Below are 122,803 nucleotides of genomic sequence, written 5' to 3'. Positions count from 1 at the left end.
CACACTCGCTCATACACTGGCACTCTTAATCTGTGGGGGCGCGCATTGGTTGGCTGGCGGCCTCGCTCTCTCTCTCACTCTGTCTCTTGCTCTTCAGCTGTTTCTCTCTCAGCTGCTCTCTCTTAGGCCGCAATCAAAGCAGAGGCAGGTGAACGACCGACCTAGCCATTTGTTTTCCTTTTGTATGGCTGGCTCGCTTCTCTGTGTGCGTGTGTGTCAGATAGGGGGAGAGACAGAGAGAGAGAGAGAGAGTGGGCCTGTGTGTGTGTGTGCATTGGGGATCAAGTGAGTCATTTTTTTACGGCTGCTTTTTCTGCCTGGCTATTCCTCTTCCCTTTTCCGATACATTTACATACATTTTCAATACATACATATGTCAAAACGAAATTACTTTTGACTTTATTTCATTTATTTGCGTGCTCTTCTGCTTTCCCTACCCTTTTCTTAGCCTTTTACGGATTCGATTTGCTTCCCCTTCCTCTTCCTCGTTCCTCGCTCCTCGACATTCTTCGGAGGGTTCTGCTTCGGCTTCTGCTTTTGCTCTTCTTCCACCTTCTGCTGATTTCATCGGGTTCGTTTTCTTCTTGGTCACAATCCTGTTACAGGTACGTTCTGTTCTGCTTAAATTTCGATGTTCGATGACGACATCCCCCCATCAGCGTACACTTCCTTGTTGGCCTGGCCTGGCTGCTGGCTGCTGCCTGCTGGCCCCCGAACCGATCGTTGTCATCTCTGCCTCTGGTCGCACCGCACCCACAATCTCCGCTACCTGCCGCCGACACATGCATGCGCCGCCATACGTATGCGTACATAAGTATGTGTGTGTGTATGTATGTATGTCCATGCTGTACTTCCATCTCCCTCTTGCTCTTGAAAACACATTCTTGGATGGCTTTCGCGCTTATCATAGACGCAGACGGCGCGTGAAAGCAGGCGGAAGGCGGAATAAGCGAAACAACAAAGAGATCTCTCGCTCACACTCAGTCTTTCTTTTGTGTCGCTCTCTCTCCCACTCTCGCTCTCTCTCTATCTCTCTCGCCTGGTGCTGGCGCTGTTCCGCACGCATGTTGACCTTGACTGTGACTTTCATAAAATTTGTCGTTGTTTTTGTTGCTGTTGCTCTTGAGCTTTAGCTCTCGTTGTTGTTGTTGTACTCTTTGTCCTCGCTCATGAATTTCATTTTGTTCACAAATAATTACATACATATGTATGTATGTATGTATGTATGTAGAACACACATGCATAAGCACACACACACACACTTGTACTGTCATGTCTGCCATGTCCGTCTGTAGAGTACTTAACCGATTCCGTTAGTCTCCGCTGCTTTCCGCTTATCTTTTGGCCATTTTAATGGACGGAATTTCTCTTTTAAATGTGTGCGGATCGAATAATTAAATTTAGAATCATTTGTGAGCGAAGCTCATCCACAGTGATTGATGGACACACCTTACGGTACAGGAAGGCATTCCATGTTTCCATGAGGCAAGTAAAATGTACATGCAATACATGTATGTACGTTTATACAATAGTCGGTTCCTTCGGTTCCAAAAAGCTCACCCATAACGGCACTGAACGAACACCGAGCCTACATGTCCATCCTCTTTACTGTGCTGTATCCGAATATCTCGTGAGGATATCTCCTGAGAGAGCGAGCAGGAGTGATCCCTAATGATCGAAAACATCAAACAGGAATGAGTTTAGTTCTGATATTGCCTATGCTGTGGACTTGTGCTGGGCCTCTTCGGATTGACGATGATTTGGAATTTTTAAGCTGATTCTTATGAAACCCACCAAAAACTACTGTAATGGCATCTACTGTTTGTCATCGGCATAGACCCCAAAGCCAAGGTTCAGATAGTTATCTTGCCCAATTCAATCAAGTTCGATTAGCAATTAGTTGATCTCAGTTTATTGATTAATTATCTCAAGGTTTACATTATATATGGAAGATGGAGAATCTTATCTTTGGAGAGGACTGTATCCCAACTACACCAAATTTTCGCTCAAGTCCGTTGAGCGATTTTTGGCTTTCTAGAAAATTGTTGCAAAACTAATTCTTATATTAACATTGACTTTTTTTTATGTACAATATATAATATGTACCTATATACATATACATATATGGTAATGTTTGAGCAGTGTGATATAACCTCTTCCACACCAACAGTCTGTGGCTGTTTTTTCCTGTCGTGCCCCACTTTGAAATCACAATCGGTGTCTTTCATTTGCGATTGCTTCTGTTCAAATTAAGCGACTGCAAGTGCTCAAGGAGTGGAGGTGGTACGCAACGAGGATGCCCCAATCGTGCCACTGATTCGCCTGCCACCTCCATCAAAGACGTTGCATGTTTCTCAGCGGTTCAGGCTGAGGCATGCGATCTTAAATACCTCATAAAGGTATCCGATCATCAGCTCAAAGGAGCCCGATGTTGGCTTTTCAATTCCCCAAAAGCCAATAAATATTTCATTAAATAAATTAAATTTCTAATTAGCTGGCAAATGTCTCTACTGGAAAATGAATACTGTTCGCAGAAAATAAAACCTGTGGTCAAATTTCCATTTTATTTGCATAAAGTGTGCTGGAAGATGTTGAAAAATAATCTAAACCATAACCTAATTCAGTTCTAAAAAATATTAAGATGTGGTACTTGTGGTGGTGTTCCCAGGTGGACTTCGATCCTTGGACAATCCTTTAGCTGAGTTTGGTAACGAATAACTTCAACAGACAAACGACTCCGAGCATATCCATTTGTCCTTTCTTGTGTCCAAAGTGGAAGTTTGCACCATTTTGTATGTTCCTTCGACTTCGGCGACTTTAGTTCTTTAGTGGTTTCAATTCCCAACAAAACAAAGTCATGTATGGGGATGGGATCTACTTGGCTCCGGCCCAGATGTCCCCCGAAGACAATGTGGCGACAGTCCAGCGAATCGGGGGAAGCCCCCAAGATGTAGAGGGTGAGGAAAAGGTAGAGGACTGGAGGTACTTTTGTTAGATTAAAATTGGGAAACGGTCTGCTCTTGATTTGAATCTTCAACTTTGGACACATGAAAGGTCCTATGTCCTCTCGTCCCAGATCCTATTTTTTGAATACCATTTTTCGCAATTCTCTTCCGCAGCATTCGCTTGAGCATCTCGAGCATAGCATCAATGTTCCGCATCATGTGGCAGGAGCAATGGTGGCAGTGGGGAGCAAGGACGTGGCTTACGGCTGGGATCTGCTCCAGCTTGTTACGGAATGCAGTCTGCTTCTTCCGCCACTCTACGGAGCCATCAAGCAATTGCTGGGAGGTTCTTGGCCTGCCTTGCGACGGCGGTACTTCCCCAAGAAGTGGTCGAAGGCAATGCCCGGCATTCGCAGCAAAGCGTTTTGAGAACCAATCTTAAAGTAGTAGATATGTGGGATATGTTTGGCCCCAAACTTGCTATGATTAAGCCCACAAGACTGTTGTCAGTGGCGGCTGTGTGCGTCATTCTCTCATGTACTCGTGTGTGCCCGTCTCCGGGGTGCCTTGGGCTGTCCGTTATTCTTGTCGTTTTCGTGATTTTTTGAGAGAGTGTGTACAGCATAGAGAGATTCGCTCAGAGAGGATCATAGGAGGAGGAGAATGAGCGACTCGTCATGAACTGCATTGTAGGGAATATTTGGCATTAAACGAAGGCTTCGCGGGGCTGGAATTCGGCAATCGAATATCGGATATCGTATCTGAAGAATCAACATCGGATGACTGTATCGTATATAATTAGTTTGGAGCCTTATAAGTTAAGTTTCTTAACATGTAACAATACATTTCCATACTCCACAAAGTACGTTCCTCCTCATCTATGTGTGTCTCGAACAAAAGCACATTCCAACTGCTTCATTTTGTCGCTCTGAGCTATGTATTTATTACCAAAGTATTTCCCCGTTATCCCATCTTTTGTTGTGGTAAAAGGTACCCAAACTCTGATGTCTTATAAATGCACTTTTGACCCTTGGACGTGCAGGCGATGAAGGGGGATAAGGGGGCGCTCCCGGGGAGGAACGAGGAAGCGATCGGATCGCTTCACTGGCACCGCTTGCTGAGACGATGATTTGCTAATTTGCCACACACACACACACACACACACACAGACAGATACACTCTCTCACAGATACTCTCCCTCTCCCGCTCTCACTCACTCTCGAACGCTCGCATAGATTTCCGAAAGCTCGAAAATCAGCCGACAAAAAAATAACTGAGATTTTGTTACTGTATTGTGTGTGGCGCTTTCTATCCGAAAGTTCACTGAACTTGCGCCCTCCATACCAAAAGTAAAATAAAACCAAAACCAAAAACAAAAGCAAAAGCAAAAAAAAAACGATGGTAAAGCGAAATTGCTAATAAGAAAGAGCGTGTGCGACAGAGAGCGGGCAGTCGGGGTGTGCTAGAGAAAGAGAGGGGACGCGGCGGGAGGGGCAACGCCAACGCATTTGCTCAGCGGCGCGCATCAATTTCGAGTTCAATGTCAAACCACAAAAACGACGCCGACGCCAGCGGCAGCGGCAGCGCCGAAGTCGACGTAGACGGAGACGGAGACGCTGACACACGCATCACAATAGACCAAGGGGTGGGTGGAGTGTGGATTGTGGATTGCGAATTGTGGGCGGCAAAGACAGCAGGGCAGCCAGGGGCAGAGGCAGTGGCAGTGGCAGCGGCAGCAGCAGCAGCAGCAGCAGAAAAGCCAGCTGCGACGTTACACATTGCCCGGAGGGCGTTAAACTTCACGGTCATGGCTTTTTCCTTATTCTTTCTCCCGCTCTCCCGCTCTCTTGCTCTCTATCTGCCTCGCTCACCCCACGTACACACACTCTCTCTTTCGCTCTTCTGTGTGACGCATTGCTGACCGCTACGCACTCTCCCATGCCCCTATGATCGACCCCCCCTCCTTGCTCCCTCACTCTCCCATTCCTTTGCTTCTGAAGGCGAATGACCGATAAAAGCTGAGCACGCGCCAATCGTGGGGCTGTGCGGCCGATAAGGCTAGGAAAACGGGAGAGCAAGAAGAAGAAGAGCACGGAGCAAGGAATGAGCAGCAGAAATAGAAGTAGAAGTGGCCCAAGTTATGAAACGAAGAGTGAGGATAAGCGATTCAGTTCAAAGTGTTTACAAAGCAAACAAACAAGCCAAGAGAATACATTCATATATCGTAAGTTTCAGCTTTACAAAACACAGATTAGATTTCACATTATCTTAGCATTTGTATCACAAAAATCTAGGCTAATGATATTAGCCAAATGTTTGGACTCAAATGAAAGACCTTGCCAAAGAAATATCCAACACTAGTCCTTATCTAAATCAGAAGAAATGCCAATACCTTACGGCAAAGGAGGAAGGGAGAAAGGTAAATAAAATCATAAATGTACAGTAACGGACTGTGAAATGTGGACCAAGTAACCAATACAATAAGCTAAAGAACACACAACAGTTTTGTACCCAAATCTTCTTTGTTTTCGAAAGGATCGTCACTCAAAAAGTATTCTCTTTCCACCTTTACTTTCATGAATGTTGGCCTTAAATCGAATAGATTTCAAATTGTTTCGATTTTTACATAGATATGGCATACCTTTTCAATTACAGTTGTTCAATTCTGGCACAGTTTTGGGTCTTCCAAAGAACCGTCATGATGTGCTAAAGATTCTCGATTGGATTAAACTCAGGACCATTGCCCGGCCTGTCCAAGATCCTTTGTGTAAATCATGCAACATGAAACAGCAAGGTTACAAAAATGGCAAGGAGCAGAAAAGTCCTAGAAGATGAGGAAGTGTGTGTAAGAGGGTTTCCTCTGAATGAATCTATTAAATAGTGCCAGATACTGCTGACTCCTTGTCCCAGCGTTCTTCGACTTTGCTACTATCCGAACCAATCAGGTTTATCTTTGACTACCAGTCCAAGTTTCGCTGAGTTTGGGCCATTGGAACCTCCTCTGGGGCTTTTCTAGTGTCAAAAGTGGTCGTTTTGCAGGCCTTAAGACGACACCGTTAAGGTTTGGTGCTAATATCGGTACCAACCGATTGAATAAGCTCCCTTCTAATATCTTATGGAATTTTGAACCGTCTTTCGATGCTCAAGCGTTTAAGAAGCGTCCGGTGGGGTGGCTCTTATCTTACGTCCCGAGGCCTGTTTATGGAGGACTTACTCAAGGCAAGTTTGGTTGTTAATTCCCGAAAAATTATATGAAAACAAGTCGTTGATTTACAGCTAATGAATGTATCCACACAATAAAAGTGTTTCCCGACTCACTGATAGGACTCTCCCACTTCTTCCGTCATTGCCCGGCCCTTGGAAGTCGTCGTCTTCGGTTTCTCGGGGCCCCTTTCCTCACGGACATTTCGCACCTTTCCGAAATCAGGCCTGGGACCTTGTCTAAATTCATCCAAGCCTCTGCGATGGGACTGCCCCTAATTTGTAACAGTTCGATCTCCAAGGTTTTTAGGCATTGAGAAGGGGCACACGCCCATGCGGCAGCACAATGGACCTTGTGACAGGTCCAAGTGAGCTGTTACCTAACGTAACCCAACTTGTAGGATTCTTAATTCCCCCCTTCCGTGGAAAGTTAGCTGCTAGCCACTTTACACTCATAAGAACAAGTAGAAGGGGTACATGTATGTAGGGATCCTCGGTGAGCTCCCTACAAGTGAGTAGGAATCCGCTCCAGAAACTCCATGAACAAATACGGCCCACGTTGTTGTATTCAGTAATCAGGTATGATGTTTACTCTTGGTCCAAATAGGTTACACATGAGTTTCTTGTTATATCTTATTACGTACGTCTTCTCCCTTCTCGCTTCCGAAGTCGAACTCTTAGTCTGCTATTGATATGTCTTCCTCTCATACCCTTGACTATCCCAAGAGATAGATCGATACTCATCATCTGGTCAATGGGCTAGGCATAGTGTATAGTGATTATCAGTTGCAGAGCTACTTGTTTTTAGATATATTTTAGTTTCAAAGCTTTAAATGCGCCTTCTACATCGTCCTTGGAGGGACCTTGGTCACTTTCCGCTCCGCTTAAAATCGGATCCAGTAATTCGGATCGTCATCTGCAGGAAACCGTGATGTAACAACCTTATTTTGGTCCTCAAACTCCGGAGGAGTGGCCATTAGAGCTGTTTTATTTACTCCAACCACCTCTCGTAATCTGCTTCCAGCAAGTTTTTCAAGAAGCACATCATTTGGGATTTCCCCCAAAAAACTCGTCTCTCGACACTCGTCGAGAATTCGGAAGTCCGAATGGCACGTAATTTGCTCCCTAAACACTGTTTCCTGTGCGTTTTAGTCTCCTCCAGCTTGTTACGGAATTCAGTCTGCTTCTTCCGCCACTCTACGGCGCCATCAAGCAATTGCTGGGAGGTTCTTGGCCTGCCTTGCGACGGCGGTACTCCCCCAAGAAGTGGTCGAAGGCAGTACCCGGCCTTGGAAGCAAAGCGTCTGAGAACCAATCTTGAAAGTAGTAGATATGTGGGATATGTTTGGCCCCAAACTTGCTATGATTAAGCCCACAAGACTGTTGTCAGTGCATGATCCTTTGCCGGCTGTGTGCGTCATTCTCTCATGTACGCTCAGAGAGGATCATGGGAGAATGTGAGGCAATGGAACAAAAACTGGTACTTAATTGAATTTCCAAAACACCAATAGAGATAATTTATTGTGTAAATACTCGATAGGCTTGTAGATTTCTACATACATAAATCCTCTTTTGAAATAAATTAATCGCTTTCGAATATTTCGTCCCGATTTGACTTCTATTTCTTCTAATAAACCATTTGTTTATTGCGATAATTATGGAAACTAAAACTCGATAAGCCCCATCTCTTGTACTAAACACAGAGCTAACAAAATGCAATCGAATCGTACCATTTTTGGACAACAAACTCGTACGATCGCACGTAATGCCCATATATATAAAAATAATCAAATCAAGCTTGCTTTACATAGGATATTCGATTTTTTTTGCGCTTTACAGCACATTTTGAGGTCCTTCTTCCCAAAAAAAAAGTGGCAGATCAAAAAATTATAATAAATTATGGAAAAGGGCAGAAATGAGCTTGTTATCCTTAAAACAAATACTTAAAAAATAATTCTTTCATGGGATATGACACTTTTGTGAACCCTTGAGACCATAAAGACACAGCTGTTTAAATGGGAGGAGAAGATCGACTCGATTCATGGTGTGGGAAAGAACTGCCACAAACTCTACAAAGAAAAGGCTAAAAATAGCCTATAATTTTGGTGATTTCCAAAATTTGGTGGCTTTCCTATGGATGTAAAACGGGAAAATCAGCTACTCTCATGACGCAATAGCCGGCGTCCGCCAGCGTCGATATCGATATCGATAGCAAGCGCTTTCTATTTGGAATTCCAGTGATTTTATCTATTTGTATGTATTTTCACGGGGAGTGTCCGTTGTCGTATCTTTGGAAATGCTAATGTAACAATATAGAAAAGGTTTTGATGGGTTTTGTGGGATCGAGAATTACTCTCTGGCAGATTGGCAGTCACATGACGATTCGCAGTGGAACGACTTTCTCCAACGAGTGAGCGATGGCACTAGCACTTCATTCCAGGCTATAAGTTCGTTAAGTATATGGAAAAAGGTTAGGAAGGATGTGGTGGATGAGGAGATGGCTGATTAAAGATGGCCGGGGATGCATATTCGAACGGGATATTGTTGTTCCTGCAGCCAGTGGTGGGGAGGGGCCGGCCAGACCCAGTCGGTCGAGCATTCAACCCTAACCTCAGACAATGTTGAACTATGCACACACAACACACACACACACACGCACACAGGAACAGACAGAAGCACGGACAAAGAGTGCAGCAGAAGCAGCCCTACATTTGCAACACGAGCAAAAAAAAAAGGAGAAAAAGCAGCAGCAACAATGCAAACAGCAGGAGCGGCAGCAGCAGCAGGAGCAGGAGCAAGAGAGGAGGGTGCAGGGCGGGTCGGGGAAGAGCGGATGCGAGACTGTTGGGAATGCCCTGTTGCCACATTACGTCACAAGAGTGCCAAAGATTGTGGAAGGGAGGAACGGAGGGAGGGAGGGAGGGAGGTAGGGAGAGCTAGCTGAAAGGCCAACGACCAGCACACATTTGAAGCATCGGCGGCAGGGGGAAGATAGGGGCAGAGCAGCAGGCAGAGCAGCAGGCAGAGCAGCAGGCAGGCAGCGACCCTTGCCGCAGACACTCATCGGCACCAACACAAACACGCACCGCACTCACACACAGCTCCACACAGACAAAAGAGCGAGAGAGGGCGACAGGGAGAGCGGGCGAGCGGGCGAGGGAGAGCCGAAGCCAGAGCCGGCATATATTGGATTCCCTTTGCGGGCGAGCGCGAGATAGGGAGATAGAGAGAGAGAGGGAGAGGGCGAGCGAGAGCGACAATCAGTTCAACAACCTTTGGCGACCCTGAGAAGAGGTCAGCAACCCCTACACTCCACAAACAGATGAAGTTCTAGGACCTCAAGAGGGACAGAGACAGCTAAGCACGGAGCACGGAGCACGGAGCAGGGGAGCATTGAGAGCTCTCCACTCTCTTCAAATGCCGTGGCTCTCTGCCTCTCTCTCTCTCTCTCTCTCTCTCTCTCTTTGGCAAACAAGCACACGGAAGGGAAGGTGAACACCAGTCCGAGATGGAGCGATGAAGAGAATGACAAGGAGAGAGGTGGGGAGAAGAGCTCCGCAGTAGGTGCCTGGGGATATGTTTGTGTTTTCTTTTTGTCGGTCGTTGCCCGAATGTTGGCGTCACTGTCGCTGTCGCCGTCGCCGTCGCCGTCAGCGCCAACTTTGGGGTCGTTCCTGGTCGTTATCCTATATACCGAGAAAAATCTATTTTTATTTGCATGTGCGCCAGGGTGCCACCCTGCCACCCTGGCCGCCCCTTACTCCCCGTCGCCGTCTGGCGGCGACGTCGTCGTCTCGTGCTCGTGCAGCAGCGAGCCCTAAAGGGCGGTCGCGGGGGCCAGGAATGGTTGGGGTTGGTGTTGGTGTTGGGGTTGGGTGCAAGGTATGTAAATAGGAAATAGATTGCATGAGGTGGCAGTGCCAGTGCGGCAGGAAACGGGACGCGGAACAGCAACACCAACAACAAGTGAACCAGCCCTCGGACAACTGTTGTTGGATCTTAAGCACTCGAGAGGGTCGTGGGGTTAAAGGCCTTGAGAGGACACTGCATTCACTCCCAGGCACACTGACAGTCGAAGATATTGCGGATTGGGGGGCTCAGACCTCAGACAACAAGAAGGACTGTCTCCAGGGACCATTGTTGTGATATTTAAATGTTTCTTATAAATATTGAAACATAAAACACATGCGATTTTATTCGAAATAAGCTGGCATGAGCATTCCAAGACTATTGCAGTTCTCCAATGTACAATCTTCTAGATCTTCTACTATTTTGTTGGCTTTTCAGTTCTGCTTAAAAAAACTGCATGAAACTCTTTGTTTTTTTTCTCCCGCTGTCCCCCAATCAATGGCGGGCGCGTAAGAATTCTCAAAAGCAATAACCCAGTCCTACTTGGAAGTATTCGAATGTCCCCCGTGACTGGAAGAGAGAGGGGGAGGGAGGGAGAGCATTCTTGACTGATTCACTGCCTCGGACTTTGATGCTTCGTTAACTTTTCGAGAGTGCTCGTATTTGTGGGGATCTTGAGATGGTTCTGATGGATTCTGATGGACTGGACGGACGTTTAGGTTTTCTTTCCACCTGACAGGAGTCCCAGTCTCAGTCGCGGTCTTTGGCGCTTTCCTTGAAATTTCCCCATCTTTTTTTAGCTTTTCCTGTAGATTTCTGTTTTTGTTTTTGTTTGGGTTTCGCTTTGCTGCTTTTCTGCGAGCTCTATCTCTTTCCAAGAGGAAGACAGAGAACTCCTCCAGAGACTGCTTGAAGGGCGGCGTGGGGCGGGGTCCTGTTGCAGGTGCTATTCGGCTAGGATGTGGAGGCACTTGGCTTATCCCTTTCAGATTTATCATTCTGTTAGCTATGGTAATATTTTCAAATGTGGATATATATTGTTGATTTACTAGTTCTTTGCTTTCGAGGGTATTACGAAGGCATGAATCGTCTAATTTGGTTCTGAAGGGCCATATCGACTCCACTCCAGTATTGTTGCTGATCAATAATTGATCTGATCTATTGTTCGGTGTACTTTCCAAATACATATATCGTCCAGATCATGTGGATATATATGTAAATGTGTTTAAGAGTTTTATGGAAAAGATTTAAGCTTGATTAAATATATTTTAGATTTTATCGTAACTATACTCGAATAAAATATACCCTTAGTAGTAGCTCCAGGGTATGCCATGCTCTTGTGTCCATGAAACGTACTTTGTTGACCTTTCTTGTCTCTGTGTGGCCGCAGCCGGCGTCGCTGCACGCCGTGGTTGCGGCTGCTGCTACTGCGCTGCTGCGCTGCTGCTGCTGCTGCACATTCGTCGGGGTTAATGAAACCGATTGACACACAAACTGCAGGCACAACAACACGAGCAAGAGCCAGCAGTCGAAGAGAGCGGCGACAGAGAGTGGGAACAACGCACACAGAGGCACCGTCCGAAGAGAGCCGTTTTAAGAGAGGCGAGGTCTAAGAGGCTTTTGGCCTCTCTTTTCACGCTTGTTGTGCTGCGCCCTGTCGCCGCCTATGTAGATTGCGCGAAACTACGGTTGGCTGCCTGTCGCCATCTATTGTAAATGCACACCAGAGCTAACGCCATCTGCCACCAAGGCGCCATCTGGGCAACACGTTTGGGTTGCTGCACTCGCTAAAGCGTTACTTCTTCAAAATTTGATTTGTTTTCTTTTTTGTTCTACCGCAAACCAAACTTATTTTTCCCTCTTGTCTCGCTTTCGTTACAGCAACAAAAAAATTGTGCATTGTCGAATCAGCTTTGGTTTAAGCTATATATATAACAACCGATCGGAACCAGCCGTGGTCAGATCATCCACCAGCTCATCCTCAACCTCAACCTCAACTTCGAGTAAGAAAGCTCGAACCAAGGACCGTTTGAAGAGGGGAAACGAGGGGTAAGTCTTTGGTTTCCCAAAAAGCTAACAATATAATTTGCATTTGGATTGGGTTGTTTGATATTTTTGGGCATTTTGAAATTATGGAAACCATGTTCTAGAATTGTGTTTTAAGAAAGAGTCCAAACAGATCATTCCATGAGATTTGCTGAAGATTGAAGCCCAAAAAAGGTCCCCCCCCGAGTCCTGTTCAATCACCGAATCGTTGTGGATCACTTTCGATTCGTAGAATCCTTCAAATGGTATACAAAGGTTATAAAGCGTAACCGAGAGACTAGTTTATGGACTGGGAACACGTTGGAAAAACTGTGATAACCTCCAAATGGTATACAAAATGGAGAGGCCAGGAGTCGGCACTCGATTGAGATGGGAGTTGGGAGTTGGGCGTGGATTGTGGGTCGTACTGCAGGCGGGTTGGGGGCTGGGTTTGCTTTTGGTCTGGGCCGCCTATTGGACCACACATACTCGCACTTGTATGTGTGTGTGTACGTGACTATAGTGGGCGACGACGTCATCAGCCAGTAGAAATGGATGGATGGTTGGAGTGACTTTATGTAAGGCCACCCCACACTCCAGCCCGTGAGTCCTTCAGTCTGGGAGTCCAACGAACGCTGCCCTTTAACCTACATATGTATGCACCTGACGGGTGGCCTGGCCGCTCCCCAGCTTCGATCTGTTTTGTGTCTGTAATTTGCTTCTCTTCATCCTTACATAGAGCACTTCGGGGATATACTCGTACTTTATTCGTGCAGGTGAATGTAAAAGCCAGAAGGAAGAGTATCCGACTCCTTGATACTTCTCCTATGATACATTCTTTATAAGCTAATCATCAATCAAAGGAGCTCCCATTAGGTACATGTTTTGTAAGCAATGATATTCCATCTAAAGCTACCTAAAAATATCTGAATATCTGAATCATTCATCTAAGCGGAATCAGTTATAGTTCCAGTATTCCCATTGGCACGGCATTGGGCTCCTTTCGGTGTCCCTAGCGGCGGTGCTGCGATGCATGGGAGGTGTCCTTCCCATTTCGAAGGAGCACAAAAGCCACCTGAAACTTGAGTGGAGATAATAATCGAAATACAAAAAAAAACTCCATAAAAAAGCATACGCTTCTGACTAAAGATTCAGCTCGTTGAAGATTGATTTTTCTCTAGAGTCTAGGCAAATGAGCATGATAAATGCAATATTAATATGTTTCACATGAATGTCTTATTTCTGCCTTAAAGGAATGTCCTTAAATTGAATGTTCGTGGGCAGGCGAGCTATCGGATTCCAAAGAGGATGTCGAGGAGTCCCTCCACCCGGTTTATGCTGGCTTCTTCAGGTCAGAAATATACACAGCAGTCTAGGTCTCCGATAGACTTCCCCTTTCTTACTCATAAATGTGTTCAATACGCTCAGGTGTCATCGTCATTTGGAATCTTTAACGGATCAATATGTTTCAATATCTTTAAAATTATCAAAGTGCTGGGGGCTAAGATGATTTTACACTCGGAAGTCGGAGATTCCAAATTTTATAAAAAAAACAGTAAATGAAGGGGAATATTGCTGGAATACTGCTTGTTTTTAGCCTAACTGCAATTTGCCAGTCACGGATCTAACGTGAGTGCGAATTGTGGGCTGTGATTGATTGAATATACCATATATATGAGTATGTCAGTATGTAAGTATCTTTGAAATGCATTCTTGACCCGTCTATAGTGTATATCAAGATGATTTTGACCTTTTTATTGATGTGTACCGTTTTAGAAGAGATAACCGTTTGGCCAGACATTCGCAATCAATATTTTGCCGCGCTCCATGCGACCATGCCCATGCCCATGCCCATGCCCATACTTTTGCGCACATTACGCCATCGCCGAATGCATCAGCAACTGCAGCGACGGCGACTGAAGTATCTTCATGTTCATCGTGCCATCGCCGCTGACGTCGACGTCGACATCGACATCGGCATCGGCATCGGCGTCGTCGCCATATGGAAGCCACTGCAAACAAACATGAAAGCGATATTGTGGAAGGGGGATCGGGGGTTGGGGGGGATGGCTGGTCGAGGCATAGGCAGTCACAGCGGCAGCAGTGAAACATGTGTTCCCCGTCAGTCAGGCAGCTTTGCTTATATTTACATTTCAAAGCTCATTGCTGCCTGCGTCGCTGTTGGCGCCGAAGTCGACTTCAGCGTCGACTTCTAGATGCAGCGACGACGCTGGCGCTGAGGACAGAACAGTGGGGCCTAGGACCGAGTCTCGAGAGTTCATAAGTATTTTGTAAATAGGAAAACTAGTTTGACAATAATTTCAGTCAAGAAAATTAACGAAATCCTTTAATATGCATAATCTGGTTTTAATAGTATCACCTTGTAAGCGCAGCACCCTGTTTGAGAACTCGTTTTTAGGTTTGAGAGCTGTGCAAGCATATGCCATTTGAATTTTGAAAATATGTTCATCACTTCAGGAGATACGGTTTTCACAAGCTAAAAAGTCAGTGGGCCCCACTGTGCGCCGCATCGCAGACGCGCGCAGACGAAAGCGAAAGGCCATTGTCCGGAATTTTGTTGACCTACTAAGGCAGAATGTAAAGTACGAGGTGCTGCTCGCTACACTGTCATTGCCGTTGCCGAAGCGACGCCCGAACCACGCACAGTGGTTCGTTCTTCAAAAACACGCTGCAAAAATCAACTTGTGACATGCCGATACTTTACAGCTAAGAATTGATTAGGGTAATTAATGCAAAAGATTTAATTATTGTAGGACCTTGTAGCAAATGATTTTTGGAGCTACTTCAGCTATCCTCAGCACAGTTCAAAAAGTTTCTTGCTGTTTTTACTTCCATTTATTTGGAAGTAAACATTAAAAAAGTAAGGGAGTTTTGCGGTACAAAAGGCTATGATTTTCGGAAGGTGTTTTGAGTAAACGACCCACTGTGCGAAGTATGTACGAGCGCTGAGCGAGAAGCTTTCGCAGTGTTGAAAGCTCGCTGCTGCCAGTAGAGTGTTTTGGGCATTGCGCGGGTTGGTGGGGGGCGGTGCGGGGCGGGGAGATCAGCCTTAGCTAGGAAAGTTCGTCGCTCAATTTTAGACAGACAAAAACATCAACTACTATACGAGTATGAGTATGTAATGGCCTGCATTAACAATATCGCCCAAAATTGAAATAGTAGCAGCAGCAGCGACTGCCGCAGTCGAGAGAGCAAAAGCATGAGCATGAGCGAGCGAGCTGGCTGCGCAACTTCAAGTCATTCACCTTTTGGCCGCTGCTCTCTCTCTCTCTCTCCCGGTGCGCTGCTCTCTCACTCGGCAAATGTTCTCTGCTTGGTTGCTGTTGCTGGAAGTTAAGCTTAAAAACAGTTGCGCTCTCTCTCGGTCGCTGTCTCTTCCGACTGCGCAGCTGACTTAACGCCCACACCGAATATGGAGCGACACCAGGGACAGGGACAGCGACAGCGACAGAGGAGTGGGCGGGCGGGCACAACCACAATAGAAAACGTTGCGAAGACCCGTCAAACTTTTTGATCCATGATGTTTACGAGAGAGAGCGCAAATGAGTGAGTGATGAATAGTTTTTGTTTTTACTTTCTCCTGGCAAATAGAAACGAAATTACGGCGAGGGCAATTAGAAGAACCAACTGTTTCGGGATAAGTGTATTTGTCCTTGTCGCACGCATACATTAATAAAAGCTCAGTGAATTTTCGGCTTTCATCTTTCTGGCAGAAGGAAAACTTTGGTATGATATATAAATATGTTGACTTAAAACAAAATATTAAAAGCGGTTGCAGGTAGACAGACCACTATTATTTCGCATCTCATTCGAAGAGTGAATGAACTCGTTATTCGTGGTGCATTCGAAGCGGTTCTGTTCGTCATTGCATATTCATAGTTTCATGTGAATGATTCATGAGCTGCATTTAGGCAAACAAACTGCTTCGCTCTCTTCCGCTTCTCTCTCACGCTCACGCTCTTGCTCTCGCTCTCTTTCCCTCTCTTTGCGCTTTCGGCTATGCTCGGTTGCACGGAAAGTTCAATTTATGTGCAGCCCCCTCGCTATGCTCCGCGTCTGAGGTAACTTTGGCGAGCTTTAACCCAGTTTAAGGTCATTTCGAGTCAAAGACAAACAGCAGCTTGTGCGCGAGAGGTTGAAGGGGATAGAAAGTGCTTGGGGTAACAGTTCATTGCAGTTTGATAAGTGGATAGAATGAGCGCGAAGCAGAGGAGTCACGGGTATGACGGGGTATGGTGGGGTTTGGTGTGGTGGGGTATGGCCAATGCTGCCATTTGGTCATCGTTTTGTATTTGTCAAGGACTTTTCAAATAACGGAATTACCATTTCCAGAATCGAATCAGGAAGCACAAAGCTGGCAGCTCTTCCTCTCGCTCTCTCTCTTTATTGCATTATTTCCAGGGCTGTATTGGGTATAACGGTACCCCCCCATGGTTGCACTGAAAGAAAGCACACGAAATGTCAACAGATCAGATAGTGTCTCTGTATTATAAAAGTATGGTTTATTTATATATTTCCTCCTGAAAAAACGTACGTTTTAATGGTCCCAAATTTCGAATAAAATTGTTAGCATTCTAAGATACATGGGAAGATAAGTGGGTTAATAAGTGGAAAGTATATATTTAGGATACTTCAGCCCCAAATAGGCTTTGAATTTTCTACCAAACTGTGTTAAGGCAGTTTGATTTTTTCGGTACAGCTCGAACATCATCGCTGCGTGCTTCTATCCGCTTGAAATTGATAGTTCTCGATCTTAAAAATCATAAGACAGGGCCATTTGATTGCAATTTGAAGCAGTTTCCGGAATTGAGAGCCCTTGGGCCCATCAAACTAGCTTTTGGCTGGTACTGGTATGTACGATTCCTGCTATCGAACATTTCTGGTCTTTTGCTGTCATTCGAATAATGAGACTCCCTTTGGAGAGGTGATTCAGCGGTTGAGCACACTTTGAGCAATCACCGAATGAATGACCTATCAAGAAATTACAGCTAAAGCTTTTTTTGGATCAGTTCCATTAGCACTTCATATCTCATCAGCACATATCTCTTTTGTTTATATATTTGTTCGTATTTTTTCTGATCAAATGGGAATATTTCCGATCAAATAATGCATTTTATGGAATTTTGGTACATATGTACCTACATATGTATGTACAATGCATAATTCACAGAATGTACGAATACTTTGGGGCTCCAGCACGGCGGATAACTTTCACTGTTCATTCGCGTACGTGCGAGTGTGCGAGTGTGCGTGTACGCATTTACATATTTACTGTAAATATTAAAATAAGGTCGCTTTAATCTTGACATTGCCCGTCTGCAGAACCAATGCCGCCGATGACAAAGAAATTAAAACCGAAAGACAGCCCTATCCCACACACCCGCGTAGCCCCTTACCGCCCCGCAAACCCATATACACACATCCCTCCACCTGCCCCGACCCACCCCTGCCATTGCCCCCCTCTGTACGCTTATCAGCTTGCGTTAACGGCGAATTTTTGTTGCTTTTGCGGTGGTGGCGGCGGCGACGGCGACGGCGACGCTGTCCGACATCGACAGCGACTTCAGCGGCGCCGTCGACGTCGGCGTCTGTGATAATGAAACTGAAAATTTCATTGCTAATTGCGTTTAATATTTATAATTGACCCAAATAAATTCTGCGATTGGCTTTGCCAAAACAAAACCAAACAAACAAAGAAAGCAGAATCAGAATCAGAGGCAGAAGCAGGAGGAGAGCATGCAAAGCGAGAACAAAATGTGAGAGTGAGTGAGTGGTGGGGGGGGCGGGGTGGGGAATGCAGACAGACAGAAGACGAAGCGTGTCTTGGGCCTGGAAGCGTGTCTAGACCGAAAGGGACACACAATTGCAGCGAGAGGACTTGTTGCCGAGGACTCGCTGGACTGTGGCACACCCTGGGAAAAAGAAGATTTGTATAGAAATTGGTAATGTTTGGCCATTAAATAATACGATTAACAGAAAAGTGGCTATTACATATGTTTTGGTAAATCCTATACCATCGTTTCAAATTGTGGACATCAAAGATGAACAATAAACTGGTATACATCGGGCTCATGTGGGTTGTGGGTATTCCTGATATTTGCATACTAAATTCGTAGGGCTGGATCTTACATAATTCCTAGAGACAGAAATGGATATGGATAAGAATACTCCTTTTAGCGAGAGCTAAATGCGGCTGCAAAAGGACATTTGAGAAATTCCAGCAACAAAAATGCCATTGGAAATGCATTCCATCATCAGTTGTTGACAGTTTCGCTGATCAACGACTCGATCTCACTTAATCGACTCCGTTACTCCGTACTGCTGTACTGTTACTGCTGCTGCTGTCCGTCCGCAAGTGCAAGCAGCACCACTACATGTGCGCGAGAGGGATAGCGACTCACACACACACACAAACACACACACACACGCATAAATATGTACATTTTTTACATTTTGAACATTTGTACATGCTATGTACGTAACTTGAGAGCTGCACGCTCTCACTCTTCCGCTAGACACATTTACAGTTCTGTTCTGCCTGACAGTGCCTCACCCTCGCCCTCGCCCTCGCCCTCGGCCTCTCGTTCGGGCTCTGGCTCTGGCTCGCAGCGAAAGCACCAACGTAAACCAAATCAAAAAAAAAGCGAAAAAAAACTGCCAGCGATGAAGCGGGGGGAGGAGAGGGAAGAAAGAACAAAAAGTAGGTGAAAGGTCTTCAACCTTTTTGCATGAAAACAAAAATGTTCAAAGGCATGGGAGGGGGTAAAGCATTTGCAGTTCTAGCTGAAAACGGAAAAGAGGGAAGAGAGGGAGAGAGAGAGTGAGAAAAGGAACAACAACACAAGCTGCAAGTAAGGCAATAAAATGTGAAGCAAAAGTGATAGAGTGCAGAAGGAAGAGAGGAAGAAAAGGAGGAGCAGGTGGTGGGGGAGGTGGTGGGCAAGTGACCGACAGACCGACCGAGCGAGCCACTGCATTTAGCTATTTTTAGCTTTACCAGCCACACAAGTACACACACACACACACACACAGACGCAAGTGTATGTGTATGTGCGCACAGGCACAGCCTGGACTTGGACCTATCCCAATGGCCCAGCACTGTGGGGCAGGTTCGGCCGAGCGGCGACAAAACAGATGCGCCAAAGTTTTTATTGCAATGCTTTTGCACTTTTTTTTTTGCCCTGTTCCATTAAGAGAGAGCTTTTGCACAGACACAAACACACAGAGAGAGAGAGAGAGCTTGGGTATGGATGCAGCTCTGTTTCCAACCCGCCCGTTGCTTGTGTTTTTTTTTGCTAATGCTTTTCTTTGCTCAACTTTGTCCCTCACCGCGACCCTCAAAAGCTTTCCTCGCAGCCAGACACAGAGACATTGATTTCGACTGCTGCGCTGACTTGTGGGCCGTGGGTGGGGGCGAGGGCAGGGGGTGTATGTTGAGGTAGGACCGTGCTAGAGCGTTCTGTTGGACGGGATGGGGGTTGGGGGATGGGGGAGGCTCTACAGATGAAAAAAGCCGGATGAGGAATGCAGAACAAAGTTACAGTGAAAGCACTTTTGGCGGACAGCTGCTTTTCGCGGCATTTTCTCTAGGTCAGCAAAATGCTTTACAACTAAAAGGAACCTCTTTGTGCGGACTTAGACGACAAGTGTCCACCCAGGCAAGCTTTTACTGTATCATACTGTACCAGACAGAGCTGTTAGGTCTCTGGAATTAAAGCTCTTTTGGGGGTCCTTCTACAATCAGATCAGATTTGTATGTGTTAAGATCGAACTGTTCTTTGGCGTTGAATTGAGTTCGTTTTTTCAGTGTACACTCTAAGCAGTGGTTCCCACTACCGCTACTTTCCCATTTTCGTTACATAATTACTCATCGCCATCGTCTTCTTCTTCCTTCTCGTTGCAGCCATATTCATTCGAGCGAAAAGCCAGACGTCGCCTCCTCCTTGCGGTTGTCGTCGTCAGCATTTTTTGCATCCTCCGCCGCCTTGGTTCACCCGGTAAGTGTCAAGACTTTTCCACCCGCCCAGACCCGTCGCAGATCGGCACAAGTAGTTGCCCCACGGGCCACCATCCTCCGCCCCCCCCCAAGCAGCATCTGCGGTATCCTAACTCGTGGCAAACTTGTTGTTCGAATGCTGGGGAAGCGATGAATACCCTTAGCCAGAAACGGGGTAGTGCATGATGTGCACAAAGATGTTCCGACTTGTGCACCCGAAGAGCGGACGATCTTCTGCATAGGATTGTGATTAAGATTCTTTGATTTTGGGTGCCTTGGACCTGTGGGTCCTGTGGAGGTTTTCGATCTTTGATTACCAGATTTCTAGCTATAGATCTTTTCCGACTAACATTCTTGGAGGAGGTCGATGTGATGTACAAACTAGAGGAGACTCACAGCTTGAACAATTGATATTTTCATTGTACAAAATTACAACTGCGACATAGAAAATAGACGAAACTCCGATGTGCGCAAATATATTATCGATTTGAGGCAGAAATCGATTAGATAAATGGGCATACAGTGGGCATAATTTGTGTGCCAAAATAATGATATACATATTATAAGTACAATATACCTATTTTAAGGTTGTTTGGGATAGTGTGTGTAAATAAAATAATTCCTTTAAGCTAGTTGTGTGTCGAGAGTGCAGCAGCGAAGCGAACCTGGTCACACTTTCAACTGTCCCCGCACAGCTGGTCACACTATCGCTTCCCCATCCATCCATCCATCCATCCAACCATCCATCCATCCATCCATCGACTGCAATGGCAAAACAACTTAAACGTCGACTGCGACTTGACTGCGAAAGGGGTGGGAGTGGTGGGTGTCTAGGAGAGAGGGAAAAAGCAACAACCAGAAAAATCCAAAGCCGAAATAGATGCAATGCAAAAGAAAAAGGAAAAAAATCCCCCCGTGTGTGTGTGTGTGTGTGTGTGTGTGAGTGAGTGAAAAAACTGTGCCAATGCCCTGACAACGGCACAAGGTGATGATGCAAACTGCAGCCGGCTGCAGTCGCCGTCGCCGTTGCCGTTGCCGTCGCTTCGCCGTCGCTTCAGTCGTTGCAGTCGCAGTCAGTCAGGCAGGCAGGCAGTGACGCCAATTGCCGTGATGAAAGAGCCAGTGGCACAGTAGTCGAAATGTGCAAGGGGGGGTGGGAGGTAGCGGAGGGAGGCGGTGGGTTGCTGCCGCTGGCTGGGGTAACGATGCGTTGGCGAACATGCAATGACGTGCATGACATACATACAAGTATGTGCATATGTATGTATGTATGTATGTATGAAGAAAACGACTAGTGCAAGCAGTTGCATGCCAGAGAGGGACGTGTGTGTGCACCAGGAAGGCCGGGCCATGTCGAGGTCGGGCAGCGGAGGGAGTCGGTATGTGTGGGGGGGGGTGGTGGCAAGGGTGAGTGGGGCGGGTGGTAAGGTGGCAGTTGGCCGCTGTTGTTGGTGTACGTGTATGTTGCATGCAAACAAGGAAGTACAACAATTTCATGCTTTGCAATTGAAATTGCAGCCAAAGCCAAAGCGAGCGAGTGGGGGAGCGAAGGGAAGGGAAGGGATGTGAAGGGAAGGTGCCTTGCTGTTGGGGCTAATAGCGATGGATGGACAGACTGGGAAGTGTCCACTGGGAAGTGCATTTGACTGGCACCACTCCACTCCACTCCTCTGCACTGCACTCCACTCCGTGAACCCCAACAGGCCCCACAAAACCCTCACTCCTGCTCCTCCTTCCCTCTCTTTTCTTCGCTGCACACCCACCTCCATTCTCCTCTCCTTCAACATGGACTTATGCAATGGAAAGTGTGGCAAAAAATACAAAAATCGTACGGGCTATTCCTGTACTATTCCTGTGTTTGACTTTGATGCCAAGATGCCAGCTCAAGGGAATAACCCGACGGGACGCTTGAGTCGAGGCACACGTGCATCGACACTAAGATACCCGGTACTCAGTCTCTGTATACCAATATATGTATATACATATCTCTATTAACCCGCTAATCCAAATAGAAATTTGAAATAGAGCTGAAACAGCGTGATACCACAGGAGTCTGGACACGAAATCCGGTTGCTTGTAGTCCCTGAGATCTAGGACTGTCGATGCTGATCATTTAATGTAGCCCTGAATACAGGGTATAAAAACGAAACAAATTTAGCCTTGGCTGTGTATATATAGTATTTAGTTAGCTTGCTTTTGTCGTCAAGCGATTGTGGCTTTATTCAAATTAACCGAAAATCCAATCCAAGACATATTTTGGAACACCACCAGCGCAAAGCTTGAACTTTAACAGGAAGACACTAACACTATCAAGCTCGTTGACACACGTACCCACATATGAGAGTATTCACGGGGTGTCAGGGTAATCGTTTTTGGCAGTAACCTCGAACGTTTAAAAGGATTACTTTGGGTTGGGGTAAGGTGAAAGCCGTAAACCTCATCAGCGCTGCATGCGAGTTTGTTTCGCTATCGACTTGAATAAAGCGTTTCTTCAGAGTTTTCCAACCGGTTTGGATATCCTAACCGATTAACCGATTCAACGATTAGCTTTGACAATAATCAAAGAGTATTCCACTAGAACCCTGCACTGATTGAATCCTCCCTACATATTCATCTGCCTGGGTATAGGGTTATAGGTAACGATTTCAATACTTAAAGTATGCATAGGTTTAATAATAATCGATTCCTTATGAGCAAAGTAAGAGAGAACCCTAGAAGAATTGATTACTCGAATGACTCGAATCAATCTTATCTTATTCGATATATAAGTTTCCCCGCTCCGACTAATAGTGAATCCTGCCGGTCACTAGAGCCGGGCCAAAGGGTATTCTCTGGTCGTGGCAGTGCCTGCCCTGGCCTGCTGCCCCCCCCTCTCCCGCCACCGTTGGCTTGTCTAGTTCATTTTTTTTTTTGCACATTTTCCCGTTTTTGTTGTTGCTGTGTGTTTCTGTTTCATGTTGGATTTTCTCATGGTCTGCATTTGTGATTCGATTGGATTCGGTTCGTGGCGGTTCGACTCGTCGCCGCGCCTAACCTCGCTCCGACGGCTGCCTCGGGGGGCGGCAATTGCCAACAGCCGCCATTGACTCGTTGACCGAGCGACTCACTAAGACCCTCACACGCCCTGGGCCTGCTGCATTGGTGTAAGCTTTTTGCTGCTGCTGCTGCTGCCGCTGCCGTTGCTTTGTATTGCATTTTTCAGCGAAATCGAAAGTTCAATAAACTTTCACGTAATCGCAAGTAAAAAAAAACTATGTACATATTAGCCTGCGGGGTTGGAGGACAGCGCACGAGGTGTTTCATACTGTCCTTCGCTCTGCTCTCACTATCCTGCTGGAAGCTGGGACATTTAGAGTCAGTAATAATATTAAATTTCAGCATTCAATGGATAAGTGATCCATTGCGAGCTAAAGCTCTCCCTTGCCACCGTTCCCAAGCTCTCGCTCTCTGAAATGTAACCATGGAAGCTCTTCCTGGCTTTAAGCTCGCCCTCTCTTCCCGCCTTCCCTCCTTCGGTCATTAGATCTTCAATGGCTGTGCTGTGGGATAACTGTTCAAGCCGATCCCACTTTCCCACCATCCGTCTCTCTCTCCCTCTCCTTGTGAGCTATCTTTCGCTCTTGTGCTGGCTGGCAAAGAAAGTGAATGGAAAAAGGGCAAGTACAAAACCAGACAGGCGGACAAAAAAAAAAGAAATGAAAAGAAATTACATAAAAGTAACAACGAACTCGTTGCGCATGAACAAATCCCGTAACAACAACAGTAACAACCGCATGGAATGTCAATCAAGAGTAATAACAGCAACAGCAACAACAACAACAACAAATGCAACTCTGCGACAGCAACAGCAACAGCAACAACTCTAGTTAGAAGCAATCAAAGAGGAAGAGACACAGAGACAGAGCGAGAGAGCGAGAGCGAGAGAGAGACGGAGAGCAGGCGATCACTCACTGAACTTGCATGGGGCTGCTCTGCTTTATGCTCGACACGTTCTGCTCAGCTGCCTAAGCTCGTCGCGCCGTCTCCCTCTGGCTATGGCTTTCACAACACACGATGATTCCCGTTCGCTCGGATGGAGAGACGACTCCACCACTCTCGACACACTACTCCACTCTCCCCACGGCGCGCTCTCTTTCGGCGCTGTGTGACTGAAATTGGGTCAGCCATTGAACCCGTTGCGACGACGCTGCTGCGGCGCTGGCTTCGGTTGGCGTCGATGTCGCTGTCGCTGTCGCTGCCACTGCCGCTGCTGGCGTTCGTTCTGTGTGTGTTCTCTCTGCTCCCCCCCCGAGGGGTGGTGGATGGGGGCGGGGGGGTCATATGCTGCTGCTGCTTACCGCTTCTCCTGGGGCACCTCTGCCTTTTCTTTTATTTCAGTGCAACTGGGTAAGGACTGGGAGAGGGCTTACCTGAGCAGCGGCAGCAGCATCGGATCCATCATCTCAGCATCTAGCAAACAGCTGCGATCAACCTCTCTCCCCCCTCCGCTTGCAGCAATCTTAAGGTTATGGTCATCCGTAATGAGCGTCGCTCGGCTTTGACCCCTGCCCGTTCCCTGTCCCTGCCCCACCAAAAATAGTGTAAGCTAAGCTCCGAAAAAAGAAAGAAAACAACAACAAAATGGAAAAATTTCACTTTCACATCAATTACGACGACTCGCCTCTGTCGGCGTTTTTTTTAGTACTGTACTTGAAAAAACCCCCCAAGTACAGTTATGCACGTACATACGTACGGGAGGCGAAGGGGACGGCAGAAGAGTGGGGCTAGTGTGTCCAAAATTTGATGCGAAATTAGTCACAAAACGAAAAACATGCACACGTACATACATATGGTATATAATGCCCAGAGATGGTACAAAGTTCCGGTACTTATCAGATGATATAGTAGCAATCGAGTACGCATAGGTATTTATACGAATATATACTATATATATCTAGTGTATACAACTCTCGTGTCACGGCGTTTGTCTCGCATTCGAGTACGAGCCAAATATTGCATATATCGCTCATCCGAAAGCGCTGATTGGTGCAAACAGAGACACCCCCAGAACCATGGAACCAAGAATGCAGATACAAACCTGTTCCCGAAGTCCATTCGCACATGCTCCCACACCACACAATGTTCTCAATACTGCGGAAAATGGTTTGCCGGGGCAGCTGGTCTTGATCCGTAGGTATTGTCTGCAAGTCCATCCCAATCGTAGATACTAGGAGCTCCCTGAACTGAAATCCAAGATCCAACTTTCTCGGATGATCCCCGCTATCGAGTGTGGGCATTTTTGCCGTTTAAGAAACCAGCCTGCAATTGCATGCCACAATTCGTTGGGATACTTTGAAACGCTTTATTTTGTATTTTCGTGGGTTTTTTGTGTCTTTTGTTTTTTTGACCATCGTTCGAAGTCAATGAACGTTTAATGGGCAACAACCATACGCCCTTTTGGCAACGGCAACAGCAACGGCAACAAAAGCAGCGGCGGTCCGCTAACCAAACTAACCAAAACTGGTAGACAAAAGAAATGTCAAGGGAAATGGTGATTGGCAGTGGTTTGGGTGGAGTCTGGCGTCTATGACTTTGGCTTGGCGGAGGGGTCAACGCAGTCGCACCTGAAGCTCTCAGCATACTCTTTCCAGCTGGGGATCAACGTCAATTTATGATGGCTTTATTTGGGGGAAAGTTCACCAGGGATTACACGCCATAAACACTGTATTAGAACCAGTTTAGTCTGTTTAAAATGTACTCCACTCAAGCTGGTGACAATGGTTGGAAATGACTTGGAATTATGTACCTACACTGAACCGATATACTGCTGAAATTCATAAGATATCGAGGGAATTATTTGGCCAGTGTGCTGGCGTTGTGGGCTTTGCTTCTGGGATGCTGGCTTTAACCCACGGTAAGGGCATTCGAGAGTTTTGCTTTGAGGGGAAACCTACAGTAGGTATGTCTTTTATGACAGCTGTTTTATGACAGCTTTCCTTTGGTCTGCCTTCACACACACCCGCCACCCGATCACCTTTCCAGATGTGGCGGCGGCTTGTAAATGATGGTTGGAGCCAGGCCCGGCCAGACCCCCCCAATAGCAGAAACAGACACCAGAAACCGGTTACAGTTACAGTTCAAACATCTTTTGCATCGTCTCTTATTCGGGGGTCAAGCCCAGACATGTGCCTACGCTCGCCTCTACGTGTGTGTGTGTGTGTGTGCGAGTTCAAACATGACTTGCCACACCTTCAAGCTCCACCATCTCTGTCGCTGTCTGCATCTCTTTCCCTCCTGCTTGTCTGCGGCGAGTGCTGCTGCTGCTGCTGCTGCTGCTCTCGCGTCATTCTGTCGCCCTTTATTTTATTTTATTTTTTTTTTGGGTAGCTTAATTTTTGTGCGTTTCTTTTGCTCTTGTTGCTTGTTGTGGCTTGTTGCTGCTTCTCTTTCTCCAGAAAGTAAACTTGAACTTGTCCGTTCACTTTTACTCCACCTCAGTGTGTGTGTGTGTGAGAGAGTTAATTGGCAGCCTAGCCCTCTCCCCCTCCCCTTATACTACTCTGCTCTTCTCATCTCTTCTGGCCTCATCTTGCAGATGCCTCGGCTTGATTACCCCATGGATGAGACTCTTCTCTGCATTGTATCTGTCTGTGTTATTTTTTTTTTCTTCGTGTTTTTGGGCCCCTCATCATGGCTGTTGATCATGAAAATTTTCTATTCAAGTTTAGGTGAAATTTAATGCGTCACACCCGAAACGGAAGACAGTATTATTGCCGGCAAAGCGACAGAATGAGAGAGAGGGAGAGCGAAGGCCAGTGAGGAAAGTTTTCCATTGCTCCACTCTTTCCTCTAGAAGGGAACCTACGAAAATAGCCTTACCTTCACCAATAATGGTTGAAAAACATTGAAAAGCCCCATAGGCTTACTCCACAGAAGGGCATTTGTAATCACAGAGGGCTATAACCCGGCAAAGGTCCTGCTACTAGACAGGACTGTTTAGATGCATTTAAGCGCCAACCTCATAAAGTGATAGACGAGCATGCACACGACATGTATATTGTTGCAGCCCTTTTTGGGCTTCACCTCTCGTGCATACAGTAGATTCCAAGATGAACAGGTTCTATTCTCAACCTTAGAATAATTCATATTGATGTATAACGGCTTGTTATTTTTGTTAAAGCAGTAGTTGTGCTATAGGTATAGGCCTAACTGTGCGAGGACCACCCACGCTGCGAGTCTCTTGCAAAATTCATCAACCTCCGCCCACACAGATGGCCACTCTGGCACATGCCCGTGCCTGTGTGCCTGTGTATATGATTATCACCCACGTGGGGCCACCATTTACATGCGGATGATGTAGGGCTACGGCTAGCAGCACGGCCTCTCCTTTGGGGGCTGCTGCCACCACATGAAGTCTGTATTTGTGGCAATTTCAGTTCTGTTCACTCCCCTCCCCTACCCTAGTTAGTTGGCTAACTATCGGCATCAGCCCCACCCCCAGCCAACCCCACGCCCAGAACTGTCCCTCCGCCCTCTCATCTGGGTCCTGTCTTCCTGTGTCCTCCACCTACGCCCCGCCCACTCTGCTAGCCCAAAACAAAAACAACAAAAACAACAAAAGAATAAGAAGAAGAATTAAAACTCAGTCCAACCCGATCTACTGCACTCCACTCTCAGCCACCCCACCGCATGGCATGCCACTAGCCTTGCCAGTGTGCCACCACCTACCACCCACAGGCTACCACTCCGCGCCGTCCCCCCAGCACTCTCATGCATGTGGCCAGCGAAAGTTTACTGGGACTATGACCGCTTAGAATGTCTACACAAACACAGGCGCGCATATGTCTATGTATACGTATATGCATCTGTTTGTGTGTGTGTGTGTGTGCAGGAACCAGTGTCTGGAACTTGAAGCACAATTTGTGTGGCTACATATGGCTGTGTGTGTGTGTGTGTGTGTGTGTGTGTGTGGCCCCAACGTTTGGATGCCCCATAGAAGTGTCTGCCAGTTGAATGGCAGTGGCAGTTTGCCTCCCTCCCCCAGTCCCCAGTCCCCACCCCCTCCTTTGCCCGCCCACTCTCTCTTGAACCTCTCCCTGTGGCATGTGTGGGGCTCTGTATGCGTGTGCTTATCTCCGAGTCGTTGCCTTGAATGTAGGGCAGTAGTCGGCACTCGACAAATGTTGCTGTTGTTGCAGTCGCTGTTGCAGGCGTCGGCAATGCAGACAGAGGGCAATGCATGCATGCCACTGTAGGCCCCCAGCCAGACCCAGGCAGAGGCATACACCCCACCCCGCCCCACCACACCCCACCACACCCCACCACAAAAAAAAAACAAATAAACAAGCAGCCAGCACACATGGGCATAAGCATACCCGCGCCAGTGCCAGTGCCAGTGCCAGTGCCATCCCTGGCTCCCACCAGCCACCCCACTTCAAACATCATGCATGCATAATGTGCGGCACCTTTTGATACCCTCCCGAAAAACAATGGACGGAATTAAGGATTCCGCCGGCAGTCGAAAAGCTAAACGTCGCCAGACAGTATCTGATCAAAGGATGAAAGGCTCCCTGCATCTGGTAAATACATATATTTAGATGCTCGGATGCTACCCATTCGTATCGGAGACGAGTGGTGCCATCTCTTCAGCCATGATTTGTATCTGTGGTTCATTTCTGAGCTGCATATCTCTGAAAGCGGTAACCGATATCCCTACTTCAGGCTCGCACTCGTTGTATTTGAGGAGAAACAAGCAGGCTGGACTGGACTGGACGCTGCACGTCTCCAGCCTTTGGTGTCCATCAATGGTGGCCGCTCCGTCTAAGTGCGAACTAATAGCATGCATTGTTAAAAATAATAGCATAGATTGCGATTTAATAGAGATTGTGCAAATAATCATGTACGAGTATGTATGTGGCGGTTTGAACTAGGCCGGGTCATGGGAGCCCTAACTGGAATCGGGAATCCTTGTGTCTATACCTATGATATACCTATACCTATGTCTATACCACTCACACGCCTGGCTGTATCTATGCTGGAAAGCAGAGCATTTATTCTTTAGTTACGAGGAACCATACGATACGAGATTTTGTTAGGACAGACCGCGATCTCTCTCAATTTTGCACGCACTTGCTATGAGAGGTGGGAAAAATGTAGAGAGAAAGAGGGGAGTCTGTTCCAATGTTGACCTTGTTTTCGAAATATCTATTGGCTATAATAGATTGACTTTTGGGAATAACACAAACTTAACTTCATAATCTTTTGGGGAAAAGATATAGAAGAAAAACATATTTACTTGCACAGTTAATGGCTCTTCTTGCGGCCAACTGAAACTGGTGCACTCGACATGGTTCAAGGGAACCACGCGATAAGTTCAGTTGCACTATTTTTATTTTCCTCTAACATTGAACGAGTGATAGCGAAACGAAAGAACAATGCATAGAGATTACTCGAGGGACGGGACGGGTCGGGACAGAAAAACAAACGGGGCAAAAGAGTGCCGGAGCCAGAGATAAAATTGAAGTGCAATGGCGAGCATATTCCTATAAATTCTTCAATAAGCCCCACTGTATCTATGCCTGAATGTGCAACAAGAACTGATGTGATTGATGTGACTGGATGGAATGGTTTCCTTTACTTCGTTTGATAGGGGTACAAGTTGTTCTCACTAGTTTCTACTTGTTCTCTGATATGATCCCTAAGGCACCTGAAAGATGAAAGATCAATCAATTCTGGCTCTTCTGTGCAATCCATTCTGTATTTTGTGCTTATCTAGTTGCTCTTTCCCTGCTGGGGCCATCGCCTGGCCCTGTTTGGGCTGAGGTTAAAAATAAAAAATTAATGAAAAAATACTTCGAACTCAATCGAGCCCCATAAATAACGAGGCACCCGAAAGGGCAGGAACTTCTACGCCCCACGATAGAGGAAGCAGAGGCGCGGACTAAGGCATTGAAGTAGTTCAGTGAACAGTACAGTGGAGCTCTCTCGACACGAACACAATCTGCTCCGCGAATGACGTTGATTCGCTGTAATAATTTCCCATAAGAAATGGGAAAGACAGAAGGCAGACACCGAACACACCGGCACTATCTACGGGGAATTCGTCTGCAGCCGTGGACGTCCCTACGAGGGGGCTTCCACTGTAGTTGCGTATAAATAAAGAAAAACGAAGGAAACGAAGAGAAAAGAAGAAAAAGAGTCATCGTCGTCTGTGTGTAAATAAGCCATTCAGAATTGGGTTAAAAGTTTATAGAGCAATGCAGTGATTTGTCTCTATATTTGTCTCTTTCTCTGCCGCTATCGCTTTGTCCTTTTCTCTCCCTCTGCACACATATGGACAGGCCGGCGTGCGAGTGTGTGTGCGGTGCCTGTCTTCGTGTCATATCAGAAGTTTGGAGTGGTTACAGTGGGTCCGAAGGCTGCGCCAGTTTCTAATGGCAAAGACAAGTCAACGTGCTACACATGCCACATGCCACATGCCACCTGTCACCTGACACCTAGCAGCTCCACCCTTAAGAATGCACTAAACTCACTTCCCGGTGGGTCCAACAAACAACTATTGTGGGGTGTTGGGGCCCCGAAATGCAAACAGATGCTCAAAGACAAAGAGAGATGAATGAAAGATGGATCTGGATGTGGAGAGAACGTCGAGCAAGGCGGAAGACAAGGAGCTGCAATATTGTGGGCAAACTAACCCAGTTCCTGTTCGGGAAAGGAAGAGCAAGGAACAGGTGGAGTGCAGAAGGATAACGGAGTGAATGAAGCGCAACGGTGGGAGGAAGAGCAAACGAAGTAATGGAGAGCTTTCTATTGAAGATGAGTGGCGGGGAAGAAGCAGAAGTAGGGGGGAAGAAGCAGAAGTGGGGAGGAAGTCGAGAAGAGTACCACGAATATGGGGATGTTTGAGTGCAAAAAGATGAGCAGTCCAAATGAAGGGGGAAGAGGGAAGCATCAGAAAGCAGATAATATTTCTGGGCGAGAAGATTAAAGACTATTGGGAGGTGCACCACGCTGGCATCCTCGTTCGAAACTTCTAAAAAAACAAATTACATACACACATACACACACACACACATGCATACATACATACATACATATGTACATCTATTGAAAATGCAAGTAATTTTTGGGCCGCAATGAAAGGGATTGAAGCAGCAACAAAAGAATGGTAGAACGAAGAAAGAAAGCAGCCCCAAAGGGAGAACAGAAAGGGAACAACAATAGGCTGATGGAAAAGCAGCGGGACGGAGCAGCAAAAAGAATGCGAAGTAGAACCCAAAACCCACCAAACTGAGGAAAATAATAACAACGTGCAAATGAAAATCTCAACAACAACACAACGCGAGCGAGAGAGCGAGAGAGGGGAGAGGGAGAGGGAGAGAATGGCACCGAGAGTAAGAGCAAGAGAGGCAGCTGGCTGGCTGGCGAGAGAGCTTCGTCAACAGTGGGTCAAAGACCTGTAGGAGGTCGTTTCAGTCGTTGCAGTGGCAATAGGCAACGTACAATACCATGGCGAGGCAATGTGTTTGTTATTGCTGTTGTTGTTGTCGCGACGTCGTCGATGGCGGCAGATAGCGTAAGCACAAAACACATAGGCATAGACACAGACACACACAGACACAGATAGACAGAGATAGGGAGGTAGAGACAGAAAGGCGCAGCACTATTGAATAACCAGAGACGACGTCAGCAGCGCTGCATTTGCAGACTGCAGCCAGTGTGCGAGAGACATCAAGCATAGAGAGAAGAGAGCTTGCTCTCTAAAAGCTCGCTCGCTGCTGCTCTCTCTTCTAATGCATGCCAGCCGCTGCTGCAGCCTCTGCCACTGCCACTGCCTCTGCTTCTGCTGCTGCTGCTGCTTCTTCTTCCTGCACGAACGACCCAGCGACCGACCGAACGAACGAACAAACGAACAAACGAACGAACGAGCAAAAGCGAAAAACGAAATCAAGAGTGAAATGCAATCGGCTGCACATGCAGGCATTCTAGACTCGAACAAGGGGGTGGGGACGGGGATGGGGATGGGGGTGGCAGTGGTAGCGTTGTGGGGCATTGTATTATACGTAAACATGAATTTGAAGATATTCCTCTTCTCACTCCTCCACTCTGTGCTTTTGTCTCTTTCACTCTCGTTGCAGACATGCCAGGCGGAGGAAAGGCAGACCTTAGCAGGATCACACAATTCAGGTGAGTGATTGAGATCCCGATCCCCCGCCCCCCCATCGAAGAATTATGTAATACCTCCGCGCCAATCCACCCCCTTACCGCGCCTATCTCCAACGGCATAAAGTGTACTCCAACCACTGTGACCCCATGAGACCCACAGGTTGTCATTGGGATACACTTGCAGAGGGTACTATTACGATCTTTGATCGGATCACTACACATACCTAGTATTTGTCCTATATCCTATATTTACTATCGATATTCAAGCTTCTTCCGCCCCAAAGATCATTTTTCTTGTCTATAAAGGGATGCTGGAAGAGAGATATGATCATGATCGTAATCATTTATTAAGACTGTAGATCAATGATACTTCCTTAGAGGTATTACGATATACCTACCTGGGAACTGGACCCAGTACGTATTGCATAAAAATGATTGCTTGTGTCCCTCAATGTGCCCAGATTCTATTGTATTCCTTTCATAGAAAAGGCTTAGTCGGAAAACACGTAATCATTCGCCTGTGGATGCTCACCTGATAGACATTTACATGAATCTGGGCATCAGAAGATTCTGTTGGTTAACAAATGAACTTGTAGGCCTAGATGAGTAAATCACGTTCTCATTCTTGGAATTTGAAATATGTACATTCCCAAAGTATTTTTGAAAATACTTTGCGCTCTTTGTAAATATTCAATCGGCACTTGCAGCGGTCTGTTGTATCCCTAACAATTTAGCAGAATTGTTAACCTTTCATAGGATGTTTTATTCCGATCGATATGGCTGGCTGTACCTGAAGATATACGGAGCCAAAATTGAAGTTTTCTAAAATTGTATATATTTTATTTATTTATATTTTTACACTTAAGTATTTTGGTGGCATTCTCAACAAAGTAAGCTTGTAAACATTAAAATAAAATATATGTACACATATATCTTATATCCTTGGAATGGTTATTTAGTTAATGTCTAGTAATAAGTATAATTTTAGGCATATTTTACCTAACACAGATACCCATCTATCACTGATAACTGATGTGTTCTTGTACTATATTCTACGGATATAAGGTACTCTCCAGCCTACCTTTAGCCCATTTTGTATGCTATGTTTTTCTTTTGTCTCAGTAGAGACAACCCTTCTCCTCTACCTGTCCCCTTTTCCTTGCAGTTAGGGCATCCCTTCAGTCGGTTCCGATTGCTTCCCACTTCTCCTTCTCCCGCTACTCGTACATTTTTTTGCTTCTTTTTTGGCATATCATTTTCCTTTCGCGTTGAATGTTTTATGTGCCACAAGAGCTGCAAAACTTTTCCGCTTTTCACGTTCAACGACGACGATCGCCGCCATCCCCCAACCCCCAGCCCCCAACCCTGCCTCCACCCCATCCTGTCCCAACCCCCTCCCGTCCATACAGCTGGTTGTCGCCGTCACTGATGTTGTTTTCCTTGTTTTCCTCCGTCTGGTCTGTCTCTCAGTCGGTTGTTGTTTGAATGTTGTTGGTGTTGTTTTCTTGCCCGACTCCATTTGCGCAACATTTTGCGGTGCACACACACACACACTCGCACACACACACACACACTGGGGGACAGAGGGGTGCATCATATGATTTGCAATTTCCATTTGCCGCTGCATGCATTGCTGCATTGCCTGGTTGCGTAACCCAAAAGTTAATGCCACATAATCATGGCTGAAGTTGCAACAAACTGCGCTGCACGCTGCACGCTGCAGCCCGCAGTCCGCTGCTCTGCGGCGGCCGCAATGGGAAATGGGGAAATTGTTGTTGCTGTTGTCCGGGGTAGTAGGCACAACCATGACACGCCATCTTGCCGATCGTCGTAGCAGGTTTTCCAGTTTTTCTTTTTCGTCGTCTTTGTTTGTTTCTTTCTTTCTCTCTTTCGTTTTTTGCAACGTTTTTCCTGCCACTTTCTCTCTCTGGCGCACGCGACGACGCGACGGGACGATGAAGTAATCGACTGCCCCAGCACTGGTGCCCCCCTCGGCCCCTTGCCCCCTTGCCCCTTACCTGCCACATGCAACGGGGTAGGTGATCGTCACAAAAGTTGCGGTTGCATTTTGCAGTTGCACTTTTTTTTTTTTACCGGTGACTTAATTTTTTTTTCGTGTGTGTACATTTGCCTCTTTGCTTTCCATGGAAAACGGGTTTCGCATTTTCCTCCATGCCATGCCATGCCTTGCCTTGCCTTGCCATGCCATGGCATGCCAAATGGTAATGATGCTCGTTGTCGTCGCTGGTGCAGCTTTTTCCAGCCTAACGTGGATCGAGATCGAAGCCAGGCGGGGCTCTTGGCCACTTTTGGTGTGGCCCGAACGGGGCTTACAAGTTGATTACGTCTTCGTGCTACGGCTACGGCCAGGCGGTAGGCAGGCGGCATCGGTGGGTGTGCTGTGGGCGAGCGGTGTTGTGTGCGAGGCCCTAGACCTCTGCCGGGGGTATGCGATCAGCCAAAAGATACGCCTCTTATTTCATCAGCGAAACAGGAACCCGACTGGTGGATGGACCTGACAGAAGAGAGGAGGAGTATTATCATTCCATCCTGTATCCTAGCCGTTTAAGAAGCTAGATGGTGTTTTTAGGATAGGGATAACGATGGTATATGCAGATTCCCCCATTTGATTTGATTTTGTAATTGTTGGACAGGTCTGGGTGAATCCTAAGATAAAACCCTTCAGAACGAACGGCAGAGAGCTAGTGGTGGAAGAAGAGGGATAGTGCAAGCCGGACCCTGCTAAGTCACACTGGAAGAGAGAGCGAAAGAGAAGAAGAGACAGGGAGAAAAATATTGCGTACATTTTCATGGAATCCTAGAATCTCTTAGAGCTCTCTCCAAAGACTAGGTGACAAGCAAGAGGGACAGACAGACATGGCTATCTATGGGATCGAATGCTCTTCTTTCTTTGATATCTCTTTCCAGTTTTTGTATCCATTCCATCTATCCGTTAAAACCATAAAGTCCAGAAAAAGAAGAGCTACAGAGAAGACTCCTCGGATGTAATTCCTAATAGATTAATAGATACAGATACAAGTCCATACCTACAGGAACGGATTAATCTTTTGAACGGATTACTATCATTTAGAGGTTAGAAGTTCCGCATAATCCATCATAGGAGCTATTCAGAAGGCAGTTGTTAGATGTATGTACATACATACTCGTGTATGTATGGTACATGAGGATAATGCGATTCAAATAGCACTCGAATTGGGTTATTTCTTTTCGCTCCTCAATAATTTCCAACTGGTTTCCCATAATCGGAGCGGCACGATCGAGGAAATGAAACCCCAGCGGGGCCTATCTTCAATTCTTGCATCAATTTACGGATCGGAACCCGCGTCGCAGATCTCTCTCTCTCTCTCTCTATCCGTGCCTCCTCATGGCTTCCCCTGCTTCCGCTGCTGGATCTGTAATCGATGCCGGCGATGGGTGGGCAGGTGGGCAGAGAAGGAGGCGGAGGAGAGGGCGATGGTGAAAGGGGTGCAGAGCGGAGAGGGAAGTCGTTCGTGGCACTTCCTGCTTGGGCATGCAACCATTTGAAATTGATCATGCCACATGCAATAGCTTCAACTCCTGATCTCCTCCTCTCCTCCTCTACTCTCTCCTGTCTCGTCTCCCCCTCCCCTGCGCTGTGCTCTTCTGGTTTGTAACGGTAACATTGCCTGCTAACACCATTTTCCTTTTGCTGCTGTTACGTGAGGAAAAACGAAAGTAAAACTCGCAATTTACCACTGACGATGACTTTGGTGCAACGTTGCAACGTTCGGTGTTGCTGTTGTTGCAATTACAACAGTTGGCATTGTTAGTTTTCATTTTCACATTATACCCTAGCCCCTAGCCGGGAAAACTGAGCACCATCCATTGACTGCCGACTTGGTCTTGTGTGTACCAAGTAAAGCATTAAAGAAGGTTCTCGATTATGGTAGAGAATGTCATGGAATACTATTGTATATTCAGATATCACAGCTGGTATCGAATGGAGCTGGACGATCACAGAACAGCAATACAATTTCAGTTTTCCGATATTCCATCCAATAAATTAATCAATTTTCTATACGATTGGTTTTCAAAATAGAGAAATGATTGAAGAAGAACGTACGGAAAGATCTGATAGATTCATTAAGAGAACAACTCAAGAGAAATTGCAACCGTATTAATTATATTTCTCAGATATGAAGATCTTGATCCTGGCTTGATCATAGAACTGAATATCACGATTCATTTGATATCAGATATGGCTAGATTTTCCTTTTATTAACTCGATCAAAGATCTACGATCTACATATGAGCAGGATCAGTGACTAGTCTGTAACATCAGACCAGTAATTAGAGTCCCCCAAGATTCTACATGGATAACTTATGAGTTATTGTTTGTCTTGGGTGGAAGACCAGTTGATCCTGGCACCGATTAGTGATCCTCAAGAATATGGCAATCCGTGGGCAATCTCTTTAAGCGGATCCACACACTGGGGCAAGAACTATTTTCCTATAGAATGCCATTAAGAAGATCCGTCTACAGATCCTTTATAATCCCTCATCGCTTATTTGATCATTCAGGGCATCCTTTTCTAGAGTATGCCTGGTTTCGGCTCTAAAAAAAAAAACGTTTTTTCCCTCTTTCGTTTTTCATTTTCATTACGACGCCGCCTGATCGAATCAGTGAATGGGGAAAAACGGGATTTTCCAGCCGCAAGGCAAGAAAACTGGAATGTGGCACACACACACACACACACACAAGTACAGAGGAGCACAGTGGAGCACAGTGGAACCCAGAGGGGGTTGGCTGATGGTGTCTGAACCGGGGAGGACGGGTGGGGTGGTCGGTCGGTTGGTTGGTTACACCGCACTCTGTTTCTGTTTCAGTTTCTGTTTCTGTTTCGTGGAGGTAAAGATCGCCGTCGTCTCCGACTTGTTTCTGTTTTCTGCTCTGCCCACCAGTTGGCTTCGTTCGGGTTCGGGTTCGGGTTAGGCAGTTGTTATGTCATACAAGGAAGCGAATGATGGCCAACAGCAGGAGGGTGACTGAGGAGTGAGGAGGAGGTGGTGCTGGAGCTGGTGCTGTTTGGACATTGGGAAATCGTTGGAACAGCAGCTGGAGATGGAGCTTGGAGCTTGGAGCTGAGACTGGGACTGGAGACTGGAGAAGGCTGAAGTGAATCCAAGACGTGGGTTTCGCTGTCTTTATCCTCCGCTCGCCTACTCCCCTTCCTACTATTTCGAACAAGTTTTCCTTTCGTCGACAGCATAAACTTCGTCGTGATGCTTTTCCCATTTTCATTTTCATTTTGATTTTGATTTTCTAGGTTTCCTGCTGCTTTTGGCGTTAGTGGGTAAATGTTACATAATCGCTGGGGCTCTGGCTGTGGCTCCGTCTCTATGCCGTGCCCGTGCCGTGTGTCTAACCAAAATCCTCTCTCTTCCCACCGCTTGATCTTCGTCATCGTCGTCGTCGTCTTCCCTCCTTCGAATGTGAATGAACTTAGCTTCGAGTCGAACTTTGAAACGAGTCGGAGAATTCGAATTGGAAGTTTCCAGAGAGGTTAAGCTGTTTGGTGGGGTGGGTGTGGAATGGCCAAGGTGGGCGAGAATAGGGTGGCCGGGGGAGGGCTAGGATACCATTTTTTTTTTTTTTTTTTTTGGTTTTGATCACGTTGGCTTTCAGTTCCCCTTTATTTCTAATCGGTCTTTTGTCTTTGACCAACAATTCACTCGGGAGACCTATGGCCCCCGAGTCCCATCCCCTTCCCCATCCCCTTGCCTACCTATGTGTATCACACCCCCACGCCTCCCCCCACCCTCCCTACCTTTTGGCCTGGCCGTGGCTGTGGATAATGGGCAAAAAGCAATTAAAATGTCAAAAGCGTGCACAAAAGGAGAAAGTGAGAAAAAAAGTGCAAAAAAAATAACAACAACGATTGTTAAGCCATTGCTGTTGTTGTTGTTGTTTTCAAGTTTTATTTCATTTTTGTACATTTTGTTGGTGTTGCTTTTTGCATTTTAACAATTACATTTTTTTTATTTTTTAAATGCGAGGCAGGCGAGACCCAACAACAACAACAAAAAAGGCGGAAAAAACCGAAGAAGTACAAATTTATGCGACTATCAAAAGTGGCCATGGCCATGGGGTGACTAAAGGGATCCATCAGGAGGATATACAGATTAGAAGGAGTCGAGGAGGCCAAGCCTAAGGCCAAGAAAATGTGAGATGATGTAGAGGGAGAGGCAGAGAGAGGGAGACAGAGAGAGAGAGAGAGTGTGACTAAGAATGATTCCCTCAAATTGAATTGAATATCATTCAGGGAAATATTTAATAATTAAATATACGATTTTTAAATATACAAAAATAGTGAAATTAAATAAAATGCACTATTAAAAAGTCCTTTAAATACGGCCCATATTTTATTTAAAAATCGTCCACCATAAAACAAATATTAAATATTCAATTCGTAGTAACTAAATAATGTTCGGTGTATATTTATCTAGAATATTAAATATATTTAAATACCAGGGGGCGATACAATTTTACATATATTGAAGAGATATTCTCCACTCTCGGAGAACATCGATTGGTATTATGATTCCTAGATTCAGGGATTTCCTTTTCTGTACCTACAAATAAAATTGCGTACATATCTAACCCATGACAATCATGATGGGATGACGATCATTGGCATATGTACATATGTATATAAGCCTGTACATGACACCCAGTTAATGTGTAATAGAAACAACAATAGTTAGAGCAACACCAACACCAACACCAACGACAACGACAACGACAATAATCATAATAAACATTTGGACAACTTTCACTTAGCGCTTGAATTCAAAGCACGACAAATTCAACGACAACGATCAAAAGCTCATTGTGTGAGTAGTCCGCGGAGTGCGAGTGCGAGTGCGAATCAATGAGTGTGTGGGTGTCTACTACGATCCAGCAGCGAGTATGTACCATGCACAGAGTACAGAGCACAGACAATACAAACAGCCTACACCTTCGCACCACAAACGAAACGAAAGACACAGCGCAACAAATACAAAAATACAGAAAATAGGTAATAATAAAAAATAGGAGGATAGACCAGATTGGAGATCGTAAAAACGTTGAGTGAATCGAATAAGTGAATCGAAAGGCTGAATATCCGAAACACGCGTTCCTCTGGATTCTAAAATTTCGGCGGGAGAATGGGGGATTCCAGGCTTGAATTATTCGCAGGATCCCACAAGCCCACAACATATACCAGTCCAACAGTCCAACAACAACTTCAGGGTCCTCCCGTTTCACATGCTCGCTGTACAAATGTCACATAAGCGAACGACTGCATTCGTTGCGAATGTCACACAACAGAGACCACGGGCCCATGGGCGATTATACTTGTTCTTGTTCCTTAAGCGCTGCCAGCTGTGTGTTGATATTGTACTCATGTTCCAGCTGAAGAACATATGGAACAAGTGCACGGATTCAACTCAAATGTTGACACAATATACAATCCCCCATAGAGGTCGTTGTGATCTATTTTTCTCCGCAGTAACATAAAAGCGATCTCGAGAAACAAGAAGTAAACGATGTCATTACAGATCTACTTGAACCTATTTAAACAGAATGAGTCTTGGGGCGAAGTTTTTTGGAAAGACACCCTAACTCGGGCGGCACTCGCCACACAGAAGGACTAACCGGAGACGGAAGTCGGGAAAAATACTGCATTCCTAGAACTTTGAATATATGCAACAGCAATGTGGATGGAAGGATGGAATGCAAATACGAGTGGAAGGAAGATTAGCCTCGAAAATGATTTAAGCTAAATGCTGGCGATCAGGAGACGGATGTAGATTCCTTGCTCGATCGGCAGCTTCTTGCAGTTGGCCATGGTGGTTCCAGCACCTGGTTGCGGGAGAAGTCAAAGGACTCGGATTAGGGACCGTGGACCAGACCGAGGCTGGTCACCATCGTGTAGTTTTATGTTGAGGTGGAGGTGGATTCGGAGGACCAGTAGGTCGGCGGCTCGAGCTGGGCTGCGGATTATCGTCGCCGGCAGCGGGTGTCTGCCACATGAGGAGCAACGATCAACTATGGCGGCATGCCTGAAACTTGGTCACCGATACGTACTTGCTGTGTGGGAACTTGTGAGCAGGAGAGACATTGAGCAGCCCTGAGGAAGGACATGCATCAGGTCTAGACATGTGCATCTGCTGTGATCAAACGCAGAGCAACTCCAGCTGCAGCTCCGGGCCCATTGAGTGCATCCCTTTAATGCCACAGGGACGCCAGTACTGTGCCATGCCGTCAACGATAGCCCGACGATGACGATGAAGATGATGCTGAGGAAACACTCCAGCCATGCCTGTGCACCAGCAATTTCAATGGTAAAAGAGTGGTTTAAGCGCACACGATGCCGAACATTCTGGACGCCCAGTTGAGGTCTCTCAGCCCGAAAAATGGCGTTGGCCGATCACAAACTGAAAGTACGAATTGTTGTGGAACTCATAGGCAATCACATGGCTCAGTGGTTTCAAGTTTGAATGATCACTTGGGCTTGCAAGGGTGCACACATGTGCCGTTTACATGGAAAAATTCTTCGGACTTAACACCCTTTGACGCATTATTTTTCCTAAACCTAAAAGAGATTTGATTCCAACAATGACTTCAATTCATCCCACAAACAAGTGTCCACTTCGAGGACTTCTAACGGGGCAACAGCAATTGTTCATCCGAATGTTGCATCGCTTCAGTTATTGTAAATATATAAAGGCTCGGTTGGGCTCAATCTAGGTATCTTAAATGCCATTACAATTAGTAAATGCATCTATTGGTGGGGCTCAAAAGCCTTCTTTCCGATGCTCAAACGCTGAATTCGTTGGGAAGCTGGAAAAAGTAGTAGACAAAATGCAAAACCATTTTGTGGGATTCACTTCAATTGATTTGAATAATGGCGCTGACCTCAACTGAAGGAAGGGCTTGTTAAAAATGTTGAAAAATACATGAAAAGGTACCATGCATATCCTTGATTCCCGCCCAGCGTTGCCTTGAAGTTGCGCCCAACTGCTGCCCGTCGGATCCATCCCATACCCGACGAATGCACGACTACTTAGTTATGGTTATAGTCATAGTTGGACTGCAATTGCAACCGCAAGAAAACCGAATGTGTACATAGTATGTGTCCTCCTTTGAGGGGGTTTTTTGCCAGTCCCTTCCCCGCACACGGCTCCTGATTGAAGTCTTCCATTTGGTGCTCCTTTCACCTTTCACCGCAGTGCGTTGGCCAAATGCCACTCGATCCGTTCGGTGATCGGGATGGGAACTGCATTTTGGATGAGGATTATGGATTATGGATTTTAGATTTTAGATTGAATTTGGAGTGGGAATGGGAAGGGGAAGGGGAATGGAGTGGCTGTGAATGTGGCTGTCAATGCCAGAGGGTCTCGCCTGTGACACACTTACGGTCTCTACGTAATCCACACACGGATTTATATATATATATATCCTTTTACATATCTGTTTGTGTGTGTGTGTGTGTGTATGCATATAGCTGTGTAGGCATATGTCTGTACATCCAGGACCTGTCATGTGCAGCAGGCAGGCATTGTGAGCGTATCAATGTCCTTGGACGGGCTCGTGGCCCGTTGCGGGACGTTGAACCTTTGCTGTCGAGTCGCCTTGGAGCAGACTAACTGACGGTCCACGGGGTGGTGTGGTAGCTGGGCGCCTCTGACGGGCGACACGGTATTGGGACCTGCGCAGTAGCCGTCACGGACACGTACACGGACACGGACATGGGCACGGACATGGGCACGGGCACGGACGCGGACATGGACACGGACAGCGTTTGGCTCGGTGCGGTAGGTCAGTGCTGCTAAGCGAAAGCTCTCCGTGTCTCCGTTTCTGTTTCTGTTTCTGTTTGGTTCGGTTCAGTTCGGCTCGTCTCGGATCGGTTCTGCTCTGTTCTCTGACCTGACCTACCCCAGTCGAGTCGAGGCTGCACCGTCACGTCACGTCACCTTGCCATGCCCCTCCATGCTCCAACTGCTGCATGCCCCCCAGCATTTCCATCCTGCATGCATTTTTCGACTGCTGCCGCTGCTGCTGCCACATCTGGGCTTCTGGCTGTGTGTGTGTGCGCCCAAGTGCAAGTTCAATCTATAAATTTGAACGGATTCTGTGCTCGGCCCCGACCCCGAACCCGCATCTGTCCTCCCTACAGGCCCCTGCATCCTGCTACCCCCAGCCAAGCAGCAGCTCCTCTCTAGCGTTCTCTCTCTCTCTCTGCGGTGTGTCCTTGCCAAATTGCAAAGTTCATACATCAGAGGCGAGTATATGGGAGTGTACATATGTGTACGGAGGGGACTCACAGATACAAAGATACATCTGGCTACGAATCCATTGAATATTGTTGCATCCCCATCGAACCCAATCGAAACTGGAGAATCAAAAAACGCTGCGATGAAAATAGCAGACAGATTGGCATTCACCTGAATCCTGGCAATTAGGACTATGCCCCGCTCTTTGTGGAAGTGGCCAGTGAGCCGCCAGGGAGGCAGTACTGGAGCTAAATCTAAAAATACATGCTCGTAGATAGATACAGGCACTGCTCTGTCATCTGAGATATCCCAACCTCCAGAGGTGGTTGGAGGTGGAGAGAGAGACTCCTCTGTGGATCGGACACATGGACATGCATATGGATGATATATGGCAACAAGGCCTTCCAATAATATTTGCCCACCTACTATTTAATATTTGCAAAACTCAGGTGTACTTTCCAAGAACTAAACAACGACGCAATCAACAAGTTTGAGGTTGTGTTCGAATAATAATAATAATGGTCAGATGCAGCGCAAATATAGAATGTAAATGCTATTCTAGCCAACCAAGAGAGTAGATAAATACACATTTAGAGTGTTGCTATAGACGATGGAAACAGTGTTGCCCCATTAATGTTGACGCAATGTGAGTGTAAGGGGGTTTTTCTTCCAGAATACTTCGCTCGTCGGGGAAACTTCTTGCCCATTCGACCTTCAATGCAAATCATTTAATGTTATCCGCACTCAGTGTGACCCCATTGACGTCTCCAATGCCAGCCAGTGTTGCCCCCACACACAGAGTGGTAAATAGGCAACGAGATCAAGATCAAGAATCCAATCGAACTCAATTCTGGTGACCAGATTCTTGCGGGGGATACTCGTGCCATTTGTCTAGCCATTTGCCTAGGTCTAGGCCACAGCCATGCCCATGCTTATGCCAATAATGGTACGTGTATCTATAGCCAGAGGCTTGCCTAGCCTTTCCCCAACTGTTCTTGTTCTCTCTCTCTCTCTCTCTCTCTCTCTCTCTCTTTCTTTCTCTGCCTTTTTGTCTCCTAACCGATCGATTGTCTGTCTACCTGTCTGGCATTCGCTTTATAAATATCAATTTCCCACTGATCCGATCAAACAGCAGCAACAACAAAGTTCTGGCTCACCCTCCTCACTCCTCACTCCTCTCTGCCAGTCTGCGGCGATTCGATGTTAAGTTCAATGTTGAAATTAGCATAAAATACCGTTAATTGCATTAGCATTAGCCCGAGTCTAGCCCGGACTAGAGCTCGAGCTCGAGCTCGGACTCGGACTCGCCCCCGTCTCGTCTTGGCTCCCACACCGCAACGGCGAAACGGCGAAACGGCGCAACGGCGATCAATTGCGTTGTCTCTGCCACGATTACCGATCACCGCCGATCCCCAATCCCCAATCCCCCGGTCTCTCCCCCTCCCCCTACCCCTCTCGCCCCCTCTGCTTCAGCAGCATTCAACATTCGATTGCACTTTTTATGGCGCATTCTTCGCGTATATGTCACGGAATCGGCGACAGCAGTTATCCTTGAGCATGTTGCCTCTGTCGCGCTGCTGCTGCTGCTGTTGCTGTTGCTGTCGCAGCGCAGTCCAGTCGCTGCCAGCGTCTGTCTTGCTTTTCCGACATTGCATTGCGCATACGCGCCGTTGCCTTAGCCATTTCTCAGTATTTAGCCGCGGGCCCATCCATAAAAATGAAAATACGAATAAAAGTACATAAAAATAAGAATATAACAAAAAGAGATGCTCGACAAGTGGTTCATCTGGGACTGGAGCTGCCCTGTACAAGTGACTCGATGTTGAAGGTCACAGAAGTATCCAGTACCACCAACTTTAGATACACAGATACAAAGCATGGACAGATCTTTCCAATTCCCCCCGTAAGGGATCTTCTATTGGCTTCAGTTGGGAAGCATTGCCTGGTCTTATATGCCATCCAATCGCTGGTAAACCTGATGTATTCCGATTGGAAGGGTAGCTATTAATAGCCGATCGATCAACGATAGCTATAAAATATGATTATTGTTGTTGCTGAAGCCGCTCCAAGTGCCGTTATGCGCAGCTTTAGATAGATCTGGCTGTTTCTTTATACATATAAAACATTTATATGGTATGGTATGTGGTAGATATTGACTGCTGCTCGGAGGCGGCTTAGCCCTGACCATAGAACGGCTACAGACAGAAGATTGTGTTCAGGGTTGGCAGTGGAAGATATTGAAAATACACTCAGAGAAAAGGGTCATGGAAAACGAACCACAATCACATTTTTAAATACAAAAATAGCCATTTAAAAATACATAAATTCATTAGAAAGTCTTTTTAAGTCCTTCCATATTTAATCGAAATAAAAACCAACATAAACAGAATATATATTATTTGTGCATTTGTAGGAAATATGTCTAATCTAAATATGAAACATATTTATTTTAGAAATTAAAGATTAACACTCTTTGGGTTAGAATTTTTCGGTCTACCCTCTTAGGGCTTTTTTTCATGGCCTCTGTTCTGCGACGATCCAGGGGGAGACGAGAAAATTGAAAATATTATGAGGAATGGCAGGAAAAGAATCGAAGGCGGAAGGATCGGACGGAGTGGGGTGGAGTGGAGTGGAGTGGAGCGGTGCCAAGTGCCAAAGCGAGAAGAAAGCAGCAGCGTACACATAGAGAGCTGTGGAGAAAGGAGCGTGAAGGGGGAAGAGTGAGGAGTGAGGAGTGAGGAGTGAGGAGCGAGGAACGAGGAGAGTGGAAGCGTGCGTAGAGATAGCTGGGCAAATACAAGTAAAATATTTGACCCAGTTTCCAGACGGTGTCTCTGTGTTCGTACTTGTGTGCCTGTAGTTGTATACTAAATAATTTGTTGCTGTTATTTTCCTCTATCGCCGAAAAATATGTATTATTAATTCGTACGTGCGTGCGTGTGTGTGCGTCAGTGTGTATGTGCCGTACCCTCCGCTGATCGAGCGTATCAGCTGTGGGCAGGCAATTGATCATCCGCGGCGGGGCAGAGCATTTCCGCTTCGTCTTCGCCCTCTCTCCCACTCTCCCACTCTCTTTCTCTTTCTCTGTTGATGTTTTATGCCGGGTGCGAAGAACATGAATAAACACACACACACACACACACACACGCGCAACCGGCAAAAGCAAACAAATTGTTCGTTCACCAAAAAAAAAAAAAAGAAATAATTTTTTGTTTAAACTTTTTTTTTCGGTTAGAAAAAGAACTCGAAACACCGATGACTGCCGATAAGATAAAGCCACACTACAACAACGCCAAAAATAGGAAAAATATTAAAAAAAACTAGGAAAGAAATTTTCGGGAAAAAGTTTAAAAAACCACACACACGCACACACACACACACAGAGGCGGACACATGCATAAACACACTTTTTTCTTCTATTTCGAAACGCTGGCGACCTACTTGTTTGATATGTGGGGGCGTGGACACATAGAGGGGGACACACGGCTTGGGGTGGGGGGTAGGAGGATGTGGGGAGTGCTGCCGAAACAGCCGTGTGCTGCTTTCGGCATTTTTCTGTTATTCATTGTTAAAAAAAAAAAAAAAACGAAAACAACACAAGAAATAAACCGAAAAAAATGATTGTAAACAAAAATAAACCTTCAACTTGATACGCGTCCAGGGATGTGTTGAAGGTGTCCCCGATAGAGAGACAGATAAAGACGGCGAGAGAGAGGGAGAGAGAGATGTACATATGTATGTGTGTGTGTGTGTGTGTGTGTAGATAGAGATATGAGGCAAGCAGCTGTGTGCGTGGAACTATCGGCCGACCAAGGCGAGGGCACAACAGCCACCGATACAGATGCAGATACAGATACAGACCCCGATACAGACCCCGAAAGATCTCTCAATGTCTCATACACCTTTCCACAATTAAGGGGCAGTCGCGGGTGGGGCCGGGGCCGGGGGCGGGGGACACACGATATATAGGTCACCAGCGAACAAAAATAGTGATCGTGGGGTGGCAAGAGAGAGACTGCTGGCGGTAATTAGCGCATAGAAGACCAAAGAATAGTCCCAGGAAAAGAATAGTCGAAGTGGAAATCAATCATGAAACGTGTCTAGATCTCGCTACTCTAGAGATCTTCAACAGTCCTCTTCTCTCCAGTCATCGAGAATTTTCTTTCGAGAATCATAAATACAGATTACACCCATCCCATCGTTGGGTTCGATGGCAGACCATTCATCGGTCATACAGGGAAATTCGCCCTCTAGAAAACCCAGAAAACCATTCCAGAAAACCCCCAACATTGAAGATCTAGTAGGGGTAGTAGTAGATACAGAACATTGAATGGATTCCAGCTCTACACAAGACCTTCCATTAGATATAGATACGTATCTTTAAATATGTAGAACATTTACGTTTCTTTCTCTACTCTTCATACAGTACGTTCTTCTCGAACTTATCTATGCTTCAATACTGTCCTCCCATCAAACTCTTCTGTTTTCTCGCTCGTTCCATTCCAAATCTTGTCTCCACCCTTGTCCTTTAACCTTTTCGTTGCTCTTTTCACTATCTGCTGGGATTTCCAATCCATATTATAATCACCCTCTCGCTATCCTTGAACCCCCATCTGTGCCTCGAACCAAAAGGTTCTCTTCGGGCTGTCCCCAAATCTGATCTCTTTCCCCTACATACATCTCTTGCCCTACATATCCGCCACAAATGTGGAGCAGACAAGAATTTTGTCATCCAGCAGCACCGGCAGCAGCAGCAGCAGCAGCAGCAAAGAAAACCCACACATATTTTCAAGTTCTTGGCCCAGCGCCCGTCGCCCATCAACTGGCGACTGGGGAAAGGGCAGTGGGTGTGGGTGGGGAGCAGTGAAAAATATTGATGCTCACTCAAATTGTTGTTGCTGCCTAAAATCGATCCCTGGGCGATTGTTGCTGTTGCCGTTGCTGTTGCCGTTGCTGTTGCCGTTGCCGTTGCCTGTCATTCATTGTCGACGCAACTGTCAAAATTGACCCAAAAAGCAGCCGAAAGAATAAAAAATGATGACTAAAATCCGAAAAACGAAATGAGAATTTGAAAAAGCGCAGCAGAGCAAGGGCCAGAGGGGTCGTTGAGGAAATTCGAGCAGCCCTGTTGCTCCCCACGTCCCCCCTCCTCGCTTGTGGGAAATCCGAGATAACGGTGTGCATTTAGTCCCACATCGAAAAGAAAAGAATAGAACAGAACAGAACAGAACAAAACACTTCACTTGACCGACAAATGCTCACCCAAATGGGAAATTGAAATGGAAGAATGGATGGTCTGTGGACTGTATAGAATATCTGTATTATGCAACACTAGTCGTATCAGCCCCAACGAAGCCACAACGAATCGAAACTGGAACAAGCCATCGAACTTGCTATACTTTGGGCATATTTGCGGCGAAGCCTCGTGATTATGCGATCGATAAGTCGATAACTTCAGAGTATGCTCAATCGACTATCGATTGGATTGGCATCGTTTGTGTGGGCTTCTTCAACGCGTTCATCGTTCGATAATTTGTATACCGATTCGATTGTTATCCAGATATGAATGCTTTTGAGTGGATCCTATGGTTCCTAAGGGACTAAAAGCCACTAAAAAACCTGTATATAAATGCTAGACTAATTTATTATTTCATTATCAATTCAATATCTGATGACACAATATCGATATTCTTTCCAATTTCAGTTCTAAGAGGGAATGACGCGGGCATTTCTTTTGCAGCGTTGGACTTTCGTTTTATAAGGTAAGTGCCATGGGTCACGGGTCACGGGTCACGCGTTACGCGTCACGTCACGATTCCAGTAGGTGAGAATTGATACGGACTAGATTTATGGTTAGGTTACCCTTCCATCGACCCCACCCGCCCACTCTACAGGTGTACTAGTGGGGGGTGGGGCTGTGGGCTCGCGCCAAGTTCGAGCCGCTTCTGGGCGCCCCTACAGATGCACCAAAAAGTTCGTATATGTATTATGTGCTTATGTATATGTGTATGTATGTGAAATGTGAAATATATGATGTGTGTATGGGTGACCCAGAAACATAATGCCAGTAAAACAGAAACAAACAACAGCAACAACAACACCAACAACAACAACAGATTGTCAGCATTTTGCACTTTTCCGGACAGACTTCTCCATATCTCTCTTCCTCTTGCTCTGTCACTGTTTCTTTCTCTCGTTCTCGCTTCTTTTGGGCTTCTCATGAACTTCTCTGTTCTCTGGTCTCTGCTCTCTGTGCTCTGCTCTTCTGCTGCTCTGCTGCTCTCTTTTCTGTTCACTTGACATTCGATTCGACAATATGTTTGGCCACATAAAAAATCCACAGAAACAAAATAAATAAAAAATACCCATAAAAATATAATAAAACAAAAAAAAACAAATAAATATGAAATTAAAACAATATTTTTTGGCCCCAATTTGGTCGTTGTTGTTGGCTTTTTCTACCACATTCTGCCGAATGCAACGACAACAAGAAAATAACCGCTCTACAGGCCCTGCCTAGCATTGTCTCTGTCTTCCTCTATCCGCATCTCTCTCCCACTTACCACTTACCACTCCCCTCCCTCCGCCCTCCCACCTCCCCCACTCTTACGTCTGTTGCAATGGTGGCGTATACGTAATCTTGTTGTTTGCTTCAGCGTTCAGCCTGCCGTTGGGGTTTTATGCAAATGGCGTTCAAGGATTTTTGTGTGAAAGTTGTTGAACCTCACGACTGGCAATTAGAGTATAACTTGTCTCTACACACACACACACACACACACACGTACGCCACATATGTATGTGTGCACCCAATGCATAGATGTATTGCAACTTTCGATCTACGTATGGGAAACCATGGTACCCATGGGATGGTATGGTATGGTATGGTATTGTAGAGGAATCTTCAATCTTTCGCTGCCAAAACTTCAGGCTATTTCCTGCATATAAGTAGACTCATTTGATTTTTAGAATATTTTAATATTTTTACATGTTCTAATCGATATTTTGAGTGGCCTTTGTTCGTTTCCTTGGCCTTGGCTTTTCCATACGTAATTTAAGTAGAGTTTCGAAATCCTGACCTATGCAATTCTCTACATGGCATTACTGAATCGACATTCAAGTGATATTGGGGATACTTCCACTATTCGCCACCCAGAATATAACATAACATTGCTGCTGATCGGAATCAACAGCATACAACTTTCAGAATCGTAGAATAATCGCAATCATGAGTCCTTTCTGCTTGTGCCCGTTCGTTTATGGGACATTTTGTGCGGTGAACAGGGGTGCTAGAACGGATCGCGTATAATCATCCAAACACACGCTGAAAGGACGATCGGCTGATGGCCTTTCCTTCTAGTTTACTCCTTTGCATATGGCCATATGGTGACCATAACGACTAGAGGCGGGAGGTCCCCACTGCCACCCACTGCCCACTTGGCGGTGAGGGGTCGCACCGGCCCCGAGTCGATTCCTGAAAAAAAAGAAACAAAAAAACAGAAATGCACGAAAAGTGCACGCAACGCGCGAATGCCAAGCAAATAAACAAACAAAACTGCATGTGCACATGTATATATATATGTATATATGTATGTATGTATGTACATATACACTCGCACGTAAATACATACATATGTACGTATTGCATGTGCATGTATGTTTGTATGTACTCGCATTGTGTGCATGCTTCTATATACTGTTCCAATATCAGCCAAGGATATTCGGCTGCACTAAGTCCACATGACCTTCTAAAGTTGGTTGACTCGGTGGCTGCATGCGTCTGCAACCCCAACCCCTGCCCTGCCCTGCCCAGCCCAGCCCAGCCCCTGTGCTTTTGGGACGGGGTGTTAGCTTTTCTCTTTTTTTGGGGGGTGGGGGGAGGGGGCGTGAAAGGCGGGCGGCATATTTTTTGATTAAGCAACCGCTACTGCAAAAAAACAGGCGCGAGGGCGAGGGAGAGCCTATGATGCAAGCAGACCCACAGCGAGAGAGAGAGAGAGAGAGAGAGAGAGAGAGCTTACAGCGTTCGAGAGAGTGCAGCTGATGGGAGAGAGAGAGAGAGCATTGCTGTTGCAGCGCTGCTACTGCCATGTGCACTTGATGCCAGTTAGAAGCCCCATTCGACATCGTCGTCGGCCAAGAGCAGCGCTGCTGCTGCACCAACATCAACAGCAGCAGCGTTAGAGCAGCAGCAGCAAAAACAAGAACAACACTAACAACAACAACAACAACAAATGGCAGTAAGGAAAACCCACAAAGACGTTGTGCAGCGACTGACTTCGTTTTCGATTTCTGTTTATTTTGCTTTTGCTTTTGCTTCTTCTGCTGCTGCTGCTGCTGCTCTTGTTGCTGCTGCTGCTGCTGCTGCTGCTGCTGGTATCTCTCTCTCTTTGAGTCTCTCCGTGGTCTCTCTCTCTCCCTGCGTGTGTGTGTGTGTGTGTGTGTGGTGCTGCTTTGACAATTTTGCTTTGCGGCTGTTTTGGTGGCTGCCAGTTGCACATTTCCGTTATATCCGCCAGACCGCCGTGCAAGAAGCAGCCGCCAGCCACAGCAGCAGCACCGAGCACCGAGCACCGAGCAGCAGCAGCAGCAGCAGCAGCGAGCGAGCGAGCGCGACTAGAACTTGCCATAAATGAAAAGTGAACAACACTGCGTATGAGTAACGTTCGAACAAAAGCCCACGACAATTGTTAAAAACCAAAAAAAAAAAAATAAATCAAAACAGAAAAAAGCTAAAAAAAAGCAAAAAAAAAAACCAAATTATACCAAAGAGAGGGGCCGACAGACGGGGGAGGGAGCACAAGTGCAGCGCCGTCTGCTGTCCGCTGTCCGCTATCCGCTGCCAACGCTGCCAACGTGCCTCTGCCTGGGCTTTGTTTTGGCTCCAGCCTCGGCTCCAACTTCAGTTCGAATTGTGGCTCGGAGGCGCAGCCCCCGCGCGGCACTGTAACGCAAAAAAGATACAAAATTGGCCAAATACGGAACAACAAATACGGAGAGTACACGCGGCATGCATTTTTTTCCAGTGTTCTTAAAAGAGAGTGTGCGTGAAGAGATTCAGATCCAGATTCATGTTCAGATCGAGTAAAGTAAAGTGCCAGTGAAGAACCGAAGAAGCGAAGAACGGCAGTGCATCCCACAATCGCCACAATCGCCACAATCGCGCGCAACCCAAAAGCACAGGCCCCAAGGAGCAGCTCCCCAACGACGTCACGCCAGACTCCAGCTGCAGCGATGCCTGGCCCGGCACTGTGGTCCGGTGAGTACCCCAAGCGCTCTCAGCGATCTCTCTCGCTCAGAGAGAGGAAGAGACGAAGAGAGGGAGAGAGGGAGAGTACGCTCTCGAGATCGCTCTCTGTGGCACAGCCAAACTGCAAGTTGCATACTCGTACGAGTACGATATTTCCGCATGCCATCTCTCTCTGGCTCTGGCTCTGGCTCTCGCTCTGCTCTGCGATCAGAATCCCAGCCCCCCCTCCCGCCTTCCCACCACCGAAACGTACAACTTTCACTTTGGCACCAAGCAACATAGAGAGAGAGAGAGACAGCGAGAGAGGGAGAGTGGGAGAGGTAGAGACAAGCTTTGAGCAAAAGGCTTCCTGGCATTACAACTTACAGCAAAGCAAAAACATTTTGCGGGGCAACCCCAAAGCCAACCCTCTGCTGCGGCTCTGCGACGGTGACGGTGACGGCGACGTCTTGATTGCTGCTACTGCGACTCTTGTTGTTGTTGTTGCTCATTATAAAGTCGTAAGCCATTTACGTTATGCATTGCGTATGTGTGTGTGTGTGTGTGTGTGTGTGTGTGTGAAGCAAAATGTCAGTGAGCAATAAGGAAATGAAATGTGCGCCAAACAATTATTGCTGTATGTTACTGTTGTTGTTGTTGTTGTTGTTGCTGCTGCTGCTAACAGCATTTGCAATGTGATTTGAAATCGAAAGTGCTTGCGGACAATGGTCAACGAACGAATTGAAAGCAACAAAATCGAATCCGCAACATTACAAGACCGCAAGAAAGGGCCGAAGCTTCTGATACACTCACAGAACCATCGACTCTGGAGTACGACTTTGAGGTGCCTGAAGTACATTTCACTGATCCCTGCCTCTCGACAGATCATTCCCATAGCAGGTAGGACAGTATGTGCATACATATTGTATGTTCCAGTGCAATGCCGATGATGGGAGGTAGTCTAGTTTTCTGTAATGTTTCGTCTTCTATAACTTTGAGTTTTGTGAGGGTACAACCCACTAGGGTCCCCGGACCGGGATCGGGACCGGGGCAGGGGCCGCGGTAGAGCTGGCAAAGAGTGCCAATTTCTTTTGTCGTATTCGACCATTCCATGGCATTGGGGATTGTCTCCACTGTCCACTGTCCACTGTCCACTGACCGCTCGCTCCACTTGCTCTGCTCTGCTCTGCTCGGCTCGACTCGGCTCGGCTCTGCGTTGCGCAATCGCCTTGCCATTGCCCATTGTTAAATTATTGTTGCAATTGCTGCTCTAATTCCAATTAACTTTTACCTCTGCATGCCACCCACACACCCATCCTGCCTCAGGGACTGTCTTTGCGGCGTGATCATAGAACTTTCGATCTGAACTCCCTTTTGGGGTAGCACAGAGTGGGTGAGAGAGGGAGAGGGAGAGAGTGTGCAGAGTGGGAGAGTAGGAAGCAACAATCTATAGTGCTGCTGCTGCTGCTAGTGTTGCAGCACTCTCCCTCTCGCCAAAGCTCTCCTCCTCCCCCAAACGGCATCCTCTCCTTCTTCCTAGCCCCCTCTCGTCATCCAATGCGAGTGCAATGGCAGCTTGTGGCACAGTTTTGACACAAGGCTGTTGGAGGGGGGGGCGGCAAGGGGGGATGGATGGATGCAGGGGCAAAATGGGTGGGGAAAAGAAGCTTTTTAGGGGGCAGAAAGAAGCTTTCAGCGAGTGCGCTTCCTCCTTGCCCCCCTCTTGCTTCCCCTACTCTGTCTTAGCCGGTCAACGTCCACACAGCACGAACACAGACAAGGAAACATATGCATATGGCCATGCAACATGCATACATATGTATGTACATATGCGAGTATGTATGTATGTTGCTCTGCTCAAATTCTAATTTGAATGCAATACTTACATATGTGTGTGTGTGTATGTGGTGCACCAAGAGGGGGGGGGGGTTGCAGTGGGGAGGGAGTGCGGAGAGAAGTCTTCTCGGTGATAGAATTTCTCTGTTCTATGCTGGCACATTTCGCCCGTTGCCATTCCAATGAACTCCAGCGGATAGGTGCGGGGGAGGGAGGCAGGCTGGTGGCAGGCAGGCGGGCAGGCAAACAAACATGCAACTGTTAGAGCCCCAAGCGGGCGGGAGAGAAAGAGAGAGCTGCTGCCTGCCTGCCCGAAAGCATAACTATGACGTCGACGTCGTTCGGTTCGGCTAAGTATGTTCGTATGCTCTCGTGCCTAGGCCTCTGCTTCTGCCTCTGCCTCTGCCTCTGCCTATTCCTCTGTGCTTGTGTGTTGGTGTTGACGTGCGCTTGCTTTTGTTGTATTTGCTGTGTGCTTTTTTCCTTTTTTTTACTTTTTGTCTATTGGTTTTCATTTTCGTTTGCAGTCAGCGCCGCTGCTCTGCTCGGTGCCGCCAGCTGCGCTGCCGCTGGTCTATGGCTATGTCTATGTCTATGTCTATGTCTATGGCTCTGCTCCACTCTGGCACTGCTCTGCCGAGCTTCTAATGTCTGGCCTGCGCGCCGATCGCTGGCAGCGACTTCGGTAGAAATAGTTTTGATGGAGCTTGGGGAGTACCGCCGGCGATGGGCAGACAGAGAGAGACAAAGAAAGGGAGATAGAGTGAGTGAGTGAGTGGGCCAGGGGGAGTGAGAGTGAGAGAGGGCGAGGGCGAGGGAGAGAGTGTGGGGAGGGGAGTGAGTGTGGCGGCAACGTCTACGCCTGCGCTGGCATAGCTTGGCGCTGTTTCTGTTGCTGCTGTTGCTGCTGTTGCTGTTGCTGTGGCTGGCAGCAGCAACGACGGCAACGCCGACGACGACGACGACGACCGCGACAGTGGCAGTGGCAGCGCTTTTGTGGCTGCTGCTTTCTTTCGCTCGCTTACTCCTTTCATTTCACTTTATTTCGTTCGCATGCACGCACGTTGGCCGCGGAGAGCAACATCCCAGAGCAACACTAACAACAACAACAACAACAACAACAAAAACAGCAGCCCAGCAACAGCCCAGCAACGGCTGCCGCTGTCGTCGTTGTCGTCGTCGTCGTCGCCACACGGAAGAGATTGCAAGCTTCGACTCCGAGCTTCGACTCTGACTCTGACTCCGAATCCGAATCCGACTTCGACTCCAAACTCAAATCCGAATTCAAATCCGACTCCGGGTCGGACTTGGACGGGTTCCGTTCCGTGTTTAAGTTTTAGTTTCGATTCGATTCGATTTGGCGCCTCAACGGATTGCGTTGCCCGGTCCCAGCAGCGGTAACGGTTCTCGGCTAACGGACACATGTGTATTCCGATCTGATCTCTTCAAAAGTTACGGCTACGGTTACGGCTACGGTTACGGTTACGGTATCGAGATCCCCGGAACAAGAACGTTTTTTGTTTCTGTTGCAAATGCATAAATGGATATAGTACATACAGATATATTTTTTTTTGTTGGATATTGTAACTGAAGTTTGAAATTGAAATTGAAACTGAAACTGAATTCGAATTCGAAATCGAAAGCAAAATCGAGAGTTTTATGCGTACTCGTATGTAAAGTATATAGAGGCAAGAGTTGAGCCAAGAGTGGTATGTCCCATTAGTCTGACCCTCGACCCGACCCGACCCCGAATATATCCCTACCCCGTCCCCCGCATACACACACATACACACACACAAACACGCGCGCGCGCACGGACACAGAGACAGACACACACACACACACTCACATATCCCATACCCCATATCCAGTCTCATTTCTCAAGGACAAAACGGAAGTGCCCGGCGATCCAGTCCAATTTAAACGGTTCTGTTCCGATCCATTCCAATCCCATTCGATCCATTCTGTTCCGTTCTGTTCCACATCTATCGATATCGACATCAACATCGACATCGACATTGATATCGTTTGTTTGTTTTTTTTTTGAGTGGTTTCTGTTTCTCATTGGCAATGGACGCAGACGAAGAAACGGGATAGGACCCAGACCCCAAGCATATCCTATAATCACTTTTTTTATCTGTGTGTTGTTTTTGATTCAACAATAATCGAAGAGCCACGAGAGGGCAGAGGGCAGAGTGCAGTAAAAACCAATCAAAATAATCGGAAACAAAAATAGCAAAGAAAAACATTTACCTGCTACTGTGATTCCAAAAAAGATATCGGACTAGGAATAAAGTACTGCGGATAACACATCCACTGGAAGCCCTGGAAGGATGAGCAGCCGGAAGCAGCCGGGAAGCCAGCATGGCCAGAGCAATCGCAACGGTTAACCTGCATCTGCCCACCTAGGATCTAGGATCTAGGATCTACCCACAAGACACCACCAAATGAGCGCCACCAACCAGCCGCTGATCCTCGAGCCGCAGGCCAGTGGGCCGACACCAACTGTTGCTGCTGCTGCTTCCGCCGACGTTGCAACAGAGGACTGTGGCACACCAGCAGCATCAGCAGCAGCAGCAGCAGAGACGGCGGTTAGGGCAGCCGCAGCTGCAGATGCCCTCGACTCGTGCCTCTGCGTGGCTGGGAGTGGTAGTGGAAGTGGGAGCGGCGAGGTCCGGCTAAATGGTCACGAGGATCCGAGGAACCTGGTCAACGGCAGCCGACATGCCGGACACAATCACAGCAACAGCAACAGCAACAACAACCACAGCAGCAACAGCAACAAAAGCAACAACCACAACAGCGGCAGCGGCGATGACCACAACAACGATGGAAGCAGCGACAACAACGACATCGATGACCCCTCCGTCAAGGATGTGCTTCTGGACAACAACAAGCTAATCATCATCAAGACGCCGTTGACCAAGACGTTGCTGAAGAAGTGCACCATCAGCAGCAGCAGCAACAGCAACGGCACACTGCCCCATGCCACACTCAATAACAGCAACAGCAACAGCAAAAACAATAATAACAACAACGGCAGCGGCACCAACACCAGCACCAACACCAACACCAACACCAACACCAACAGTGGCCGCAGCAACAGCAACAGCGGCAGTAACAGCAACAATAACAGCGCTGTTAGCGGCGCCGTCGACTTGGCAGACGCCTGCGATGATTCCGGTTTGCAAGGCGGAAATAGCAATGAACAAGAAGCGTTTCCGAACGATCACCATCACCACCATTACCACCACCACCATCATCACTACCATCATCATGGCGAGGGCGGCGACAAGGGCAGCGATAATGCCGCAGCCTCCGGTTCGGGTTCTGGTTCTGGCTCGGGCTCGGGCTCGGGCTCGGGCTCTGCATCTCCGGCGGAGCTGTCGATGGTCAAAACCGAGCAGCAGCAGCCGGAGAATGACTCTACGACAGCAACATCTATTTCACCAACAGCAGCAGCAACAACATCGGCAATAGCAACAACAACAACAGCAGCAGCAGCAGCAACAACTCCAACAGCAGCCACACCATCCGCAGTGACACCAACAACTTCTCCATCTTTGGCCCTGAATGCGTGCCATCCGAGCAAGTGCAACAAGTGCAATTCCCACAATAACAACAGCAACAGCAACAACAATAATAATACAATAAGCAGCAACAACAACAACAACAATAATAATAATAATAATAGCAGCAGCAACAGCATCAATAATAATAATAACAATAATAGCAACAACAACAACAACAATATTCATTACAACAATTACAATAACTATTATAAGAAAAAGTCTCGTATGCCGCCCATTTGCCGTTAGTATTGTTTTACCATATATTGTACAATATTCTTTCTTCGCATCATCCCACACCCGTAATCATAAAGCGTATGGTGATCTGATCCCTCTTGAACCGCCCAACCACCCAGCCACTCAGCCGCCCAACCAACCACCCCCTCACTCGCCCACCCCCACCCCCACAGCCCACACCCTCAAGCACAGCCTCTCATCTAATTCCCTCTACCCTCTACCACAAAATTCTAGTCAAACAAATCAAACAGAACAAAATAAGAAAACAAACACGAAAATTGATCAAAATTTCAAAATCCAAAAGTGAAAAAAAACGTGAACAAATTGGCAACCACAACCACCCCCCGCACCACCACCACCACCACCACAACCACCACCCTGTAGGAAATGCATGTGGCCTGGACCCTGCCCTGCCCCAAGGCAGCGGCCAGCGGCAGTCTAGATGCTTCCTGAACCTGCAGTCACAATAATACCAAAAACAAAAACAAAAACAGAAACAGAAACAAAAACAAAACAAAAAACAAGAAACCAAAACACACACACAACAAGCAACAAGCAAAAAATCAAAAGCAAAAGCAAAAGCAGCAGCAACACACAAATGCAAAAGAAAAGAAACACCAACAAGAAAACAAAACCAATCGGCAAAGAAGAGAATTTTTTGTTTTTATCCAAATTTGAGAAATTGGCAAAGACAAGAACAAACCAAATTACAATGACATCCATAGGTAATTTTGTGACTACAATATATCCCAAAACCAAAAGAATACCACTAACCGTAGACATACCACACGCCAGACCCCCAATCCCCCCCCCCTACTACTAAGAGTTTCAGAGATGGAAGTGGAGCAAGAGAGCCGCTGGGGAGTCTGATAATTGTAATTAAATTGAAATCTCATTGGACTCTCCCTCAGCCCGCCGTCCCAGTTCCATCTATGGAATATCGACTAAATATACTATCTAACAACTAAGCAAAGCAAATATTTATTAAATACTTATTGTCTGCCATATATACATACACATACAATACTCGTGTATGCAATAAGTAGGAGTACTCCAATTGAATGCATATCGAAAGTTCACGAACTACTTGATACTCGTGCGTTTTGAATAGGGACATTCCCCCCACCCCCTGGAACATTATTATCTCATCATTTCTCTCGTACTCGGAATACTCCGATAGGGGGCACAATTTCCCATAAAGAAACGGATTTATGGTAGCCATTGTGGGTTTATTCGTGTCGTTCTTAACTTTCTTTTTACCAATGCACTTGAAACTTTTGTGATGTGATCCCAGAGACCAGAACAGAACTTTGTACCATACATATGTACACTGTCTGTCTGCCTGCCTGCCTTATAGGAATGCAGTTTCTGTTGATCTGTGGATCTTCAGCTGGAACAGGTACACAACAAAGATTGTACGGGGGAATATCCATATCTACATACATACATATATCTATTTTCCATATGCATGTCTCCAAATACACACAGATACAGATACAGATACAGATACAGATACAGATACATATAGCATGTATATGTGGGCTCCACGCGCCTACACTGACGAAAGATATACATAGAGAGGCACGCATGGTTTTATTGTTTAGAATAATCTTGCGCTTGATAATGAAAATAGGTCAAATTTTAAAAATACACACACAAACGACATTGTAGTCGTTCCCCAGTCGTCGGTCGTCGGTCGTCATCGACTGAGCCGACGCGTTCGGGCAGACAGACAGACAGAGAGAGAGAGAGAGAGAGAGCCGAGTGCCGAGTGCCGAGTGCCGATCGCCGTTCGTGTGTGGGGGGCATTTGGAGCCGAAGTTCTGAGTGTGCGTGAAGAAATCGCCATTAGATAGATACACGCGCAATGCGCACACATTCACGCACCCGTACGGGAGACGGGAGGCGGGAGGCGGGACGGGAGAGAGATGGAAATGTCGTTGCTGGGCCAACGCACCAGTGACCGACCAAAGCGACTGGAGAGAGTGCGTCGGAGAGTGTGAGACTGGGAGGGAGAGAATTTCTGTGCAAGTGCCACACCAACTCCGACTCCTAATCCAGCTCCAGATCGAACTCCAGACCGTTGTATTGTAATCTCTGGATCGCTGCGATCTCTGATATCAGACGAAGAGGCTCGACCCCTTGGGTGGGAACTGGCCCAGACCGATCAAGTGCCGATCTCTCAAGTTGATTTGCGCGGCGAATCGGAGTCGGCGAATCTTGTCCTAACCAGTTCTGCACTTGGAAGCTCGCGCTTTGTCCGATCCGTCACCTGTTCGAGCCCCAACCATCATCATCTGTTCTTTTTTTGTTTTTTGTTTTGGATCTGTATCTGTGCGCTCTGTGGAAGGGAAGTAAATGCAAATTTTTGTTATTTGTTTATATTCCATCAACATCGCACAGAAACCACAAAGTAGAAACTTCCGCAACAAATAAAAATGCGAACTTATGCATATGCATGTGATCTGCATGAAAGATTGATATGGATGTGGATATGGTTTCGAGAGGCTTCGCCCTCTTTGGGCGCCTTAGGATCAGGGATCAGGGAAAATATCATACAATTAAAGGAATTTCTGCGAGTAGCTGGGGATATTGTTACACTTGTTTCAATTTCTACCTGTAATATTATAGAATGTCCGTTCCTGGTTTTAACTTGGAGAGAACTCCTCACAATCGTTACTTTTGGCTCGGGTCCACAGCTAGAAACAGGACGAAGAAAAGAGCCAGAAATATACGAGTATGTTTTAAATCCGATATGGAATCTCATCATTTGGGTATATCTTCGCTCGAGGCGAATGATCGCTGTTCGTGCCATTATGTCCGTTCACTTATGCGTCATTTGTGCAGCGCACTTTTGAGAGAGATCATTGAATAATATCAATATCAGATATAACAAAGTAACCTCCTTTACGACGTGGAGTTTGTTCTTGTAATTTTGTTCGAATCGGGATAGTTTTCTGTTTAATAAAATGATTTAGGATTTAATTTAAGCATTAATTACATGTATATTTCCCATCTTATTTAGGAACTTTTAAGATCAATAATTAACCAGTAACACGGTCACATCGTTGAATTAGAGTAGTTGTTGGAGAGATCTGATCTCATAGTTTCACATGGGATTTTCCTAAAGTTATTCCATGGAGTATTCTTATCGTTAATTTATAAATGTTCATATTTTTGGGTCCCTCGGATGTTGAAAACTTTTTAGACTTAGATTAAGGAAAGGTCTAACCAAACAAAGGATAACAAAATGCATTTAAGATGTTCGAATTGGATAGCCAAGAGGTTGTAAGCTCCATGTAGTTTGTTTCGTGGGAAGTAATAGAAGCCATTCACTTATGGTAACTTTTTGTACATCGAATCGACGTCATTCGCGTCCTGCCCGAATGTGCCTTGTTTGAGAAAGAAAGCGGCAAGACCTCAAAGGCATATTACATAAAAAGAGATGGGATTGGAGGATGCGTTTTCTACGTTTTGATATATAATATAGAATTGATTTAAACACAACCTTGGAGTAAAGTTATATACATTCCTGTATGTACATAAATGCATATGATTATATGCAATATCGGTCCAATCGGGTCCGGGCCTCCAGTGGAATCTCCCCCTAGCCTAAGCCTAAGTGTAAGCCTAAGTCTGGTGCTCCAGAGGCCAGAGTCCTGACCCTGAACCGATCTCAGCTTGAGTCCCCAACTAATTTCGTGTCTTTTCTTCCCATTTCCGCCCTCCTTTCCCCGGCCGCCATCGAACACCGAACAGGAATTATGACACTGAGCCGTGGCCCGTACAGCGAGCTCGATAAAATGAGCCTTTTTCAAGACCTCAAACTCAAACGCCGGAAAATCGATTCGAGATGCAGCAGTGACGGAGAGTCCATTGCGGACACATCGACCTCGTCGCCGGACCTCCTGGCGCCGATGTCCCCGAAGCTCTGCGACAGCGGCTCAGCCGGCGCGCTTCCCCTAGCCCTGCCGCTGCCACTGCCGCTGCCACTGAGCCTTCCGCTGCCCATGGCCCTGCCCCTGCCCCTGCCACTCACGACGTCGGCCTCGGCCGCGTCGGTGGCGGTGTCCGTGTCCCTGGCAGCGGCGTCAGCGTCAGCGGGAGCGGGAGCGGGAACGGGATCTGGAGGCGGAGGCGGAACAACAGCGGCATCGGCAGCTCACTCCGTGTCCACGTCCATATCGGCGGTAGCTTCCTCCTCCACATCATCGCTGTCGTCGTCGACGTCCTCCTCCTCCGCCACATCTTCGTCATCCTCGCTGTCCGCCTCCTGCCCCAGCAGCAGCACCATCACCATCACATCCAAGGCCGGCCAGGCAGCCGGCTCCGGAGCAAGTATCAAAAAGGAGCACTCAGAGATTCACTCCTCCAGCAGCGCGGTGACGACGGCGGCCGCCTCCTCGGCGATGTCACCGCCGCCTACGGAGCACCATGCGCGATCCAGCAGCCCGCCCTCGTCGGAAGCGGGGGGCACTGCAGGAGCACCCAGCGGAGGATCAGCCAACGGAGGGGGCGCTGGGACGCGGGCCCCCCCAACGCCGCCTCATAACAACGGGGGCGGGGCATCCAGTTCGAGCAATGGCGGTGGCAGCAGTCGTGCCTCGCCCGACTCCCTGGAGGAGAAGCCCTCGACGACAACGGGACAGCGGCCCCACACCGGACCCACCAACGGTGTCCTCTCGTCCTCCACCTCCACCTGCTCCTCCGGCACCGCCACCGCCTCCGCCTCCTCAGCTAGCAGCAAGCAGAGCCCGGGCGAGGTCAATCTGAGCGTGATCCGATCCGTCAAGGAGGAGCGCCTGCTCACCGTCTCCACCAAGATGCTCGCCTTCCATCAGCAGCGGGAGCGCGAGAGGGAGCAGGAGAGCAAGGCGGCAGCGACAGCAGCGGCAGCGGCGGCTGCGGCGGCAGCGGCCGGGCATGTGACGGTGCTGGTCACCCCGTCGCGAATCAAGTCAGAGCCACCGCCACCTGGATCCCCCTCCTCCACCTCCACCTCCACCTCCAACACACAACGAGAGCGGGAGCGGGAGAGGGAGAGGGAACGAGACAGGGATCGAGACAGAGACAGAGAACGGGAGCGAGAGCGGGATAGAGACCGGGATCGGGATCGGGATCGCGAATCCTCCTCGTCCATCAGCTCCTCCCAGCAGCATTTGAGCCGGGCCAGTCCGCCCCTGGGCGTGGGTCAGCTCTCCCACGGACCGCTGAGCGGCAGCGGGCACGGGCTGTCCACGGCCATCGTCCAGACGCACCACCTGCACCAGCAACTGACACAGCCGCTGACCCTGCGGAAGAACAGCCCGCCAATGGAGCTGCAGCTGGGCCAGAGTCCGCAGCACCTGCTCAGCCAGTCCATGCAGCACCTCACCCAGCAGCAACAGCTCCACCTGCATCACCTACTCGGCCAGCAACAGCAGCAGCAGCAATCGCCCCACCAGCAGCAGCAGCAGCAGCACTCGCCCCACTCCCTGGTGCGGGTGAAGAAGGAGCCGAATGCGGGAACACACACGGGAACACAGCGGCACCTCTCGCCGCACCATCAGCAGCAGTCGCCGCACATGCAGCACCACCAGCAGCAGCAGCAGCAACAGCAGCACCACCAGCAGCAGCAGCAGAGAGAGCCGCCACCGCAGGCGCTGGCACTGATGCATTCGTCGCTCTCCCTGCGCCACCCCAACCGGGACGCGGCTATCCTCTTCCGGGTGAAGAGCGAGGTGCACCAGCAGGTGGCGGTGGGCCTGCCCCATCTAATGCAGTCCGCGGGCGGAGCAGCAGCGGCCGCGGCGGTGGCCGCCCAAAGGATGGTCTGCTTCAGCAACGCGCGAATCAATGGCGTTAAGCCGGAGGTGATTGGCGGCCCCCTGGGAAACCTGCGTCCCGTTGGTGGTGGCGTGGGCGGAGTGGGAGGCAATGGCGGCTCGGTACAGTGCCCGTCGCCGCACCCCTCGTCGTCGTCCTCCTCGTCGCAGCTGTCCCCCCAGACGCCCTCGCAGACGCCGCCGCGCGGCACGCCTACCGTCATCATGGGTGAGAGCTGTGGCGTCCGGACCATGGTCTGGGGCTACGAGCCCCCGCCGCCCTCATCTGGCCAAGGACCTCCCCACTCCCATCCGCATCCACATCCGCAGCAACAGCAGCTGCAGCAGCCACAGTCGCCCCACCAGCAACAGCAGCAGCAGCAGCAACAACAGCAGCAACAGCAGCAGCAGCAGCATCAACAGCAGCAGCAGCAGCAGGGCGGCGTGGTCAGTCAGGTGCAGCACTGCCTCCAGGCGGCACTGCCGTCGCCCTCCGCAGGTTCCATCACACCCTCCCACTCGTCCGGCGGCGGTGGATCGGGTAGCGGATCTTTGACACCGTCGGGGTCGTCGAGCGCGGGGCCGCAGAACAACGAAGAGGCGGCCCAGCTGCTCCTCTCCCTCGGACAGAGCCGCATTCAGGACATGCGGTCGCGCCCCCATCCTTTCCGCACCCCTCACGCCCTCAATATGGAGCGGCTGTGGGCGGGCGACTACTCGCAGCTGCCGCCCGGTCAGCTCCAGGCGCTGAACCTCAGCGCCCAGCAGCAGTGGGGCAGCTCCAACTCGTCCGGCGTGGGCGGAGTGGGTGCGGGCGGAGCCGGCGGCCGAGGCGGGGGCCTCGACGCGCCGCACGAGCCCACGGACGAGGACGAACAGCCTCTGGTTTGCATGATCTGCGAGGACAAGGCAACTGGCCTGCACTACGGCATCATCACCTGCGAGGGGTAAGTTTTTGCCCACGCCTTGGAGATGGCAGCAGCACCCACACCAGAGACTAATCCTCCCCCCATCGCCCCCACCCTCCCCATACTTTTCATCCACAGCTGCAAGGGCTTCTTCAAGCGCACGGTGCAGAACCGACGCGTCTACACCTGCGTGGCGGACGGCACCTGCGAAATAACCAAAGCACAGCGCAACCGTTGTCAGTATTGTCGATTTAAGAAATGCATTGAGCAGGGCATGGTGCTGCAGGGTGAGTACTATCCGCTTCCATCCGATCTTCCCCACTCAGGAGTGAACCTTGAGAGATATTCAATATTCAGACCATATCCCCAAAACTTGTGTAATGCCGAACAACATGGCACTTGATGTTGACCTCCGAACAGTTTTGCGTAGAAACAGACGTCGAAAGGACCCGCAAGCAGTCCGGACTTTATCTTATTATTATCCCAGTAACTGCCACTCGCATGTGGATGGATTTTATAGTATGTGTAGGCTTATCCTGTGTATGGAGGGGGCACTCTTGCTGCCCCCAAATGTTGAGAAGTCCTTCTATAGATTGCAGGACATGCCCTTGGGAATGGCTCCGGTGTGTTCTGCTCCAGTTCACAGAATCTACAGGTTTCTAGCCCTACCTGTTTCAAATTGTGGAGATACAAATTTCCTAATTCAAGCCTGTTCTCCTTGCCAGCCTTTGGCTTGAGCTTCTCTTTTCCCTCCCATTTCCCGATAATTTCCGATAGCCACAGAACCTGATTCTGTGTAAAAATGTGCCATAAGCGAACGGACACGTTCATTTGTCGATCGATTCGGGACTTGTGTCTTAGGTAATATCTTACTATATCTTAATCTCTGGTCCGAGTCCACTTGTGCCGCACAATCGATGTTGGTGTCAAATATTATCCAACGCAGATAAATACTTAGATCTGTGGATTGGTCAGTAGCAGAAAGAAGAATTATAGTACCCTATTCCCTAGGACATCCTGAAGGGAACTCTTCCCATCTGTCAGGAACACTGGCCCTACTCCTTGCGCCTTCCTGTTTTCGCCTGTCTTTTGCTAATCTTTGTCTACTCTCTTCTCTGCGGCAGCCGTTCGGGAGGACCGCATGCCAGGCGGACGCAACAGCGGCGCCGTCTACAACCTGTACAAGGTCAAGTACAAGAAGCACAAGAAGACGAATCAGAAGCAGCAGCAGCAGCAGGCCGCCCAGCAGCAACAGCAGCAACAGCAACAGCAGCAGCAGCACCAGCAGCAGCAGCAGATGCACTCGCCCATCCACCATCACCACCAGCACCAGCAACACCAGCAGCATCAGCAGCACCACCAGCAGCACCACCACAACCAGCATCAGCAGCAATTGCAGGCCCAGCTCTCGCCCCACCACCTGCTCTCGCCGCAGCAGCAGCAACTGGCAGCCGCCGTGGCAGCCGCGGCCCAGCATCAGCACCAGCAACAGCAGCAGCAGCAACAGCAACAGCAACAACAGCAGCAGCAGCAACAGTCAAAGCTGATGGGCGGCGGCGTGGACATGAAGCCCATGTTCCTGGGGCCCGTGCTTAAGTCGGAACTGCTTCAAGCGCAGCCGATGCACAGCCCGGCCCAGCAGCAGCAGCAGCAACAGCAGCAATCGTCACCGCATCTGTCCCTTAGCTCGCCCCTGCAGCAGGGGCAGCAGCAGCAGCAAGGACAGGGACAGGGACAGCAGCACCACAACCACCATCCACATCCCGCTGGGGGCGGTGCAGCCGCACAGCCATCGCTGCCGCCGCACCTGATGAACGGCACCATACTGAAGACGGCCCTGACCAATCCCAGCGAGATAGTGCACCTGCGCCATCGGCTGGACTCGGCGGTGAGCTCGTCCAAGGACAGACAAATCTCGTACGAGCACGCGTTGGCCATGATCCAGACACTGATCGACTGCGACGCCATGGAGGACATCGCCACGCTGCCGCACTTCAGCGAGTTCCTCGAGGACAAATCGGAGATCAGCGAGAAGCTGTGCAACATCGGCGACTCGATCGTGCACAAGCTGGTATCGTGGACGAAGAAGCTGCCCTTCTACCTGGAGATCCCCGTGGAGATCCACACCAAGCTGCTGACCGACAAGTGGCACGAGATCCTTATCCTCACCACTGCCGCCTACCAAGCGCTGCACGGCAAGCGCTCCAGCCAATCCGGAGCGGGATCAGCGGCCACGGGAGCATCAGTCGGAGCCGGAGCCGGAGTCGGCAATGCCAACAACCATGGAAGTCGTCATGGCTCACCCGCCTCCACGCCGACGCCCACGCAGACCTCAATGTCGATGTCCTCGCCCGCCCAGCCCCTGCATAAGGACGATCCGGAATTCGTGAGCGAGGTCAACTCCCATTTGAGCACCCTGCAGACCTGCCTGACCACGCTGATGGGCCAGCCCATCGCCATGGAGCAGCTGAAGCTGGACGTCGGCCACATGGTGGACAAGATGACCCAGATCACGATCATGTTCCGGCGCATCAAGCTCAAGATGGAGGAGTACGTCTGCCTCAAGGTCTACATTCTCCTGAACAAAGGTACGTGAGCACGTCTTATCCCCCATCCCAAAAGGGTGTTCTCATGCCGTCTCCTCTTGTCCTTGTCCTCCTCAGCAGAAGTGGAACTGGAAAGCATTCAGGAGCGGTATATCCAGGTGCTTCGCTCCTACCTTCAGAACTCGTCGCCCCAGAACCCCCAGGCGAGGCTGAGCGAGCTGCTCTCGCACATACCAGAGGTAGGTCTAACTCCAGAGCTCCAACTCTCTTGATCCCGCTCGATCTCGATGACAAGCATCCACTAATCCTTCCTCCCCGATCTCCCATCTCTTCCCAATCTGTGTCCCCTGTAGATCCAGGCTGCTGCCAGCCTGTTGCTCGAGAGCAAAATGTTCTATGTGCCCTTCGTGCTCAACTCGGCGAGCATAAGGTAGCAGATGCTTGAGCACGGCCTGCTGCCCACCACCAACCACCTTCCAGCACCAGCCCCAGCACCATCTCCGACTTCACGCGGACCACCTGCTGCACTTACGGAGGCGGTGCAGGAGCGGCAGCAGCAGCAGCAGCAACAGCAGGAGCAGGAGCAGTCAGCAGGAGCAGCGGCAGTGCGGCGCAGGAGCCGGACGACCCAGCAGGCTCAGCTGCGGGACCTGCCCAAGATTAAAATCGAAATCGGGATCCCCAGGGAGCAGCAGCAGCAGCAGCAGCCGCAGTTGCAGCCGCAGTTGCAGGGCAGGCCAACATCCACCCCCACGTCAACGTCAACGTCAACGTCCACGTCCATATTGAAGACTTCGCTGCTGAGTGGGGCGGCGGCCACTTTGGCCACCCTCACGGCAGCTGCCGAGCAGATTGCACGATCATCGACCACAGCCAACGACACTGCCATGGACTACTCCCACAGCAACAACAGCAGCAGCAGCGGCAGCGGCAGCTACCACAGCGGCAACAGTTTAGAAGAGAGCAAAAGACTTGAGCATAAACAACTGCAACAACAACCACAGCAGCAACAACAGCAGCAACAGCAACAACAACATCAATATACATCAATTCTACAAACGGCCTTAATGTCACATCGCCCCATGCCAGCCGCAACATCCTCGGAAATAGCACCAGCAACTGCCACGGCGGTAGCCACGGCATTGACCAAGACCAAGACGATGCCCACGTCACCGACACCTGCCCACGTGCTGAAGACGGCGGTGACATTGGCCAATCTAAGTGAGATTGCCACTGCACGCCAGCAGAAGCAGCAATTGCTGGCGTTGCAACAGCAACAGAAACTGCCCAGAAGGATAATCAATTTTACAAGCAACACTGCCACAAAAGGATTGGGAATGGGATTGGGAGCGGTAACAGGAACGGGAACGGGCATGGCGACGTCAGTAACCAAACAATTGCCATCTGCAACAGCTACAGCCACAGCAACATCAACAGCAACAGCCACGTTGAGCGACAAGCTGGGTCACAGTCAGAGTCACGGTCAGAGCCAAAGTCAGATGGCAAATGGTAAGCAGAAACAATCGTGAGCTTTGCGGTCCATAACATTGTCCAATACCGTTGCCAGATCGAACATCGGCGCGGCTGCTCAACGGCCACTGTAGCAGCCGCACCCGCACCCGCACAGGAACAACTAGTGACGTAGCAACGGGTGGACTATCAGTAGCTATCCACACTGCCGACATGCACACACAGACCGATGATGAGCTGCCACTTTTGGACAGTGCCATGCCCCAGATAGCTCCTACAGCAACTGCAACTGCAACACCATCATCATCATCATCATCATCATCACCATCAACAACAACATCAGCATCGACTTCATTATCATCTCGCGCAGCAATGCAGCAACAACAATGGACTGCCGTGTCGACGACGCCAGCAACAGGAATGATGATGACGACGACGACACAACAATCACAAGCAACATTAGCACCACCACCAAGAACCACAACCACAACCACAAGAACAACAACAGCAAGAACAACATCCACACCAGCACCACAAAACAATACCAATACCAATACCAATACCAACAGCAACAACAACAACAAGAATTACAACAATAGTAATAATAATAGGAATGCCACTGCCACAGCCACAGCCACTGCCACGCCCACACGTGGGCCCCAGCGCACGCCCGCGACCTCAGCTTCTGTTACTGTAGTTGTGTTCAAAACAATGTTACCTGATGACTGAATTATTTTAGAATCGTACACGTAGAGCATGTTTTATTATGATTATGATTATCATTATGATTATGATTATGAATACGGTTACGATATGATTACCACTTATGATTATGCTTATGCTTATGCCTACGATTATCATTAACTATTAACTATTAGTTGTTAGTTATTATGGATTCATTGATTATGGACTATTATTACTATTACTATAGCTTACTATTGCTACATGCATAATGTAGAGCCTAATGTCTGTCGTGAGGTCTGGTTTTTATGTAGCCAGCCCATCATCGATCACCCTGTACTATATCCCGCAACGTAAACACACTCACATACATACAAACATACAAACAAAAGCATTGATCCTCACTCACAACCCACACCCACATCCACAGCTACACCCCACACAGAGAGAATCTTCTAACCTAAAAGTGGGGTTCAAGAATTAATCATGTAATCATTTTTTATTGTTTACCCAGCTCTGCGGGGAGGAGGAGACAGAGAAGGAGAGTTAGAGAGATAGAGAGGAGCATTGAGATTGGAGAAGAGTGTTAACATCTATGCATAACGAGTACGATAACGAGTATGTAGCGAGTATGTAACGAGTATGTAACGAGTATGTAATGAATATTTAATGTTTATGTAGCCACAATGCCACACACAGCTATAGCCAAGCATTTAGGATGCGTGCATATGTCAGATAATAATTTTTTTTTTTTTAATCTATGTAAAGACTAGAAATATATAAATGTATGTATTGTAAAATGGTGAAGCACCGACAGAAAAGAAAACGAGCGAGCAAGAAAGGTAACGAGAGGTAACGAGAGATGAGAAACCAACCACATAAAGTATAAATAGTAGAGTCCATGTAGCATAGAAACCATCATCCTTGTAAGGCCTTGTGTAGTAGAGAAATTTTCGATGAAGCTGCGGACAACTCCGGGTGGGTGGGCTCTCCATAGGAGTGCAGGATCACACAGTACCACTCAGAGTCGTTCACACACGGGGAGTATAATATGTTATGTTGTTAGTTCCCCTTCCAAACCACGCCGATCCCAAGACCCAGCCCCAGCCCCAGCCCCACCCCAACCCTCCCCTCACATGTTATATACATACATACTAGATATATATATATATATATATACTATATTATATACTACTATATGTATATGGTTGGGAGTAGATACTGCCACAGCATAATGCATCTTACTTTGACGACCCTCACATTTGCCCGATTATTTATCGTATTGTGTGTGGGGGCGTGGGCAAGGGCGAGGGCGAGCGCGAGCGCGAGCGCGAGGGTGGGTGAAAAGAAGGTGAACAAAAGTGAGAAAGTGGGGTGGCAGAGACACACACATATATACATATATAATACGAGCAGAAAGGAGCACACCCACACACACACACAAACACACACTATACCTATACCTAAGTTAAGAACGCATAATCACGATTTTACATATAGGATATACCAATGTATGCATACAACACCGACCCACACATACACATAAATCTAGCTCTAATTATGCATATTATTTTTTTTTTAATATACATACATACCTACATATATACACATCCACACTTATATATGTATATGCATATATATATATATACATATGTATTTATATACAGATTTATATATATGTATGGATACTACACATAAATTACGCATAGAGCATACATACAAGAGAAAAATGAATGATGAGAAATGAAAGAAAAACTAAGGAAAAACAAAGAAATGAAGAGCAAAGGATTTTTTGTTAAGACGATTACGCAATTTTAAATCGTAATCGTGTTGTCGTAACCCTATTCGCCTATCGCCCATGGCGATATTGATGCCCGGATTGTTATCGATATCGTCGTACTACGTTTTATTTTGTAAATGTATTAATTTTGTTGATTTTTTTGCTGTCTGTATACATTTTTTTAACAACATTTTTGAATAAATGTAATTCTTAAAAAGTTGTTCTTTTCCATTTACTTTTGTTTTCTTTTGTATCCCTCCTGCCCGGAACCCTGAACCCGGACCACTAAAGCCCCGCCCATTGACGACCGCACTTGCTCGCACTGTGTTAGGGATCGACCGACTTCCCACACGATCGTATTGTACATAGAGAGAAGTTATCCCGCTTGCAGGCGAAGAGCCCAGCACTCTGTTAGGAATCGGATATGTTTATCCGCTATATATGGTACCTTGTATTGGAACAGTCGATAGAGAGACTGGCCCCAAGAAATTCTCCTCTTTCCCGACAAAATCGTACCCGAATGAAAAATGAAATATACTTTAGTATGTTTGTCTTTCCGTTTATTTGGGGAATGCCGATGCTCGTCATATGTACATACAAGGGGAGATCTTACAAAAAATAATGCTGCACTATTCTTAGATCTGTTATCCACAGATATCTGCTTCCCATGGCAGTTCCTCCTCAGAGACACAACTCGATCCAGCACTGGACCGCCCTGAAAAGTATACACCGAAATATGTCAAGAAATTGCTGGGCCAGATGGGAGTGAGTGAGTCAGTCGTGAGTAGTTGATCCAGTGCACTCTCATGCAGATGCAGATGCAGATGCAGTCCAAGCCATAGTGCTGTTTTTGGTTTGGTTTATTTCATTGGAAGGCACCTGAAACTGAGAGCAAGGAAACGTAGTAGAACAGAGTCTGTTAGAACTGAATTATAGATTTTTATTGCGAAGGCCATATTTACTTGGCCATAGCTTGTATAGATAGTAAAACCATAGATTCCCAGATTCCCACACCCGATCAGCCCTCCCTCTATCGATCTACCACTCATTATACACACTTAAACATAAAGATAATAAAACGAGAACGCGAACGAGAACGAGAACGATAACGAGAACGGATAGCGACATCCCAAAACCAAGCTAAAACCAAAACGAAGACGAGAACAAGGAGGCGAAAACCATGATGAGAGAAATGTTAAAAAAAAAAGAAAAGAAAATGAAATTAAGAAAGAGTCTGACATCAAATTGCCTTCAAACATTATTTTTGATTTTTTTTTTCCGTAGTGAGTTTTTTTACAAGCAAACAATGAAAACAAAAAAAGAATGAAAAAATCAAATACGAATACGAAATAGCAAATAGCAAGAATATTTAAATAACGTATACATGCATACATATATGTGAATTTTCATAAGCGAATAAATAATACGAGTTCGTACGAGAGCTACCGCATACGATATGGCAATACATATAGGAGGGATCTGGCGAGATAGTCGGGCGGGGCAGGCGATTAACATTTTTTGTAGAGTGTAACAGTATAGACGACAATGGCGGAGGTAAAGAATCTGGAGAGAGATGGAGAGAGGGGAAAATTAAAAAAGAAAAAATAACAAAATGAAATTAGATAAAAGTAAACAAAAAAAAAACGAGAAAGTGAAAATGAAAACAATATTTTTGCACAGCGTGTTATCGGATAAGTGTTAGACATTAAAACTGTAACTGTAATCGAGATTCGAATCAATCAAAGTGTCGACAGCCTAGGCAGGCCAGTGAGCCGTTTCCTCCAACCTATAACATCATCCATCCTTCCCCAACTCCATTCTATCTAGTAAGCCCTTTCCATCCAAGAGACAACCGAGTCCAAATCCAAATCCCCCCGTTCCAATGTCCCCATTTGAATATACAGACTAGAGTCAGATGCCGGATCGCTCCCCCGAAAGTGTCTTTGTAAATACATGCATAAGCAGAACGAATCAGAAGAGCAGGGAGAGCAAATTCTGTCTGTTTCTCCCCATCTGGCATCTCGAGATACATACAGATATAACATTAGTTAGCTAATTTTAACGACTTTCACACACACATACACATACAGGTGAACCCGAACCACTCCCAGTCACGGAAAGCACCCAACATAACCAGTGGCAGGCACCAGACGACGCTTATCTAACCAGCTACATATGTATACATATATATAACTGTTGTGCCTCCCCCCCACCCACACACACACACACACACACACACTCCCACTCACACACAGACGCAGAGACAGACCCCACTTAGCTCCACTCCACTCCAACCCAATCCAACTCAATGGCCCATGCATTCGGACGCAGACCCGTCCCATATAGACCCCCACAATGACCCGTGCTCCGTGATCGGATATTCCATGTCCCAATAGTGTTTAGCGACGTGGATGCAATACGAACTTCTTATGGTGCTTAATCTGGATCTTGATCTTGAGGACAACCCCAAGCCTACAACTCAAATTATGGGACTGATGCAATGAAACAAAAACAAAAACCAAAAAAAAACACCAAAAAATCGCAAAAAAAAAACAAACAAAAAACAAAATTAAGAAATAAATATAATTATACATATATAGTACTTGCGTATTGATATGTATGTATAGTATGTGTGCATTCATTTCCGAAGAGAAGTGAAGAGAAAAGAAACGAAACGAAAAAAGGATAGGTACATATATGTTTAAAGCAAGCGATAAATGAATTCAATAATAAAATCGAAGTAGATCCTTCCATATGCTAAAAGGGAGTAAAAGTCAGGCTCCACGGGGGAGATGGAGTTGGAAATGGTGGAGATCGCTTCTGGCGGCCATTGTTACTCTTTGAATTTGTGAATACCCAAATTAGAAAATTTCAAAACGAAGCAAAGCGAAACAAAACAAAAAAAAACAAAACAAAACGAACCGGAAATTATATATTGTATTGTATTGTACGAGTAGTAGATACTGTTTGTTTTTGTTTTTTTTTTGTGTGGATTTCTAGTTCTATACAAACAAACGCATGGTATGCGGGGGTCCCCGCTTTTTATATAAGTATACAATATGGTTTTTGTTTGTTTTCTGGATTTGATATGAATGTTGACTTGATGGATTGATTGATTGATTGATTAGTGAGCGTTCGAAAGTAGATACCAAACTATAATTTAAATGAAACATGATCTAATATGCTTAAGAAACACAAACAAGGAAAACGAACCGAGAATGATAACGATAATGAAATGTAATGAAAATGTTAGCAAATATAAAACAGGAAAGCGGAAAAACAGAAAACTAAGACGAAGACGAACAACTAAGCCCATAATTGAGATTTTTAAAGCACGATTCGAGATCACATATAAATTTAATAAATTACACATGTATTAATAATGAAATGATGTATTTACGAATAAAATTAATATTATCACATGAATGATGGATCTGCCTGTTGGGATCTGTCGAATCTGTTGGATCTGCTTGCTGGTCTCCCGATTCTCCCGATTCGCCCACCACTCACTTTATTTGAAAAATTCGGACGGAAACTGGGGCTCCATTATGATCTTGAACGGCCTCTTGTTCGCAGAAATCTCGTCCGGATCGGCAATAAAATCACTGCAAGAGAAAGACACTCACTGTAATAACTGCACACTGATATTTCTTAACTTATGCATACCTCTCGTTGGCCAGCGTCACATTGATGCGGTCCGTGGAGACGCGTGTGGGCCGGATGGCGCCAAAGAAGTCCGTTATGGGCACTTTATGGGGATCGCGGCGGTAGAGGTCCTTGCGCACGCCAACAGTTGAGATGCAGACACGCTTGGGGCACACTTGCAGCTGAAACGACAGGCGGGCTTAGGTTTAGCGAAGTGAATAGCAATTAGCAATCCATCCACACTTACGAAATCGCCAATGGTGCGCGTGCTGAACGGCTGTACCTTCTCCAGGAACTCCAGGGCATAGTAGGTATAGCGGTCGATCATGTACACACCAATCGAAGGATCCACATGATGCTGTGAGGTTGGGAGACGAGAGAGTCAGTAGAAGCGTTGTTTTCATACGCATTCTTTGCAGGAGAAGGCTTACCGAGAGCGAATCCTGTCCCACCAGGCTGCTGGCCACAGCCAGGACATTGGGCGAACTGAACTTCTCGTACAACGAGGCCGCCTGGCAAGTGTCCACCATGAAGAAGAGCTCATTGTAGCTGCAATCAGTGGAAATATGAATTAACGAATGGTTCAAATGTGTAGCATAGGGCAGCACCGTTTCTTCTCCCACATCTGCTGGATGCCGTCGGCCAACTCCTGGCTGGTTATCTCCTCCGAGTCCTGGAACTTCAGGAAACCATCGCCGCCATGACCCGTGAGGTAGATGAGAACATTGCTGCCGGCATCGGAGAGCAGCTTCTTAGAGCGCGCCGTACCGTTCTGGGTGCGCCCAGTGAGGAGGCGGACAAAGTTCTCCACGGTCACCTCGTAGCCGCGATAGTCCACCTCCACGTCGTCGCCGTAGACGTTGATATGCTGGTTGGCGTTGTTATAGACCTGGCCGGGACGCGGATTGCGGGCGTTGCAGGCCATATCGTCTGCTATCATTAGGATGATCTGCGAGTCGGGAATGCCGAGGCGCTTCACAGACCGATAGATGGACAGGACGTTGGCTACATGCCGATAATTGAACCAGAACCGGGAGGCATCCACCAGCACTGCCCAGTTATTAGTGTGCGTCGATCTCTGCGTGGCATCCACAAAGCCTTCTGGCAGGACGGAAGTGTCTTCATTGCTTGCAGTGCAGCTAATACCGCAGATGCAGAATATATAAACAATAGACACCAGTTTAAGATTCATTTCATTAATGATTTAAACGAATTAGGTGAAAACGCATCTGCGAGAAATCCCAGAAAAGTGCTTCGAAAATTCACTAACGCGTGTTATCGATTGTCATAACATAAGCCATAACATATCTCTGTTGCGCTTAACATGCACATCTCTTTGCACTCTGATCTTTTTCTAATAAATTGCTAATAATAATAATAATTTCAATCATATCATTTATGCCCATGCTATATGATATAGGCATTGTAGGTTGCTCCACAGATTATTAACCCTCCAAAAGGGTCAAACTGAAATGTTAACATTTCCCACAGTCACGAAAGGGTGGGGAAAAGAGACACAGAAAGGAAGACATTTGTCAATGGGAAAATTTTCCACAGCTAGTTTTGCCTTAAAACGCTGTATTTGGGTGAGCTTTTTAGCATAAAACAGTTAAATTACCTTAAGGCTGATACAATCCAAGCAATAAATTTGACATAGGCATGCTGAAAGTAGTAAAAAAAAGCCCAAGAAAATGGCAAATGGCTCTCGGCTACAATTCAATATGGCGTAAAAAAGAATGACGCTGCGCCACAAAGAGAAGAGCGATAAAGAGAGGCGAAGAAGAGGGAGAGATAGAGAGAGAGAATAATGGAGTGCTGGTGTATATGTACCTATGTACGTGTGGTTGAGTACCCATAAAAGCCTTGTTTGCGTGCTAGTTTTAACTGTTTTTTCGGTGTTCTTGTGTTGGGCGGCACACACACCAGCGCCATTGGCTTTTCACAGGGCGAGAAGTAAGGAAAATAATGTAAGACAGCCACAAATGCTTTGCTTATGAAAACTCTGCGAATTCGCCGCGATCATAGGTGGCTCTCTCTGTTCTTTTGATTGCGAGTCTGGTCTGTCTCCCTCTCTGATTCACGTGGGTTTCCATATGTCTGCCTGTGTGCGTTGATTTATGATTGTATGTAGTGTATCTTAGTCGATTGTTGTCTGCTCTTAGTCGATTTCGATGAGCTTTGGCTTTGCCGGAAGTTTTCTTTTTATCCATACATATATCGCCAATTCCGTCTTGCCCTGCCGTCCGCTTATCGCTGCTTCTGCCTGCCACTGTACTGTGCTTTGCTTGCCTTTCATCTATCCATGTAGCTGCGTGGCGTTTTGTCGGCCATTTCGTTTTCCAATTGCCTTTAGCACAACACACGCACACTCCCGCCTCACAGACAAAGCGTGTGTGAGTTTTTCTGTAAGTAGATGTGTCTCGCGGAGCGTACAAATAATTTCTAGGTGAAAAGAATGGGTGGGCGTACTGCAAAAAGCCTTACAGACATGTATTCCACATGGAAACCACACTCTTTATCATGTATAGCACTTATTTGAACAAATTGAATGGAAAACCAAATCATTTATGCAAAGGATCATCGTTAAAAAGTGATTAAAAATGGAAAAAGGGAGAAAATTACAGGAAATGGGACTGAAAGTGCCCATCCCAGACAGGACAATCGATCTAAGCGCTCGTTTGTCGTGGTCAATGTGACTAATTGATGATGTCATTGCATAAAAGCCAGGGGGCGGTGAATACCATCAAGAACTGGCGTGTCCTCAATCGCCGCCATCCTGCCTTTCACTTGACCCAGTTCGAGGGAAAGCCATTTTCCACGACTTATACAGTTCATACATATGTATGTATGTACATATATTATGTACATTATATGCATGCGGCCAGCACAAGCAAATGACATTGTTAACGAAAACGGCTCGGCTCTCTCTTTCTCCTCATTCGGTGCATAATATCGCGATGCAAAGCTATTGATTTTCCCTTTGCCCTTCATTGGCCGCCAAGTGTCGCCGTTTATTTGCCAATTAATTTTGACTTTTACCCAGCTACCGCACTCCACTCCACTCCATTCCTGCTATTTTGTCCGATGACTGAAAAAGAAGGGGGTAAATACTATGTTCTGACGGCAACAGACGCAGGACGCCACCTGACACTTGCAGGATTCCCTTGCGCCTGTTACGCACATGTATTCGTGCACGTCTTCCGCTGCCAACACTCCCCACCCCCTGGGATGGACAGGATATGAAAAAAACCTGGGACTCAGACGCTTTGCAAACAAAAAGATCACTTCAACAGAACAGCGTAGCATCGGATGTGGGTGGTGAAGATCGGAGGGAGTTTGGTCGGACGAAAACAAGGAATCTGCAGAGGATCGAGAAAATCAATCGGATCTATTGAAAAGTTCGCTTTTTTCGCTAACACACTGCCGACACACACTGATCCGAGTCCTTTTCCGTCGGAACAAAAGACGAAGCAGCCGTCACGGCGAGATATGTAAGATGAGAGCCAGACGGCGAGAGCGAGAGAGGCCAACAAACATTTGGCAAATATAACAGACAGCCGGTCGCGCTTAGGTCGAAACTGAATGCCCTGCAATGGCACGATCATAGAACGAATAATATATGTATGTACATAACTAGCCACGCATATGGGAACGGTAAAATGTAGAAGTTATGAATCACTGTATATGCGTGTATATTTATATAGGTATATTGTGTATCAACAGTCATTCATCCCTTGTACGTTGAGAACAGTTTAAGGCGAAAGAAGAGTATCTGCTAGTGGGTGTTGCAGACGGCAATTGCCAACTAGCGGCGGCGAGGCGAATATATGATTTTCGCCGCCATCGACATCGTCGGCGGGCCACTCGCTGCACGACGCTCTCTTGCGGCTCTCTGCGCTGCCTCGTTATTTCGCTTCGCACCGTGTTTGCGTTCACAACTCATTCGGTTCGGGTTCTGCATTTTATTTTATTATTATTTTTTTTTGTTTGTTCTGCTCCTGCCTGGGTGCAGTTTCTTCGTAAATCTGCTCATCATAGGAGTTGGCGCCCTCTCTCGCGCCGACAGGCAATGTCGTCGTCGCATCGATTCAGTGAAAATTAATGCGGAAAATTCGCAAATGGACATCTGAACAGAAAGAGCATTAAGTAGGTAAAGTATTCGCGTTTGCGTTTGTGTTTCGTTTGGTTTCGTTTCGTTCGGCTTTCGGGCTCGGTTTCGTTTCGGCTCCCGCTCGGTTTCAATGAAAAAGCAAATGCGAAAAGCAATTCAAAAGTGAAACGAAAGAGACAAGTGAGTGCTGTTCCGTTCGCGCGTCATGCTTGTTGTTGTTGTAGCAAAGAAGAGAACAGATTGAAAAGAAAACAGCAAATTTTGTAAAGTTTGCTTCATTTATTTATTTTTTTGTTTTTTTCGCAACTGTTTTTTGTCGACCCTTAGGTCCGCACAATTTCCACAGTTTTTCATTTGGCCGAACGTGCATGCCTCTCTGTGTGCGTGTGTTGTGTGTGAGAGTGAGTGAGTGAGCGAACGAGCGAGTAGTGTGGCTCTCTGTTTGTGTGTGTTGTGCGAGAGTTGCCGAGGCGGACGTTTGCTCGCCAACGAACGCTGTTGGCAACTCTGCCAATTCTTTAACAACTTTTCCATTTGGTGAAAATTCTTGGGCCAGTTTCCGCTGGCCCGGCACGGCCTGGCCCACTGAGATGGTTTGGCCGCTCTTCGTATGGCCAGTGTGGCCAGTGTTTACAATTGCCCTGCCTGCGCCTCGCCTGCCAACGTTTTTGCACACTTTATGTACATGAGAGTGCTATGCTATATTCCCGTCGCTAGTGTCGCTAGTGGCTGTGTGTGCGTGCATTCTACATAATAGTGTACACACACATAAATACTTCATCTTCATTTTGTTATTTGCGATTCGCTTTTACTTCCTTTATTCGTCTGTTTTGTTGTCGCTCGGCTTGCTGCTTGCCTGGCCCCGCTGTCAGCCGCCTCCGTCTTCTTCGTCTCGTCTCGTCTCCTCTCCGCTGCTGTCACTGTCACTGTTTTCCCTTATGCTTGCTTTCCACCATCCGTCCATCCGTTTCATTGCTCGGCTCTGCAGAGGGTGGTGGCGATGGCTTCAGTTAATAATGTGTGTGTGTGTGTATGTTCGTGTGTGTGAGAGAGCGTCAGTATATCTGTGTGTTTGTGTGTCATTAAATCCGTGGCTGTGTGGAAATGGAGGCCGATTTCCTCCGCCAAAGCTGTGCAGAATGCAGCCGCAAGCAGCCTGCAAAAAATGCAAAGCGAAGGTCGCCTCTCCACTAAAAAACAACTCTCGAGGCTCTCGGTGTTTGCCTGAGAGCCGAGCCTGTGGCTCTGGCTATTATTTGCTTGCGCTAGTCTGGCCACACCAAAATGGCGCCTTTCAAAATGTACTTCAGCTCTGGGGATCAGCCAGCAGCCAGCCAGCAACAGCAACAGCAGGATACCAAAGCACACCAATTTGAGGATTACTCAATCCTCAGCTCAGCCTCCTCAGCCCATCAATTCCTCAGCTTTGCCTTTGACTCTTCTTTCAGCTTCAGCTTCTGGATTCTGGCTTCTGGTTGGCTTTCCTCACATTCTCCGCTCTCTCTCGCACCGCTCTCTCGCAACCGCAGTTCCAGCTGCTGCTGCCAAAACTTGTTTTCGACTTTACGACTATGCCAGAGCTGAGTCTCTGCGGTGCGGTGCGCTGCGATACGGTGGGGGAGTGGGGAAGGGGCATGATATGGAAACTGCAAAGCATGTTTAATGTTCTAGCCACAGGGGCAGGTTGGCTGCCTGGGCTCCAGCTTCGGCTGAGCTTCGGCCTCGTTCAGGATCAATCCGATTGCTGCCCCACATAACCTCACAAATCAAAAATCCAGGCAGAAAGCAATAGAAACGAATTTAACGAACGGATGAGTGAGCGATTGAGTCCCAAAGGAAGAATGTCGTCTGTCGAAGAAGAATAGTAGGGGGTGAAGCGTCCCCCACCAGGGGATGTCGTTTTTGTGCCCGTAGCCTACATGGCGTATTAGTAATCGATCCACATCTCATGTTCTGTTCCCTCCTGTGCTTTCTTGCAGGCAATCCACATCATCATCCAAGTCAACCAATGGGACCAACTCACTGTGACTCGAAGTGGACACAATCAGCATCGGATTGCCAGGAGCAGGAGCAACGTAAGCAGCCACAGTCGCAGCAGCCACTGCAGGAGGAGACGGAGGAGCTGGCATCATAGGAGCAGCAACGTCCGCAGCAGCTGCGCTAGGTGACGGCGTCTCGGTCACCGGCTCGTCAAGGATGTCGAGCCGTAAGCCAGGAGCCACAGCCACAACGGCAGCCGTCCTGGAGGACACGGCGAATACCTCAGCCACTGTGATCCTGCCAGCCTGCAGCGAGGACCAGTCTTCAAGCGCTGCCGAGGAGCTAGCCAGAGCCGGAGCCAAATCGCCCTCTCCCGAGGGGAATGGGGCAGGGGAAAAGACGGATGATCAGCAGCAGTCCAGCGGGGATGCGAATCCGAGTCCGAACCCGAATTCGGACCGGAGTCAGCCCTCTCCCGCCACAACAATAGAGAGGGTAGTGGCCTCACCAAAGCCACCCACGCCCACGACTGTCAGCGATGGACTGGGGAGCAAGAGTGTGCGAATAACACGGCTCTCGTCGCCGCTCCTGCTGCTCAGCTCCCCCACAGCTACAGCCTCGAGGCATCGCGAGGCTAGCGAAGACGGCGAAGAGCCGCCATCGTCGGGTAGTCAGAGGAAGAGCTCGGTGGAGCGCTCGGTTGTTGCCCCCCCCGTCATACGCGGACGCAAGTCCATTAAGGATCTGAAAGAAGCCAAAGAAGCCATCGCCAAGCTCGAGGATGGGCCAGGATCAGGGACAGTGCAAGTCAAAGAGGAGGCCATCGACGGCAGCGAACTGGAATCCCTGCCAGCTGCCGATGAAAAAGACAACAAAGACACAAAAGACAAGGACAAGGAAAAGGAGAAGGACAAAGAGCTGCCACCTACGCCGACCTGCAACCGTGTCACCCGCAAGTCGCACGCCCAGGAGCAGGCGAACAACACTCGCGTCACCCGCAATCGTCGACAATCATCGACGGTGGCCTCCAGCGAGCAGCAGCAGCAGCAGTTGCCGACCGCACGTGGCCGCCGTCCCAGGAAGTCCCAGGCGGTGGTCCCGCCGCCCCTGGAGCCAGCCGCCAAGCGGAATCGCTCCGAGGACGACGTAGAGAGTGCGGCAAAGTACAGCAAAATTGAGGTGAAGGCGCCGCCACCCGAAGACGAGATCGACGACGCCGTGGACGCCGCCGAGGAGCCACCAAAGGGCGCTGTGCTGATCAAGCAGGAGCCCCCAGACAGGGACACAGCCACACCCGTCACTGTCCACGTCCCCGCCGTTCCCACACCAACCTCAGGGGGAGGTCGACGCGGACGCGGCCGGCCACAGACAAAGAATGTCGGAGTCGCGGCTGGCACAGCAGTTTCCCCAGCCGTTGCCTCGTCTACCAGCACGCGAGCGACGCGTCTGAGCAAGACGGGATCGCCGGGTGGACTGGGAATGGCCGCTGCTGCCGAGCCGATGATGGCGAAGCGACGACGGGTGGGCTCCACCACACGGAAGACTGCATCGGCCGGCTCGCTGGCCACCAGCGCGCATGGCGGCGGGGACGAGGACTCGAAGGACAGCATGGCCTCGTCCATGGACGACCTGCTGCTGGCCCACGCCGACATTAAGCTGGAGAAGCTGACGCCGGACTTTGACGAGAGCCTGCTCCTGCCAGTGGATCCTGTGGTGGGGTTGCTGAAGGACGCACAGACGGCCATGGAGGAGGAGAGCTCCACTACCAGCGGAGGGGCCAACGGTCATTCCTCCTCCTCCTGCGTCGAACCGCTCACCGTGGACGCCGATCTGGGGAATGCCGATAAGGATAAGCCGAAGGAGTCGCCCCAGGAGTCGACGGAACTGCCGGAGTCCGAGTCGGAGTCTGCCTCTGGGTCCGTCTCCGCATGCGGAGAGGCTGGCAAAGCGCCGTCGCTCAGTCCCGACATAATCAGCGTTAAGTTCTACAAGAAGTTCCTGGCCAACAATCTGGGCATCGAGAAGGACCCGGAGCTGGGCGAGATTGTCCAAATAGCCAGCCACAGCGAAGTGGAAGTCGAAGCGGAAGTCGAAGCGGAAGTCGAAGCGGAAGCTGAATCTGAGGCTGATCCGGAAGCGGAGCCAGAACCGAAAACTGAAGTGGAGCTGGAGCTGATAAAGGCGGAGTCCGAGACAGAACTGGAGGCGGAAGCCGAGGGAGAAGTTAAGGCCGCGGCCGCCGCCGAGGCCGAGGCAGAAGCCAAATTTGCGTTGGAGGACTCCTCGTACTCGAACAGCTCCTTGAAGGCGGGTGCGCTTCGGCTGGACGAGAGCGGCGAGGAGCTGACCCTCGAAGACAGACCCGCGGATGAGGTCGCTGTAAACGGGGATAATGGCCATGAGGGGGAGGCGGAGGAGGAGGAGGAGCAGAAGTCGGACAACTACGACGACTTTGATCACGAGATTATGGAGGAGCTGGCCAAGGAGGGCGTAGTGGACGCCAGGGGCAATGCGCTGAGTCGAAAGGCCGAAGATGAACCTGAACCTGCTCCAGAGCCTGTGACTGAGACTGATCCTGCGGATCCTCCCGATCATCCCGAGGGAGTGCCGGCGGTAGGAGATGATGAGCCGACGGACGCGGAGGAGAAGGATGTACCCGAAGGAGCCATGGAGGTAAAGGCATCCCCGACTGTAGCCGAGCAGCCAGCGGATGCGGACACAGAGATGGAAATGGATGTGGATATGGAACACGGAGGAGAGGCAGAGGAAGAGCCAGAGCAAGATAAACCACAGCAGGAGCTGCCGCTGATGGCGGATCACATGGACAACGATTTTCCGGAGGAGAACAAGGAGAACCTGTCCATGTCCAGCACATCCCCCAGGAGGTCCAGCCACGACGGTCTCGACATTCAGCTGACCCTTAAGGATGAGGAGGACGAGGAGAAGCCCCTGGCGACCATAAAGGCTGCCGAGCAGAAGACCAATCTGGATCCAGACGACCGCGCAGCTCCCCAGCTCTGCCTCAAAGCCCTCAAGGACCTCAAGGATCACAAGGACCAGTCCGAAGAGAAAGCCCTGCTCCTGGAATACTTGCCCAACGCAGAAGCCAATGGCAAGCAGGAGGCGGGACTCTCATGTGATGAGAAAGAGCGGCGCGACCAAGAGATTCATCTTCACAATCTCGGCCTCCTCACGCACCAGGCCGCCGAGCAGCGGCGCCAGGACCTGCAGGAGGCGCAGACACGCCAGGCGCAGTACCAGCAACAGCATCCGCAGGCCTATCCGAGCGGAAAGCGACGCTCGACGGCCCTGGCAGGAGCGGCTGCAGGATCTGGGTCGGGATCGGGGGGAGGCAGCGCCATCCACGTGGAGTCCAGCGGGACACTAAAGACTGTTATCAAGCTCAATCGGAGCAGCAACGGGGGAGCCAGCGGAAGTGGCGGAGTGCCCACGGGGACTGTCATCCACGGCAGCGGCTCCTCCGGCTCCTCATCCTCCTCCTCGATGGGCAGTGCCACGCGAAAGGCGAGCGCCGCCAGCACAGGGTCAGCCATGGGCTCTGCAGCCCACGGAGTACGCCGTCAGTCCCTCAAGATGACATTCCAGAAGGGTCGCGCCCGCGGCCATGGATCAGCGGATCGCTCTGCCGACCAGCATGGCGTCCACGCTGAGGACTCGTACTACACAATACAGAACGAGGTGAGTGGCTCCCGCAGTGCAACCTCCACCTCACCCAACCATCATCTAATCTCGTTTCCATTCTCCATTCTATTTTGCAGAACGAAGGTGCGACCAAGTCGAACATACCGTCGGGTAATCCTGGCCGAAAGACCACTAACCGTTTCAGTTCGACTAACAGCCACCACCACTCGACGATAGCCAAGCACTTGGGTGCGCTCCAGCACAGATCTCTCCTGGGTTGGTTTTCAGCGTCGCGTTTCCGATTCCCTGCCAGCAGCTGCTCTCTCTCTCTCTCCTTCAGGGAATCAAACCGAATCCAATCTTTTTCGATCAGTGTTGCCAATCTGGAATGATCCTTTTTATATGTATGCCCGTCCTTGCGTGTATCAGATATTCCATTAGATGATTCCATTAGATGTATTGTACGGGCCAGAAGAAAGCGTTTCCGATCCCATAAAGCATAAATGGAATACATAGATAAATAGATTCCTGATGGCACCGAATTTCCCGTGGCTGAATCCTTTCTCTGCTTCGCTTTCCCTCTTTTCATCATCCAGTGCAGTCCATGGCGGAGTGAGGGGGGATATAATCATAGGATTATGTATGTATATAAAAACGAGGGGGAACGTTGTGAGTTGCTGCGGACACCGCAACTCTACAGTTATACGCGATACTAAGTCAGTATAGCTCTCCTCCGGCAGACGCCGCTTATATTAAACGAAACGACAAAGAGTGCGTGCGAGAGAGACAGAAAATCAGTCTGAGCGTGACGTCGGGCGCTGCGTAGCCACTGAAAATTGACTTGTTCCTTTTGGCCTAAAAAATGTCTGATCTGATCCAGATTCAGCAATCTGATAGATATGGTCGTTATCTATGATTCTGCGTTTTTAGTTTTCTCGAATCTGCAATATTGTGGATGCAAGAGATTTTCGTCCTTTGTGTGGGCGGAAGGGGGTGGGGCGAAATTCTGAGATATACGTTTTATAGTGAGATCAAACAGGAGTGTGGATACCAAATTTGGTTACTCTAGCCTTAATAGTCTCTGAGATTTGTGGATGCCCCAGATTTTCGTCCTTTTCTCATTTTGAGTATCGGGCATAACCAGATCTGCTCACCGAAAGAACAGAGAAATATGAAGCAGAGCCGCTCATCGAATACGTACATTTGTTACTCTCGTGTTTTCCGCTCCATGCTGATCAGCGGCTCGCTCAGCTCTTGCTATAGCGAAGACAGTTTGATGAAGAGACTGTCGATCGCGCTCAGCAGCTGAGCAAAACGAGCTGAGTGGAAGCACAAAGTGTCTGTTTTGTTGTGGTTTTGCAAAAGAAACTTTCGGGAAATGTGGCTCAGAGAAGTGTCTCTCTCATGCGAACGAATGCACTCCGCATCGCTGGTTGAGCAAAGAGCGCGTTGAGAACAACCAGAACAAGTGGAAGTGTATTTTCTGCCTGCCAAAAGGAGCCGCTTCTTGCGAGCTCTGATACAAATTGAATGCTGTACATCGGTGTTTGGTAAGAGAACGTCGCTACGTTAGGATTAGCTTGATTTGGAGACGGAATCCATCAACACAAGGATGGAAATGCCAAGTCATGGGTGCAGTGAAACTGATAATCAATCGATAAGCACTATTTTTACCGGTTTGGCAACACTGGTCTCGATTGAGCTGTAATTATTGCAAGGAAAGACGATTCCTTCGGGCTCTGGGCAATGGATTGATTCCCTGATCTTCATCCGCTTCATGACACCTCCGTTCCACTGCTCATCCGTTCAGGCATCCGCTGAGGCGCCACTTCATCTCCGCTCCATATCATCCAACAGAGAAACAGATACACAAACAGACAACAGATAAAGATACAGAAACACATACAGATACAGATACAGAGATCGAAAGACAGAACGACGGCCGGTGATGGATTGGATTGGCTAACAGAGGTGTTTGTTCTCCTTTCTTTTCTGATTCAGATTCATCGCAATCGGAGGGGCATGGTGGCCATGCAATGGACCATGGCTTCTACCAAATGGTCAAGAAGGATGAGAAGGAGAAGATACTGATCCCGGAGAAGGCCTCTTCGTTCAAGTTCCATCCCGGGCGGCTGTGCGAGGACCAGTGCTATTACTGTAGCGGCAAGTTCGGGCTGTACGACACGCCCTGCCATGTGGGCCAGATCAAGTCGGTGGAGCGTCAGCAGAAGATCCTAGCCAGTAGGTTGCCCGACCCCCAACCCCTTCCCCACCCATTGCAAAGATACGCTAATTTATCCCAACGAAAACCTTCCAGACGAGGAGAAGCTGACGGTGGACAACTGCCTGTGCGATGCCTGCTTCCGGCATGTGGATCGTCGTGCCAACGCGGCCCCCTACAACAAGAAGCGACTCTCGGCCCCCGGCCACCTGGAAACAGGTGGTCCCGGCGGCCCTGGAGGCTCCGCCTCCGGTTCCAATTTGGACAAAAACTATGCCGGCGAGGGAGTGCCCACGGAAGGGGTCGAGATGGGCCCCTCCACGTCGGCGGGGGCCGCTCAGCGATCGTGTGCCGTGAAGGACTGCTGCGAGACGGCCGGCCATCAGCTGCGCCGCAAGTGCATCCGCAAGAGCGTGAAGAAGTTCCAGCTGAGTTTCGAGATTCCCGCCGGCACCTCGATCGTCTGGCTGTGCGAGGCCCACTACAACACGTTCATTCAGTTCTCCGGCTGTGTCCTTTGCAAGCGGCGGCTGGGCAAGAATCACATGTACAACATAACGACGGTGAGTGCATCCCTGCCTGTCTCTGTTGCTGGTCCTTATGCTGTGATTCCGTTCCGTCTAGCAGGACACCGATCGACTGGAGAAGGCCCTCACGGAGATGGGCATACCCGTCCAGCTGGGCATGGGCACCGCCGTCTGCAAGCTCTGCCGCTACTTCGCCAACCTTCTGATGAAGCCCCCCGACAGCACCAAGTCCCAGAAGGCGGAGTTTGTCAAGAACTATCGCAAAAGGTGAGTCCGAGCACCAGTGGCCGTTCTTCATGGGCATATCCTTAGTGATCCCTATTCCCGGGCAGGCTCCTCAAGGTGCACAATCTGCAGGATGCCAGCAACGAGGTCTCCGAGGCTGAGGACGAGGCGGTCGATCGCAGTGCTCACTCCGCCGCCTCCACTAGTGCAGCCGCCTCCACGCACGAGGACGCCGAGATGCCGTTGGTGGTGGACTTCGACGGTCCCACGGACTCCAACTCGAGCAGCTCGTCCATCACGGCCATCGGAGGATCGACAACCGGCACTAGCAAGCAGATGTCCAAGCTGCAGGCCATCCTGCAGCAGAGTCTGTCAGGCGAGGGTCTGGCCAGTGGCAGCGGCAGCGGCAGTGGCAGTGGCAGTGGAGCTGCGAACGGATCGGCCACCTCTAGTGCAGCGAATCCGGACATATCGAACGTGCTGCGCGGCAACCCGAACATCTCCATGCGCGAGCTCTTCCACGGCGAGGAGGAGATGGGGCTGCAGTTTAAGGTGCCCTTCGGCTGTAGTAGCAGCCAGCGCACGCCGGAGGGCTGGACGCGGGTGCAGACCTTTCTGCAGTATGACGAGCCGACGCGCCGCCTCTGGGAGGAGCTGCAGAAGCCGTATGGCAACCAGAGCTCCTTCCTGCGCCACCTCATCCTGCTGGAGAAGTACTACCGCAACGGAGACCTCGTCCTGGGTGCTCACGCCTCCTCAAATGCCAGCGTCTACACGGCGACCGTGCGCCAGCGACTGAACTCCTTCGATCATGGTCACTCCTACGGAGGAACCCCAGCGGGCAAGCGGCCGCCAGTAGTCGGCTCCCCGGGCTCATCTTCATCGACCGCCGCGTCGGCCAGTGGCAGTGTCCTGGCCACCCCCATCGCCAACGCTAATGCCAACCAATCTGCAGACAACACCGGCCAGGGAGAGCCAAAGATTCCGCTGGTGGAGCTCAACGACGACGACGACGAGGTCGCCGTGGGCCAGCGATCTCCAAAGGATGTCCTCAACTCGCACTTGGAACGCCTCACCACCGTCTCGGTGGACAAGCTGACCAAGCAGCTCAGCTCGAACGCGGTGACCATCATCGCCCGTCCCAAGGACAAGCCAGCGCCGCCGAGTACCGCCGCCACAGGTACAGGCCCAGCCACAGCCACAGTCACAGCCAAAACAGCCACACTCGCCTCGTCGCCGGCATCGATCTCTTCAGCGTCGCCTGCGTCGTCACCCGAGGATGGGGGCGCCGGCGCGGGCACGGGCACCCAGAAGGCGGTAGCCTTGTGTCCCTCCCAGTTCAAGAATGCCCCGCCCCTGGTGCCCACCAGTGGCGCCAACAGTAGGAGCATCCTCAAGAGCAACCTCCTAGGGACCAACAAGGCCGTTGAGATTGTGCCACTGTCCTCGTCGCTGCCCGTCTCTGCCAGCCTGTCCTCCGCCTCACTGCTCGCCAATCACTCGGTTGGCTCGAAGGCCCCTGCTGCCGTCGCCGCGTACTCCGCCCAGGAGAAGCAGAACAAGATCCTCGATGTGGCCAATAAGCTGCTTAGCAGTAAAAACGAGAGCAAGTCACAGCAGCAGCAGCAACAGGTGGGCGCCCGTCTGGTTGGGGGTATTCAATCCAAGCTGAAGTTGGCCACGCCGATGAGTCTGCACCAGCACCAGCAGCAGCAGGGATCGTCCTCGAAGACCCCCACCAATGTGGCCCAGCTGCTGAACTCGCCGCCGGAGCTGATAAGCCTGGCGCGAAGAAGGACAGCCGGAGGGGGGCCTCCCTCTGCATCGATGGCTCCGGGGGGTTCCAGTCTGATGGGCAATCATCTCAGCAGGCGGCTGCAGCTGCAGCAGAAGCCAGGAACAACTGGATCGGCTGGTACGGGTACTGGAGCTGGAACTGGAACTGGAGCTGCGGCAGGCAGTCGCGGGCTGGCAGCACCGCCGAACGTGGTCATACTGCCGGAAACACTGACCACGCAGGAGCGGCACGAGTGCAAGAGCTGGAAGCCAACCCTGATCCCGCTGGAGGATCAAAACCACGTGCCCAGCAAGTCGCAGGCCCTCTACCAGACAGCCGATGGCCGACGGCTGCCGGCCCTCGTCCAAGTGCAGTCGGGGGGCAAGCCCTACCTCATCTCCATCTTCGATTACAACCGCATGTGCATCCTGCGGCGGGAGAAGCTGCTCCGCGACCAGATGCTCAAGACCAACGCCAAGCCGAAGCCCAGCCAGACACAGACGCAGTCGCAGTCCGGCCAGAACTCGGACACCGCGGTGCCCGCATACATCGCCCAGATGGCCCACCAGCAGCAGACCGCTCGCCAGCAGCTCCAACAGCTGCAGCAGCAGCAACAGCAGCAGCAGCAGCAGCACAAGCAGCACTTACAACATCAGATGCCAACACTTCAGCCGGGAGGAGGAGCCGGTGCCGGTGCCGGACGACTGGCCCGCCTGGCACCCAAGCCCATGCCGCCGCTGAACATTCCGCAGATCGCCAGCCAGGGCCATACCCAACTGAACATCAATCCCAGCCTAGAAGGCACCAGCGGCAACAGCAGCAACAGCTCCTGGCTGTGGAACAACTTCCCCGACCACAAGCAATATCTCCCGAATGGCAACGGCGGCACGGGCCCCTCCGGAAAGCTGCCCCACCTCACGCCCAAGCCCTCGACGGTCACCCTGAGCAGCGGCAGCAGCCTCAAGTCCGGTCCAACCTTCACCCTGAAGCAGCAGCAACAGCAGATGCAGCAGCAGAAGCTGATCGACAACGCCATATCGAAGATACCCAAGAGCTTGATTGTCATTCCGCAGGGTGGCGACTCTTCGGGCTCGTCTAAGGAGTGATGGCGTCCGGAAGCGGTGCCTGCATGTTGCCACGTTGTACGTTGGCATTTGTGAGAGGAGGAATATGGATGGATGTCGCATATTCCACATGTATTCATGTGAGTCAGTCGACATCCCGTAGGACTACGATTGTAGAGTCGCAATAAAATGCACAGTAATACCAGACGAGAGGTGAGGAGAGACGGAGGAGAAAATCAAGATAGTTTTTAAGCTTACATAACATTTTGTGTGTATAAATCGAGATATACGGCTACGAATATGTGTAGACTTAAGTACAACTAAATAATTAGGCTGTTTGCTTGCGAACTGAAGCTGAAGAACTCTGAGAGTCGAACGACTCGACGAAGGAAGCCAGGTCGCAGCAACTGGTGCCAGCAACTGACACGAAGGCAGATAGAGTTAGGCCCTAGATATATATATATATAACAATACCTACACCTGTACTCTAATCGACTCTAGGATATCCTATATTTTTTTAATAGATTTAACGAGCACATTCACTTGCGATTCGTGTATTATAGATACCAAAATTGCTAGAGCGCCAAGTGGTTAGATGTAGAAGAGGTGGTAGAGATTCCACGCACACACACGCACACACACACACACAAACCAAACACACACACACTCACACTCACCCAAGCTGATGTTTAAAAGGATGAAGAGAGTTTCCTCTCTTTTAGAAAGAGCAATCGTAATCGTTACCCAAACGCAAATCGGCTAATCGCAACCTTCGGGACAGATCCTCAACTTCACAAGGGGCCCCACACCTGTGTATGGTGGGCTCCACTGATTCGATTGTAGACTTCTAGATTCTCAATATACCAATTATTTCATTTTCAAGTACTTTTAAAGAAAAGTTCGCTCGCTCGCTTCGTGTGGGTAGATTCTTAATTTATGTCCATTTTCGATTTCCATTTACCACACTCGAACACACACGCAAACACACTCACACCCTCACCCACACACACGTATAGATTATAATGGTAATTTCTATACGATTGTACATATGCATACATATACACAAATACTTCTACACATAACATGAGAATGCAAAAATACATAATACAAAACAAACAAAAAAGCAATCAAATTGATCCATTCGAAAAATTCTAGAACTGTAACTTTAGCTCCCTAAGTTCTCAAAAACAAGGAAGGCCCGGGAGAGGATCGGATCGGATCGGATTTTGTGTTGTTTTCATGTCTCGTGACAAATTGAAAAGCTTTCAAAAACCCATACAAATTCAATAAATAAACAAAACGTATATGCACATATACATATCCGTAAATATATATATATATATACATATAGAAGATACATATATATAAAGGAAGAAAGAGGAGGAGATATTTTAGAGAGCGGCGAGAATACAAATGTAAATTAGCCTGTTAAGCAGTTAAGCATAGAGATGATATATGTATACACTATGAGAAATTCAATTGTTGTTGTTGAACATTGAAAATGTGACGAGTATTTATAAAGCGAGCAAAGTCTATTGATACTGATGAAACAGAAAAAAACGGAAAAACAAACAAAATATCGACACAAATAATAAGAAACCAAGGAAACAAAGCCCTGCCAGGCCCTGCCCTGACCTGCCCTGCCCTGCCAGGAGCAGCATCAGAAAGTAGAACCAAGTTCTCCACACCAGTCCAGGACTCACTCAATTGATTGCCTTTAACGAACTTGGTTTTATACATACATAAATACATATAGAGCCTGTAAGAGTTTGCATGAGCCAGAGTGTACGGGTGGTTTGGGTGCTCTTTTGTGAGTGTATGTATATGTTATATATTGTAAGTTGTAGCTGATAAACCATAACCACATTTCGAAGATGATCAAAACACACACACAGTTGACACTTGCGACCTACATACATACACACATACAAACATACATATTTATGCAACTATTTTTAAACGCAAGCAAAACAAGATCAACGAAATCGAGAAATAAACTCCTCCCATGTCCAGCTAAGAAAGACCAACGGTATTTTTATTCTTTCCAGGACTAGGTCCCAGACCCAGACACACACGACATACATACATATGTATATTATATAGCTGCCTGCATTGATCGATCGATAGAAAACATTGTTTATCGAAACACAATATCACCAAATAAACGCTTTATTCATTCATCTCTCTCATCGTCTCTATCTTTCTCTCGTATCGTATTGCTGTGTGCTGTGTGCTATCTGCTGTGTGCCGTGTGCCGTGTCTTGATGTGTGTGCTTTCGATTAGTTTAAGTGTTTTTTAAAAGCTGAAATGTGAAATTGTTTGAGATAATCAAAATTCGAAACGATAACCAATCAATCGTGAAGATATGTATACGTGAATACGAGTTTAGTTTAGTTCGGGTTCGTTCTCGATGGATAAATAGTAGCTACAATAAATAATTGTATGAATACATATGTATATAGAACAGAACTGTTTTCTTTCTTTCTCTATCGCTTTCGCTATTGCTATCTCACTCTATAGCTATTGCCATCTCTGTCTGTCTGGTGAACTTCAAGGCCGTCGGCCTGATTTCCGCTAGTTCCGTCTCCTTCTGACTACCCCTCTCTTTTGGGACTACCCTGTCTTTGGTTTGGTTTTGGGATGATCCTTCGATCTGGATGCTTCGTTGGGAGCATGCTATCTTTTCGTTTTTGTTTCGGTTTTTATGTATGGATTTTGTTTTTATTAACATAAATTTCAAAAAATATTGTTTTTTAGAGTTTTTTGTATAGTTTTTGTTTATGTTTTGGACTTGGTTTTAGATTTAGATTTCGACATTCGATGCACATTTGCATTTGCATTTGAGATGATATTCCTTTTGCTGTTTTACAATCGATAGGATCCTGCATAAAAATATATATATGTACTATATATATATATTGTATATGTGTATGTATATAATGTATTGTATGTGGCGTGGCGTAGCGTGGCGTGGTGTGGCGTTTCGGGGCACGGTCCGCACCCACTCACATCGGTTCGAGACGAAAAGCTATAAATATATATTCTCTCATGATAGTACTCTCTCTCTGAAGTTCTTCTGAAGTTACCGTTACGAGTGTAGGTATAATAAATCTATGTTTATTAATATTATTATTATTAGAGTTTAGCATTATTATATGATCTGGCCACTGCTCGGCTTGGCTCTACCTGCTCCGCTCCGCTCCGCTCAGCTCTGCTCTGCTGGGCTCGGCTCGGCTCGGCTCTTCTCGGCTTTTTCCCTACTCTTCTCTACTCGTCTCCTCTCGTCTCCTCTCGTCTCGTCTCGTCAATCCTTCTCGTATCCTTCTGGGCTGCGTGAGCCGCGGGGCTTACAAATCGGTTTCGCCGTAGAGAGCTGTGCTGAAGGACATGTAGTCCAGGGCACCGGGCACTCCGTTGGGGCCCTTGTATGGTGGCATGCGCTGGATGCAGTATTCGGCCTGATCTGGGGGCAGTTCGCGGCGCAGTTCGTCGGGCAATATGTATGGCTGAGGGGGCGAGAAGAGGTATAAGGTATAAGAAAGGCATTCTATGTGATCCAGAGACCAGGGAACTGAATAACTCACCTTATCGGCTGCCAGGATGCGGAAGGAGTCGATGACCTGCTCGGCAGTGTCGGTGTCGGTGCTCTCGCGGGTCATGAAATCGAGGAAGGCATCGAAGTGGACGTAGCCAGTGTTGTTGGGGTCGACGACGGCGAGGATGCGCTGGAAGTCCATGTCGCCCTGTCGGTCCTTGCCGATCGAGTAGCCCAGGGAGACGAGGCAGGACTTGAACTCCTCCGGCGTGAGGCGGCCGGTGCGGTTCTTGTCGAAGTGATTGAAACTGGAGCGGAACTCGTTCAGCTGCTCCTGGCTGATGCCCTTCGAGTCGCGTGTCAGGATCTGGTTCTCCACCTCGTTGATGTTGCGGTTGATCGATGTGAGCAGCTGCTCCCAGCCGACACGTAGCGTCTCCATCGTGTAGTTGGTGTAGCGGTTCTCGAAGATCATCGACTCCTGCACGGCCTGGTGGATCTTCTCCAGCTCCTCGATGTTTGGCTTGTACGCGTACACAGCCTGTTCGTACTCCTTGAGGCGGTGCAGCTGATCCTCCAGGGAGCCCTGCAGGCCCATGCCTATCGCCGTCACGGCGTCCATCTGCCTCTCGATCCAGGGACCCACCACATTGGCCTTCTCGGCGAACTGACGGCGCAGCATCTCGTTGTTCTGCTGCTTGCGCAGCTCGTTGGCCAGCGTCTGGTCGCGTTGTGGCACCAGCTGGCGGACGTCGCTCCACTTGCGGGTCATGTCGTTGGCGGTGAGGGTCGTGTAGGGGTTCTCGAGACCGCCGGGTATCTGGTGCTGCTTCACAATAGACTCCACCTCGCGCACCAGATTCACAATCAGATTGAACTCCTTGTCGGCCTCGCCGAGCGTCGCCTTGAACTGATCGTGCGCCTGGATCAGGCCCTGGATCTCCTCCATGGTGTGGACGATGAACATGTCAACCAGATCTTCGCGCGTCCCGTCCAGCCAGTTGTTGAACGGAGCCGCACGCTTCGCGAACTCCAAATGCAAGATGTCGATCTTCTCCAGAATGCGCTCGGCCTCGTCCAGCGCCGTGCGGCGACGCTGAGTGAGGGCTCCCAAACGATCCCACTGGTCGCAGATGCGCTGACATCTGGCATTCACCGACACGCAGTCATGGTACTCCAGGGTGCTGCATGGGAACAAGACACACAATGATTATTATTGAATTTGGATTAGGCATCAGTGGATTAGGGATTAGGGATCAGTGATCAGGTATCGGGGATCAATGCATGAGGATGGGTCTTAAATGGGTCGAATAAGCGAATGCTAATGGCGTGCCAAGAGATGTGATCTGGAGGTGATCAAGATCGATGGGTTGCTTCTACCTAACCTCACACTTTACTCGCGGATTGGATCGGTTTGGATCGCAGCGTTGCCCGTGGGCAGGGCAGCAGGCGGGGGGTATAGATTAGATTTATGGCTTTGTGGCAAGGCCTCGGCTCCGACTTACTTGAGCTCCTGGGCGATAGCGGCGATCTGTTCAACGCGATCCTGGTGGGCGGCCAGGTCCGACTCGAAGGCCTCGTGCTTCTTCTTGAGCGCCTTCAGCTCGTTGAGCTTGCACTGACGGAAGTCCTGCGACTGCAGCATCTCCTCCTTGCCGCGCGTCCAGTCCTCGTGGGCATCGGCCTATCAGTCAATGCACGGATGAGAATCGGGGCATGAATTGGAGGCACCGACACTTACCTTGTGCTTGAACTTCTGGGCCAAGTGCTCGAGACGCTCCAGGCGCATGGTCTCGGCCAGCAGCCACTCCTCGAATGCCTTCTCGGCCAGCTCGAGTCCCTTCCACGAGTTCGAGATGTCGGACACGGTCTTGCCTTCGGTGGGAAGGTAGGCCGGACGGTTCGACAGACGCAGCTTGGTCTGCAGGGTGTTGAAATTGGTTTCGAGTTTTGCCTTCTGCTCCACACGCGGGGGCTTGTGCTTGCGTCGGTACGTGCGGTACTCCTCCAGTTTCTTCTGGACGCCGGCCAGCGAGTTGTCCGCCTGGCGGGAGTTCAGCCACGGCATGGTGCGGCGGATCCACTCCAGCAGCTGTGGGAAGGGAAGGGAACGGAGGGGTCAAGGTCACTGTTAGAAAGAGCACTCCTCGATCTTCCCTCGCTGGGAGTCCACACTTACATCGCTGGCCAGACGCTCGTACTCCTCCATGAGACGCTCATTCTCCTGATTGACCTTGAGTACCTTGCAGATGCGGTTGGCAGCGGTTTCCGCCTGTCGATTGGGTCGGGAGGGGGGACGATAAGAGATATTTAATTAGCATTATTCTGAATAGGGCGGCTCTGAGTGTGCGTGTGTGTGTGAAGCACGGAACCAACTCAGATTTTTGTCGAAAGCAGAACGAGACGAAAAACGAACTGAACAGGAAAACAGGAAAATACAAAACTCAAAGCCAGGCCCAGTGGCAGCGGCAGCCATTCTGCATCTCTCTGCAAAGTACAGCTTCGTTTAGATTTCCGTTTCCGCTTCCTTTTTTGGGGGAGCGGTAGAATGTCCAAGAATTGAGATGAGATCAGATCAGGTCCGACTGCCCCTGGGCGTTGCGTCACGGAACATATCCAAGCAAGAGAGCGATAGCAAGAGCAAACAAAGGGCAAACAGAAACAAAAACAGAAACAACAAACAGAAAAGAGAAGAAAGAACGAAAGACTCGGTCTTCGGACTCTTCGGAGGCTTCCGAAGCTTCAAAGCATTAGATGGTCTTGAAGGAATCTCCTTTCGGATACACCCTGTAAAAGGTTGCAAAGAAAATAATTCTTTCAACCGTTAGATAGGATTATATAGACGGAAGAGTCGAAGGACTAGTGGTTGGAACTCATTACAGTACTCTAGTAATGCTTCAAAAATGAAACATCGAGGGATCAGAACAGATCTAGAACAGGTAGTGTCTAAGCTGCGGGATCAGTATGGAACGATCGAGTAGCAGACAGATGGACACACGGACACACGGGGGTAGCTCTTTATCGATTTGTACTTTACGGATGCTGCAATCTTTCCTTGGTTTCTTCTCTAGCATAAGCAAACCCTCTCTCTGCAGGAGCACAAGAAAGCTGCTCCATGGAAAGGTGAAGCGATATCCTGCCAGAGCAAGCCATTCATTGGCAGCGCGAGTATATAATATGTGTATTGTATTAAAGGATTAGCACTAGCGCATTATGTATTGAATGCATGTGTGTGTGTGTGGACGGGTGAACGCGGTCAGGGATGCATAGCCCAGGGCTGCAAAGGGGAGATGAACAGAACAGGGGACACAGAAGAGGAGTGGAGAGCGGGACTATGGCAGGTCTTATATGTAATTTGTGTGGGAGTGTGATTGGTTTTTGTTTTTGTTTTTGTGTTCAACAGACCTTTTGGGCGCCACTGAAGCAGTGGTAGTACGACGATACATAGGTCATGACCGCACGCTCGTCGGGCAGAGCCGTGTTCTGCAAATCTGTATGTGTGTGCGTGTGTGTGTGTGTGATATATGTGTGTGTGTGTGTGTGTGTGTGTTTTGGTAGGGAATTTGGCAGTTGTTGTTGCAGTTGCAGTTGTTGTTGTTGTTGTTGTTGTTGTTAATGGCGGTTGTTGTTGATGAGCAGAGCGGATAGGCGAGCAGTGCGCGCACACACACAGACAGATAAAAAAAGAGAGAAGAGAGAGAGAGAGAGAAAGCAACAAACATACAAAATGAGTTAATTTATAATTTGGAGTTAGTCATTAGCAGGCATCATCATCATCAACATATCGGGGTTTAGTAACTGGTAAGTAGTCTCATGCCTCGCCGGACTCTGGCACTCGAGCCACGCTGCCCCCTCTGCGGCATGTGGCATGTGGCATGTGGCAGGTGCCATGCATGGATCGAGTTCCGAGTCCATTCTGCTACACTATGTAGTATATGTATAGTATATATATATAGTATATGGTATGTACAAATAATACTTTTCTTCCACTCGAGCACACTCACAGCGAACGGACAAAGGGACACCAGGACAACGTGATCAGTTATCAGTGATCAGCTTTCAGTGATCATGTGAATGCCTATGATCTATATTTTAATTTTATTTTGGCTTTGATTACGTTGCTTATCATGCTTATCGATTGGCCAGTTATCGATAAAAGCCAACAGCAATGTACCAAGGAAAGGTATCGTACTATTTTCACACTCCTTTTTTGCTGATTCCGTCACTGATCGGGGATCAAGTTGTCCTGGTGAACGCGCCCGTTCAGTGGAACCAAGCCGCTGGTTCACCCGCTAGTTCATCCGCTGGTTCCACACGTGAGTGAGTGTGAGTGTGCTGCCAACGGAACTTTCTATGGTTATTTCTAGGTTAACTTAACGAAAGGCAGGGTCACAGGCTACATCAGCAGCAGCAGCAGCAGCAAAAGAAGGGAGCCACAGAGAGAGGAACAGAGTAGGCGGGAGATCTCTCTCCTCCCCTCATCTCTGGCTTGCCTCTTCGCATGGGTGACTCGGTAGTGGTGGGGGGGTGTGTGTGGTGGCGGGACAGTTAGTAGGGAGGTTGAGTTATCACCTTGACGGTGGCGGTTGCGGTTGCGGATGCAAATGCAAATGCAGGACAACGAACAAGATTTCAGGCAAGAAATCAATCGGAAAATAATAAAACACGTAAAATTCATATAACGGTATACGAGTATATGTATATGAAAGCGCAATTTTGAGGCGATATCCCCGCCTGGCAGAGGGGGGCATGGCGTCTGCATCGAACGGGCAACAAAATCGCAGAATATACTTAGAACGAGTAATGAACATATATATATAGAATATCTATATATTTAAGTGTATCGTGGTGAAGTTTAGTCACATTGTAATTATTCGGGACGTAGGTGTATTGTCTTGTGGGTTCGGGTACATGCGTCACATTTCCAACCTGTTGGGCTCCCTGGAAGGCGTGATAGTAGCAGGAGACGTACGTCATGATGGCACGTTCATCCGGTTTCGGTGTGTTGATCAAATCTGTCATTGTTTGTCAATATATCAATTAATACGTGCCACGACGATCCCTCTCTTATATCTATGCCTATAATTATTCATATGGCCCCCATAACCACCGTTTCCATTAAATAGACGATGATTGAAACGAGACTAAGACCCGACCCGAGCCGACCCGACCCACTCACCATCTGGATCCAACATTCTTGGAATATCGAGATACTTCTCAGCAACATCGAAGGCAGTGTTCAGGTTCTCCAATGGATTGTCTTTGGAAAGCTTGGCGTAGTCGATCAGATCTGGGCGATGGCGATGGATGAGCGCGCAGAAGGCCAAACCATCCTATAGGGAGATCACAGAAAGAGCGAAAGAGAGCGACACGATAGATCATATATGTATTCTATATGCTATAGGCTACATGGTGTACGGGAGGGATCGCGATAAACCCACCTTGAACGACAGATGGAAGTTCTGTACGTTGACGTTCTTGTAGGGAGCCGTCTTGCGCTGGCACCACAACAGCAGACCCTCCTTGGCGGTCATCTCCTCGACGGAGATGTCCTGTATGGCAAAGCGCAAGATGATTGTCCAAATCATGCCGAGGGTCATCTTCAGGTTGCCATCGACGATTTCCTCGGCACCGATCGACACCAGGTGCACACCCTTCGAGGCGATGAAGTCCAGGGCCTTGTTCACATTCGCGATCTTGTGGAAGCGCATCTTGCCGCGGTCGGGCTTGGGCAGAGTCTCTCCGGAGATCACCTCCAGCAGCAGCATCAGCTTGAGGCCATTGCGGAAGTCCTCATCGATATTGTCGATGGCGGTGCCAGCTTTGCGCAGATGACTGTTACACCAGGCGGTAAATGTCTGTGGAAGGTGCAAAGAAATAAATACATGGGTTACTAAACAACGGGACTCTGTATTCTCTGGCCAAAGGATCAAGAAGAAAGTGACAGTGGAATAATCTAGAGCCCACAAAGATCTTTTCTGCTGCACGGCTTCATCTAGAAGACATTTTCAAAGGCGAGTAGAGGGTAGAGAGTAGAGAAGAGAGTATGGAGTGCTCAAAAACATGCACTGAGATGAAAGTTCGATTTTCCAGTTTTTTCTTGACTTGGCTCGAACTTGTAGTCTGAAAGATGGCACAGTTTTTGACAGATCTTAGAGTAGATGGAATGTGAGCTACTGTAGGATGTCGGCCTCAAGTGCGAGCCGAATCATATCTCTATTCCATCGTTCCTTTCATGAAATAACAAATCGAAGTTTATCGAAGTTAAGATATCAGTCCGTCAGACCCTAATTGCCAGACCTGAGCGCCAGTTTTATCCACTTATCCCCACCTCAATCAGTATTGCCGCAGAAGTATTACCCGAATCGGTTCGGGTAGGGTTGGACTGATTCTTGATGGCTCAAATGGGCACTCTCTGGTCCACTCTCCCAGTCCTTTCGCAGCCATTTAGGGCAATGGCGCCGCGAGGAGCGGTTCTGTGATGGTGGGGATGGTTGGGTTCTGATGAGATCTGTCGCCCAGAAACTACCCGCCCCCGCCCTCCACAGGGCTTTTCCTTCCCGCCTCCACCTGATATAGTTTGGGGGGGTGGGGGCCTACTGCCACTGAGGCTGCTGCTGTTGCACTATGGTTGGTCTCGTTGCTCTCGCTGCCACAGAGGCTGACAGTTGCAGTTATTTTTCACCGAATGGGGACAGACACCGAAGACGGACAGATCAGCCAGAACAAAGAGAAAACAAGAAAAACACAACACCAATACCGATGTACCCCTTATGCACGTGCACATGCACATGCATATAAATATAAATATAAACCAGTTCTTTTTTGCACACACTTCATTATTTTGGAGTCTACAGCTCTTCCTCTACCTCTCCCGCTTCCGCCAGTTGCCAAGACTTCCTCGTTTCACGTGTAAATTTACAACTGTGAATTGTTATTGCTCTCTGCGCAGAGAGAAAGAGAAAGAGAGAGAGAGACAGAGCCAAATACGGAGCTTAATTCCCATATGGTAGAGTGATCCGCCCACAGAGAACATCGAACAGAGAACAGAGCAGAGTGCACTTTATGGGAATAGTATGCAAATATGGAAGCACTGAACAATCAATTCAGATCGAAATCGATCTGGAAATCCGATTTATAGAACGAGGAGAATGGAATCGAACGCTTGAAAAGGAGATCCCCGTGGTGAAATACATACATATGTACGTATGTATGTGTGTAGGTGCTATAGGGTATAGAAGGAGATCCATACACACAATGGATCACCGCTAGCAGCTAAGAAGACGGATCAACGATGGGATTCAAGAGAGAGAGAGAGAGAGAGAGAAAAAAAAAGAGAGAGGGGCTAGTAGGCTCTATTAGCCATTAGCTTACAGTTATGTTATGTGCGTGAGACAATGGGATGCTGTTCGACTGGAGGCTTAGAAGAGAGCGAGAAAAGAGAGTCGCGGGTCGAGAACAAGAAATGCAACTGTTAATGCAAATCGCTCACCATTCACACACACACACACACGGACACACGCAACGATCAAAACGGTCGGTGGGGACAGATTACACAATACCCCCACCCCACCCCAACCCAGCCCACTCAGAGCATAACACTAGAAACATTGGATACCCTTGAACTTGGTTCGCTCTCCTACGTGAAGCTGGAATATGATTACTATATATTATTTATGGCTAGTGCAATGTTACATAATCTCTTTAATCCCTTACAAACGGACAAACGATATGCTCGCATGTTTGCGGTTGTCAGATTTGAGAAGATATTCGGAGATGCTTTTCTCGCTGCATTGCAAGCATCTGGTCAATATCATAATACCCCCTGCAAGGGTATAACTAGGCCAACAACCAGCGCCACCGCATGCATTCGTGTGTGTGTGTGTGTGTGTGTGTGTGTGTGTGTGTCAGAGTGAAGCTGCTCTGATGCTCTGCTGCTGTGCTGCGACTCTGCTGCAGTTCGTCGCCAAACAAGTCGCTCAGCAGCAACAAGCGGCTTACCGCTAGTTAGGCTCGTCTTTGACTCCTCTCTCTCTCTCTGCCTCTGTCTCTGTATATGCCTCTGCCTCTCTCTATCTCTGCTGGCGGCTGGCGCATTCCGCCAACCCGTTTTCAACGTCGCCTCTGATCAATTACCGTTATCAGGCAGTGGCCTGGCCAGGCCTGGTTTGGCGGGGGGGAGGGGCTCGGGCTCGGGCTCGGGCTCGGTCTCGGGCTCGATTGGTGGGGAAGCTGCATACAATGTTGCCTGGCCGGGCCGGCCCTGGTCTGGCCTGGCCTGGTCTATGATCTTGGCCAGGCGATCGATTGAGCAATCGCGAGCCAAGTCAATGCGCACGCGCCAAAAAACAAGCAAATAAAAGAAATGAATACATATGTTCAAACACACATACATACACACAAAGATATATATATATATATATGTATATGTGTGTGTGTGTATTGCTTCTTTAATTTAGATGCCGCCGCGCACAGAGCTTTCGCCAAAAGCTCTCCTTGGCAGCAGGCAGCGGACGGACCCGCAACGCACTCGCTCTTGCACACCCATTTTTAGCCGAGTGTAATTTGAGCGGCCCCATAGCATGGACTCATTCGCACATGGCCAGTCAGTCGGCAGTCGGCGGCTGTGGGCCTCTGCATGGGCCTGTGCCTGTGCCTTTGCCTTTGCCTGTGGTGGTGAGGAAGGGGTGGCAACCCTGTGACTGATCCTACCCACCGCACTCCCCATAAGCACAGCACGGAACGGAACAGATCGGCACGGCACGGCCACTGCCAGGAATGATGAGTCACAAAGCGAGAAAGAGGGAGAGAGAGAGAGAGAGAGATGTGGAAGGGGAAGGGGAAATGGGCAGAGTAAGACTCATCATCAACACACTCGCGTACCAATCACCCAATCAACCAACCCACCCACCCACCTTTTGCCACCTTTTGTTGCGATCAATGTAAACACACAAAACAGAAACAACACATTTTTTTTGTATTTTGGGGCCTTTCATTTTTCGAAAACAACAAAAACACTGGGCAGAGTCAGAGAAAGAGGAAGAAATAGCAGGAGGAGGAGGAGAAGACGGAGGAGGAGCAGAGGCAGCGGCAGCGGCAGCCTAATGACGAATTCTGCTCGGTAATTTACGGTTACGAAATGTCTATGCATACACATGCAGATGTAGATGGATGGATCGAGAGGAGGAACACACAAAGATAGAGGGAGGGAGAGATGGATGCCACGCACACACACTCTCCATTCTCCCCTCTCCCCTCTCCCCGCTCACTCTCTGGCAGACAAACACACACAGATGCACGCACACACATGCAGGTGTGACCATGTCAAGCTCAAGTCATCTGTGGCTGGCGACCGCCAAAAGCAAAAAAAAAAAAAAAAATCCTCATATTTTCATTCTCATTTTCATTTTCACCTTAATTTCTTTGGGCAGATATTTGTCATTGCATTTGCGGTTTGTTCGGGTGTTTCGGGCTGTGGGTGGGTGGTGGTTCGGTGGTTCGGTGGTTTTCTCGTCGAATCTTGTGGAAATCTTGTGCATAGGAATGCCTGCGCCTGGCTATTTTTAATTGTCAATAGCAGCCGTGTCCGTGTCCGTTCCGTTCGTCTGTCCGTCCGTCCGTCGGTGTCCGTCCGTTGCTTGTCGACGCCTACCTAGGCACGGGACGTCGTGTCAAAAACATAGCCTTGCACTACATTTTGTTAGCAATTTATAGAATTATGCATATAGATACTTACAATATGTATACAATATACGTACTACATACATATATATACATATGTATATGCATCCACATAAATATTTATATGTACTCGTATGTGCTTTTTGTGTGGCGATCTCTAGGTTGGAATGCATCTCAGTCTTTGCAAAGCGACAGAACCCCCAATCGAAAGTGCTGGCAATCAGCCTTGGGGAGTCGGGTGGAGCTCCCTGAAGATATGCTCCAACAAATGACAATTTGTCATGTTGTGTACCCGATAGATAGATATATAGATATATACATCTCCCCCATCTACCCCACTCCAGCGCTATCTGCATGGTGGCAATTAGTTGCTGCTCGGCTGCTGCCGCTTCTTCTTTTTCTGCTGCTGCTGTTGCTGTTGCTGTTGCTGCGCTGGCCTACAGGTAACGGTAACAGACGCTTCCGCTGGTAACATACGACGACGACGACGACGACAACGACAAAAAGCAAACAAACGAACGGGATGAAAGAGCACAGCCCCCACCTCAACAGAAGCATAATTGAATGCGGGCCTACACACAGTATAACCTTCGGGTCTGATTGGATTGGGTTGGGTTGGGTTTGGTTCGATTCGGCCAGTGGGTGGAGATAGCGGGAATGTGAATGTGGGAATGGGATGTTCAGATAGGATTCGATTCGATTCTCCACTGCTTTTCATAATGATAAACGATCGAATGGGAATAGATATACTCGCTATATTTACGGTTGCCTATGCATATAGTACAATATGTATGTAGTTCCTGAACGGCAACGGCAACAGCAACAGCAACAGCAACAAACTATTTTCGTACTATCTTCAAACATTTTTCGAGCAAGAGCCATGAAAATGAAGCAAGAGAATTCTATTTTTAAACGCGCGCCGAGCTTTTGTGTTTTCACAGTTGTTTTTGTTGCTTTCGGCGATCTCAGAGAAATATTGAAACATAATCGAAAAATATAGAACTTGGCCAGAGCAAATAGCACATACATACATACATATGTACATAGGTATGTACTTCGATACATACATACATATGTATGTACAAATATACGGATACTATGTGTTCTATATCTATGCGAATGGGACTACATATATGTACATACATATATATCAAATATGTGTATAGAGAATGATGGAACGGGGAATAGATTGGGGTCCGGCACGGCACTCACCTTCTTCTGTTGCTTCTCCCACGCAGGATCGAGGAGACCCTCACGCTCCCATTCCTCCTCCTGTTCCATGTAGCCGTCTCCGTACTCCATGGAGAGACCGTTCTCCATCATCATCTTGTGTCTGGGGGTTACTGTTCTTCCTGCTCTCGCTGGCGCACACTCTCTCTTCACTGGCTTTCTCTCGGGGTGTGTGTGTGTGTGCGTGCGGTTGTGTCTTCTGGGCGCTGCTTCTCTCGCTGCTCGGCTGCTGCTGCTGCGGCTGACGTTTGCTGCTCAGATGATGCTGATCCAGTTGCTGCTGCTGGCAGGGATGGAGAGGAGAGGTGGAGATGGAGGTTGGTTCGATTGGTTCACTGTACTTGTTTCTCTCTTATGCTGCTCTTATGTAGTTCTTAGTGGGGTAAAACAGTCTTTAACTGGTGCAGATTCCCAATCGCTGTGTGTGCGTTTGCGAGTGTGTGTGTTCTGGCTGATTGATTGATTGATCGTTTGGTTGAACGATTGATCGATTGATTGACAGAACAAAACGAAACGAAACAAAACGAAACGGAGCGGAAAGGAGCCAAGCAGAGCAAAAGCTTCGTCAGCCTTCAGATCCGATCCTGAAAGCTTATGCACGTCCGAAAGCAAAGCCATGCTAAGAGTGCGGGACGGACAGGGACAGCGATACATTGCTCGCTTAGCGGATGGGCAAACGGAAGTTCTAACGGTGGCCGCCGACAGGTGGTTGCTCCATAAGCGCGTGCTCCCGTTTTACCGTTCACCGTATACCGTATACCGTATACCGTATACCGATTCCCGACTCCCGATTCTGCTGGAACCACCATTTATAGCAAATATTTCAAAAAAAATAATATGTACATATATGTATCTATATTGTATGCAGAATGTGAAAAATCGTTGTATAACACGTTAATTTGCTGCTTAATTATTTTTCTTGCTTTATTCGCTTTTCTTTTCTTTCGTTTTTGCTTTTTTTGTGTGTGTTTTTTTTTTGTATTTTCCGCTCGTTTCGTATCTCATCGGATCGTATCGGTTAAAAATAGTATGTTTTGAAAAAGTTTTATTTTCGGCGTCAACGTCAACCGCCAGTGCGGGGGGGCGCGGGGGGTGGTTGCCAGGGGGTTGCGGTGGGTACATATTTGAAATAATTTTGAGAAATACGCGCTCAACGCAAATTACGAATGCGAATACGAATGCAGACCGAATCGGATCGGATCGGAAATCGGAACTGACTGTCTATACGGTATATATAGTTCGATTCTGTTGGTAACACATTATCCCGTTGGCCGTTTTGGACAGATCTTGCACCTTTCCATGTACCCATATGCCATATATCTTGTTCAGATATATATGTATATGTATATATATGTGCATATGTACATAGATAAGTAGATATATTTTTTGTATATATAACCATCACACACACACACACACAAACCAGCGCATGTATTCGTAATACGTTCGTTGAAAAGTTTTTCGGTTTTTTGGTTTTTATTCCTTTTTTTATTTTATTTTATTTTTTTTTTAAATTTTTGTATTTATATTTATTTTTCAACGAGTATAAAAAAAGATGTATACGAGAAAAAAAAACGGAAAAAAATATAACGAAACGAAAAAGTGTGTGCATAAAACCAAACAAAAACAACAAAACAATGTGTGTGGAATGACAATTGGAGGAATATCTACGTGTGTCGCTTGCGAAGAGAAAAGACCCGCTCGCGTTGAAAGCCAACTCAAAACTGATGTCGCGCCAGTCGGGGACTGAATATCGTACACACGACCAGCGGTCGACCCACTCTTGGGGCGGCCGCCACCGCCCGCTGCCGTGGAGGAGACCGTGCAGTCGCAGTCGCAGCAGCGGCAGCATCGGAACTCGGATCGGAGCCGGTTCGGCTCGCCTCGCCTCGGTTTGGTTTGGGTCGGGTCGGGTCCGAAGATCGCCGCGCACACGAAGAAAGAGTGCGAGTGGGAGTGAGTGAGTGGGTGGGTGGGTGGGTAGGTGGGTGGTTGGCGGTGGCCAGAAGAAAGTATGAATTCGGTCAGCATCCAAGCACTGGCCAAACGAGGCAGCCCAAGCAAATGGGTGGCCTACACTGATATGAAGATGGGGCTACAATCATCTGACAAATTTCAATCAAAGAGATTCAATGTTGCTTAGTAGATCGATACTTGAGATACTTGGAAATTACTTTATAGCAGACAATCCTTGAGAAATCCCCAGAGATCAAGAGCCTGTAAACCTGTTTTAACGCAATGCAACAGTTACATTATAGCCAATGTCTACTTCAGCTTTGATTTTTGATGGCTCGTTTAGCCAGTGCTTAGCTTTACTGCTGCTGCTGCTGCTGTTGCTGTTGTTGGTGACTGAGTGCGGTATGCGCCAAAGAGACCTCTCAGACAGCGTCTCCCTCTTACTTCCTTCCCACCCATCCATGCTTGTGTGTGTGTGTGTCTGTGTGTCTGTTGGGGGTAAAATTGGTAGGAAAAGTCGTCAGTTTTTTGCATCGCTCCGCTCCCAATGCAGGAGTCACTCTGTGCGAGCATGTACATACACATACGCACGTATGGTAAATATGTGTGCGACAACAACTTGTTGGCCCCAAACGTTCTGTCTGTCAGCGAGTCTGATCTGTGGGCCCTGCCCCCAACGCCTGTCCCCGCCCTGGCCCAACCATTAAACGCCCCCGCATAACTACGAAAATAGCCAAATTGTTAATTTCGCTTCGAAAACTCTTTTCCAATGCACACACACACACACACACACACACACGCGCACACCCATACCAAAACGCCGAGGATGGCGCTGCTGGTGGGTGGGACGGGCTGAGGGGGGAGACTGTTCAACACATGATTTTATTGGCATGCTTTCATGGTTTTTCCGTGCGAAACATTTTATTTTTCATTTCAAATATTTCAATATGTAAAATATCGTACGTATGCATATGTACATATATTTATGCATATGTATATGCTTTACTGTGTATATTGTATTTGTGGAATATTTATGAAATTTATTAAATATGCTTGCGATGCCACAAAGGAAAGCATCTTAAAATCAAGGATAGCGAGCGATTAGCTAAACCAATAAAAACCACCCACAATAAGTGTGGACAGCGCGTCCCACCCATCTCCCTCTGCAGCCAATGAGCTTTCAGAAGCTTTTTTCGCTCTCGATCTCTCACTGTCTCGCTCTCTCTCTCTCACTCTCTATATTGATTTCTTTTTCCAAGCAAAAAGGATCACACTCAGCAACTTTCAGGAGAGTTTTGTAAATTTTGAGATCTTTAAATCCGAACAGGATCGGAACAGAGTACCAGATCAGTCGTATTGTCCCGATACATATCCGTGCAGAGGACAGAAGAGATATAGACGGAGCGATTGGCTGCTGCCTACAGCCTATTTTTGGAACATAATGTGCGTCGTCAGCGGAGAAATTTCTTCTTTTTTCGAAAACAATATCTATTATTAGGCGCTGCTTGTGCGTTAATACCATATTTTTGTAACTACATACTAACATACATTCGCTATGTGCGGACGTCCGTACGTCCGCTGTCCCTCTGTCCGTCCGTACGTCCGCTGGTTGTCTGTGGCATGGAGAGGGGGTAGGCCGAAGCAAGAGACATAAATTTTATAAAAATTGACCAAATGCCATGGTAAAAGCGCAGGCGGCTGGGGCGGGAAGGACGTGGCCCACAAACCAAATCATTGGGTAATAGCACGCACCCATGGACATATTCATATTCATATTCGTATGTACGTATGTATGTACAGAAATGTGTGCACAGTGCGAGCCATAGCTGTAGGCGGTCTGGAATCAGGTGCCAAACTGATCGGAGCGATGGGTTCTAAGGATGGCCTATGCTTCTATCACAGTAATTTGGAGTTAAAAGTACGAGTAAGCCGTTGAAAACATACCATAGAACATATAAACACGAAAATCTAATGGTGAGCTATCGAAAAAAAACTCACCATCGAATTTCCCTTTTTGGTATCTAGATGTCTAGATATTATTGTACTTTAGTTCTCGAATCGCATAAGAGAATGTATGTACATATGAATAAAAAAAATCATTGAGATATAGGAGAAATCAGTCAATTGTTTAATCTACGTATATCGAACTGACAAAATACTTGCAACTGGTGTTTCTATAAGCTTAAAAGCCACTGAAATCAATAATTGACTGGAGATTTGGTATTAAAAAGGTATTTAGTTTTGGTTTAAGTTTTACTAAGTTTATTATAAGGTAGGGTTGATTTACTAAAAACCTTCCTATCATTCCAAAATTTTAACGATAAAATTTGTAATTTGAAAAAATGGCAGAAAACTTTAACTTTGGCTTGACTTATCTTTCGGTAATCAACATCAATTGAAAGCCATACATTTCTCTCCAAAACATTCCAACCCCAAGGTGTTTTAAATTTGTATTGCAAATTCAAAAGACGGATGATAGGATCTAATTCAAACAAGGGGATGCCAGAAATTACCATTCCAACTCAGTTGGAATTTGGTCTATGGCATAACCGATGTAAACATTGTTAAATGCTATAAACTGAGAAATGAATCGAATGTCCACCGCCTTAATCAAATATATAGGAAATTGGTTCAGCAAAATCTGACGATCCCACGGATGCACTGCCCTCCGACTGTCCTACAGTTTTGCCAAGCACTGTACAAATGAACATGTCCAACGACTGGATTAATCGACGATCCGATCCGTGTCGGAGCGGCAGAGAAACGACAAGCCTTATGTTATGCAGGAGTTATATTTTATACAATACATAGATATATATCTGGTTGGATTCGTTTTTGTGGTTGTTCTGCGTCTCGCATGAAATCGGTAACTCTGGTTACAATTATGATAAAAAGTAATTACAATTGGTTCAAGAACGGGCATACGGGACACGTACCTTCATGCATACGGCGTACCTGTACGTGGCTAAATAGATAATCGATGCACACATCTGTACATCCATATATACGTCTCTGTACATCATAATTATGTCTAGATCTATATATTTTTGTAGCTTTAGTTTAGGTTAACTTTTAATTTGATTTTGTGTGTGTTCGCTTTTCGCCTTTGTGTGTGGGTGTGTGTGTGTTCTTCTAAAGTTTTGGGATTGGTTTTTCGTTTACTTGGCCATAAACGTTGCGGAGACATATAATCATCTTAAGGAAAACATTTTCTATCTCAATAATAATAATAATAATGTTAATATAAAAAAAAAACAATTACATACACATTTTGCGTAATATTAAGAGGGGAGGGAGGGAGGGAGGATTGGATCGAAGGTAACAGGAGGATCAGGACCAGGAGGGAGAAATGCAAACAACGCAATCACAATGAAACATTCGATGGGCAGCACGCCGCTCATTCGGGCTTCAGCGTGAGGCCGGGAGGGGGCTGCGACTCGAGCTGCTCGATAAAGAGCTCCTCCAGTGGCCGATCGCTGATGATGCGGAAGAAAAAGAGATGATCGAGACACTTCAGACTGATGGAGCGCAGCGCGGGCAGGCGCAGCAGAAGCTGGGCAAAGCGGCCATCGTCGCCGGGATGCTCGACGCGGCAGTGCTCGTCCAGGCAGGCGTAGACCTTCTCACGGCAAATCTCGATCTCGGCGCGGTTCTTAATGCCGCGCATGTCCGGGTTGTACAGGATGATGGCCTTGAGGCAAGCCAGCTCGCGGCGGTCAAGGTTGAGGCGCTTCATCTTTACGCTCAGCTCGGAGAGGATGCGATCGAAGATAGTGGAGACGCCCGCCTTGATGGCGCTGTTGCGATGGTAGGAGAAGCTCTGGTTGAGAAACAGCTGTTGCGGTTGCAGCACCGGCGATCGCCGTTCGAAGGCGCTGTCGTGGCCCATGCCGGTGGCCATGGCATCGTCCAGCGACACAATACTGCACCAGGCCACGTTGGCGATCAACAGCTCGTTCCAAGCAGCCTTCAGCAGGATCACCTGGTCATCCAGCGGCAGCTGTGCAAAGTGCGGCATGAGGCGAGCGTACTCCACCATCTGGTAGAGCTGTTTGTTCACCACCTGGCACAGGGCCGACACGGCCCCCTTGTAGTCCGGCTGCACGGTCGAGTTGGGGCCCACCCGCAGGAAGGCCAGAGCCCGATCGCCGCTTTGTGCTTCCGCCCGCTGCTCGGCATCCAGTAGCCGCTCAATGGTGAAGTCTCGGGAGACGTTGTTGGCCATGAACTCGTCCGCTCCGTTGCCGCCCACACTGCCGCCGCTTCCTCCGCCACCGCCACTGCCAGAGCCGACGCTGCCACCACCGACAGATCCGCCACCAGCACTTAGCCTGCCCGCTGCACTGCGGGCGCCGCGCTGCCGCTCCTCTTGCACAGCCTCGCGCTTCATGCCGCAGGATAGACACTTCTGGTAGCGGCAGTACTGGCAGCGGTTCCGCTGGCGCTTATCGATGATGCAGTTGCGGTTCTCGCGGCATGCGTATGTGAGATCCTTTCGCACCGTGCGCTTGAAGAAGCCTTTGCAGCCCTCACAGCTGTAGACGCCGTAGTGCTTTCCACTGGCCCGGTCGCCACAGATGGAGCACAGGTGCTTAGAGCCGCTTAGCGGGTGGTTCGGCGGATACTGCTGTTGGGCTGAGGCCCCGCCCGCGGACGCCTGTGCCATTTGGCCCTGATTTTCGCTGCTGTTGCCCGATGGCATCACGTGCACCATGGACATGTTCTGCAAAAAGGGGCCTGGGCTCTCCGCTTTGGGCGAAAAGCTGCTGTTATTGCTGTCATTCAGCTGCGAGATGTCCGGCTTGACCTCCTCCTTGATGTGGCCCAGCCGGAAGCCTGCGTCCTGGTCGCAATTGTCCATTCCGACAGCTTTCTGTTCTTCCCTCTGTTTACAGTTCGGTTCTCAGAGATTCTCCTCCTACTTTTGTGTTTGTCGTGTGCGTGTTTTGGGTGCTGCTGACGCTGACTTTCCCCTCTCTGCTCTCTGCTGCGCTGGTTTCACTTTGTGTCGTCAACGCCAACGCCAACGCCACCGTGTCTGTGTGATTGGCTAGGTAGAGCAGCTCTGGTCTGGTGTTGCAGTCGCCGTTCCAGGTGATGCATTTACATAATCTCGCTCGTGTCGCACTCCGTACGCCAAATCCCGCTTTTGCAGACTCCAATTGCGATTTTCCAACAACAAAGAACGCCAGACTTTCTGACTAATGGATTAAAACCTTTTTTCGCGTCGACATTTTTTCTCAACAAAGACAATCTCACCACTCGGCCACAACTCACCTCATGGAGATGAGCAGTGTTTTGCGCAAACCTGTGACACAGATCACGAAATATTCTTTTTAGTCACGAGTCGCGGCTTGGCTGCAACTCAAGGTGGAACCACATTTAATGAAAATGCCCACAATTAATATTTAAATACACATATATTTACACAACGAATTTTACAGCATTAAATGGTGCATGTATTTATGTTTCCCTTGGGCAGGCCATACCCAGAACTGCACTGTGATTCGGCATTCACATTACTGCGCATCTCTGTTTAAACAAACACTGTTGTCAGAGTTGTTGCACCGCACGAAAAAGCACAAATACGTATATCTGGTGGGTGTCAAGTATTTGCTCCTTAATATTGAAGTTTATATCGATTGTGAGGAATAATTGTTACACTTGTCATTCGGACAAGACCTTGACATTCGCGCCTGATTGTCAGGCAGATCGAGGGAGATGACAGCCCTAGCAGCACAGCGCCATTGCCGTTCTCACCACGCACCTACAACAAAAGCAACTCTGCGTCTGTCTGGTATGCCACTGTTGCAAATAAAAATTTTGCTGCAATTATGTGGAAATGCATATGAATGGAGAATGGGCAAATTTCTCCGGTCCGGTCCCGCCTCAGCCTCAGCCTCGACCCCAATACCGAGACGCGGCGAGACGTATCGGCGCAAGCGACACACAAATAATAGACCAGCAATGCCAACTGCCACTGCCATCGGAATTAGAGCCGACAACGAGACTCAAAAGTATTAACTATGGAATATATGTATATGCGAATCCAACTTACTTGCAGCCAGGGCCGCTTGATTTCTTGCAAAACGACGCGCACTTATGTTTAAATACTTATCGGGGCTATCACAATCGGAGAACGCACACATACACTTGCAGAATTAATTTGTTGCAATTTTTGTAATTGTAATTGAGTCCATCATGATACAAAGAGACGCGGTAATATGCTATTCACACAGAACGCCAAGAAGAAGCACGTAAAGTGACGATTTTTGCAAAAGAACAGCTGATTGTGCACTCGCTGCAGTCGGCAAGCATTTGGGGTGCACAGAGTGTTTCCCCGCTGACATCCCACATACAGTGACTGTCTGCTCAAAGTTCAGCCACAAAACGTGTTAAAATTGCTTAAAATGCAGGGTATTGAAAAATAAACTAAAGTGAATTTTCAGGCAGTTCAAAGTGCGCGCCCAGGCCAAGTGCCAGGGCGAATGGCAAACAACAGTGTTGCACATGAGCGGCTAAACTGGTTCGGTTCCCAGCTGTTGCTTCCGTTTGCATTGAAGTGATTATACATTTATATATTTACCATCTGTGCCAAATCAGTTTGGCTCCTCAAAGGCGATGTTTTTGCTCGGCATACGAGTGCAGAGGTGTCGCCCAGCGAAAATGCAGATAAGCGAATGTTAACATCAAAGTTTCTTTAATCAGAATCGCTCGACATTTCCAGCTTCGCCTTCAGCTGTGAATTGCGCAGCATTAGGGTCTCAATGCGCTCATTTAAGTACTCTATCTCCTCCCGATACACCCCCGTCTCGTACAGCAGATTCTCGTACTCCCGCATTATTCCGGAATATTCGGTGCCACTCTCGACACTCTCGATTCCGCTGTCTGCACTCCCGCTTTGACCTTGGCTCTGATTCTGGCTGGGTGGCGGCTCTTCAAAGTCCAAGTAAAGCTGCAAGTACACAGTGTCGTCGCTGCGGCAAATGGGGCACGTTCTTGACCTGGAATGAATTAAGTGATGAGTGGCAAACCGTACTACACACCAAAGAGCTTACTCCACTGGGACTCCACTTACTCCACACGCCAGCGTTCCAGGCACTCCTCGTGGAATACGTGACCGCAGCTCCCTGCCAGGATCTGGTCCGTCATCCGATACCGCTCCGAGCAGATCGCGCAGATCACATTGTGCACGCTCATTCCGGCTATGGCTATGTCTCTGGCTCTGCCTCCGCCTAAATCTAAGCCGACTGCCTGTTCGCTCTGGCTGCAGCAGCTTACTGAGTGCAGCTAGCGGATGGATGATAAGCGTACAGGCGGCACACGCGTCAACGCCCTTTCCCCAACAGCCTCCAGCCCATTGGCTAGTCAGCCGGAGAGGAGAGGCTGCAAACTTTCTGCGCCGCCCCACAAAAGTGGTAATGATACATTGTCCGAACTGGGTCAGCAGATCCAACCAGAAGCAGGGCGTTCACCATCGATGGCTCTGCCCTTGGCTTAAACATAATCATCTTCAACCAGAACTAAACGTTTAAAGAATGTTGAAAAGCCTCAAAATTAGAATTGCAATGGCTCCTGGAAACTTTCGGAAATGTATCGTATAGGAACTGAAATAAATCATAAATAGCTGATGTACATAGTAGGTAGATATTAAGCGACAACTTTTAAGTTTCAACACATCTACGGGCAACACACGAGACTGATAGGCTTTAGCCTGGAGCGAGGAAACAAATTTACAAACGGAAACGGCTTAACGGAAAAGCAAGCGCATACTTGCAAGTGATACTCGAGTGATAAACAACATACGAGTCTCGGACTGCAAATTCAAGGGAATACAAAAGACAACAGATATGCAAGTATTTTTATCCCATGCGTAGAAATTGAAGAAGAGAGTCCCAGAGCGCAGGCCTGTAAGTGTTAAAGGATGTCTGAAAGAAATCTTAGTCGAATATGAATGGAAATACTTATGCATTTACATATCGTCCACCTTTTTGCAAAGTTATTGTTAGAAATTGACTTTTCGATGCAAATTGTTCTAAAATCCTTATTCTATCAACCATTAAAATATTATAGCACTTTTACCTGTTGTCGCTTATGATCAGTTCGCAAAAAGCAATCAGAAACTCTACCTTGGAAGGGGGGAGGACCTGCATATAATAAGACGTATTTTATTATTATCGGGGTCGAGGATTGAATTGAATTCTATTAGTATTTTTTATTATATTATAAATATGTATTTGTTTATATTGATATTCGATTACTTGTCCTTCTCTAAATGTCTGTTTGGGGTTTACATTTACAGAGGCCTACGCAGGAATGGAATGTTTCAATTTTGAACAAAGAGCACCTAAAACAAAAAGAGATATCTAAGATTAAAGCTATGTACATATACATATATGTAGATGTGTGTGTGGGTAGGTTTAAAAAAAAAGACTGCTAGTACTAAACGTGGGCCACGATAAATAGCTAAATGTATAACTACTGCTCTATATATGTATATTTATGTCTGCATATGTGTAAAATATTTAGTGCAATGTCTTTTTTGGGGGTTTAAAAGCTAATCGATAAGCCAAGCGCATACGGTACAACGATATTCGGATACCGATTGTGGAACACACGGTCTAAAATATTTTACAAATTACGACTTCTTATACCCTATTTATACTTGAGTTGAGTTATTGAGTTCTGGTTGCGTTCCAGTTTTTTTTTAGCCCTGTTCTGCCTATCTTGTGAACTATCACCACTAGCAACAACAAAAGCTGGAAGATTAAAAAGTATGGCTGAGGGAAATGGAGCAAATATACGTATAATACTTAAAACAAAATACTTTAAACTAATTTTACCATTAGATCAACCATTTGAATATTTTTTGGTTGACTATTACAGTTTTTGTGGGAAGCACAGCTATCAGCCTCAATAACTCAACTTAGCGCAAGTGTAAACACGGATTCGATAGGTAACAGTGTAGATGTCAGTGCAACTAGCCTATTTCGAACATATCTATGATAACTTTTTCAATACGGGCCGAATGGGCATGGCACAGTTTCTACGATAGATAGTGAAAATAGTGTATTGGGCGTACAATTAGGAAAGGGGGGATAACCAACAGTAAAACAATAAAACTGTGATAGACAGCAGAACACGTATTCCACACCCGATCTGTACCGACATACCGATGCATATGGGCGTGCAACGAAAGTAGCATAACAATTATGATGATATTTGGAATTAAAGCATTTCGTTAGTCTTTTGGGAATTTCTTCTTATCCATAAGCTTGCTGGGGAGTCCTTGGGAGTCCTTGACTCCTTGATCGTGACCCTCCCTAGCCGGAACTGGAATGTTGCGTTCGCTATAAGACTGGTTTCTCTTCGGGCTGTCGACGTTCATATAGATGGGCGTCTTCGGCGTTGTATTCAATGCGTTCATTGTCGTTTGTCTTGACGAAGATGGCGGCGGCGGCGGCGGCGGAGCCTGCATCTGTGGGGGAGAGCTCGCTGTTGGGGTAGGCGGCAGCTCCTCCTCCTCCAGGATGATGTCGTCCCCCACCATGGTGATGCGTCGTATCGCGGCCGAGCCGTTCCCCATCGAGCCAATCCCTGGCCGGTAGATTCCCCCGCCGCTGGAACTGGGACTGGGACTGGAACTGGGGTTGGCGCTGATCACACTGCTGTTGAAGCCGCTGTTTGTGTAGGAGTGATTGTTCTTCTTGAGCGGGAGTCGTTGGCTGCCGCTTCCGTTGCTGTGTGTCGCTGTCAACACCGACGGAGGTGGCGGCGGTGTAAGGGACGGACGAGCTCCCGCCGGTGGGATCTGGGGCAGTGGCTGTGGTAGTGGCAGATTCGATGATTTGCTGATCAGATCTGGTACCCGGGCCGTCAGCTCCAGGGCCTGAACCGGACCCTGTGTGGACGTGGACTGTGGCTGGGTTCCCGCCGCTGCCGTTGCCGTTGCTCCTGCCGACATCTGGGAGACAATAGTGCGGCTGTGGTTGTTGCTCAACCCGGTATCTTTCCATTTCTCTGAAACGATTTGAGACCGTGACTTAGTGGAGGCAGTTCCTGGGGCGGCAGAGGGCGTCAACCGGTACGTACCTGCGGCACTGCTGGCCCCGTTTCCCTTGCCGAAGGGCATCAGTAGGCGAGCGGCGGGCTGGCAAAAGACGACTGTCTTGTAGGCCTTGCGGTACTGCTTGTTCATGATCACGTAGATTATGGGATTGATGCAGGCGGACAGGTAGAGCATGATGTAGCTGAAGATGTGTAGGCTGGGGTGTTCCACGTCCTTGTCGGCCACCTTGACAATGGTAATGGGCAGGTAGCAGATCACAAAGGACAGAAAGATGGCCAGCACCATCTTGGTAATGCGCCACTCGTTTCGCTTGGCGCGCACTTCCCGCTGATCCTTGACGCGGCTCGGCTGCTGCTTAACCCCAGCCCCACCACCGGCTCCGCCTGGTGTCGTATCGGGAACATCCGTGGAGTAGTTGCTGCTGCTGTCGGAGGAGACCCGGCAGCCGGCTGGGACCTGGCTGGGATTTGCACCGTCGCCGGACGGCACCGAGGTGGCAGCGGCCAATGGCCGCAGATTGTTGGGAATGGAGTTCTGCTTGGTGGCATGCCTCTTGAGCCGCTGCTCGGACTTGTGCACCACCCAGAAGATCTTCGCGTAGCAGGCGATAATCACCAGGCAGGGGATGACAAAGGCCGTGATGAAGAGCGTCGTCTTGCTGCTATGCCCGTGGCGATCACTCATGATGGAGCAGGTCTGCAGGCGGGCATCATACCCGAAGCGTCCCCAGGCGCCCAGGAGCGTCGGCAGCTGCATCCCGTACGAGAAGAGCCAGCAGGCGGCGATCATGATGGCTATCCAGTGGCGTTTGTAGATCCTGTTGTACAGGCTATAGTGCGTGATCATCACGTAGCGGTTGATCGTGATCATCGCGATGCACAGGAGGGATACCCCGATGTTTCCGTACTGGATGAAGGGAATGAGCCGGCACAGAACCTCGCCGTGGCGCCACGTGCCCTGGACAAAGCGTAGGCCCTGAAAGGGCAAAACCAAGGCGCAGAACAGTAGATCGGCAATGCAAAGACTACGGGTACGGGAGAGTGAGATGGAGAAGCCGTTAAGTAATCGATACCCTGCTTGGATTAGAAATAGTAAGATGGCTCCGATACGCACCTGATGATAAACGCAGCGGCCACATTGCGCACCTTGGGGCACTTAAGCAGTGCCACCACCGTCAGCAGATTGCCGCAGATGCCCACGATCATGATCAGAAAGGTCATGACTGCGGCAAATGTCAGTAGGGAATGCGAGAAGCTGCAACGAACGAGAGGCAGGCGGAAAATGTAGAATAAGGAGGGGGTAAATAATAGTGATCCTTGCAGCAATCGGGAAGTGATGCGACCTTCGGCCTCCTATCATCCTATCGGGGACTCAGGGGCTTCCGCCAGCACAAGAATCGTTCTCTTTGTTGGCACGCCCAAACGGAGTCATCGCAGCGATCGTGTCAACACATCCGTGCACTCGACTGGTCCCCCCACTCTATGGCCCCACAACTAGCGTAATGGAGCGCGTAATATTAACGATCTCTTATCGGACCTTTCACACTGCCAGCCGAGAGCTATAATTACCCATGGCTCCCGATAGGGTCGCATCACATAGCACCACTCGAGTCGAATTAACTCGCCACCGCTTCACAACTCACCCGCTCTCATCGACATCCGCTGGCGGGGGCATCATCGTTGTCGTTGGCGTGTCCATGGGGGAGAAGACATCACCCAGGCTGCCCGTTGTCTCGTCACTCATTCTATAGTGCTGCAGGAAGATAAAGATTGATAGAAACACGGAAAGGGGGGGGTTATCCAAGTGCATGTCATGAAGATGATCAAGATGGATTCAGTACCTTTCGACTAAGGTTATTATTGTTATTGTGAATATTTGGAGTCAAGTTTCTAATGTTATTACTATCCTGATGTCGAGCAATCGCCAAGGACTGATCACCGATCGCTACGACCGACAATTTCCAACTGGGAGCGCAGTCATTGTGATGGTGCCACTAGCTGCCTGTGCGTCGGCGCAGATGCACAACACAACCCCGGGGCGGGTCACCCTTCCGCTGCTGCTGCTGCTTCTTATTGGGAATGGGACTATGATAAATTAGTGTCAATTAAATAATTTAAAGAGGTCACACTCGTCTCTGTTTCTGTTTCTGCTTCTGATGCTTCTGGTGTCTCTCCAGCACTGCCCGGAGCTCATCTTGGGGTGCAAAGATCAGCGCCGAACCTTAATTAATTGAGTGCCTGCCTCTGTGTGTGTGTGTGTCTGCCTGTGTCATCACTACGGCGGCTATCCGCTGCTCTAATGTGTGAAGTGGCCCCCTAATGGAGACAAGTGATGGACCCGGCCCATGATCGAGAATGTTCACAAGGATCTGCCACGATCTACACACATACATACATACATATGTATATCTTAATGTCCCTCACGGCGTATACGCAATCGAGGGATCAGTTCCCGCTCACCTGAGTCACGCTGAGAGTTATCCGGCTGCTCTCGTGCGTTTTGGATGGGAGGAGTACTATCTCTCCCTCTCTCCGTGCGCACACGTTCGGTTCGGTTTCGCTCTCTGCTGGCGTGTTTGTTTGTATTTGGGGTGTTATCAGTGGTCAGGGGAATGGCGGCTGGCGGCTGGCGGCTGCTTGTTGTTTATTTTCTGCTCACTTAATCGACAGACTCTAGTGCTGCAGCTGCGAATCTCCAATGCAATCCTCCCACTCCACTCCAATCCACTCCAGTCCACTCCACTTTACTCCGATTCAATGCAATTCTCCGCTCCTTTCCTTCCCTCCTACGATCTTGCTACTGCGTCAGGTCGTGTGAGCGGGAGGTGAGTAATGCTCTTGAGCAATGTAAACAGTTTACGGCATTCGAATTCGGTTATTCACATACGAGTAAGTGGTGGCCCTGCTATTGTTGTTGTTGGGGACGCCACTCGGTGGCTGTGGCAGGGGGCAAGGGAATGGAGGCTGTTGCTGTTGGTGATTCAAGAGACGCTCTGACGATCATGACTAATACAGTGCGCGTTTCGGCGGCACGCGAGGTGTGCTCTCAGGGGCCCAGCCTGCAGGTAGAAACGGTTGCGCCACACTCAGCATAATCACAGGGAGCACCACCAATAGTGACCCGCTAGGGTTATCTCACTCACACGCACTTGGGCAGAAACCAAGAAACAAAAAACACAAGAATCAGCAGCGATCGGCAATCCGAATCAAATGTCACTTTCATAGATTACGGCACAAGCAATCAATGGGAATCAAACTCAACTAAAAACTGAAACTGAAACCGAAATCGAAACCGAAACCCAAAATCCGAGAGCCGACGGAACTCACTAACCGTAACGTAACGGCCAAATTGTGTAGCGCTAGCGTTTGCCTAGAACGAGTGCACTTTATCGAGTGTTGTTGGCAGAGCGGGGACAGAGCGGTCCGTCGCTGTCGTCGCCTTCGACTTCGTCGGTGATATTGTCAGTTGACAAATGCTCGGTTCTCTTCCTCTCTCTCTATCTCTCTTTTTTTCCGTTTGAGCGTGCTTTCGCGCAAGCAGTATTTATAAAAGGTCGGGCAGCCTCTACTTCGAGTTTCACCCTCATTTCTTTCACATCAACTCATTTTCTACTGATAAAGAAATCTCCACTATACATATATGTACATATGTATATGTATACTAAACAAAGAAAACGCCTTTTTATTGATGTTAGATTCTGTTTCTATAGATTCAAACCCAAACAAAATCTTGTGTCACTGGCACAGCCTTACCTTATAGGAGTATACCCTGCCTTGGAGCTTTGGCGCTGTGGCTGATGTTTGCGCTCTTGCAGACTTGCTGTCCGCTTGGCTGGTGGCAGACAACGTGACAGACAGAGATAGCACGGCCAAGCACACGCACACCAGCCCGGATAAATGCCGATCGTTGCGGTCGGGGGCTGTGTGTGAGCCAGCAGTGGGTAATGCCAATAAAAGTGCTCAATGATTGCCGATCCGCGATGAGTACATATGTGTAGATACGAATGCTTCTCAGAAGCAATTGTGCAGCAGCAATCAGCAGCAGCAGAACCAAGAACTACATAAATAGTACATATGTATGTATATATCACCAAATCACATACATATGTATAGATATATCTAATATGCATGCATGGACAACCGTACATACATACATACATATGTATGCACAGATACAACTATTCATCCTGATAAGGTTCTTCGTCCGAGAAGGGTCAACGGCAATGGAGGAAGGGGCGGTTTGTGTCCGTATTCTAATGTTTACACAATTGGACATCGACATCGAAATTGTCGAAATGAAGACGAAGCGGTTTTTGTGCCCCTCTCCAACGATCAGTTTTGTTTGTTGTTTGTTGGCGATTGTGTGAAGAACATGATAGTTTATAGTTATCTAAATATACATACATTGTGCACGCATACATACATACATATGTACATATATAGATAGATAGATTTAAAAAATTGTATTTTTATTGGAAAAATTTTAGTTTGGAAAACAGTACAGTATGTATGTATGCACATATGAATTTATTAAATTAAATCCAAATCTACCATATATTTTCAATGAAAAAGATAGGATTTAATGGCCCTATCCTTGACGTTTTTACTTGCATACATACATACATCCATATGTATGTACATGTGTACGCCTAGTATGTATCTTATATTGCTAGTACACTTTGAAGCTAAAATCCCAGTTTTACTATATTAAATTACAAAAAAATACACTGAAATTACTTTTTGCTATCATGAACCTATTTATTATGTACATTATGTACATACATACATATGTATTAATGTGTGTTTGTGTGGGTATGCACAGGCGAGCTACATCAGTTCTTTGGTTCGCCTGCATAAAAACAAACAATTCCGGAGCTCTGTCCGTTGGGGGTCAGCTCACGTTGCCAAAGAGTTTTCCTTGAAAAACAAATCGAAACGAAACTACATTTTTCTGCCAAACAGACGACCCGCACCCGACCCGACCCGACCCGACTCGACCCGACCCGGCAACTGGTGGACAGAGTGGAAGAGAGGGTGAAGTGACGTCTGTTGATTCATTAATTGAGACGACTTTCAATCGAAACTCGGAAGCGTAAAAGACGCGGTGACGGCGCCTAGCAATGACCCAAGCCCAGTGCCTTAATCATTTCTAACGGGTTATGGGGGCGAGGCGAGACGAGGCGTGTAGGCTGGGGCAGGGTAGCCATGAATCAGCATGAGGCATGCATGTCCAATACAATGTGATTCGAATGTTGGGATAAGTGTATTTATCCCTTTTTTACGTTCGATTTATATATGCACGCGCCTATGCGGTTTTTGTTTTACTCATTTACAGGGAAAAGAAAGCAAAAAGGTCGTAGTTACCGTAGTCAAATATTTTGAAAGCAGTACACAGTTCCTTTAATGGTTCCTATTTTATAGGATTTTTCTGCGAATGGTATTTATAATTCCCTGATAACTGCCGTAATATGCGGGATAAATACAGACTTACTCGAAGCAGCTAAGAAACAAAATGAACTCAAGACTCTCCCTCCACACAGAGTGAACCGTTCAATGATCAAAATAGCAGGAATTTTAGAACCAAGATTACAGAAAAAAATTGATTCCGGTCTAATAATATAGCTCAAAACAAAGTCTACTTAATTGTAAAAGGGTCTGATGATAGGGTTGATATGCAATCTGCGATGAATGCGAGCTAGTTTAGTGTTCAATGAATGCATTGTGGATACAACGATGAATATTTTGAAGGAAACGAACTTTCAAACATTCAAATTTGTAAGCTACTTTGGACCGTTGCGCAATGCTCCGCGTACTGTACTACTTCTCTGTGTAGCCAATCTTAGCTTACGATTTGACTTGGCTGTGAAAAGGCAAAATGTCTATCCTGTGTTACTGGCTTCTGTTGGTTCACCGCTTATTTCTTATTTGTTTTTTTGTAAGAACTTTACTATTAAGACCTCAAATAATGGCATACCAACTTTTTTGATTTTCATTGCGAAAACCCGAAATATTGCAAAATCGGTGCTGTATATTGACTTTTTTCATTGACTGTGTATACAAAGTTATCTTGTACTCGGTACTCAAATTGTATGGGAGTATATTAGTCTTTTGGTGGATGTGGATGTATGTAACAGCCAGAAGGAAGCCTATCCGGCCCCATAAAGAATATACATTCTTGATCAGCCTCAATAGGCGAGTCGATATAGCCATGTCCATAAATGCCTTATTCTCAGAGACTATACGAGACAGAGTGTACAAGTTTCCTCTGATATCACAAGTTTGTTTCCAAATTTTGCCGCGTCCACAAAGACAATTTTGAAAAAACGAGGAACAAAAAACACAGAAATATTGAGTACGATAATGAGAAGCTAGCAGATTGCTGAATCTGAATCTGAATCGGATCATTTTTATAGCCAGAATAACATAACATTAGAACATAACTAGCGGTCGTGGTTCATCTCGCTCTCGCTATGTTTTTTCCATCTCTGGCAAGTGGGAGCAAAAGATTCCCTCTCCACATTATCCAGCCAATCAGTTCGACCCCTTTACGAATAGCGATATACATATGTATGTATATAATGTAAATAACATGTTTTGTAT

The 122,803-nt window shown here is 48.1% G+C and overlaps 8 protein-coding genes across 14 annotated transcripts; 3 read left to right on the top strand and 5 right to left on the bottom strand.

The window, feature by feature from the left end:
- Window positions 1-10,052: 10,052 nt before the first annotated feature.
- On the top strand, window positions 10,053-48,249 carry LOC113566536. The gene is made up of 5 exons (XM_026992564.1): window positions 10,053-10,134; window positions 11,948-12,044; window positions 19,945-20,038; window positions 32,154-32,202; window positions 48,188-48,249. The coding sequence occupies exons 1-5, from the start codon at window positions 10,053-10,055 to the stop codon at window positions 48,247-48,249; spliced, it is 384 nt and encodes a 127-aa protein (XP_026848365.1).
- Window positions 48,250-51,714: 3,465 nt separating this feature from the next.
- Window positions 51,715-67,043, top strand: LOC6600441 (hormone receptor 4). 2 transcript variants are annotated; one of them, XM_026992608.1, is made up of 6 exons: window positions 51,715-51,739; window positions 61,111-64,102; window positions 64,202-64,350; window positions 65,188-66,651; window positions 66,727-66,848; window positions 66,963-67,043. In XM_026992608.1, exons 1-6 carry the CDS (start codon window positions 51,715-51,717, stop codon window positions 67,041-67,043), a joined length of 4,833 nt encoding a protein of 1,610 aa, XP_026848409.1. The 2 variants fall into 2 exon arrangements, with proteins under 2 accessions (XP_026848409.1, XP_026848408.1); XM_026992607.1 differs by lacking the exon at window positions 51,715-51,739 and adding an exon at window positions 57,794-58,076 and having other exon boundaries at window positions 66,730-66,848.
- Window positions 67,044-71,075: 4,032 nt separating this feature from the next.
- LOC6600442 (putative GPI-anchor transamidase) lies at window positions 71,076-75,377 on the bottom strand. Its single transcript, XM_002025511.2, has 6 exons — window positions 74,794-75,377; window positions 74,617-74,734; window positions 74,433-74,543; window positions 74,207-74,367; window positions 74,051-74,145; window positions 71,076-71,425 (listed from the first exon to the last, which is right to left on the bottom strand). Exons 1-5 carry the CDS (start codon window positions 75,375-75,377, stop codon window positions 74,052-74,054), a joined length of 1,068 nt encoding a protein of 355 aa, XP_002025547.1. The 3' UTR covers window positions 71,076-71,425; window position 74,051.
- A 4,959-nt stretch (window positions 75,378-80,336) lies between these two features.
- Window positions 80,337-90,864, top strand: LOC6600444. Of its 2 annotated transcripts, none has more exons than XM_026992629.1 (6): window positions 80,337-83,975; window positions 84,056-84,062; window positions 85,920-86,159; window positions 86,236-86,702; window positions 86,767-86,933; window positions 86,999-90,864. In XM_026992629.1, the coding sequence occupies exons 1-6, from the start codon at window positions 80,493-80,495 to the stop codon at window positions 89,772-89,774; spliced, it is 7,140 nt and encodes a 2,379-aa protein (XP_026848430.1). In that variant the 5' UTR covers window positions 80,337-80,492; the 3' UTR covers window positions 89,775-90,864. The 2 variants fall into 2 exon arrangements, with proteins under 2 accessions (XP_026848430.1, XP_026848429.1); XM_026992628.1 differs by having other exon boundaries at window positions 84,056-84,194.
- Window positions 90,865-92,828: 1,964 nt separating this feature from the next.
- LOC6600445 (alpha-actinin, sarcomeric) lies at window positions 92,829-105,904 on the bottom strand. 3 transcript variants are annotated; one of them, XM_026992636.1, is made up of 10 exons: window positions 105,851-105,904; window positions 104,162-104,459; window positions 98,710-99,126; window positions 98,448-98,601; window positions 96,674-96,759; window positions 95,448-95,540; window positions 95,010-95,360; window positions 94,774-94,952; window positions 93,318-94,452; window positions 92,829-93,239 (listed from the first exon to the last, which is right to left on the bottom strand). In XM_026992636.1, exons 2-10 carry the CDS (start codon window positions 104,273-104,275, stop codon window positions 93,081-93,083), a joined length of 2,688 nt encoding a protein of 895 aa, XP_026848437.1. In that variant the 5' UTR covers window positions 104,276-104,459; window positions 105,851-105,904; the 3' UTR covers window positions 92,829-93,080. The 3 variants fall into 3 exon arrangements, with proteins under 3 accessions (XP_026848437.1, XP_026848436.1, XP_002025550.2); XM_026992635.1 differs by lacking the exon at window positions 96,674-96,759 and adding an exon at window positions 98,132-98,283 and having other exon boundaries at window positions 105,851-105,903; XM_002025514.2 differs by lacking the exon at window positions 96,674-96,759 and adding an exon at window positions 98,198-98,283 and having other exon boundaries at window positions 105,851-105,901.
- A 3,501-nt stretch (window positions 105,905-109,405) lies between these two features.
- On the bottom strand, window positions 109,406-111,370 carry LOC6600446 (protein ultraspiracle). The gene has a single exon (XM_026992614.1). The coding sequence runs from the start codon at window positions 110,994-110,996 to the stop codon at window positions 109,533-109,535; it is 1,464 nt and encodes a 487-aa protein (XP_026848415.1). The 5' UTR covers window positions 110,997-111,370; the 3' UTR covers window positions 109,406-109,532.
- A 1,446-nt stretch (window positions 111,371-112,816) lies between these two features.
- LOC6600447 (E3 ubiquitin-protein ligase RNF128) lies at window positions 112,817-114,309 on the bottom strand. Its single transcript, XM_002025516.2, has 2 exons — window positions 113,214-114,309; window positions 112,817-113,139 (listed from the first exon to the last, which is right to left on the bottom strand). The coding sequence occupies exons 1-2, from the start codon at window positions 113,333-113,335 to the stop codon at window positions 112,836-112,838; spliced, it is 426 nt and encodes a 141-aa protein (XP_002025552.1). The 5' UTR covers window positions 113,336-114,309; the 3' UTR covers window positions 112,817-112,835.
- A 37-nt stretch (window positions 114,310-114,346) lies between these two features.
- On the bottom strand, window positions 114,347-119,598 carry LOC6600448 (G-protein coupled receptor moody). Of its 3 annotated transcripts, XM_026992592.1 has the most exons (6): window positions 119,347-119,598; window positions 118,664-119,262; window positions 117,847-117,956; window positions 117,318-117,458; window positions 116,228-117,228; window positions 114,347-116,155 (listed from the first exon to the last, which is right to left on the bottom strand). In XM_026992592.1, exons 3-6 carry the CDS (start codon window positions 117,945-117,947, stop codon window positions 115,377-115,379), a joined length of 2,022 nt encoding a protein of 673 aa, XP_026848393.1. In that variant the 5' UTR covers window positions 117,948-117,956; window positions 118,664-119,262; window positions 119,347-119,598; the 3' UTR covers window positions 114,347-115,376. The 3 variants fall into 3 exon arrangements, with proteins under 3 accessions (XP_026848393.1, XP_002025553.1, XP_026848394.1); XM_002025517.2 differs by having other exon boundaries at window positions 118,664-119,598; XM_026992593.1 differs by lacking the exons at window positions 118,664-119,262; window positions 119,347-119,598 and adding an exon at window positions 118,045-118,243.
- Window positions 119,599-122,803: the final 3,205 nt, after the last annotated feature.

This window comes from Drosophila persimilis, unplaced genomic scaffold, assembly GCF_003286085.1.
Source record: "Drosophila persimilis strain 14011-0111.01,24,50 unplaced genomic scaffold, DperRS2 tig00000766-arrow-arrow-pilon, whole genome shotgun sequence".
Classification (NCBI taxonomy): domain Eukaryota; kingdom Metazoa; phylum Arthropoda; class Insecta; order Diptera; family Drosophilidae; genus Drosophila; species Drosophila persimilis.
The sequence above is the reverse complement of the archived record's forward strand: the minus strand, read 5'-3'. Positions and strand labels throughout refer to the sequence as shown.

Coding starts and splice junctions, on each gene's coding strand:
- LOC113566536 (XM_026992564.1), top strand. CDS start 10,053: ATGAGGTGGCAGTGCCAGTGCGGCAGGAAACGGGACGCGGAACAGCAA. Junction 10,135..11,947: donor GAACCAGCCCTCGGACAACT/GTTGTTGGATCT, acceptor GATCGGAACCAG/CCGTGGTCAGATCATCCACC. Junction 20,039..32,153: donor CCGCCGCCTTGGTTCACCCG/GTAAGTGTCAAG, acceptor CTCTCGTTGCAG/ACATGCCAGGCGGAGGAAAG.
- LOC6600441 (XM_026992607.1), top strand. CDS start 57,794: ATGCTTCCTGAACCTGCAGTCACAATAATACCAAAAACAAAAACAAAA. Junction 64,351..65,187: donor GCAGGGCATGGTGCTGCAGG/GTGAGTACTATC, acceptor TCTCTGCGGCAG/CCGTTCGGGAGGACCGCATG. Junction 66,652..66,729: donor CTACATTCTCCTGAACAAAG/GTACGTGAGCAC, acceptor CCTCCTCAGCAG/AAGTGGAACTGGAAAGCATT.
- LOC6600442 (XM_002025511.2), bottom strand. CDS start 75,377: ATGAATCTTAAACTGGTGTCTATTGTTTATATATTCTGCATCTGCGGT. Junction 74,544..74,616: donor TGGGACAGGATTCGCTCTCG/GTAAGCCTTCTC, acceptor CCAACCTCACAG/CATCATGTGGATCCTTCGAT. Junction 74,368..74,432: donor CGCGCACCATTGGCGATTTC/GTAAGTGTGGAT, acceptor CTGTCGTTTCAG/CTGCAAGTGTGCCCCAAGCG.
- LOC6600444 (XM_026992628.1), top strand. CDS start 80,493: ATGTCGAGCCGTAAGCCAGGAGCCACAGCCACAACGGCAGCCGTCCTG. Junction 86,703..86,766: donor ACATGTACAACATAACGACG/GTGAGTGCATCC, acceptor TCCGTCTAGCAG/GACACCGATCGACTGGAGAA. Junction 86,934..86,998: donor GTCAAGAACTATCGCAAAAG/GTGAGTCCGAGC, acceptor ATTCCCGGGCAG/GCTCCTCAAGGTGCACAATC.
- LOC6600445 (XM_026992635.1), bottom strand. CDS start 104,275: ATGATGATGGAGAACGGTCTCTCCATGGAGTACGGAGACGGCTACATG. Junction 99,127..104,161: donor GGGAGAAGCAACAGAAGAAG/GTGAGTGCCGTG, acceptor CACCTTCCACAG/ACATTTACCGCCTGGTGTAA. Junction 95,541..98,131: donor ACGTCCCGAATAATTACAAT/GTGACTAAACTT, acceptor CCCAATCGACAG/GCGGAAACCGCTGCCAACCG.
- LOC6600446 (XM_026992614.1), bottom strand. CDS start 110,996: ATGGACAATTGCGACCAGGACGCAGGCTTCCGGCTGGGCCACATCAAG.
- LOC6600447 (XM_002025516.2), bottom strand. CDS start 113,335: ATGAGCGTGCACAATGTGATCTGCGCGATCTGCTCGGAGCGGTATCGG. Junction 113,140..113,213: donor CTGGAACGCTGGCGTGTGGA/GTAAGTGGAGTC, acceptor AATTCATTCCAG/GTCAAGAACGTGCCCCATTT.
- LOC6600448 (XM_002025517.2), bottom strand. CDS start 117,947: ATGAGTGACGAGACAACGGGCAGCCTGGGTGATGTCTTCTCCCCCATG. Junction 117,229..117,317: donor GCCGCTGCGTTTATCATCAG/GTGCGTATCGGA, acceptor CCGTACCCGTAG/TCTTTGCATTGCCGATCTAC. Junction 116,156..116,227: donor CGGGGCCAGCAGTGCCGCAG/GTACGTACCGGT, acceptor AAATCGTTTCAG/AGAAATGGAAAGATACCGGG.